The following is a 144,179-nucleotide window of genomic DNA, read 5'->3' as shown; positions in this document are numbered from 1 at the left end:
TACGCTGATACCTGATATGTGGGGGGGAACGACTGTTTCGGCGCATGGCAGAGCTCAGAATGGAAGGAGCGCCGTTTGACTTTTTCAATGCAAAATTGGCTGGAATTCAGATCGGACGCCATGTCACGTTTGGAGAGTCTCTGATGTACCTAAACAGTGGAAACCCCCTGCAAGTGACCCCATTTTGGAAACTAGACCCCCCAAGGAACTTATCTAGATATGTGGTGAGAACTTTGAACCCACAAGGGCTTTACAGAAGTTTATAACGTAGAGCGGTACAATTAAAAAATCATATTTTTTCCACAAAAATTATCTTTTCACCCCAATTTTTATTTTCCCAAGGGTAACAGGACCCTAAAAGTTATTGTGCAATTTGTCTTGAGTACGCTGATACCCCACATGTGGGGGAAACCACTATTTGGGCGCATGGCAGAGCTCGGAAGGGAAGCAGCGCCATTTGACGTTTTTGGCTGGAATTGAGATCGGACATCATGTCGCGATTGGAAAACCCCTGATGTACAAAAACAGTGGAAACCCCCCACAAATGACACCATTTTGGAAACTAGATCCCCTAAGGAACTTATCTAGATGTGTGGTGAGCACTTTGAACCCCCCCAGTGCTTCACAGAAGTTTATAACGCCGGGCGTGAAAATGAAAAATTTGTATTTTTTCCACAAACATGATCAATTAGTCCCCAATTTTTTTATTTTCCCAAGGGTAACAGGAGAAATTGAACCCCAAAAGTTGTTGTCCAATTTGTCCTGAGTACGCTGACACCCCATATGTGGGCAAAAACTACTGTATGGGCACACGTCGGGGCTCGGAAGGGAAGTAGTGACGTTTTGGAATGCAGACTTTGATGGAATGGTCTGCGGGTGTCATGTTGCCTTTGGAGAGCCCCTAATGTACCTAAACAGTGGAAACCCCCAGAAATGACCCCATTTTGGAAACTAGACCCCCTAAGGAACTTATCTAGATGTGTGGTGAGCACTTTGAACCCCCAAGGGCTTCACAGAAGTTTATAATGCCCGGGTATGAAAATAAAAAAATCGTATTTTTTCCACAAACATGATCAATTAGTCACCAATTTTTTTATTTTCCCAAGGGTAACAGGAGAAATTGAACCCCAAAAGTTGTTGTCCAATTTGTCCTGAGTACGCTGACGCCCCATATGTGGGAGAAAACTACTGTATGGACACACGTCGGGGCTCGAAAGGGAAGTAGTGACGTTTTGGAATGCAGACTTTGAGGGAATGTTCTGCGGGTGTCATGTTGCCTTTGGAGAGGCCCTAATGTACCTAAACAGTGGAAACCCCCCACAAATGACCCCATTTTGGAAACGAGACCCCCTAAGGAACTTATCTAGATGTGTGGTGAGCACTTTGAACCCCCAAGTGCTTCACAGAAGTTTATAACGCTCGGACGTGAAAATAAAAAAATCATTTTTTTCCACAAAAATGATATTTTTGCCCCCAATTTTTTTTTTTCCTAAGGGTAACAGGAGAAATTGGACCCCAAAAATTGTTTTGCAATTTGTGCTGAGTAGGCTGATACCCTACATGTGGGGGTAAAACACTGTTTGGGCGCATGGCAGAGATTGCAAGGGAAGGAGCACCATTTGATTTTTTCAACTCAGAATTGGCTGGAATTGAGATCAGACGCCATGTTGCATTTGGAGAGCCCCTGATGTGCCCAAACAGTGGAAACCCCCAATTCTAACTCCAACCCGAACCCCAACACACCCCTAACCCTAATCTCAGCCCTAACCCTAACCCTAGCGCTAACCCTAACCCTAGCCCTAACCCTAACCCTGGACCTAACCCTAGCCCTAACCCTAATGGAAAAATGGAAATAAATACTTTTTTAATTTTATTATTTTTCCCTAACTAAGGGGGTGATAATGGGGGGTTTGATTTACTATTTATGGCGGTTTTTATGTTTGGCAGCTGTCACACGCTAAAAGACGCTTTCTATTGTAAAAATAGTTTTTGCATCACCACATATTGAGAGCTATAATTTTTCCGTATTTTGACCCACCGAGTCACGTGAGGTCTTATTTTTTGCGGGACGAGTTGACGTTTTTATTGGTACCATTTTCGGGCGCGTGACTTTTTTTATCGCTTTTTATTCCGATTTTTGGGACGCAGAATGAACAAAAACCAGCGTTTCATGAATTTCTTTTGGGGGGGTGCGTTTACACCGTTCCGCGTGCGGTAAAATTGATAAAGCGGTTTTATTCTTCGGGTCAGTACGGTTACAGCGATACCTCATTTAGGTCGTTTTTTTATGTTTTGTCGGTTTTTTGCAATGAAAACTATTTTATATAAAAAATAATTATTTTTGCATCGCTTTATTCTGCGAGCTATAACTTTTTTATTTTTTCGCTGATGATGCTGTATGGCAGCTCGTTTTTTGCGGGACAAGATGACGTTTTCAGCGGTACCATGGATATTTATATGCGTCTTTTTGACCGCGCGTTATTGCACTTTATGTTCGGCAGTATGATAATAAATCATTATTTTTTGCTTCGTTTTTTATTTTTATTTCTTAAGGGGTTCGCTAAAGGGGTTAACTAATGGGACAGTTTTATAGGGCGGGTCGTTACGGACGCGGCAATACCTAATATGTGTACTTTTATTGTTTTTTTTTTATTTCCAAAAAAATGGATTTATTGGGGGAATATTTTTTCTTTTTCTAATTTATTTGGCGATTTTTTTTAAATTATTTTAACACTTTTTTTTATTTTTTTTTTAACTTTATTACATAGTCCCAGGTGGGACATCACTGTCCTGTGACAGATCGCTGATCTGTCACATCACAGATCACTGTGACAGATCAGCGATCTGTCACAGGCAGTGCAGAAGGCTTCCTCATGCCTGCGCTTTGCAGGCACTGAGGAAGCCAGCTTCCTGCAGGCCCCCGAAGGCCCCCGTCGCCATCTTGGATGCGGGGGCCTGTAGGGAAGGAGTCCCCCGCAGCAGCGCTGCACATTGCACTGCCGTGGGGGGCTCAGGGAAGCATGGAGGGAGCCCCCTCCCTGCCGATGCTTCCATTTAACCCCCGGTACACCGCGATCATGTTTGATCGCGGTGTGCAAGGGGTTAACGTGTCGGGGGCAGTCCGTGACTGCCCCTGACACATTGTGCCGCGTGTCAGCTGTGATAATCAGCTGACACCCGGCCGCGATCAGCGGCGCTCACCACGTGGGCGCCGCTGATCGCGGTAGGCATACTATCCCGTCCATGGGCATAGGGGCCCGGGTCCCATGGACGGGATAGTACGTCGGATGTCAGGAAGGGGTTAAACATAATATACCCCTAGGGGAAAAAATTACACAGCCCAAAATTTTCATAATCCAATTAATCAATATATTCAATATATCATAATTTCAGTGTCACAGGAGGTATAATAAAAAAAATGCTTCCTAATGTTAATTTCAAATATCATTATATAAAGTTAACAATTAAAATAATTAACTTCCTAATACACATCAATAAGGTCTATAAAATAGTCTCCATATATGCAGTAGTTTTATCCACAAGATATTATACCGTAATCCAAACAGGAGATTCCGAAAAGATATATATAGAAACTAGAAGCAGTTGTTACACAATATAGAATATAAGTATAAAGCATACGCCCCCGGAAGAATCAAGAGGGCGAAACGCTCGTCGAGGCGCGGGGATCTTTTGCACGGCTCCTATTTTTGGTCATATTGCAAAGAAGGTAATTAATTACTTATATTCTATATTGTGTAACAACTGCTTCTAGTTTATATATATATCTTTTCGGGATCTCCTGCTTGGATTACGGTATAATATCTTGTGGATAAAACTACTGCATATATGGAGACTATTTTATAGACCTTATTGATGTGTATTAGGAAGTTAATTATTTTAATTGTTAACTTTATATAATGATATTTGAAATTAACATTAGGAAGCGTTTTTTTTGATTATACCTCCTGTGACACTGAAATTATGATATATTGAATATACTGATTAATTGGATTATGAAAATTTTGGGCTGTGTAATTTTTTCCCCTAGGGGTATATTATGTTTAAAATGACATGTGGTCTTTTTATTCTTTTTTCATGAAATAAAATATTGGGATTTTATCACAGAATATTTATTGGTTCGCTTCATTTTTCTGGGATATTAGTTACATCTTTTTTCCCTGTGGATGTGTTTATAGTTTTAGAAGTGCCATTATAGCAGTGTTTAGGACACTATAGTGTGTTAGATTGTAATATAAGGCAGCACTCCCACCCTATAGGCAGACTGTAGTATAAGGCAGCCCACCACCCCCTATAGGCAAACTGTAGTATAAGGCAGCCCACCACCCCCTATAGGCAGACTGTAGTATAAGGCAGCCCCCATCCCCTATAGGCAGACTGTAGAGTATAAGGCAGCCTCTCCATCCCCTATAGGCCGACTGTAGTATAAGGCAGCCCCCCATCCCCTATGGGCAGACTGTAGTATAAAGCAGCACCCCCACCCTATAGACAGACTGTAGTATAAGGCAGCCCACCATCCCCTATAGGCAGACTGTAGTATAAGGCAGCCTCCACATCCTCTATAGGCAGTCTGTAGTATAAGGCAGCCTCCTCATCCACTATAGGCAGACTGTAGTATAAGGCAGCCTCCCCATCCCCTATAGGCAGACTGTAGTATAAGGCAGCCTCCTTATCCCCTATAGGCAGACTGTAGTATAAGGCAGCCTCCCCATCTTCTATAGGCAGACTGTAGTATAAGGCAGCCTCCTCATCCCCTATAGGCAGACTGTAGTATAAGGCAGCCTCCCCATCCTCTATAGGCAGACTGTAGTATAAGGCAGCCCCCCATCCCCTATAGGCAGACTGTAGTATAAGGCAGCCTCCCCATCCCCTATAGGCCGACTGTAGTATAAGGCAGCCCCCCATCCCCTATGTGCAGACTGTAGTATAAAGCAGCACCCCCACCCTATAGGCAGACTGTAGTATAAAGCGGCCCACCATCCCCTATAGGCATACTGTAGTATAAGGCAGCCTCCCCATCCTCTATAGGCAGACTGTAGTATAAGGCAGCCTCCTCAATCCCTATAGGCAGACTGTAGTATAAGGCAGCCCCCATACGCAGACTATAGTATAATGCACCCTCATAAAAAAAATAAATCCAGTACTCACCTCTCTTGCACTGCTCACTGCTCCCGCTCTTCTCCTGACAGCGGGCGCTGGGCAGTGACGTCATCGCTCCCGCTGTCAGCAAGAGGAGGATGATGGGAGGTCAGCTGTATCGGCAGCTGAACCTGCGATCGATGACAGCTGGGGGGCCCACTGCTGGCACCGGGCCCCCCCGCCTTCTCACAGGCCCATAGCGGCCAGGCGGCAGAGCAGGGAGATTGATTCTCCCTGCTCTGCCGCAGAATGTAACTGTATTGGCGTGCGCAGTTACAATAACGTAGCTCCTGGTGGGCCCCCTCAGAGTGTGGGGCCTGGAGCCACCGCCCCCTCTGCCTCCCCCCCGGTAGCTACGCTACTGTCCAGCACACTAAGTGCGGTGAGGGGTTCAGCTAATTTATATAATGGGCTGGCTTTTATGTGGACATCCATAGAGTGGATGGGAGGACGTCCACCTTATCTCCACTCCAGGATGTGGTCTGGAGCTTAAATAGCTGGACTGCAGAGGCAGTCTTTGTAGAGCAAGGCTGGAGAAAGGATTTCCAGTGGTTTTGTCCCTGAGGAATAAAGAGTGAACCTGTGTTACTCCAGAGGGGGCAGCTCCCGCAAATGTATGTAATGTGTACAGCATTTTTATTTCATTTGTTGTTTTACTGTTTTTACCTGCAGGGCTGTGTTTTACTTTCTCCTTCTTGTTGGTTTATGCCGCCATATAATAAACCAACCGAAGATTTAAAATGACAGTGTTCCTGTTTTCTACCTCCGTGTACCACTGAGTGAGTTGAACTGCCACAGTGCCCAAAAATAATTATGGGCGATCAGCTTGGAGTGAGGGACGGAAAGATAGTCCTTTGGATAAAATACTTACTTTAGAATAATGATAGGGTATAATCAGATAGGTTAAAGGTTTTAATCTTATTTACAGATTATTTTTTTTAGTGTATATTTTCGTGATCTTTTTTTCTCTTTTGCCTCCTTAGCAACCTTTGTGATTTATTTTATTTTTTGGGGTTTCGGTGTGACGTGGGAGTTGATTTTTCCCTTTTGTCATGTGTGGCAGTGATGTGAGGAGTGGGTATAAAAATAAGTGTGTTATTAATTGCTTTAGAATTATGTAGGCCTCCGTTGGCTTGTAGCAAAGGGACAGTGGCATTATTACTGGCATTAGTTTTTTATGAATTTTTTTAGAGTTTTTTTTTATGAGGGGTGTTTCTTTCAGCTGGAACCTTGTTGGTTTTAGTTCTAGCTTTTAATGCATTAATCTTTTGATTAATTCTAGATGTGTTGGGGTCAGAGGTGTGGGTAAGGGAAATTTATTACTAATATTGCTATTAGTTTTGTTCTTATTAGTGTTTATTACAGGTGTGACAGATGGTGGATTGGTATGTGCTGTTATGGTGGGTGATCCTGTTAGACAGTGACAACTTTTGGCATTTTAGCTGTTTACCAAAACATATTCAAGATTCAGTTATATCATCAATATAGCTTAAAGTTAAGACTCTCAGGCTGACTTTTCTAAAACTGAGCAAGGGCTGGATTGCCCCTGACTTTGTAAGCCCTACAGATGACAGCAACCGAATGTAAATGCAGCCCAAATGTTCTTTTCTGAAGTTGTGTTAACGTCCATGACTTTCCATCCAAACAAATTTTGTTCAGGAAATCACATCCTACTCCTCCTTCTTCTGCAACAAATACTTGCATACCCCAAGTGGGTAATGTTTTTACATTTTTGGAAACCTTTGTACATTGTGCAGTGGTGAAACTTGTACTCCCTATCTCTAGCAATGATAATAACTGCAAAATGTATTGTGAGGCCCCATCACGGTCTTTTTCAGCGTGGACAGTAGGATACAGACCCTGATGGTAATTTTTTCCTTATTTCCTTTTTTGTGTTGGACAATCTATCTTCTGCAGTCATTTTGGGAATGCCGTGGCTACGTCAACATAACCCTGTCATTGACTGGCACCTGGGTGATGTGGTGCGCTGGAGTTCGCAATGCCAGAATAATTGCATGTCTGTAGCAGTAAATCAAACCAAGCTAAAAAAACACCCCTTCATACCGTTTGCTCTCAGGGATTATGGAGATGTCTTTTCCGTTATAGAGTCTGAGAAACTACCGCCCCACAGAGAGTATGATTGTCCTATAAACCTAATTCCAGATGCCCGTCTTCCAAAAGGGAGAATATTTAATCTCTCTGGTCCAGAGCGTCAGGCCATGAATGAGTACATAGCGGATAGCTTAAGAAAGGGGTTCATTAGACCATCTATTTCACCAGCTGGAGCTGGGTTCTTCTTTGTAGAGAAGAAAGATGGTGGTCTCAGACCCTGCATTGACTACCGGGAATTAAACGCAATCACTATAAAGAACCAGTACCCGCTTCCACTCATCCCTGATCTTTTTAATCAGCTAATTGGAGCCCGTTGGTTTACTAAACTTGACCTCCGGGGGGCATACAATCTAATCCGCATAAGAGACGGCGATGAGTGGAAGACAGCGTTTAATACACCTCTTGGTCACTTTGAGTACCTAGTAATGCCTTTCGGACTCAGCAATGCTCCTGCAGTGTTTCAGCACTTTGTTAACGATATTTTCAGGGACATCTGTGGTGTGTATGTCGTTGTGTACTTGGATGATATTTTGATTTACTCCACTGACCATGTGACACATGCTCAACACGTCCGTTCAGTACTGCAGAGACTACGGGAGAACTCCTTGTTTGCTAAGTTGGAGAAATGTGTCTTTTTCGCTGAGGAGGTACAATTTTTGGGGTACATGGTCTCAGGCAGGGGGTTCCGCATGGATCCTGCCAAGATCCAACCTATTAAGGCGTGGGTGCAACCCAAATCGCTGAAAGCATTGCAGCGATTTTTGGGATTTGCCAATTACTACCGTAAGTTTATCAGGAGTTTTTCTGAGATTGCCAAGCCACTCACGGATCTAACCCGAAAGGGGGCGGACGTGACCAACTGGAATCCCGAGGCCATTCAAGCATTTTCTACGTTAAAAGAATGCTTTGTGGCCAACCCGGTTTTAGTACAACCTGACTTAGACCGCCCATTTATTGTGGAGGTGGATGCCTCCGAAGTCGGAGTGGGAGCAGTGCTATCGCAAGGCACTGCAGCCCTCACTCAGCTGCGCCCATGTGCTTTTTTTTCCCGAAAGTTCTCTGCCACAGAGAAGAACTATGATATTGGGAATCGGGAATTACTAGCAATCAAATGGGCCTTCGAGGAATGGCGTCACTTTCTCGAAGGCGCCAAACACAAGGTCACCGTCATTACAGACCACAAAAACCTGACCTACCTGGAGTCAGCTAAAAGACTGAATTCCAGGCAGGCCAGGTGGGCCTTGTTCTTTTCAAGGTTCGATTTTTTAATCACCTTTCGCCCTGGCACGAAAAATGTGAGGGCCGATGCCCTCTCTCGCAGTTTTTGCCCCACACAAGCCGAAGACTGTGAACCCGTTCCGATATTAGCCAATAGGATCGTCGTGTCGGCAGTTTCCTTGGACCTTCTGGAGGAGATCCGTAGGTCTCCAGAACGAGCTCCTGACACTACACCCCCCAAAAAATTGTTTGTTCCGAATTCCTTTCGCCTTCAAGTTCTTAAAGAGTCACATGACTCTGTTCTGGCAGGTCATCCTGGGCTCAACAATACCACCAGGTTGGTAACTAGGAACTTTTGGTGGCCGACGGTGGTCAAGGACTGTAAGAACTATGTTTCAGCATGTGAAGTCTGTGCCCGCGCCAAATCCACCCATAATCGCCCTGCTGGCTGGCTTCAGTCCTTGCCCACCCGAGAGTCCGTGGACCCAAATCTCCATGGACTTCATCACAGACCTGCCGACCTCAGATGGGAAAACATGTATCTGGGTGGTGGTAGACAGGTTCAGCAAACAGTGCCATTTTATTCCCCTGTCTGGCTTACCTAACTCCGAAACCTTGAGCAAATTGTTCCTTGTGCACATTGTACGTCTTCATGGTGTTCCGTCAAATATTGTGTCCGACAGAAGTACCCAGTTCGTCTCAAAATTCTGGAGGGCGTTCTGTAAACGCATCGGTGTTGAGTTATCCTTCTCCTCGGCCTACCACCCCGAAACCAATGGGCAAACCGAACGTGCTAATCAAGCTCTGGAGCAATACCTCCGTTGTTACGTGTCAGGACACCAGTCCGACTGGGTAGAACATCTGCCATTGGCTGAGTTTGCCTTAAATAATCGCTACCAGGACTCCATTAAAACTACCCCTTTTTTTTGTAACCTTGGATTGCATCCGCGCTTTGGGTCGTTCTCGGCTAGGATGTCGGAGCTCCCTGGGGTAGAGAAAAACATACATCGCTTGAAAACAATATGGTCTGAAGTAAATACAAATTTGAAAGGGGCTCAAGTTAGACAGGCTTCAGCTGCAAACAAACGACGGTCCAAGGGGCCACACTTGGGGGTTGGGGACAAGGTTTGGCTTTCGACTAAAAACATCAAACTGAAAGTACCGTCTGCCAAACTGGGTCCCAGATTTATCGGCCCATATGAAATTATAGAAGTGGTTAACCCGGTAGCCTTCCGTTTGAAACTTCCGCAGTCATTTAAATTACCTAACGTGTTCCACAAGTCTCTCCTCAAACTGTATCGCTCCCCAATTCACCCTGTCCAGTCCCTTCCTCCTCCTGTTTCGGTCGGAGGGTCCTTGGAGTATGAAGTCCAGGGTATCCTTGACTCCCGCCTTGTGAGAGACTCCATACAGTATCTTATACACTGGAAGGGCTACGGCCCGGAGGAGAGGTCCTGGGTCCCCGCAAGGAACATCCATGCCAAGGCATTAATTAGGAGATTTCATCTCCTGCACCCTGACAAACCGGGTTTTGAGGGTCCGGAGGCCCCTCCTGGAGAGGGGGGTACTGTCACGTCGCCGTCAGACTCGGGGCCCGCTGTTCCGCCCTCAGCCACTAGGAGGCGACGGACTGTCACGCCGCCCTCGGACTCGGGGCCTGCTGTCCAGGCCTCGGCCATCAGGAGACGCCGGACTGACATGTCGTCGTCGATCTCGGGGCCTGCTGTTCCGCCCTCAACCACTAGGAGGCGCCGTGGCTCACGCCCGAGTGAGGGCGGCAACAATGAAAGGGCTTCTGCGCAGGCGTCTACTGGACGCAGACTCCGCTCCTCTGTCAGTCATGAAGGGGCTGGTGCATCATCATCAGGTCTGGTCCTGGGGGCGGTCCTGATGACATCACCAGCCCGGGAGCCTGTGAGGGACGACCTGATCCCTCAAATACCTTGGGACTGGGCTTGCAAGCCGCCGGATATATTCTTGGTTCCCCTACGTGTTACTTGTGATTGCCTATCGTTAACTCCGACCTCAGCCTGAACTTCTGACTACTCTGTTGCCTGCCGTTTTTGTACCTTGCATTTCTCCTGATTACTGACGCTGACCTTGGCCTGGATTCCTGACCCCTCTACTACCTGACGATTTTGTACCTCCGCTACTCTCCCGGTTTTTGACCTCTTCCTGGACTCTCGACTCTGCCTCTGCCTGCCGTTTCTGTACCTCCGCTGCTCGCCTGGTTTCCGTCTCCATTTTTGGATCCCTTCCTGCTGTTCTATTGCGACCGTTCTGCTCTGGCACCCTGCTCCTGTTCAGACAGCGCTTCCTGGGCTCTGCAGTAAATCCAGATCCCTGTATAGGGGTAAAGGGTGTCGGTGCTACTCGGGGCGCTGTCTGTCTGCAGCCCAGACCGCAGACGGACGCGACACCAATATCTGAAGGCCTGTCACAATGCAGAGGGACCATCCTTATTCTCATTTGCACGAAGGTGATGGAACGCACGACGCAGTCTCAAGAATCCATCCCAGTGGATCCTCAGAAGCGTCCTCCGGCATCCTACCCACCGAGTTCAGCAGCCGCTGCGCCGCACACACTTTCTGATAAGAAATATGTGTAGAACAAAACACATGGAATTGCATCTGTCTGAGAGGGTTCAGTGGCTCCGAGTCCTTAGACACCGTGACCTTTGACCTCTCTTCCAACTGTAACATTCAAGAACAGGCAGTGTTCTACAGCCAGACAATCGCAGCACTTGCTCATCGATGTATGCAAATGAGCTGCTGGGAAAAATCCACTTTTCAACACATTTCTCCTAAATATTCAGCAGAGGCGGGGCATTTTGACAACAGGGATGTGTTCAATATGTCAGCAGGTCACTAAAAAACAAAATCAATCGCTATGAAAAGAAAATCTCCATAATTTAAAAGGTGTCGCCGTTACTGACGCATAAATAGCGGTGAGGTATGGCTATAGGTTTGTGTGCGGTGAGCGAGCTCTGGCTGTGGGCCCAGAAGGGTGGTGGGGGCACTAGGGATCACGAAAGTGACGGAACGCACAAGATGCAGTCTCAAGAATAAAGCCGATGCAGTCTCAAGAATGAAGCCGCTGCCCATCATCCCAGTGGAGCCTTAGAAGCTTCCACCGGCATCCTGCTCAGCTGCCCTGCACACACTTTTTGATAAGAAATATGTGTAGAACAAAACACATGGAACTGCAATCATTTTCTGGAACAGTGGCCATGCTTATATAAATACAGTACAGACCAAAAGTTTGGACACACCTCATTCAAAGAGTTTTCTTTATTTTCATGACTATGAAAATTGTAGATTCACTCTGAAGGCATCAAAACTATGAATTGACACGTGGAATTATAGAATTAACAAAAAAGTGTGAAACAACTGAAAATATGTCTTATATTCTAGGTTCTTCAAAGTAGCCACCTTTTGCTTTCATTACTGCTTTGCACACTCTTGGCATTCTCTTGATGAGCTTCAAGAGGTAGTCACCGGAAATGGTTTTCACTTCACAGGTGTGCCCTGTCAGGTTTAATAAGTGGGAGTTCTTGCCTTCTAAATGGGGTTGGGACCATCAGTTGTGTTGTGCAGAAGTCTGGTGGATACACAGCTGATAGTCCTACTGAACAGACTGTTAGAATTCGTATTATGGCTAGAAAAAAGCAGCTAAGCAAAGAAAAACGAGTGGCCATCATTACTTTATAAGAAATGAAGGTCAGTCAGTCTGAAAAATTGGGTAAACTTTGAAAGAGTCCCCAAGTACAGTGGCAAAAACCATCAAGCGCTACAAAGAAACTGGCTCACATGAGGACCGCCCCAGGAAAGGAAGACCAAGAGTCACCTCTGCTGCGGAGGATAAGTTCATCCGAGTCACAAGCCTCAGAAATCGCAGGTTAACAGCAGCTCAGATAAGAGACCAGGTCAATGCCACACAACAGAGTTCTAGCAGCAGACACATCTCTACAACAACTGTTAAGAGGAGACTTTGTGCAGCAGGCCTTTATGGTAAAACAGCTGCTAGGAAACCACTGCTAAGGACAGGCAACAAGCAGAAGAGACTCGTTTGGGCTAAAGAAGACAAGGAATGGACATTAGACCAGTGGAAATCTGTGCTTTGGTCTGATGAGTCCAAATTTGAGATCTTTGGTTCCAACGACAGTGTCTTTGTGAGACGCGGAAAAAGTGAACGGATGGACTCTACATGCCTGGTTCCCACCGTGAAGCATGGAGGAGGAGGTGTGATGGTGTGGGGGGTGCTTTGCTGGTGACACTGTTGGGGATTTATTCAAAATTGCAGGCATACTGAACCAGCATGGCTACCACAGCATCTTGCAGCGGCATGCTATTCCATCCGGTTTGCGTTTAGTTGGACCATCTTTTATTTTTCAGCAGGAAAATGACCCCAAACACACCTCCAGGCTGGGTAAGGGCTATTTGACCAAGAGGGACAGTGATGGGGTGCTACGCCAGATGACCTGGCCTCCACAGTCACCAGACCTGAACCCAATCAAGATGGTTTGGGGTGAGCTGGACCGCAGAGTAAAGGCAAAAGGGCCAACAAGTGCTAAGCATCTCTGGGAACTCCTTCAAGACTGTTGGAAGACCATTTCTGGTGACTACCTCTTGAAGCTCATCAAGAGAATGCCAAGAGTGTGCAAAGCAGTAATCAAAGCAAAAGGTGGCTACTTTGAAGAACCTAGAATATAAGACATATTTTCAGTTGTTTCACACTTTTTTGTTAATTATATAATTCCACATGTGTTACTTCATAGTTTTGATGCCTTCAGAGTGAATCTACAATTTTCATGGTCATGAAAATAAAGAAAACTGTTTGAATGAGAAGGTGTGTCCAAACTTTTGGTCTGTACTGTATATATGCTGCTAGTTTGAAAATGTTACCCACACATCCCTTTATAAAGGGAAATTCGACATAATACCTCTGTTAGCATACGCCATATACTGCTGACATACGTAGCACCCCAGTAGGTGGGCGAAATTCCTGGGTACAAAATCTGTGTGTGAGGGTGAAACCACTGTCCCTTCCCCTGTGCTATGTCCTTCCCAATCTGCTATACAGGATGGAGGTGCTGATGGCTCTTGCCCACAACCTGCGGTTACACAGACACAACAGTCAGCAACCATGACCGTTGTCCCAGCGCAGCGTCAGTTGTCCCTTATCAGCATATATGTCTCTTCACAAATTGTTACTTAGATAGGGCATACATATTCGTTAGCACTTTACATTGTCTGATTCTGGACAAAGACCATTGCTGGCTTTTCCAGGCTCCTAAATGGGATTTGTGTCTTTTTATTAAACTGTTGCTTCCCTTACATTTTCTAAATTTTGGTAAAAAGAAACAATTTGCCCAGTTTCTGTACATTTTACGCTTTTAAGCATGTCTAAGAGACTGGATTAATACCCCCCACAGACCTGTTCAGGCCGCAGCCTTAGGGTGCCGTTTCACATAGCGACGCACCAGTGATCCTGACAACGATACGACCTGGTAAGGATCGCTGGTGCGACGCTAAATGATCGCTAGTAAGCTGCCAAACAGGCAGATCTCTTCAGCGACGCAGCAACGATCCAGCGATCAAACACAGCGATGTGCGCTGGCCAGCGGGACGCCGACGACAAAAAAATGGCCCAGGACATTCCTGCACGATCAGCGATATCCAGCAGGGGGGGCTGGTCGCTGCTGCGTGTCACATGTGGCGAGATCGCTGTTGCGTCACAAAATCGGTGATGCATTAGCAATCTCTCTAGCGATCTCGCTATGTGAGACGGGGCCTTTACACATATTGGAACATGGTCATTGTCATGCTAGCGCCTTTACCTGAGCTCTATAACACTGCCTGTCACCTGAGTAATACACTCCAGAGACCTCAACACTCTCTGGGACATATCCTGTAATTACTCCATTGTTGCTCAAAACCATGCAAAAGATAAATTCTGCCTGGTTGGGTAGTTTCCAGAAGCGCATAGACTTGTGCAGATTGGTCAATGGCACTCCTGTCTCTTTCCCTTGAGGAGGCTGCTTCCAAGCAAAATGAGGCTTGTACATGTTCCTGACATGGGTCTCAGGCATGACAGACTGACCACAATACAGGAACTCGCTTGCATACACTGTATTCAGAATTTAATTCTAAATCTTTTAATGTCTGGTAGAATCCAATTTTGAATGAGGGAGGACCTCCCAAATGTAGGAATGAGAGCCGTCACAAATGTTAAATGAAAAAGTAAAGCCAAAGCGCTCTGTGTGAACATTTGCTAAAGGGGAGGTATCATTTTTTATTTATTTATTTTGTGTTACATACATTTGTGCTCAAACGTTTACATACCCCAGGAGAATTTTTGCTTTCTTGCACTTTTTTCAGAGAATATGAATGATAACACCAAAACCTTCTCTCCACTCATGGTTAGTGGTGGTGTGAAGCCATTTATTGTCAAACTACTGTGTTTTCTGTTTTTGAATCATAAAGACAACCCAAAATATCCAAATGACCCTGATCAAAAGCTCACACACCCCGTTTCTTAATACCGTGTATTGCCCCCTCTAACATCAATGATAGCTTGACGTCTTTTGTGGTCCATTTCAGCCTTTTTCTCAGGCCCCAGACCTGTTTGTTGTGCAAAATATAGCAAAGAAATAGAAAATCGAAACCTCTTTTTGCACGTGGGTGCTGTGGGGAATAATTGCCAGCTTTCACACTCTGGCCACCCAACTCTCTTCCTGCCTGTTGCGGTGCTGTGGATTCCTCCCCCTCTGCTCTGCTGTCCTCGCTCTGCATGGCACCTTCCCATATTGGGTCAGTGACTTCATCATCCACCACCTCATCTTCCACTTCCAAAGTCAACAAGTCCTCATGACTTTTTGACTTAATAACATCTCTTGTTGGCAACTGTGTTTCATCATCTTCTGACCATGGCTGCTCAAATATTTGGGCATCACTACACATGATCTACTTATATCCCTCTGGCGAGAGGCCAGAATCAATAAATAGAAATGTAAACAGCTCCTCGGAGAGTCCAATTGTGGAATCACTTGTCTCCTGGGACTCACCATGGTGGGAGGAAGGAGGATCAGAATGAGGATGCTGTGGTCCAGACTCCTGGTTTTTGAGAATGGACCGTGTGGAAGACGGGTAGTGCTGGGAAACATACTGGAAGCATTATCTGCCTTTTAACCAACTACCTGTTTGCACTGTTCTGGCTTTAAGAGTGGTGTCCTGCAACCCCCTGGAAAGTGGGACAGGAAGCTGCGTCTCATGGATGAACGTGTTTGTTGTGTTCCCGCAGCATGCACAGTTTTACCTGGCCCACGGCCTCGGCCCCTGCATGCTCCATCAGCAGCACGTAAACTTCCCTTTCCCTAACTCCACACTTTGTGCTTTTTAAAATTAGGTATATAATATATGCTTGAAAATTTTCCGGTATTAATAGTGAATAGAAAATATGTAGCCTTGAAAAGGACTTTTGTTTTTAGGTAACAGCAGCAGTATACCTATGGAAGGACTGTAAGGCAATAAACCCTGCCTATATGCCTCTAATCCCAAACTATCCCTCCTCCACCAGCAATCTCTACACTGAATGCAGGTAACAGCAGTTTTACTAGAGAAAGCACAGTATATAGCCCTTGTGGGGAATAGATAGCTCAGCTGGGATCTTTGCTTTGGCACAAGCGTGTGGCTATGAAGTCACTTCAGCAGACTAGCAAGTTCCACATGAATATGGACACGGCATATTTATTGTGCACACTTTTTATTCAATGTTACACATGCCAAACATGAAATAAAACATCTAAGGCCGTCTGGCCACTAACTAACAATAGCAGGCTAACTACAAAATAAACCTATATAACAGCAAACAAGTCCATGTTATCTTACTGTGTCAGCTCCCAGCTCAGCAGAGGATAGACTGAGAGATTCCAGCTCCTCCTGATTATATCAGCTGGACCAGTCAGGAAACCAAAACCTGGGTTGAATTAGTGGAGGGGGAACTACCAGTCCTTTCCATGCTGATCACTAAGGAAACCAGGACTGGATTACAGTGAAATAAACTGGCTTCATCATCAGTACAGGGAGACATATGAAATGAAACGGGGAGAAACATACCTGTTTTCTAGTACCTTTCCCCTTGGCACCTCACACACCCCCCTCCTCTGTTCGAGCCCGTGGGGTCGGACACGACGAGTCACCAAGCGAATGGTCCGTCACTAGCCTAAACTGGCGACCTAGTAAATAATAGCGCAAGGTGCACAGGGCCCATTTCACAGCCAGGGCTTCCCGCTCAACTACACTGTAGTTCTTTTCTGCTCTCGTAAGCTTTCTGCTTAGATAGGCCACTGGGTGTTCCTCGCCATTTACTTCTTGAGACAAAACCGCGCCGAGGCCCACCCCAGAGGCGTCTGTTTGGACAATAAACTCCCGTTTAAAGTCTGGTGCAACCAACACTGGTTGGTCACAGAGGACTGTTTTCAATCGCTGAAAGGCCTCCTCTGCTTCTGCGTTCCACTTTATTGTGACAGATTTCGACCCCTTAGTAAGATCTGTGAGAGGAGCTGCGATGGTCGCAAAATGTTTGATGAACCGCTTATAATAACCAACGATCCCTAAAAAAGCTCCAACCTGTTTTTTGGTTCCCGGTCGTGGCCAATTTTGAATAGCATCCACTTTATTGGCTTGAGGCTTCACGACGCCTCTCCCTATGCTATATCCCAGATAGCGAGCCTCTTCCAATCCCAACGTACATTTCTTGGGATTGGCAGTCAGCAGAGCTGTTTTTAGGGAGTCTAAGACGGCTTGTACTTTTGACAAATGTGTGTCCCAGTCATCGCTAAAGATAATGATGTCGTCCAAGTACGCGGATGCATACTGGCCATGGGGTTTTAGGACAATATCCATTAGACGTTGGAAGGTGGCTGCGGCACCATGCAACCCAAATGGCATATCTCGGTACTGGAATAATCCCTGGGGCGTAACAAAGGCAGTTTTCTCTTTGACTGATTCCGTGAGGGGAATCTGCCAATAACCTTTTGTTAAGTCAATAGTGGATATGTTACTAGCCGAACCCAGTCTCTCTATCAGTTCATCGACTCTTGGCATCGGGTAGGCATCGAATTTCGATACTTCGTTTACTTTCCGAAAATCGTTACAAAATCGGATAGTCCCATCGGGTTTGGGCACCAGTACGATAGGGCTAGCCCAATCACTCCGGGACTCCTCAATGACCCCGAGCTCTAACATCTTCTTCACTTCCAGGGCAATGGCTTGTCTCCGAGCCTCCGGAATTCAATATGGTTTAAGCCGTACCCGCGCCTGTGGATCAGTAATAATGTCATGTTTAATTAGGTGAGTCCGGCCAGGAAGTTCCGAGAAAATATCTGCGTTCCTCTGTATGAACTCCCTGGTCTCTCGTTTTTGGCTTTCGGATAGCGTGTCTGCAATACCCACCTTCTGGCGGAGCTACCTGGGGGTCCTTTACCTTAGAAGGTGGTGCCCCTCGAGGCCCATCCTCAAGGGCAGCTCCTGCCACCAGACTCTCCCTGTCCCGCCAGGCCTTAAGCAAGTTTATGTGGTATATTTGTTCGGGCTTTCTCTTGTCTGGTTGGTGTATCTTATAATTTACTTCACCTACTCGTTCCAGCACTTCGTATGGTCCCTGCCATTTCGCAAGAAATTTATTCTCTATGGTAGGCACCAATACCAACACCCTGTCTCCGGGTTGAAAGACTCGTGTTTTTGCCGCTCGGTTGTATACCGTGCTTTGGGCATGTTGTGCGCGCTCTAAACACTCTTTAACTATTGGCATAACTGCTGCAATTCGGTCCTGCATAAGTGTTATGTGTTCAATTACACTGCGATAAGGAGTCACCTCTTGTTCCCAAGTCTCCTTGGCAATATCTAACAGGCCTCTAGGACACCGCCCATAAACCAACTCAAAAGGTGAAAAGCCTGTGGAGGATTGGGGTACCTCACGTATAGCGAACAGGAGGTATGGTAGTAGGGCATCCCAATCTCTCCCGTCCTTATCCACCACCCTTTTCAACATTCCCTTTAGGGTTTTATTAAAGCGCTCCACCAAACCATCAGTCTGAGGGTGATATACTGAGGTACGCAAATGGGAGATTTTTAGCAGTTTACATAAATCCTTAAGTATACGAGATATAAAGGGGGTCCCTTGATCCGTAAGTATCTCTTTCGGAATGCCGGTGCGGGAAAACATATTAACCAGCTCCTTTGAAATTGATTTCGCATTGGCATTCCGCAAGGGCACTGCTTCGGGATAACGCGTGGCGTAATCCAATACTACCAAAATGTACTGATGACCCCTGGCAGATTTAACTAATGGACCGACTATATCCATTGCTATCCTCACGAAGGGCACCTCTATTATTGGTAAGGGCACTAAGGGGCTTCTAAAATGTGACATAGGTGCGGTCAATTGACACGTAGGACATGACCGACAGTACTGGGTCACGTCTCCCACTAGACCCGGCCAAAAGAAATGTAGCAGAATACGGTGTTTTGTCTTTTCTACCGCCAGGTGTCCTCCCAAGGGATGTTTATGTGCCAACTCCAAAACTACCTGGCGAAATGACTTAGGTACCACTAGTTGTTCTACCACCACCCCTCGCACCTTGTCTATGTGATGCAACATATCCTGCTGCACCGCCACGTGTGGGAACTCGTTTTGAGCCCCTGGGTACAATGGTCTTCCCTCGGAGACCTTTATGTTTTCCCACGCCCTTGCTAGAGTAGGATCCTGGTGCTGAGCGGTCCCGAACTTACCACGGGCCACCTCAAGGTCAGGCATTTCTAAAACATCCTCTAGCTGGTCTGCCTCGCCTGCATACACAGCCAGAGGAGAGTCCACAGATTCTAGTACTTCCTCTGAGATGAGTTCTCCGTCGTCTTGCTGCAATGGTTCAGGGGCTAGCTCCGGAGCACCGTCTTCAACTAGAGGGTTCATGCCACTTTTGAAGTTCCACAAGTCCCAAAATAAGGGAAAGTCTCTCCCCAGGATTACACTGTGTCCCATAGACTTTATGACTGCCGCCTGATGTCTTTTGGTCCCTACAGGCGTGGCAAGAGTAACCCAGGCAGTGGGGTAGTTCTTAGTATCCCCATGGATGCAACTAATGCCCACGGTTAAGTTCGTTAGGGCGCTAGAGTCCACCAAACTGGCATGTACCAAAGTTACTTGACTGCCGGAATCCAAGACGGCATTCACACTAGAACCGTCAACCTCGACGTGGCACACGTGTTGTTCATATCCCGTGAGTGTCTCCGCCACACAGACTGACTGCACATATAATGAAAGACGCCTCATAGCATTACAGTCCATTGGCTCTGTAGTCATTGGGCAGTTAGCTGCTACATGGCCAAGCACGCGACATCGCCAACATTGTGTAGGCCCTTGTCTCCTCGATGGAGATCCCAGACGAGGTCTGCTGGCTTGATGTGAGCCCGTACCACCTCCATAGTCCTTTGTAGGTCTGCTACCCTTCATTGTGACGTTCTCTTCTTTTGAAGATGGAGTAGGTTTCGCAGGACTCTCCAGCGATTTCTTGGGGGGCCAGTGGGGTGCTAACGTCCCTTGGAGTAGGCTTTCAGAAGCATTGTAGCGTTCGACCATATTCACCAACTGGTCAGCGGTAGTTGGGTCACCCTGTCCAACCCACCTCTGGATCTTAGCGGGTAAGGACCGCAGGTACTTGTCTAGAACAACACGCTCCACCATCTGTGCGGACGTCAAAGCCTCCAGTTGCAGCCATTTTTTTACTAGATGGATGAGATCATGCATTTGTGAGCGGGCTGGCTGATGCTCCACAAAATTCCATAAATGCACCCTCTGTGCACGTACATACGTGTTTACTCCCAGCTTTGCCAGGATTTCGCCTTTGAGTTTGATATAGTCCATAGCATCCGCTCCACTCAGATCGTAATAGGCCTTTTGTGGATCTCCGCTCAGAAATGGAGCCACTACCTCAGCCCATCTGTCCAGTGGTAAGTGCTCACGTTCTGCAATACGTTCAAACACGGTGAGGTATGCTTCCACATCATCGTCTGCAGTCATATTAAGCAAAGTCTTCTGTACGGCTTTCTGCGCACTAGCAGCGCTTTGTGCACGGTCTCCCTCATCTCGGGGTTGCCGAACCAAGGCCTGTTTTATTGCCTCCAACTGCTCTTGCTGCATCTGGTGTTGCTGCTCCAGAGCCTTCTGGAAGCAAGTATTAGTCTGCTGTTGTTGCACATTTGCTTGCAATAACTGCTTCACTAGTTCCTCCATATTACTGGACTCTTGGCTCTTCAAAAGCACAGAAGCTTTCAGCCAGGACATACACAGCGTTTTCTCTGCAGTCACAGTCCAGCAGCCACAAGTGCCCGCATTCGAAACACCATTTGTGGGGAATAGATAGCTCAGCTGGGATCTTTGCTTTGGCACAAGTGTGTGGCTATGAAGTCACTTCAGCAGACTAGCAATATGGACACGGCATATTTATTGTGTACACTTGTTATTCAATGAAGTAAAAGAACAGAATAATCCAGCTCACCGCACTGCCTTGCTGGTAGGATCCAAATCCTGTGCACGGATTTGACTAGGCAGTCAATCAATAGTAGAAAAAAGGGAAGAAAGTTCCAGCGCCAGGAATGGAAAATTAAAAATCCATTTTATTGTGCCAATGCATATTAAAATTCCAGCAGGTACAGCATATCAGTCGGATGACTGCAGAACAACGCGTTTCGACGCCTCAGGTCTTAATCATGTTCTGACATTAAATGCAACCAACTTCCTTATGTTGGATTCTCCCACCTCCAATAATCAGAAACAGATGTGTGGACTGCTCCAAAGGAGCTCCTGATATGGTAATGGTAGGAGAGCCAAACAGAATGGAAGGAAAAACAGTCAGTGTAGACAACATAACATAAATAACATGCATAATATATAATATTCTTTATCTTTTTTTCTCTTTCTTTCCTTTCCCCTCTTTCTCCCTTTTCCTTTTTCCTTTTAAAAGGAGATATGAAAACTCCTAATGTAAAATAAAAAAGATGAATATGAAAATCAATAATTGCAACAACATATTTTAAAGTACATATCACATATTCATGTCCCATAAATAATGTACTATGAATTATACTGCAAAAGGATATGTACCAAAAAAAAAAAAACAAAAAAAAAAAAACACAATCAAATATATGGGTAAATTCAGTATCCAACAAGACATCATCCCATCATTATTAGGAACAATTCCTGAAAGAGATTTTTTATCCAAATTAAATAAGTATGATGTCTACTGGATACACAATAATCACATCATCTGAACTGTATCAAAGAGCAGTCTTTTCTCTTCCCTATTTCTCTCCTCCTACCCCTTCTTCCTTTCCTCATTCCTTTCTTTATCCTATTTTTATTTATCAGATTAATATGAAGGGAAAAAAAAAAATTTAAAAAAAAAAAAAAAAATCTCCAAAAATTTTTTTTTTTTTTTTTTTTCCTCTCTTTTTCCTTCCTTTCTCCTTTCCCTTCTCCTTTCTCTTTCTTTCTTTTTATTTTATATAAAAATATTTAATAAATCTCTAAATGAGAAAACCCCAACCAATACACAACAAACGATCCATACAATATATTACAACCCCTGAATGAAAATCTGGGATAAACGTATTTAATAATGCAATATAAGATCTTGTCGGCTATTCATTCCATCTGGATATCTTGTGCCCAGGGTGAAGATCCAGAAGGACTCCCTGTTCAAGAGTTTCCTTCTGTGATCTCCACCCCGAATCGGTCTGTGCACCTGTTCTATTCCCATGAAGTAAAAGCCACTGACATCCCCCTTGTGAACTGTGGCAAAGTGCTTTGAAACTGCCGAAACCGCAGCAGCATTATGATTAGACACATCTGAGAGATGCCTCCTGATTCTGACCTTCAGGGGTCCCGTGGTGCAACCAGTGTATTGGATGTTACAAATTCTGCATGATATTAAATATACAATGTAGGAGGAATTACAATTTATTAAATTTTTAATGGTAAATGTTTTTTTATTTACCATAGAAAAAAATGTTTTTCCTTTTTGTGCAAAATTACAGGTTTTACATCTAGCTGCACCACATTTATAAAAACCCTTTAGTGTCATCCATGAGGATCCTTCTGTCTGGCCACTCTCACTAGTAAAAAGACTGGGGGAAAGAATAGTGCTAAGTGTAGGTGCCCGTTTGGCAACATACCTAATATTATTCTGGATCACCTGTTTTAGAATGGGATCCTCATTAAGGATTGGTAGGTATTTTCTCACAATGCTAGTAACCGTATTATACTGATTACTGTAATTGGTTGAAAAGACAATATTATTATTAGTTTTATTTTTCAGATAAGATGATTTATGTTTAAACAGTAAGTCTTCCCTGTTGATTTCACGTACAATTGATTTAGCTCTATTGAGAATCCAGGGACGATACCCCCTCTTGGAAAGCCTGCTGCAAACCTGACTTTCTTCCCTATTGTAATCACTGGATTGGGAACAGTTTCGTTTTATTCGAATCAGTTCCCCCACCGGAATATTATTCTTGGTCTGTACCGCATGGCAGGAATCTGCAGTTAAAATGGAATTAGTGGCAGTAGGTTTGCGGTAAGGGGTAATTATGACAACATCCGAATCACTAATAGATAAGGTGACGTCCAAAAAATTCATTGTGGTCAAATGATGATAAGAGGTAAATTTTAGATTAAATTCATTAGTATTCAAATATGAAACAAACCCCTGTATACTATCTTCTGGACCACACCAAATCATCAGCAGATCGTCCAAATATCTGCCATACCATAGCAGGCATTTGGAAAATGGATTCTCATCCGAATACAGGAAATCCTCCTCCCACCTCGCCATAACGATATTTGCAAGGGAGGGGGAGAAGCGAGCTCCCATACTAACTCCTCTGCACTGCAAATAGAAATTTTTATCAAAAGAAAAATAATTATGCTTTAGGAGAAAATCAATAGATGAGATTAAAAAATCTTTCAAACATGTGTCATAGTCACTAAGGCCGGTTTCACATTAGCGCTTTTTAAGCGCACGCACGGCCGGGGGTAGCTCCGCCCCCGAGCCGGCTCTCTGCCCGGCGTGCCCGCCCCTTGCTTGTAGCACCGCCTCCTATCGCACAGCGGCGCCTGCGATCGGCGCACCCTATCTTTAGCATAGGGTGCGCAGATCGTGCGCAGGCCGTGCGCTAGTTGCGCTTTGACCTGCGCTGCGCACTTTTGACGGTGCGCCGTGCGCGCCAAAATCAAACTTTTCGGATTTTGGCGCGCACGGCGCACCGTCAAAAGTGCGCAGCGCAGGTCAAAGCGCAACTAGCGCACGGCCTGCGCACGATCTGCGCACCCTATGCTAAAGATAGGGTGCGCCGATCGCAGGCGCCGCTGTGCGATAGGAGGCGGCGCTACAAGCAAGGGGCGGGCACGCCGGGCAGAGAGCCGGCTCGGGGGCGGAGCTACCCCCGGCCGTGCGTGCGCTTAAAAAGCGCTAATGTGAAACCGGCCTTAATCTGTCTAGATGTTGGGATAGGCAGCGTAATGCAACGTTATGAGGTATGGATGGATATAAAGATATCACGTCGCATGAGAGCCAGGAATAATGAGATTTCCAACAAAAATTGTCCAGAGCCTTAACCACCTCTTTTGTATCCCTGATATAACCTGGTATATCAAGAATCAAAGGTTGAAGAAAATGATCTATCCAGCCTCCCAAATTCTCCCCCAATGAGCCAATGCCTGAAACTATTGGTCTCAGGCTGGTTTCACATTTGCGTTTTTTTGCGCTGTAAAAAAACGCATACGTGCGCATGCGTTTTTTCCCCTATATTTAACATGGGTGCGCATACCTGCGCGCTGTCATGCGCATGTATGCGATTTTCATGCGCTGCGTTTTTTTGGGGTGTGCGATTGTATTTTCCAGACGCAGCATGTTGCATTTTTTGGTCCTGCAAAAAAGCGCATGCGCACGTATGCGCACGTTTTTCGCTAAAAATGGCCATTATAGCCTATGGGTGCGCATATGTGCGCATTGGCATGCTTATGTATGCGTTTTTTTGCACATGCGTTTTTTTTTTTACCATTAGTTTAGACAATGGAATTTAGGGGTTTGGGTAAAGTTAGGGTTAGTTAAGGGGGTTTAGGGTTAGGGTTAGGGTCAGGGTTAGGGTTAAGTATGGTTTGGTTAAGGGTTAGGGTCAGGGTCAGGGTTAGGGTTAGGGTTAGGGTCAGGGTTAGGGTCAGGGTTAAGTATGGTTTGGTTAAGGGTTAGGGTCAGGGTTAGGGTTAGGGTCAGGGTTAGGGTCAGGGTTAGGGTTAAGTATGGTTTGGTTAAGGGTTAGGGTCAGGGTTAGGGTTAGGGTCAGGGTTAGGGTTAAGTATGGTTTGGTTAAGGGTTAGGGTCAGGGTTAGGGTTAAGGTTAAGTATGGTTTGGTTAAGGGTTAGGGTCAGGGTTAGGGTTAGGGTTAGGGTCAGGGTTAGGGTTAGTAAAGTCATGGTTTGGGTTAGTGTGAGGGGCCACCTAATGTTGGAAAAAACGCAAACGCGGTAAAAACGCACTAAAAACGCATACAAACGCATAAAAACGCTGCGTTTTTTTCATGCATGCTCATAAAAATGCTTGAAAAAAATGCAGCAGTTGTATGCTTTTGTATGCGTTTTTTTTGCGGGAAAAACACGCTGCAAAAAAAAGCAAGTGTGAAACTAGCTTCAGTGGGGGAGGAAAAATGTTTTTATGAACTTTTGGGAGACAATGGTAAATCGGAACCACAGGGTTTTTATTAAATAAAAAATCCTTAGTTTTCTCACTAATAGCACCCACACAGACTCCCTCCTCTAGATTTTTCAATAATAAATTATTATAATGTCTAGTGGGGTCCTGATCTAACTCTATATAGGTGTCTATATCCTGTAGGTCCTGAAGAATCAATTTTTTATATAAACCTGAATTCAACAGTACAATAGCACCCCCCTTGTCACCCTCCCTGATTATAAGATCAGGGTTAAGTTTTAACTCTTTCAGAGCCAATCTTTCCCTGTGTGTTAGATTATCCTTAGGGGGAACCATTGTATCATTCAATTCTATAAGTTCAGTGACAATAAGCTCCTGGAACAAATCCAGTATTGGGGGTCGTGATTGTACCGGATAATATTCCCGATTAGAAAGTACAGGTTGAGCAAGCATGTTGGATTTAACCAAGGCAGTATCACAATTGGCAGAAAGGAGTCTAAGATCCATTACAGCTTTCTGTTCACAAAAGGAAAAAAAAGTGTTACTACAATTAGGAATAACCATATCAGTATTAATATTGACATCAACGTCCTGTGGGAGGATCCCATTGTTGTTGTCAAAAAAATGACGTTTTAATGTGATGTTACGTGCAAATTTATTCAAGTCCAATATAGTCTGGAAAATGTTGAAATTTGTATTAGGGGCAAATCCCAAACCCCTACTCAACAAAGAAATCTGCTCTTCAGATAGCACGTAACTAGACAAATTCCACACAGGAAGGGTTAATGTCTCTGATGTTGATGGTATACACGAGAGGCATTGTTTCTGGTGTTTCCTGCCCGCTCTTCTGGTACGTTTTTTGACTTATTTTTTTGGAACACTTGTGCTGGATTCTTGTTAATATATTGTTTAGATCTAGTAGTGATGCCAGATATGTCCAATGAGGAATTGGAAAAATCAGTTACTCCATCTGAGGTGGAGGGTAGAGATGTATCACCTGTAGAGTCAGAGTTGTCAAAATTGACTCGATTAAAACTGGAGTGACGTCTCCTTCTAATAATCGATCTTGGTTTATAGTTCCAGGTGTAAATCTCATTTTTGGCATAATCTGTGGAGTCTCTCATAAACTTCTTCTTTTTAATCTCCATAATATTTCTCTCCAATTTTGACATTTTTGTTTGTATTTTGTCATAGGAGATTTTATATGAGTCCAAGTTATTAAATTTCTTGAGAGAATCCTTTATATTAAGTATATTGGATTTTGTCTGCACCAATTCCAGTTCCTCCTGTTTAACAATTAAATGCATCAATTTAATGGAACAGTCACTTAGTATATTATTCCAGTTTGTAATGAACTCGGTGTTCTATTTAGTAGTGGGAAATTTTCTTAAACGTAAACCTCTAGGTATCATACCTTTATCGATGTACGTCTTTAAAGAGGTAGAATCCCACCAAATCTTGAGTTCTTTGACCATGTTCCGTTCAAGATCCAGCATGTGTTCTGAGAATGAATCCTGTTCAGATGATGGTAATGCGTTTTCCGTTGCATTAAAAATTGATGCCAATTTGGAAAGTCTAGTAGTATATTCATCTTGATCCATAGGAGGATCTACACCAGGATCCGACATTTAGATGGTAAAAGTATGCAATTCCAATATGACAAAATCCTCAGTCGGGAGCACGAGATTCAAAGCCAAGGTAAATGAAGTAAAAGAACAGAATAATCCAGCTCACCGCACTGCCTTGCTGGTAGGATCCAAATCCTGCGCACAGATTTGACTAGGCAGTCAATCAATAGTAGAAAAAAGGGAAGAAAGTTCCAGCGCCAGGAATGGAAAATTAAAAATCCATTTTATTGTGCCAATGCATATTAAAATTCCAGCAGGTACAGCATATCAGTCGGATGACTGCAGAACAACGCGTTTCGACGCCTCAGGTCTTAATCATGTTCTGACATTAAATGCAACCAACTTCCTTATGTTGGATTCTCCCACCTCCAATAATCAGAAACAGATGTGTGGACTGCTCCAAAGGAGCTCCTGATATGGTAATGGTAGGAGAGCCAAACAGAATGGAAGGAAAAACAGTCAGTGTAGACAACATAACATAAATAACATGCATAATATATAATATTCTTTATCTTTTTTTCTCTCTCTTTCCTTCCCCTCTTTCTCCCTTTTCCTTTTTCCTTTTAAAAGGAGATATGAAAACTCCTAATGTAAAATAAAAAAGATGAATATGAAAATCAATAATTGCAACAACATATTTTAAAGTACATATCACATATTCATGTCCCATAAATAATGTACCATAAATTATACTGCAAAAGGATATGTACCAAAAAAAAAAAAAAACCCACAATCAAATATATGGGTAAATTCAGTATCCACCAAGACATCATCCCATCATTATTAGGAACAATTCCTGAAAGAGATTTTTTATCCAAATTAAATAAGTATGATGTCTACTGGATACACAAAAATCACATCATCTGAACTGTATCAAAGAGCAGTCTTTTCTCTTCCCTATTTCTCTCCTCCTACCCCTTCTTCCTTTCCTCATTCCTTTCTTTATCCTATTTTTATTTATCAGATTAATATGAAGGGAAAAAAAAAAAAAAAAAAAAAATGGATGACACTAAAGGGTTTTTATAAATGTGGTGCAGCTAGATGTAAAACCTGTAATTTTGCACAAAAAGGAAAAACATTTTTTTCTATGGTAAATAAAAAAACATTTACCATTAAAAATTTAATAAATTGTAATTCCTCCTACATTGTATATTTAATATCATGCAGAATTTGTAACATCCAATACACTGGTTGCACCACGGGACCCCTGAAGGTCAGAATCAGGAGGCATCTCTCAGATGTGTCTAATCATAATGCTGTTGCGGTTTCGGCAGTTTCAAAGCACTTTGCCACAGTTCACAAGGGGGATGTCAGTGGCTTTTACTTCATGGGAATAGAACAGGTGCACAGACCGATTCGGGGTGGAGATCACAGAAGGAAACTCTTGAACAGGGAGTCCTTCTGGATCTTCACCCTGGGCACAAGATATCCAGATGGAATGAATAGCCGACAAGATCTTATATTGCATTATTAAATATGTTTATCCCAGATTCTCATTCAGGGGTTGTAATATATTGTATGGATCGTTTGTTGTGTATTGGTTGGGGTTTTCTCATTTAGAGATTTATTAAATATTTTTATATAAAATAAAAAGAAAGAAAGAGAAAGGAGAAGGGAAAGGAGAAAGGAAGGAAAAAGAGAGAAAAAAAAAAAAAAAAAATTTTTGGGAGATTTTTTTTTTTTTTTTTCCCTTCATATTAATCTGATAAATAAAAATAGGATAAAGAAAGGAATGAGGAAAGGAAGAAGGGGTAGGAAGAGAGAAATATGGAAGAGAAAAGACTGCTCTTTGATACAGTTCAGATGATGTGATTATTGTGTATCCAGTAGACATCATACTTATTTAATTTGGATAAAAAATCTCTTTCAGGAATTGTTCCTAATAATGATGGGATGATGTCTTGGTGGATACTGAATTTACCCATATATTTGATTGTGTTTTTTTTTGTTTTTTTTTTGTTACATATCCTTTTGCAGTATAATTTATGGTACATTATTTATGGGACATGAATATGTGATATGTACTTTAAAATATGTTGTTGCAATTATTGATTTTCATATTCATCTTTTTTATTTTACATTAGGAGTTTTCATATCTCCTTTTAAAAGGAAAAAGGAAAAGGGAGAAAGAGGGGAAAGGAAAGATAGAGAAAAAAGATAAAGAATATTATATATTATGCATGTTATTTATGTTATGTTGTCTACACTGACTGTTTTTCCTTCCATTCTGTTTGGCTCTCCTACCATTACCATATCAGGAGCTCCCTTGGAGTAGTCCACACATCTGTTTCTGATTATTGGAGGTGGGAGAATCCAACATAAGGAAGTTGGTTGCATTTAATGTCAGAACATGATTAAGACCTGAGGCGTCGAAACGCGTTGTTCTGCAGTCATCCGACTGATATGCTGTACCTGCTGGAATTTTAATATGCATTGGCACAATAAAATGGATTTTTAATTTTCCATTCCTGGCGCTGGAACTTTCTTCCCTTGTTATTCAATGTTACACATGCCAAACATGAAATAAAACGTCTAAGGCCGTCTGGCCACTAACTAACAATAGCAGGCTAACTACAAAATAAACCTATATAACAGCAAACAAGTCCATGTAATCTTACTGTGTCAGCTCCCAACTCAGCAGAGGATAGACTGAGAGATCCCAGCTCCTCCTGATTATATCAGCTGGACCAGTCAGGAAACCAAAACCTGGGTTGAATTAGTGGAGGGGGAACTACCAGTCCTTTCCATGCTGATCACTAAGGAAACCAGGACTGGATTACAGTGAAATAAACTGGCTTCATCATCAGTACAGGGAGACATATGAAATGAAACGGGGAGAAACATACCTGTTTTCTAGTACCTCTCCCCTTGGCACCTCACACCCTGAAAAGGACTTTTGTTTTCAGAGTACACCAATAGCAATAAAACACTGCCTATATGCCTGCTCTGATCTAAAGGGCATGTCACACTAAGAGATATCGCTAGCAATATCGCTATAACTTGTGACGTTATAGCGATATTGCTAGCGATATCGCTATGTCTGATACTTACCTACAACCGACTCCCCCGCTGCTTATCGCTGATCGCGCGAGAACGTTCAGGACCGTTTGACGCGTGGAGCCGGGCGGGAGGACACAAGATTGCCTGGTGTGACAGGTAAGTAGCGACCCCCGTCCCCAGCGATGTCGCTGATGAGATCTGCCTGTGTGGCAGCTCACTAGCGACCACTTAGCGATGTACCAGCAATCCTGACCGCGTCATATCGCTGGTCGGGATCGCTGGTACATCGCTAAGTGTGACAGTACCTTAAGCTCTCCCTCCTAGATCAACTCTCCCTAAAATGCTTCCAGAGGAGATTGTGCCGAGCATTGCATCATCGGGTCTTACATAAGACCCAGTGACGCGATGCGGCCGTCCAATCACAGTAATGCCAGTAGCCAACATGGATGCGGCATTACTGTGTATGGCAGGCAATTCCCACATGTTTATTAGGTAACAGCACACGCAATACTTGATCGAGTAACAAGAGTAACCCAGCACCGCGATACTTGATCGAGTATCAAGCAGTGGCGAGCACGCTTGTTCATCACTTCTAGATACACCTCTGGCTCATACTGTATATAGGGGGCTTTGTTTGGTCTCATTATACAGAGTGGGACATTTATATGGATACACCTGGGTGGGACATTTATATGGATACACCTGGGTGGGCCATTTATATGGATACACCTGGGTGGGAAATTTATATGGTTACACCTACGTTAAAACCAAGCACACCATTGTTTTTTTTGTGAAATACTCAATAAGTTTAATGTGTCACATGACCATCTTCCCACTGGAAAAAATAAAGTTGGATCCAATATGGCCGAATTCAAAATGGCAGCCATGGTCACCACCATCACCATCACCATCTTGAAAAGTTTTCCCACTCCCATATACTAATGTGCCACAAACAGAAAGTTGATATCACCAACCATTCCTATTTAATTTAGGTGTTTCCATATAATGGCCCACCCTGTATAATATTGAGCAGAATTAATTTCAGTCTATTGGTTCCACCCTCCACAACAGTCACGGTCTCTCATATATCCCCTTGTTAAAATTAATAACCCAACCCTGGAATATATTTTAGCATTGTCTATAGTGTCCTCTACTATTTACTGGCCATTTATCCTACAGTAGTATATCTACCTCCCCATCCATATAATCTAATCTTCTGTAATACTGGGATATATGGGTTATTATTGTCGATTTATAAATGTTTAAATCAGTAGAAACTACTCTGGAATTACATTGTATGGTAATAATGACATTGTGGCATTTTATAAAAGTTTTAAGAGGTCAAGGTGGATAATTAGAGATCATTTCATTTTATGGTAATGACTTGGTTGTATGGCCTGGTCCCTTTAGCTGCTGCTCCTGCTGATGATGTCACGGAATGTTGAGGTTTCTGGCTCCGCCCTCTTGCGCTATGACATCATACACATTGTGTAAGGAGCTGCAGAGCCAACATTCCATTTGACAGTTCCAGACGGTGGAGAGAGAGGTAAATCGGCTCTATGTCATCTCTTGTTGTGTCCTTCATTCTCTTCTATCATCTATTTCTCATTTATTTTTTATTCATTAAGGAGTCTTTATTCTATATAATACAAGCAGATCCAAAACAAATAGTGAACCCCTCAGATTAGGTGATGTCCAAGTTTTACAGCATTTCTTCCAATAGTAAAGGGAGATATAAGAAGTGACAGGATTTATCTCCAAGTACAGAATGACAATGACTTCCCGATTATCCATCACATTTTATTGGTTTCTGACTTTCTTGCTCATCAGATCTATAGAACAGTTATACTTGAGAGAATCCCCTAAACCATAACTGGAACATGACGACTTCTTGATTTTTAGGCCATGAATTGTTATAGAATCATCCAAATCTGGGAATTTACAGTTATATCCTGTAAAACGAACACATGTAACCTGGAGATAATTATGTTATTTTTGGATGTTATTGTGACATTATAGTAATACGCAGTATAGATCAAAAATATAAATCCAACCAATATTGGGAAATTCTTGTACAACACCAATGTATATTCATATTAGCTCCATATGTAGTGAAACTATTGAAATATTCCCCCACATTGGTAGGATTCATATTGTTTGATGTCTAGTATATTGGGCCATGCAGTTCAATGCAAGCCAGCAGTAACAGCCAACACTTGTAAGGTCACTTAGTGTGGTGGTTGTTGGCTCGGCCCACACTAGCTGTTGCTTTTGTTATGTCTTAGAGAGTGTTGGGAATGTTGCTTCCGCTCCCATTAGATGCGTCATATGATTTCACCAAATGTTATGGTTGTTGGCTCCATCCACATTAGCGCTTATTTGTCATTTCACCAAATGTTTTGGTTGTTGGTTTCATCCCCATTACCTTCTACTTTTGAAGTCACCGAATGGGGATGGTGACCCTTCAGAAGAGAATGGCTCTTGACTAACAGTTAGCAATTGAAGGGGGCACTTGTGCTGTTATGGGTGAGGAATGCTAATGGGTGAGGAATGCTATGGAGGAGGTATAGCTAATACTAGAGAAGAGATAGAGGATTCAAAAAGATATAAATAAACTGGAGCAGTGGGCAGCAGCTAACAGAATGGTTTTTAACAGGGAAAAATGCAAAGTACTACATCTGGGCAATAAAAATGAAAAAAGCATATACAGAATGGGAGGAAGAGGGCTAAGCAACAGCACATGTGATAAAGACTTGGGTAGACTAATAGATCACAGACTGAATATGAATCAACAGTGTGATGCAGCAGCAAAAAAGGCAAATGCAATTCTAGAATGTATTAACAGAAGCATACAGTCTAGATCACGTGAAGTCATTATTGCCCTCTACTCCTCTTTGGTCAGACCTCATCTGGAATACTGTGTCCATTTTTGGGCGCCACATTTTAAAAAAGACATCAACAAACTGGAGCAAGTTCAGAAAAGAGCGACCAGAATGGTGACCGGTCTGCAAACCCTGTCTTACGAGGAAAGGTTGCAGGATTTGGGAATGTTTAGCTTGCAGAAGAGAAGACCGAGAGGAGACTTAATAGCTGTCTACAAATATCTCAAGGGCTGTCACATTGCAGAAGGATCATCTTTATTCTCAGTTGCACAAGGAAAGACTAGAAGCAATGGGATGAAACTGAATGGGAGGAGACACAGATTAGATATTAGAAAAAAACTTTTTACAGTTACAGTGATCAATGAGTGGAACAGGCTGCCATGGGAGGTGGTGAGTTCTCCTTCAATAGAAGTCTTCAAACAGAGGCTGGACAGACATCTGTTTGGGATGATTTAGCGAATCCTGTTTTGAGCAGGGGGTTGGACCAGACGGCCCAGGAGGTCCCTTCCAACTCTACGATTCCATGATTCTATGATTCTATGCTGCTCCTGGATTGACGACGCACATGATTAAATAGAGAAACATGGATAATGTAAAGGAGCTGCAACAAAAAGCTAGAGATATATCCAAGGAGGGATGGAATCCCTTTTTATGGTTGGGTCTATCAGAGTTGGGATAAACAATATATTCTCAACTTTGCTAAAGCCCATAGTGGTAGTGACAGGATTGATTGTATTGACCTTGATTGCATGAAAATTATTAATGTGATTCTAATTGCATGAAATTAATTATACATTGGAGCCACTGGCAGACAAAGACAAAAGAGGGCCTCTAAGCAAGAATTGGAACATGGTCATTGTCATGCTAGCGCCTTTACCTGAGCTCTATAACACTGCCTGTCACCTGAGTAATACACTCCACAGACCTCAACACTCTCTGGGACATATCCTTTAATTACTCCATTGTTGCTCAAAACCATGCAAAAGATAAATTCTGCCTGGTTGGGTAGTTTCCAGAAGCGCATAGACTTGTGCAGATTGGTCAATGGCACTCCTGTCTCTTTCCCTTGAGGAGGCTGCTTCCAAGCAAAATGAGGCTTGTACATGTTCCTGACATGGGTCTCAGGCATGACAGACTGACCACAATACAGGAACTCGCTTGCATACACTGTATTCAGAATTTAATTCTAAATCTTTTAATGTCTGGTAGAATCCAATTTTGAATGAGGGAGGACCTCCCAAATGTAGGAATGAGAGCCGTCACAAATGTTAAATGAAAAAGTAAAGCCAAAGCGCTCTGTGTGAACATTTGCTAAAGGGGAGGTATCATTTTTTATTTATTTATTTTGTGTTACATACATTTGTGCTCAAACGTTTACATACCCCAGGAGAATTTTTGCTTTCTTGCACTTTTTTCAGAGAATATGAATGATAACACCAAAACCTTCTCTCCACTCATGGTTAGTGGTGGTGTGAAGCCATTTATTGTCAAACTACTGTGTTTTCTGTTTTTAAATCATAAAGACAACCCAAAACATCCAAATGACCCTGATCAAAAGCTCACACACCCCGTTTCTTAATACCGTGTATTGCCCCCTCTAACATCAATGATAGCTTGACGTCTTTTGTGGTCCATTTCAGCCTTTTTCTCAGGCCCCAGACCTGTTTGTTGTGCAAAATATAGCAAAGAAATAGAAAATCGAAACCTCTTTTTGCACGTGGGTGCTGTGGGGAATAATTGCCAGCTTTCACACTCTGGCCACCCAACTGCCTCTTCCTGCCTGTTGCGGTGCTGTGGATTCCTCCCCCTCTGCTGTCCTCGCTCTGCATGGCACCTTCCCATATTGGGTCAGTGACTTCATCATCCACCACCTCATCTTCCACTTCCAAAGTCAACAAGTCCTCATGACTTTTTGACTTAATAACATCTCTTGTTGGCAACTGTGTTTCATCATCTTCTGACCATAGCTGCTCAAATATTTGGGCATCACTACACATGATCTACTTATATCCCTCTGGCGAGAGGCCAGAATCAATAAATAGAAATGTAAACAGCTCCTCGGAGAGTCCAATTGTGGAATCACTTGTCTCCTGGGACTCACCATGGTGGGAGGAAGGAGGATCAGAATGAGGATGCTGTGGTCCAGACTCCTGGCTTTTGAGACTGGACCGTGTGGAAGACGGGTAGTGCTGGGAAACATACTGGAAGCATTATCTGCCTTTTAACCGACTACCTGTTTGCACTGTTCTGGCTTTAAGAGTGGTGTCCTGCAACCCCCTGGAAAGTGGGACAGGAAGCTGCGTCTCATGGATGAACGTGTTTGTTGTGTTCCCGCAGCATGCACAGTTTTACCTGGCCCACGGCCTCGGCCCCTGCATGCTCCATCAGCAGCACGTAAACTTCCCTTTCCCTAACTCCACACTTTGTGCTTTTTAAAATTAGGTATATAATATATGCTTGAAAATTTTCCGGTATTAATAGTGAATAGATAATATGTAGCCTTGAAAAGGACTTTTGTTTTTAGGTAACAGCAGCAGTATACCTATGGAAGGACTGTAAGGCAATAAACCCTGCCTATATGCCTCTAATCCCAAACTATCCCTCCTCCACCAGCAATCTCTACACTGAATGCAGGTAACAGCAGTTTTACTAGAGAAAGCACAGTATATAGCCCTGAAAAGGACTTTTGTTTTCAGAGTACACCAATAGCAATAAAACACTGCCTATATGCCTGCTCTGATCTAAGCTCTCCCTCCTAGATCAACTCTCCCTAAAATGCTTCCAGAGGAGATTGTGCCGAGCATTGCATCATCGGGTCTCATATAAGACCCAGTGACGCGATGCGGCCGTCCAATCACAGTAATGCCAGTAGCCAACATGGATGCGGCATTACTGTGTATGGCAGGCAATTCCCACATGTTCATTAGGTAACAGAACACGCGATACTTGATCGAGTATCAAGCAGTGGCGAGCACGCTTGTTCATCACTTCTAGATACACCTCTGGCTCATACGGTATATAGGGGGCTTTGTGTGGTCTCATTATACAGAGTGGGACATTTATATGGATACACCTGGGTGGGCCATTTATATGGATACACCTGGGTGGGAAATTTATATGGTTACACCTACGTTAAAACCAAGCACACCATTGTTTTTTTTGTGAAATACTCAATAAGTTTAATGTGTCACATGACCATCTTCCCACTGGAAAAAATAAAGTTGGATCCAATATGGCCGAATTCAAAATGGCAGCCATGGTCACCACCATCACCATCACGAAAAGTTTTCCCGCTCCCATATACTAATGTGCCACAAACAGAAAGTTGATATCACCAACCATTCCTATTTAATTTAGGTGTTTCCATATAATGGCCCACCCTGTATAATATTGAGCAGAATTAATTTCAGTCTATTGGTTCCACCCTCCACAACAGTCACGGTCTCTCATATATCCCCTTGTTAAAATTAATAACCCAACCCTGGAATATATTTTAGCATTGTCTATAGTGTCCTCTACTATTTACTGGCCATTTATCCTACAGTAGTATATCTACCTCCCCATCCATATAATCTAATCTTCTGTAATACTGGGATATATGGGTTATTATTGTCGATTTATCACTGTTCAAATCAGTAGAAACTACTCTGGAATTACATTGTATGGTAATCATGACATTGTGGCATTTTATAAAAGTTTTAAGACGTCAAGGTGGATAATTAGAGATCATTTCATTTTATGGTAATGACTTGGTTGTATGGCCTGGTCCCTTTAGCTGCTGCTCCCGCTGATGATGTCACGGAATGTTGAGGTTTCTGGCTCCGCCCTCTTGCGCTATGACATCATACACATTGTGTAAGGAGCTGCAGAGCCAACATTCCATTTGACAGTTCCAGACGGTGGAGAGAGCGGTAAATCGGCTCTATGTCATCTCTTGTTGTGTCCTTCATTCTCTTCTATTATCTATTTCTCATTTATTTTTTATTCATTGAGAAGTCTTTATTCTATATAATACAAGCAGATCCAAAACAAATAGTGAACCCCTCAGATTAGGTGATGTCCAAGTTTTACAGCATTTCTTCCAATAGTAAAGGGAGATATAAGAAGTGACAGGATTTATCTCCAAGTACAGAATGACAATGACTTCCCGATTATCCATCACATTTTATTGGTTTCTGACTTTCTTGCTCATCAGATCTATAGAACAGTTATACTTGAGAGAATCCCCTAAACCATAACTGGAACATGACGACTTCTTGATTTTTAGGCCATGAATTGTTATAGAATCATCCAAATCTGGGAATTTACAGTTATATCCTGTAAAACGAACACATGTAACCTGGAGATAATTATGTTATTTTTGGATGTTATTGTGACATTATAGTAATACGCAGTATAGATCAAAAATATAAATCCAACCAATATTGGGAAATTCTTGTACAACACCAATGTGTATTCATATTAGCTCCATATGTAGTGAAACTATTGAAATATTCCCCCACATTGGTAGGATTCATATTGTTTGATGTCTAGTATATTGGGCAATGCAGTTCAATGCAAGCCAGCAGTAACAGCCAACACTTGTAAGGTCACTTAGAGTGGTGGTTGTTGGCTCGGCCCACACTAGCTGTTGCTTTTGTTATGTCTTAGAGAGTGTTGGGAATGTTGATCCGGCTCCCATTAGATGCGTCATATGATTTCACCAAATGTTATGGTTGTTGGCTCCATCCACATTAGCGCTTATTTGTCATTTCACCAAATGTTTTGGTTGTTGGTTTCATCCCCATTACCTTCTACTTTTGATGTCACCGAATGGGAATGGTGACCCTTCAGAAGAGAATGGCTCTTGACTAACAGTTAGCAATTGAAGGGGGCACTTGTGCTGTTATGGGTGAGGAATGCTATGGAGGAGGTATAGCTAATACTAGAGAAGAGAGAGAGGATTCAAAAAGATATAAATAAACTGGAGCAGTGGGCAGCAGCTAACAGAATGGTTTTTAACAGGGAAAAATGCAAAGTACTACATCTGGGCAATAAAAATGAAAAAAGCATATACAGAATGGGAGGAATAGGGCTAAGCAACAGCACATGTGATAAAGACTTGGGTATACTAATAGATCACAGACTGAATATGAATCAACAGTGTGATGCAGCAGCAAAAAAGGCAAATGCAATTCTAGAATGTATTAACAGAAGCATACAGTCTAGATCACGTGAAGTCATTATTTCCCTCTACTCCTCTTTGGTCAGACCTCATCTGGAATACTGTGTCCAGTTTTGGGCGCCACATTTTAAAAAAGACATCAACAAACTAGAGCAAGTTCAGAAAAGAGCGACCAGAATGGTGACCAGGTCTGCAAACCCTGTCTTACGAGGAAAGGTTGCAGGATTTGGGAATGTTTAGTTTGCAGAAGAGAAGACCGAGAGGAGACTTAATAGCTGTCTACAAATATCTCAAGGGCTGTCACATTGCAGAAGGATCATCTTTATTCTCAGTTGCACAAGGAAAGACTAGAAGCAATGGGATGAAACTGAATGGGAGGAGACACAGATTAGATATTAGAAAAAACGTTTTGACAGTTACAGTGATCAATGAGTGGAACAGGCTGCCATGGGAGGTGGTGAGTTCTCCTTCAATAGAAGTCTTCAAACAGAGGCTGGACAGACATCTGTTTGGGATGATTTAGCGAATCCTGGATTGAGCAGGGAGTTGGACCAGACGGTCCCTTCCAACTCTACGATTCCATGATTCTATGATTCTATGCTGCTCCTGGATTGACGACGCACATGATTAAATAGAGAAACATGGATAACGTAAAGGAGCTGCAACAAAAAGCTAGAGATATATCCAAGGAGGGATGGAATCCCTTTTTATGGTTGGGTCTATCAGAGTTGGGATAAACAATATATTATCAACTTTGCTAAAGCCCATAGTGGTAGTGATAGGATTGATTGCATGAAAATTATTAATGTGATTCTAATTGCATGAAATTAATTATACATTGGAGCCACTGGCAGACAAAGACAAAAGAGGGCCTCTAAGCAAGAACAATATCTGAGCCCTTTGCAGCCCAATAACTCTTCATAACGCACAATATAATCTGCTTTGGAGGTGGAAATGGTTCCCCTTACCTATTGGCCAGTGTGCAGTTGCACCAATAGGGTTCCCTTACCCGTTGTCCTGTGTGCAGTTGCACCAAAAACATGTCCGCCCCTGTCCACCCCTGAATGTAACTATAGGAAGGATGACACCAAAGCTACAGAGGTGACCGTCTGATAGCCTAGCTCAACTGCCCACCTCTCCTGTAGACCCTTTCAGCTTTTTGAGACTTGGGTGGAGGACATCATCTCTGAAAATAGGGTCCCACAGCTGCACCCCAACAGTTTGAGCAGCACTCTTAGTTGAGTAAATACCCTAAGAGCAAAGGGAGGCGCATAGCCTCTTGCTTTGTCAGTGAGGCAGTGAGGATGATTTCATTCTCCGGGGATTACTCCGGAGTGCTTGTTGTGGTGGGATGCAGGTCTGGACAGCTGTTGTCATCCTATTAGATAGATGAGAAATAATATATGTGTGCTTATGCTTTAAAGGGAATCGGTCACCGCCGAGACGGATATGACCTATTAATATGTGCATACAGGTAATAGAAATGTTAAGCTATTCCTAAATGTGTGCCCCATGTTAATTGTTCTGTTGTGGAGAAATGTTATATTCTGTCTTTATGCTAATGATTAACCCAATAACTCATCATAAGGCACAATTTCATCTGCTTTGGAAGTGGAAATGGTTCCCCTTACCTATTGGCCAGTGTGCAGTTGCACCAATAGGGTTCCCTTACCCGTTGTCCTGTGTGCAGTTGCACAAAAAACATGTCCGCCCCTGTCCACCCCTGAATGTAACTATAGGGAGGATGACACCAAAGCTACAGAGGTGACCGTCTGATAGCCTAGCTCAACTGCCCACCTCTCCTGTAGACCCTTTCAGCTTTTTGAGACTTGGGTGGAGGACATCATCTCTGAAAATAGGGTCCCACAGCTGCACCCCAACAGTTTGAGCAGCACTCTTAGTTGAGTAAATACCCTGAGAGCAAAGGGAGGTGCATAGCCTCTTGCTTTGTCAGTGAGGCAGTGAGGATGATTTCATTCTCCGGGGATTACTCCGGAGTACTTGTTGTGGTGGGATGCAGGTCTGGACAGCTGTTGTCATCCTATTAGATAGATAAGAAATAATATATGTGTGCTTATGCTTTAAAGGGAATCGGTCACCGCCGAGACGGATATGAACTGTTAATATGTGCATACAGGTAATAGAAATGTTAAGCTATTCCTAACTGTGTGCCTCATGTTAATGGTTCTGTTGTGGAGAAATGTTATATTCTGTCTTTATGCTAATGATTAACCCAATAACTCATCATAAGGCACAATTTCATCTGCTTTGGAAGTGGAAATGGTTCCCCTTACCTATTGGCCAGTGTGCAGTTGCACCAATAGGGTTCCCTTACCCGTTGTCCTGTGTGCAGTTGCACCAAAAACATGTCCGCCCCTGTCCACCCCTGAATGTAACTATAGGAAGGATGACACCAAAGCTACAGAGGTGACCGTCTGATAGCCTAGCTCAACTGCCCACCTCTCCTGTAGACCCTTTCAGCTTTTTGAGACTTGGGTGGAGGACATCATCTCTGAAAATAGGGTCCCACAGCTGCACCCCAACAGTTTGAGCAGCACTCTTAGTTGAGTAAATACCCTAAGAGCAAAGGGAGGCGCATAGCCTCTTGCTTTGTCAGTGAGGCAGTGAGGATGATTTCATTCTCCGGGGATTACTCCGGAGTGCTTGTTGTGGTGGGATGCAGGTCTGGACAGCTGTTGTCATCCTATTAGATCGATGAGAAATAATATATGTGTGCTTATGCTTTAAAGGGAATCGGTCACCGCCGAGACGGATATGACCTATTAATATGTGCATACAGGTAATAGAAATGTTAAGCTATTGCTAACTGTGTGCCTCATGCTAATGGTCCTGTTGTGGGGAAATGTTATATTCTGGTTTTTATGCTAATGATCAGCCCAGTAACTCATCATAAGGCACAATTTCATCTGCTTTGGAAGTGGAAATGGGTCCCCGTACCTATTGGCCAGTGTGCAGTTTCACCAATAGGGTCCCCTTACCCATTGTCTGTGTGCAGTTGCACCAATAACATGTCCGCCCCTGTCCACCCCTGAATATAACTATAGGAAGGTTGACACTACAGCTACAGAGGTGACCGTCTGATAGCCTAGCTCAACTACCCACCTCTCCTGAAGACCCTTTCAGCTTTTTGAGACTTGGGTGGAGGACATCATCTCTGAAAATAGGGTCCCACAGCTGCACCCCAACAGTTTGAGCAGCACTCTTAGTTGAGTAAATACCCTAAGTGCAAAGGGAGGCGCATAGCCTCTTGCTTTGTCAGTGAGGCAGTGAGGATGATTTCATTCTCCGGGGATTACTCCGGAGTGCTTGTTGTGGTGGGATGCAGGTCTGGACAGCTGTCGTCATCCTATTAGATAGATGAGAAATAATATATGTGTGTTTATGCTTTAAAAGGAATCGGTCACCGCTGAGACGTATATGCCCTATTAATATGGGCATACAGGTAATAGAAATGTTAAGCTATTCCTTACTGTATGCCTCACGTTAATGGTCCTGTTGTGGAGAAATGTAATATTCTGTCTTTATGCTAATGATGAGCCCAATAACTCATCATAATGCACAATTTCTTCTACTTTGGAAGTGGAAATGGGTCCCCTTACGTATTGGCCAGTGTGCAGTTGTAATGGAAATGTTAAGCTCATCCTAACTGCATGCCTCATGTTAATGGTCCTGTTGTGGAGAAATGTTATGGAAGCCTGGAAGAAGTCATTAAAATACAGACAGTGCATAACATTTCTCCACGACAAGATCTTTAACGTGAAGCATACAAGTAGGACTATTACTTATTACCTGTGTGCCCATATTAATAGGTCATATATGTCCTTGGGGGTGACAATTTCCTTTTAATAATGATTGAGTGAATGCTTAGATGAAACGGCAACTATAGGTAGCCAAGAATGGATGTCTGATATCCCATGATCTATGCAGATTAGCTACATACTTCATGTAGTATAGGTTATCAACAATTCTCATTTCACGATAGGCAGGAACAGGGCTGCCATCAGGGCATTACTGTCCTTACTAGTGTATGGGGCCCGGTGAGCAGAAGCATAGAGAGGGATTGCACATGGTTCAGTACCTTAGATCACGTGCAATACTCTTTGTTTTTATGGTACGTTTCATTGTTCTCACAAAATGACCTGTTGTTTGGTTATATGTGTTGTCTTTTTTTTGTTTGTCTTCTCTTTTGTTATTGGCGCAGTAATTTTTCACGTTATGTAATTGACCAAAGGATTTAAACTAAATGACTCTTATGAAAAATAGATTTAATTAGCAAAATATTTAATAGGAATTTGTTATGAAGCTTTTATGTTTAGGGCATTGACCACTCTCTGGTTATTGTTATCCAATGTGTTTATGCGATGATTAAAAGGCACTTAGTGCAGAAATTCAGGATAGCCTATATTTCTATTTCCCGTATTTCATATTTAGTGCTGAAATTCAAGAAAGGCCATATTAGTAAGACCCCTATCATCTCAATCACATTCGTCAATAATAACCAGAAAATGGCCAATCCTTTTAATCATAGTTTAAACTTTTGCAAGAATTTACTTTAAAATTTGTCACCCCTTATATTATAAAACTAGCTATGAACCCGTTCTACGACCAGGTGGCGAGCATTTTTATTGGTACATGGTCTCCTATCCTGGTATGTGCTACCCCCTCCTATCCTGGTATGCATGGTCCACTCACCCCCCAATCCTGGTATGTATGGTCCCCTCACCCCCCAATCCTGGTATGTATAGTCCCCTCACCCCCCAATCCTGGTATGTATGGTCCCCTCACTCCCCTATCCTGGTATGCATGGACCCCCTCACTCCCCTATCCTGGTATGCATGGTCCCCCTCACCACCCTTATCCTGGTATGCATGTTCCCCCTCACCACCCCTATCCTGGTATGCATGTTCCCCCTCACCACCCCTATCCTGGTATGCATGGTCCCCCTCACCCCCCCCTATCCTGGCATGCATGGTCTCCTCGCCCCCCTTTCCTGGTATGCATGGTCCCCTCACCCCCCTTTCCTGGTATGCATGGTCCCCTCACCCCCCTTTCCTGGTATGCATGGTCCTCTCACCCCCCCATCCTGGTATGCATAGTCCCCTCACCCCCCATCCTGGTATGCATGATCCTCTCACCCCGCCATCCTGGTATGCATGGTTCTCGTACCCCCCTATCCTGGTATGCATGGTCCCCTCACCCCCCTTTCCTGGTCTGCATGGCCCTCTCGGCCCCCCCCCTTATCCTGGTATGCATGGTCCTCTCGACCCCCCATTCTGGTATGCATGATGCTGGATGCCTCATTCTGTCTGGAGCCAGACTGCGCAGGCGTGTTGCGCTTGCGCAGTCTATAAAGGCTTCAGACAGAGTGACGCTCCCACGGTTATATTATAGATAATAAATAAACAGAAACTGCTTTTCTAATAGACTGACATGTCCAGAAGATCCTTTATTAGCAGTCACCTCATTATCATAACAGGCAGGATTACAATGAGAGATAACAGAATATACCATTCACAGTATGTAGTGTCACAGCTCACCTCTTCCCCCTATACACCATTCACAGTATGTAGTGTCACAGCTCACCTCTTCTCCCTTCCTACACAATGCATGTCACTAAAACATGAGAACATGAATAAAAAACTCTCCCAAGGAAATAGAGTTCTCTATAGTGTCGTATCATATATATATATATATATATATATATATGTCCAATGTCCTTATCTCCAAACAGGCAAGAGAGCAGCTTCCATAAATGTACAGGAAACAGAATTTAATAATCTGCAATCAGAGATATAGATTATAAAAGAGATTATCACAATCTGATTTCAATTAGTTTAAAAAAATGTATGTGACACATTCCTGTAAAGAAAAATAAATACAAATATACTGTGAGAATCATGTGGGAATAGTGGATGGGGGCAGGTATATCTCGCCCAGATTCCTTTCCTATGTGGCCTAGTCTGGTCAGTATCGCACCTGCTTACTAATGGATAATGGGAGGTGGATATAAAAGGATGCCAGGTGGTTGTGTGAGTGTCTCAGCCTGGGAACACAGAGAGCCTGTCTGTGTGAGAGACACACACGTGAGTGAAAGCAGTGCCCACTGCAACTGTGGTTTGGCTGAACGGGAGAAGCCCGCCAGTTGGTAGTTAGGTTGTCCATTGTTTAGTTAGTGCCGGACAGGCAAGGATTTGTTTTATTTCTTTATGCATTGCTTTCACCATTAATAAACCTGACCCAGTGTCAGTTATACCCGAATCCCAGCTCTACGCCTGAGTTCCATGCTGAACGCACGTGACCTTTGACCCCAGCAAAGGCGACCCCGGAGTGTTTTATCACAATACCTAAAAAGAGTATTGGATAATTTAAAAAATGTTTAATAGGTTAGAGTAGAGTAGAGTAGGGCCCTGCCAAAAGAGTCTACCTTGTCGTGGTGGCAGGCTTAAAAAATCTGTTGGTCAATGCAAACGCTGATTTTTATGTATGTGATATGGTTCCGTGGGAACTGTTACTGTGTGATTGGTGAGAATGGGGGGGGCAGAAGAGTTTTTCCATGGGTGGGCTGAGTGACTGTGGAAAGTTTGAGGGGTGGAGGCGAAACTGGGGTGGAGTCTCAAGGGAACCAGAAAATTTTGCCCGTATTGGGCCCTGAAATTCCTTTTGGCAGCCCTGATCAGGAACATAGTTAGCTAGCTTACATAATATGTGATAATGAAACTATCAAAATGGTGAGATACTGTGAAAGAAATGATAATTCCATTGTCTTACCCTTGATCTTAATATCTCTTGGTACATGTATCAGAGATAAAATAACTGTTATTGCAGTGCGACAGTTCCTTCTCCCATTTTCCTTTATTTTCCATTGTTTCCCCATATTTTTCCTTTTCTTTTCCTGCATGTTGTTTAACTCCATTTTGTATAATAATTAAAACATTTCCAATAAAAAAAATTTGAACAAGAAATAGAATATCTGCTTAGTAGAAAAATGCTTTTGTGACTCCTTCGTGAACATCATGTGCTAAACAAGAGCCACGTCCAGCTGAACCCAGGTGAAGAATGATAATGGACTTTATCTGGTCACTTCACGAACATTCTTGATGGTGCCCATCAGGAGGAGGCCAGTTGGCATTGCTGCGATTTTTTTTTTCTCATGCCGAATAAGTATGAGGAAAAAAAACGACAGATCTGCTCTGCCCCATGGTATAACATCGGACCTAGTGCTATCTGATAAAACTTCGGATAGTTCTCGGCCATATTATATGGTCACGTGAACAAACTCATTGTAATAAACTAATTTTCTTTTAATTTGGAACAGCTGTAGTCATGTTGGTTTATTATCCATAATAGAACCCCCCCCTATTACTGACAGCTGTAGAAGGTCACTTACATGCCTGTAGTAAACACATTTCCCTTGTGTAATATGATTGTGGGAGAGCTCGAGTGCAGCACTCACCACAATCATCTGTGTCTCCAGAACCTATGGAATGAATGGTACTCAAATTTACACACATTCAGCCCTATATCCCTTATATAAGCTTTCAGGACAGCCACAAACTAACCATTAGTACAGTGTCTGTGGCGCCCCCAGGAGTATGGCCGCCACAGTGGCTTTTCCTTCCTCCAGGGGAGGGTAATGCCAGGCTTGGAGGCAATGATGGATCTCTCTCGCAGTCAGTCTATGCATGCAACACAGTTCCACTCCAGGCCAGCAGGGGGAACTCTGAACCGGGATTAAGGGGAGGAGTGCTCTCTGAGGGCCAAGAGGAAGGGGTGGAGAGTTAGTCTGCGGAGGGTGAAGTGTGCAGACGTGTAGAGAGAAGCTGGAGGTTGAGCTGAGGAAGGAGAGCTCCCTCACAGTGAGCGCAAGAACTGGAGCCTGTTCTCCACGGTTGTACTGATACTAACGGTCCTGCAACAGACACCAGAGGAGTAGGAGGCTGTAAATGCCCTACTCCCATCTAAGACTTTAGGGCACAACAGCAGCTTGGATAGTGAGCCAGGACTCAAGAGAGAGGAGTCCCCGAGATAGGCTACAGCTGTCTGCCGTGCAAGTAAGGTTCTTGAGAACATGTCAGGAGGAACTTCACTGTAACTCAGTACTAGGAGTACTTCATTCAAACAAGCGCTAGTAAGGAGACTGCACAACCCATCTGCTGAGAGAGAATCCCTGAATTGCTTCCAGGCTAGCCTGCTCCATTACCATCTGTAATCAGGACCCTGGACAGCAGTTATCAAGTAAAGGTACAGAAATTGCACCCCGCTGTGTCTTGTCTGCTTCCTACCCTTACACTTTTGGTGCCATAGGATAATGAAGCTAACCGCACCCCCACCATCACCCTGATGAACCCTCAGCACCCAAGGTAAGGAATGAGTTAGAGACTAAGGTTAAAGGATCCCTAAAATACCCCCTCTTTTTCACCAAAAACATCCTGACAAACGTAATAAAAAAAAAAAAAAAAGGCGATGAACTTTTGGTGTGAGTCTCAATAGCAAGTGCATTCAGACCCAAGGACAGTCATGGAAAATAATATGACTTAACTATAATGGGGGCTGTTTAAGTTCAATTAAACTTTCCATCATTTAGCAGATGCCCTAATGGAATCTAGACAGATCTCATGATAGATAAAGGGATACGGATATGTATGATTGTTTTTAAAGAAGTATTCCCATCAATTTTTTTTTTCCTTTAAGGCCACGTTCACACATTCAGTATTTGATCAGTATTTTACGTCAGTATTTATAAGCTAAAACCAGGAGTGGGTCAAAAATGCAGGAGTGGTGTGGTTTTCTATTATACTTTTGCTCTGATTATTCCACTTCTCATTTTGGTTTACAAATAGTGTGGTAAAATACTGACCAAATACTGAATGTGTGAACATGGCCTAAAGGGGAAATCTGGGACTTTCTAAGAAGACTAAAATGTGTCTAAGCACTAACAGGCAGGTTTACTTGCTTGTTATGCCTAGTGCCGTTCTTCCCCAACACAGAACAGTCGTAGACCACTCCTGCCGGAGATTCAGCTGCCTCTGCTCTCACATTGACTGAGCGGTGGATTCTTCCCCACACCGCACTGTTAACAAGGTGAGAAAGTTAAGCAGCGGGAATCCTGCTGTCAATCAGAATCATGTCGGAAGTCCCGCCCTGTTAGCAGAGCAGAGCAGAAAAGAATCCAGTGCTTTGTCAACGTGACGTCAGCAGAGGCAGCTGAATTGCCGGCAAGAGCGGTCTGCCATTATCAGCTGTAACCGCCACTCCATCCGCCCTAATGAACAATGGTACCAAGGCGTGGATCTGCTGCTTACACTGTTATAGAGGCAATGTCCCCCAATTCTGTACCAATGTCCCCCATTATGGCCCCCTTCTAAGTATATAAGTTTGCCATGCTGGTATATATGATCCCCCATCCTCTTGTATATGGCCCCCATATATAGGGGCATCACTTTATCACACAGTGCCCTGTAGGTTTGGATTTTCTTTTCCCGCAATAATAAGACATTCATTTAAAAAGTACTTTTTGTGTTTATTTGTTTTATTTTTGTCAAATATTTACATTTGTTTGGTGATCTGAAACATTTAAGTATGACAAACATGCAAAACAATAGGAAATCAGGAAGGGGCAAAGACTTTTTCCACACAACTTTATATAGACTCATCCAGGTACATATGGCCCCACATTCTCGTTTATAAGTCCCCATCCCGGTTAGTATCTATGGCCCTCCATCCTGATATATATGTCCAGTGTGATGAACAAAGCAGGATTTAGGGCTCCAATGTTGAATAGCAAGGCCTTTTAGTATAACGAGATAAGGCCTAAAACAGAACTTCAAAGCGTGAGCAGCAGCCACGCCAGCATGGGGCAGAAAGGGGCCTGGGGGCTTCAATTAGAATATACCTGTCAGCTAGACACAGAAATACACATCCATTGTCTCTCCCAGCCGCTCCGACTCCATCCCAGGATCATGGATTATGAGCACATCTTTCGAGTTATGGACTCATGAAAAATATCCGCGTGACCCTGAGGAAATTGCGCATCTGGCAGTGCGACTCCTGAGGCAGTGAGGGTTCTGGGATCTGAGATACATAGATTGGCCCTCCACAGCGACCCAATAGGGCCATGTTTGCTCTCCACACGACAGGTAAAACAAACCGCATTCACTGGTACCTCTCATGTCCTGATCCGACCATGCTGTTGAAAGTTACCCCCTTTCTTAGATATTGGGAATAAGTTCTGCAGGGAGCTAAAGGGTGGAGATTATTAGCCCACCCTCTGACACAGGGGGAGGGACCTAGCGTGCTTGAGAACTAGCAGCCCATGGCAGAAAGTGTCACTCTCACAGAAGAACCAGACGATGATGATCTAAGAAGGAACTGGGGACAGATCTGCCAAGGGGAGCAGCGGCCCATGCTTTGGGGTCTGTCCAGCAACTAAGATTCTTGTACCTGTGGACTGCAGAGTTCCAGGCACCCACATGCAACCTACAATCTGGTAAATTGACCTCCAGCTTAATATCTCTAAGTCTTGTACCCTTATTGTTATATTTTACTCTGACTGCAAATCCATTGCAATTCCATTGTATAGCTTACTGTATATTTCTGTAGTTATCTAGTGCGCCCTTAAGGCAATTAAACCATAAAATTAATCTTGGGCTGATGCTTTTACTCTGATTACGAATCTTAGAAAACCCAGCGGGTAACAGGACATCCTCCCCGGCGGCCATTTGCTCTAGGTGCAGTTCCCTTACTGACCTGAGAGACAAAGGGGGCGCCGGAGAGCTGTGCCTGTGTAGTTACGTCACATTGGTGACGTGGGAGGAACGGGTCTTGTTTCCTCCACATTGGTGGCAGCAGTGGGATCAGAGTAATAGTGCGCGTGGGACCCCTACTCCCAGACACTAGAGACTACCAGTGGTAACTTTCACTGCTGGGGTCTTAAGGTCAGCCCAGCACTAGACGGTCAGAGTGCAAATATAAAAAGTTGTGTGCGAGGTCAGGGTTGCAGCTGTGTCAGTAACCAGAGGTTCCCAAGATGGCGGAAGGCACCAGGAGTAAGGCAAAGGGGGAGGCCAATGCTATGGTCTATGAGGAGGTGGTGGAGGACAATACCAATGAAGGCGAGGGGGAGCTCAGCCAGGGCTCTCCAAGGAGCCAGACCCCCGTGCTCAATCCCGCAGTGGACTGCCCACCACCTGCCCACCCCAGCCTGTCCAGATCAGAGGCCTTTTTCCAAGTGGCTATGGCACAGCTTGAGGCTGGTAACGACGCCGCCCATGACAGACTCCTGGTGGTGGCAGAGAAAACCATGGAGCATGAGCAAGTGGCGGCAGAGAAAGCAGCAGAGAGTGAGCATACAGAACGTGTGCTGCATGCTGCAGAACCCCGTGAAGCTGCGGAGCACCGGCTCAGACTGGTGATGGCTCAGCACGGACTCCCACTGGACGCTCCAGCCCCACAGGGGACCAATGCTTCAAAGGTCCGGGCGGAAGACTTTCCCCTGCTTGAAAAGGATGGAGACCTGGATTCCTTTCTGCTGGCCTTTGAGAGAACCTGCCTCCAACACCATCTGGCCCTGGATCAGTGGGCAAGGTACCTTACCCCCTGTTCGAGGGGTAAGTCCCTGGAAGTTTTGGGGGACTTACCTGCCGGGGAGGAGCAGGAATACTACAGCATCAAGCGGGCCCAGATCCAGCACTACAACCTCACCCTGGAGTCGTACCACAGGAAGTTCCAGAGCCTGCAGCAGGGCTCAAAGGACACCTGGACCAACCACATGCGGGCACTGCTGAAAGCTGCGGAGCACTGGACCTCGGGTCTAGAGCTCACAACCCGCCAGGAGGTCCAGGAACTGTTTGTCACGGAGCAGTTCTTGTGGAAGTGCCCAGAGGACCTCCAGCAGTTCCTCCGTGACCGGAAACCAAAGGGGGCTTCTGCTACAGCCGCCCTGGCAGACGAGTATGCCAACAACAGGGCGTCCGAGCCAAAGAAGCCTGCCAGCAGCACCTGGAGAGGGGGTAAGCCTAATCATGCCCCTGTCCCCCCAGCCCCCAGAGTGCAAGGGGTGTACCCCCATGCTGCCCTCTCCAGGCCAGGAGCAGAACCCAGACCTTGTCATCATTGCAACCAGCCGGGACACTTTAAGGCTGCGTGTCCCCAGCTCCAGAAGGCCCCATCCCTGTCCCAGAAACCGTTCACTGTTTTGTGTGTGGGAGGAGGTGGTGGGAGGTCCCTGGACAATTACCAACCCGTCAACATCGGCTGCTCAGCGGTCATGGGACTGCGGGACACAGGCGCTGAACGAACCCTGGTACGTCCTGAGCTGGTGTCCCCTCAAGACTTGGTGCCTGGGAAAACCCTTTCCATCTCCGGAATTGGAGGTGTTGAACCGGCGCTGCCCGTCGCCAAGGTGTTTTTGGACTGGGGCGCCGGGAGGGGAATGCAGGAGGTGGGAGTAACGCCAAATATTCCTGCCAATGTGTTGCTTGGGACCGATTTGGGGCGGCTAGAGTCTCAGTATGTGGCCACTGAACCCCCAAGTCCGGCTACCCAAGAATGTCATGACTCTACTGTGAATGCTAATGTTAATGAGTTGAATGTGCCTCCAACAGTGGAGGAGGGAGTGAAACCTGATGGTAAGCCATGCACTGACACTACACACACAGGGCTCACAGTGAGGACAGGTGAGAAGACTGCAGGGGAGAGCTCAGAGGTGGAGGGAGGGGCTGCTATGGGCAGTGTATGGCTCCTAAGTGAATCCAGCCTGCTGAGTCTAGGGCCTCTGCAGAAAGAGGAACAGGCCATGGGGGAGAGAGCGTCCCGGGAGAGGAGCCACCAGGTAAGACCCCAGGGCAGGAGTTCCCCACATCCGGGATGTCAGGAGGCCAGGGAAGTCTGCCTGACCCGGCGACTTGGTCGGGGGCCGAGAGGAAGCAGGGGCTACCTGTGGTCTCAGCGGTCGTGGCTGCTGTTACCAGGAGTAGGAGCGCCGGAGCCCAAGGAGCCTCGCGGAGGTCCGACGGTTTCCCCATCTCCGACCAAGTGGCTGCCGAGTCAGACAGCGGCCAGGAGCCAGAACCCTGGGAGTTGACAGAGGAGGTGGCATTTTCATCAATTCTTGCCACATCGAGTCAGGGATTTCAGGCAGAGTTGGAAGCTGACGCTAGCCTGAAAGCTCTCAAGGAGCAGGCAGCACAGCCTCCCCTGGAGTCCGACCGCGAGCGAGTGGTCTGGGACCAGGGACGGCTGTACTGGGTAACAGACCAGCAGGGTTCACCGGAGGTGTGGCCCAGGGACCGACAGTTAGTGGTACCCTATCCATTCAGGGAAGAATTGCTACGGATCGCACACGAGATTCCCATTGCCGAACACCTAGGGATCACTAAAACCAGGGCCAGGCTAGCTCAGCATTTCTACTGGCAGGGAATGAGGACCGAGGTGATTGCCTACTGCCGTTCGTGTGATACCTGTCAGAGGGTGGGGAAGGCGGGGCAGTGCCCCAAAGCCCCACTGGTAACTCTGCCCATCATCGAAGAGCCTTTCTCGAGGGTGGCTGTGGATCTTATTGGACCTCTGTCCACTCCCAGCCGCTCCGGGAAATGCTTCATACTAACGGTAGTGGACTATGCCACCTGGTACTCGGAGGCGGTAGCTTTGTCGTCCATTTGAGCTGACAAAGTGGCCACTGCCTTACTGGAGATTTTCTAAAGAGTGGGGTTTCCCCAAGAAATGCTCACAGACCGAGGGACTCAGTTCATGTCGCAGCTGATGGAGTCTCTCTGTAAGCAGGTACAGGTGCAACATCTGGTAGCAAGCCCGTACCACCCACAGACCAATTGCCTGTGTGAGCGGTTAAAGCAGATGCTGAAGATGTTGGTCGACTCCCATGGGAGAGACTGGGAGCGCTATCTCCCACACCTGCTGTTTGCCTACCGAGAGGTCCCACAGGCCTCAACGGGGTTCTCCCCCTTTGAGCTCCTGTACGGGGGACGTGTACGGGTGTCCCTTGCTCTGGTGAAGGAGGCATGGGAAGGGGATTTGGCCACCCCTGGATTGTCAGTCATTGAGTATGTCGTGCGCTTCCGGGACAGAATGATGGCCTTGACACGGCTGGTGCATGACAATATGGCCCAAGCTCAGGCTGACCAGAAGCGGTGGTACTAACAGAATGCTTGTGGGCGGACCTACCAGGTGGGTCAAAAGGTGTGGGTACTGGTCCCCGTACCTCAAAACAAGCTTCAGGCGGCCTGGGAGGGTCCATACCTCGTGCACCAGCGGCTCAACGCTGTCACCTATCTGGTCACCCTGGACCACGCCCGTGGAAGGAGGAAGGCCTTCCACGTGAACATGATGAAGGCCCATCATGAGCGGGAGGCTTGTGCCCACCCAGTGTGCAACCTTCCCGAGGAAGGAGAGGTAGAAACCCTCCTGGACCTGCTCACCCAAGCCAAGGCGTGTGGATCCATCGAGGATGTGGGGGTTGGCCACCAGCTCTTGGAGGACCAACGTTCCCAGCTGGGGGTCACCCTACACCCCGTTCGGGAGCTGTTCAGCAGCCTGCCCGGAAGGACTGAGACAGCTGTCCATGACGTGGACACCGGCAATCACCCCCCTATCCGGCATTCAGCGTATCGGGTCTCTCTTGAGGTGCAGCAGAACATGCGCCAATAGATAGATGAGATGCTGAAGCTGGGGGTGATCCAAGTGTCCAACAGCGCGTGGGCTTCGCCTGTAGTCCTCATCCCTAAAAAGGACCGAACTACGCGGTTCTGTGTGGACTACCGGGGACTCAACGCTGTGACGGTCACCGATGCGTACCCAATGCCGCGCATCGATGACCTGCTCGATCAACTGGCCGGGGCCAAGTACCTGACCATCATGGATCTGAGCAGGGGGTATTGGCAGATTCCCCTGACCCCTGGGGCACGGGAATGCTCTGCCTTTATCACCCCATTCGGACTGTACAAGTCCACGGTAATGCCATTCGGCATGAAGAATGCCCCAGCCACTTTTCAGAGGATGGTCAACACGCTGCTCGAGAGACTGGAAGGGTATGCGACCGCATACCTAGATGTCATCGCCATCTTCAGTCCCACCTGGGAGGATCACCTAGAGCACCTAGCGCAGGTGCTCGGGCGGATCCAGCGAGCAGGCTTGACCATTAAGCCAGAAAAATGCCAGCTGGGTATGAGTGAGGTCCACTACCTGGGACACCGGGTAGGAGGGGGAGCTCTGAAGCCAGAGCCCGAGAAGGTGGATGCCATCGCATCCTGGCCCACCCCCCAGGACCAAGAAGCAGGTGATGTCCTTCTTGGGGACTGCCGGGTACCATAGGAGGTTTGTTTCACACTATAGTGCCCTGGCCAAGTCCCTGACGGACCTCACCAAGAAGAGGCTGCCCGTCGCAGTCGACTGGACAGTCGCCTGCGAGACAGCTTTCCAGGCGCTCAAGACCGCCATTTCTAGCTCTCCTGTACTACAGGCAGCCGACTTCACACGACTGTTCATACTGCAGACCGACGCCAGCGACTTCAGTCTCGGTGCTGTGCTCAGCCAGGTCGACACTACGGGCCATGAACACCCCATTCTGTACCTGAGCCGGAAGCTCCTGCTGAGGGAAGTGGCCTATTCCACGATGGAGAAGGAATGTCTGGCAATTGTGTGGGCCCTGCAGCGCCTGCAGCCATACTTGAACGGACGCCAATTCACCGTTGAAACAGACCACAACCCCCTCAGCTGGTTACACACGGTCTCTGGGACGAATGGGAGGTTGCTACGCTGGAGCCTCGCTCGCCAGCAGTATCACTTCACCATTCGCCACAAAAGAGGCAGGGACCATGGTAACGCTGAAGGGATGTCCTGGCAAGGAGAGGGCGCACCCTCTCCTTGCCGGGAAGGGCGCATGGGGGAACACAGGAATGTGATACACCCTAGCGCCCCCTAAAGCAGGGAGGTGTGATGAACAAAGCAGGATTTAGGGCTCCAATGTTGAATAACAAGGCCTTTTAGTATGATAATGAGATAAGGCCCAAAACAGAACTTCAAAGCGTGAGTAGGAGCCACGCCAGCATGGGGCAGGAAGGGGCCTGGGGGCTTCAGTTAGAATACACCTGTCAGCTAGACACAGAAATACACATCCATTTTCTCTCCCAGCTGCTCCGACTCCATCCTAGGATCATGGATTATGAGCACATCTTTCGAGTTATGGACTCATGAAAAATATCCGAGTGACCCTGAGGAAATCGCGCATCTGGCAGTGCAACTCCTGAGGCGGTGAGGGTTCTGGGACCTGAGATACATAGATTGGCCCTCCACAGCGACTTAATGGGGCCATGTTTGCTCTCCACACGACAGGCAAAACAAATCGCATTCACTGGAACCTCTCATGTCCTGATCCGACCATGCTGTTGAAAGTTACCCCCTTTCTTAAATATTGGGAATAAGTTCTGCAGGGAGCTAAAAGGTGGAGATTATTAGCCCACCCTCTGACACAGGGGGAGGGACCTACCTTGCTTAAGAACTAGCAGCCCATGGCAGAAAGTGTCACTCTCACAGAAGAACCAGACGATGATGATCTAAGAAGGAACTGGGGACAGATCTGCCAAGGGGAGCAGCGGCCCATGCTTTGGGGTCTGTCCAGCAACTAAGATTCTTGTACCTGTGGACTGCAGAGCTCCCGGCACCCACATGCAACCTACAATCTGGTAAATTGACCTCCAGCTTAATATCTCTAAGTCTTGTACCCTTATTGTTATATTTTACTCTGACTGCAAATCCATTGTAATTCCATTGTATAGCTTACTGTATATTTCTGTAATTATCTAGTGCGCCCTTAAGGCAATTAAACCATAAAATTAATCTTGGGCTGATGCTTTTACTCTGATTACGAATCTTAGAATACCCAGCGGGTAACAGGACATCCTCCCCGGCGGCCATTTGCTCTAGGTGCAGTTCCCTTACTGACCTAAGAGACAAAGGGGGCGCCGGAGAGCTGTGCCTGTGTAGTTACGTCATATTGGTGATGTGGGAGGAACAGGTCCTGTTCCTCCACATCCAGTATCGGACTGGAGTTGTTTGGGCCCACCAGAGAAAATCATTCTTGGGGCCAACATGCTTAAGGGGTACTAGCTGCAGAGTCTTCCCTTATCTTCCATCTAGTTAAACTGATAATGACGGAATTTTTTCCAACTATATACCTGTCCAATCACCTGACAAACCAGCAAAGCGCTCATTTGTTGGGTGAAATGATTTTTATGCTTGATTTAAAAACGTCCTTATCAGCAGCAGATAATTTTGTGTAAACAAGCAAGTGCCGCCGAGAACAATGATTGTTGTGAGTTCATTTTTCCCTTCACCATTGAGGTCTGATGAACTTCCTCCTCTGGTGAAGGAAGGTAGTGAGGCTGATTGCCAAACACCTGGGCAGCTAGATGATGACTGGGTGGCTGGAATTGAGGACTGGATATAAAGCTGCCGACGCCCTTCTTCCTGGCTGGTGATTTTCCTGCTGGATTCTTGGAGACCAGTCTGATTCCTGCATCTCAAAGCTAAGTTTTTCTGCTCTGCTTTGTACTCTTCAGTTTGGTTTTTGTTTTGCCTTGTTTTTTGGGAGTTCTGCCATCCCCGGCCGGGGGTGAGCTGAATTCCACTTTTGTCTCTGATCTGTTGATCTTTTGCTCTGTCTTCAGAATATACCTGAGTGGTGATATAGTCTTTTGAAGCCTAGCGACTTCAGGGCCTGTTTTTCCTATCAGTCGGTTGGCTCATTTTGATAGGGTTTTTGCGGATGGCAGACAGCAGCTTTCCTATCCTGTCCTATGTAGTTAGCTTGGGCCCCATCATTTGCTCAACCTATGTTTCTATCTGTGTTAGTGTTTTCATCTTGCTTCACTGTCATTATATGTTGGGGGCTGCCTATTGCTTTGGGGTCTGCTCTGGGGCAGTTTAGTTTTTCCCCTTTCTGTCTTTAGGCTATGTAGTTCTCCGGCTGTGATCGAGGGGTCTAGGGCACCGTAGGAACCCCCCACGGCTACTGCTAGTTGTTGTGGATAGGTCCAGGGGTCTGCAATCCGATAGCTGCCAACCTCTCTGGTTTTTCTGGACTTAGCTGGTATTTTGTTTTTTCCTCCTTCGGTGACTCATCGTAACAGAATCACCAGCCATACTGCAGATCCTAGGGTACTCAATAGCAGGAGAGAATTGTAAAAAAAAAAAAAAAGGGAAAAAAAAAAGTGTCAGAATTTTTTTTTTTGCGTGTGCATATTTTTTCCTCTATATCTCTGAGGCCGTAGGGAGAATTTTTCTCTCAATGGAGATGAAGCAATTGTCTGATCGTGTGGAGCAGCTCGCTGCTGAAGTGCGGGGAATTTCCGCCTATCTTGCTCATTCACATGCTGCTGAACCAAAGATTCCCACTCCTGATGTGTTTTTTGGGGATCGGTCTAAATTCTTGAATTTCAAGAATAATTGGAAATTATTTTTTGCCTTGAAGCCTAACTCGTCGGGGAACTCCGCGCAGCAGGTTAAAATTGTCATCTCTTTGCTGCGCGGCGATCCCCAGGATTGGGCGTTTTCTTTGAAACCTGATGATCCTATTCTGAATAATGTGAATGCATTTTTTCAAGCCTTGGGGTTGTTGTATGATGAACCTAATGCTATTGATCAGGCTGAAAAGACCCTGTTGGCATTAAGCCAGGGTCGGGATTCGGCAGAGTTGTACTGTCAAAAATTCCGAAAGTGGGAGGACCTTACTACCTGGAATGATGGTGCCTTGGCAGCCCTCTTTCGGAAGGGTTTGTCAGAAACTGTAAAAGATACTATGGTGGGATTTCCTGTTCCCTCTGGTCTTGACGATTCTATGTCATTAGCCATTCAGGTGGATCGGCGTTTACGTGAACGCAAAACTACACGAGAGATGTTGCCACCTGTTGAACAAATGTCTGAACCTATGCAATGTGATAGAGTTTTGTCTAGGGTGCAACGTCAGGAGTTCAGAAGGCGTAATAAGCTGTGTTTTTTTTTGTGGAGATGCCTCGCATATTATTTCTGTCTGCCCTAAACGAGAGAAACGTTGTGCACACACGTTTTCTCTGGGTGGTGTTCAACCTAAGTTTCTTCTGGCAATTACTCTGATCTGCTCCCTGTCCACATTGTCCGCCAAGGCTTTTGTGGATTCAGGAGCAGCTCTTAACCTGATGGACTTGGATTTTGCTAAACGTTGTGGATTTCCTATGACACCTCTGCGGACGCCTATCCCTTTGAGGGGTATTGATGCTACTCCTTAGGCGAAGAATAAACCTCAGTTTTGGACCCAGGTGGTAATGCGGGTCGCCCCAGACCATCAAGAAAATTGCAGATTTTTGGTGTTGCATAATTTGCATGATACCATTGTTCTGGGGTTTCCCTGGTTGCAAATCCATAATCCAGTTCTGGATTGGAAATCTTTGTCTGTGGTGAGTTGGGGTTGTCGGTGTGCCCTTAGTGATGCTCCTGTTTTCTCCACCTCTCCCCAATCGCATGATGTTCCTGACTATTTGGCTGACTTTTATGATGTATTTAGTGAGAATGAGTCCGCGCCTTTGCCTCCTCATAGGAGCTATGACTGTGCAATTGAGCTGAACCCGGGGTGTAAATTCCCCAAGGGTCGGCTTTTCAATTTATCTGTACCCGAGCACAAGGCTATGCGATCCTATATTAAGGAGGCATTGGAGAAGGGTCATATTAGACCATCCTCTTCACCCTTAGGTGCTGTTTTTTTTCGTGGCTAAAAAGGATGGTTCATTAAGGCCTTGTATTGACTATCGTGCCCTCAACAAAATTACTGTTAAATATCAGTATCCGTTACCCCTGATTTCTGATCTATTCTCCAGAGTTAAAGGTGCATGCTGGTTTACCAAGCTTGACTTCAGGGGGGCGTATAATCTTATTCGAATTAAGCATGGGGATGAATGGAAGACGGCGTTTAATACTCCGGAGGGACATTCTGAGTACCTGGTGATGCCTTTTGGGCTCACTAATGCCCCTTCTGTCTTCCAGTGCTTCATGAACGATATATTCCGAGACTTTGTGGATAAATTTTTGATCATCTATCTGGATGATATTTTGATCTTCTCCAAGAATTGGGACTCTCATGTGGAACATGTTCGGACTGTGTTCCGGATTTTGAGGGAGAACTCCCTGTATGTCAAGGGATCGAAATGCCTTATTGGGGTACAGAGGATTTCATTTTTGGGATTTATTTTGTCTCCGTCAACTATTGAAATGGACCCGGCCAAGGTACAGGCCATTTATGATTGGGTTCAGCCCACTTCTTTGAAGGCCCTCCAGAAGTTTTTGGGTTTTGCTAATTTTTATCGGAAATTTATAGCTAATTTTTCTGGTATTGCCAAGCCATTGACGGATTTGACTAGGAAGGGTGCTGATGTGCTGAATTGGTCTCCGGAGGCTGTTTCTTCCTTTCAGGAGCTGAAGCGAAGATTCACTTCTGCTCCGGTTTTGCGGCAACCTGATGTCTCACTCCCGTTTCAGGTGGAGGTGGACGCTTCTGAGATTGGTGCAGGAACTGTGTTGTCCCAAAAAGATCCTGTGACATCTAAAATGAATCCTTGTGCTTTCTTTTCCCGAAAGTTCTCCCCATCCGAACGTAACTATGATGTGGGGAATCGGAAACTGTTGGCCATGAAATGGGCATTTGAGGAGTGGAGACATTGGTTGGAGGGAGCTAAGCATCAAGTCGTGGTCCTCACTGACCACAAGAATTTGATTTACCTAGAGTCGGCTAAGCGCTTGAACCCTAGACAGGCTAGGTGGGCCTTGTTTTTTACACGTTTTGATTTTGTGGTTTCTTTTCTTCCTGGAACGAAGAATGTCAAGGCAGACGCCCTCTCTAGGAGCTTCTTTGCTGATTCTCCTGTGGTGACCAAGCCTGCTACCATCTTAGGCGAAGGGATAGTTCTTTCTGCCATCTCGCCCGATTTGAGACGTGCTCTGGAAGAGTTTCAGGAGGACAAACCTGAGCGTTGTCCCAGTGGAAAGTTGTATGTTCCTGACCAGTGGAGGACGAGAGTGATGTCTGAAGTTCATTGCTCTGCATTGGCTGGTCATCCAGGTATTTTTGGTACTAGAGATCTGGTGAGTCGGTCTTTTTGGTGGCCCGCCTTATCTCGTGATGTCAGGAATTTTGTGCAGTCCTGTGGGACTTGCTCCCGATCTAAACCTTGTTCTCGCTCTAGTGGCTTGTTGATGCCTTTGCCGGTGCCCAGGAGGCCATGGACCCATATTTCAATGGATTTCATCTCTGATATGCCTGTCTCTCAGAGATTGACTGTTATTTGGGTGATTTGTGATAGATTCTCTAAGATGGTCCATCTTGTACCACTCCCTAAGTTGCCATCTTCCTCTGAGTTGGTGCCCTTGTTTTTGCAACAGGTGGTTCGCTTGCACGGGATTCCTGAGAACATTGTATCTGACAGAGGAGTTCAGTTTGTGTTTAGATTTTGGAGGACTTTCTGTTCCAAGCTGGGAATTCAGTTGTCCTTCTCCTCTGCGTTTCACCCTCAGACCAATGGGCAGACGGAGAGAACAAACCAGACTTTGGAGTCGTATTTGAGATGTTTTATTTCTGCCGATCAGGATGATTGGGCTTCATTTTTGCCCTTGGCCGAATTTTCTTTAAATAATAGAGCTAGTTCTGCCACTTTGATGTCACCTTTTTTTTGTAACTTTGGTTTTCACCCTCGATTTTCTTCAGGGCAGGTGGAGCCTTCTGCCTGCCCAGGTGTTGACACTGTGGTGGAGAGAATGCACCAGATCTGGGACCAAGTAGTGGATAAGTTGTCTCTCTCCCAGGAAAAGGCCCAGCGGTTTTCCAACCGGCGTAGGACCGTTGGTCCCCAGTTTAAGGTGGGTGATATGGTTTGGTTGTCATCAAAAAATACCGCTATGAAGGTGGCTTCTCCTAAGTTTAAGCCTAGATTTATTGGACCTTACAAGATTTTGGAGATTATTAATCCGGTCTCTTTTCGGTTGGCTCTTCCTGTCACATTTAAAGTTCATAATGTGTTTCATAAGTCCTTGTTGAAGAGGTTTGTTGAACCAGTAGTTCCTGTGGTGGCACCTCCTGACCCTATATTGGTTGAAGGTAACATGGAATATGAGGTAGAGAAGATACTGGATTCCCGTCTGGCTAGACGGAGACTCCAGTATTTGGTTAAGTGGAAGGGTTATGGTCAGGAGGATAATTCCTGGGTCTCTGCCTCTGATATTCATGCCGAAAGATTGGTGCGTGCCTTTCATCGGGCTCACCCGGATCGCCCTGGTGGCATGTATGAGGGTTCGGTGACCCCTCCTCAAGGGGGAGGTACTGTTGTGAGTTCATTTTTCCCTTCACCATTGAGGTCTGATGAACTTCCTCCTCTGGTGAAGGAAGGTAGTGAGGCTGATTGCCAAACACCTGGGCAGCTAGATGATGACTGGGTGGCTGGAATTGAGGACTGGATATAAGGCTGCCGACGCCCTTCTTCCTGGCTGGTGATTTTCCTGCTGGATTCTTGGAGACCAGTCTGATTCTTGCATCTCAAAGCTAAGTTTTTCTGCTCTGATAGACCTCTCTGGCGCCTCAACCCGTTTTGGCTGCAGTTAATCGATAAGAATAACGGTTTCATCCCTGAGTTGCAGGAATATCTTAGTTTTAATAGAGGCTCGACTTCTAGTGGGATTGTCTGGGAGGCCTTAAAGGCGTACTTGAGGGGAATGTATATACGAGAGATTTCTAAAATAAAGACCGCCTCCAGGGCAAAATCACAACTTGTATTCAAGGAACTGGAAGATGCGGAAAGGGCCCTTGCAACACAGAGCACACCTGCCACTCGGAAACGGTTGGGGGAGGCGCAGTCAAAGGTGACCAAACAGACATTAGAGGCGGCGGCGCAAAAACGGCTGTTTCAATCTACTCAATATTTTGAGAGTGGGGAAAGTGTGGGGCATTTGCTTTCTGTCGTGACATCGGCACAGAGAGGGTCTGCGACTATAGCGGGTCTTCAGGATGTGAATGGGCGACTACTCACTGACGCACCGGGTATTTTAAAAATTCTGGAGACTTTTTATGCTGACTTATACTCCTCGCATGCTAGGGCCCCGACAGAGGATGTTGTTGCCTTTTTGGAGGCTGCCAATCTCCCAAGGTTGACTCCTGAGGACAGACATTTTCTAGATAGACCTCTAAGTCTGGACGAGTTGGAGGAGGCTCTGGGAACCATGTCCAATGGTAAGGCACCTGGGGTAGATGGGTTGCCAGCTGAGGTGTACAAACGGTATAGAACGGTGTTGCTCCCTGCTCTATTGACAGTGTTTAATGTTAGTTTGGAACGGGGTGTTCTCCCACCGTCTATGCGAGAAGCTGTCATTGCCGTGCTGTAGAAAAAGGATAAGGATCCAACTCTGCCCGCGTCGTATAGGCCCATCTCCCTGTTGACGCTAGACATTAAACTCTTAGCGAAGGTCCTGGCCACTCGACTCTCAAAGGTAGTAGCTGTGTTAATACACCCCGATCAGACGGGGTTTATGCCCAACAAATCGACGGCTATGAATATTAGGAGATTGTACCTGAACATGCAGGTGGGGGCTGACAAGAGGGTGGTTCTGTCCCTAGACGCCGCTAAGGCATTTGATAGTGTGGAGTGGGACTATTTATGGGCGACGCTTCAATGTATGGGCTTTGGCCCGGGTTTTATTGGCTGGGTCAAGCTCTTGTACTCGGAGCCGAGTGCTCGGCTGAGGGCTAATGGTCAGTTGTCTGACCCTTTTTCACTTCATAGAGGAACAAGGCAGGGATGCCCTTTATCCCCGCTGCTGTTTGCTCTTGCGGTGGAGCCATTGGCCTCGAGGGTAAGATCGGATGCTGGCATAGAGGGATTCCGGTATGGGGAGCATGAGGAGAAGGTAGCATTATATGCGGATGACCTGTTGTTATTTTTAGCGGACGCGGACAGATCATTACAAAACACGATGACACTTCTTGGGGCGTTTGCGGAGGTCTCGGGTCTGGTTATTAACTGGGAGAAGTCTGCGCTCCTCCCACTGGACTCAAGCTCCTGCAGTGTGGTAGGTGTGCCGGTTGCAACGTCCCTCCAATATTTGGGCATAAGAATATCCAATAAGCTGACAGACTATGAGAGCCTAAATCTTGTTCCGCTGTTGGACAGGATCAAACAGAAGGTTAAGGCCTGGGCAAAGTTACACCTCTCTATTGTGGGAAGAGTGAATCTGTTGAAGATGGTAGTTATGCCGCAACTATTATATGTTCTTCATAACTCCCCTGTCTGACTTCCCCAGAACAGGTTTCATAAAATTAATATGATTTTTAGAGAGCTCATCTGGCTGAAACAAGGCGCGAGAATTAAACTTGAACACTTGCAAAAACCTAAAGAAGAGGGGGGACTTGCGTTGCCTAACCCATGGCTTTATTTTCTGTCTTCCCAATGCCAGCATGTAGCGGGAGGAATGGAGGGCGAGTTGGAGGATCTGGTGGGAGGTCGGAAGATCCTTCAATTTCTAGTGGGGCGAGGATCACTGGTGTCGAGTCTGGAGTCGGGTAGATTTCGATCCCTTGCACTCAGGTTTCCTACGGTGCTTCTAATGGTTAGGGTATGGGATAAGCTGAGACAGCTTAGAGGAATACGCGGTCTTACAAAGTACTCCCCCATATGGGATAATCAGCATTTGCCATGTATGAAAACGCTCAGAGGCTTTGCTCACTGGAGGCGGATTGGCATATGGTGGGTGTCGCAGCTGGTGGAGGGAGGGGTCTTTAAGACTTTTGAGCAATTGGGACGGGAATTTCCCCTCCAACGTTCTATGTTTTATCAATATTTGCAGCTGCGTCACGCGTATATGGTGCAGAGTAAAAAAGTTGACTTAACCGTACACCACGACGTCATTGTCCATAGGCTTGGTATGCAGGGGTCCACCAGGGGACTGATTTCGATGGTGTATGGTGGCTTACTTGGACAGGTCCTGTCGAGGCATCCTATTGGTGCACTGGCAAAGTGGGAACAACAGCTGGGTTCGATATCAGCGGAACAGTGGGACTCGATTCTACAGATGATTCCCAGATTATCTCTTAATGAGCCTGGCCGCCTGTCTCAGCTATATGTCCTCTATAGGACATACAGGTCTCCCGAATGGTTGTTCAGTAGAGGGCTGCGGTTGGATTCGAGGTGTCCCAGGTGCACGATGGATAATGCGGACATTTTACATATGATGTGGACATGCTCTTGCCTGCAAATATTCTGGATCGTGGTCCTTAGCCTGATACACTTGGTCACGGGACAGGATATTCCCAGGGACCCCAAGGTTTGCGTTTTGGGTTATGTTGATGAGGTGGGAGGGGATCAATACCTTAAAATTGCTGTAGCCAGAATGCTATTTGTGGCCCGAAAGCTGATAGCTTATTATTGGATTTCTGTTAAAATTCCCTCAAGAAAAGAATACATTAATAGGTTGAGCCAAATATTATATATGGAAAAATTTGTGTACCTCAGGAGGGGTGTGCCACATATTTTTGGGAAAATTTGGGAGGGATGGTTGAAGGTTCCCGGCCTCGCTGCCTCAAATCTCCTGGATTAATAGGTGGGCCCTGAAGGTGGTCTCCTGTCGGTTGCTTATCGTCATTTCTCCTATGATATGGTTGTATGATGGAATTGGGTTTATTCGCTATGTACCAGTTCATATGCCATCGGACAAAGGGATGGGGGTGTTATGGGGGAAGGGAATGTTTGACAACATGTTGTAAGTTGTACATGCCTGTCATTTCTAAAACTTTTAATAAAAACTATCTGATTATAAGTTTTTCTGCTCTGCTTTGTACTCTTCAGTTTTGTTTTTGTTTTGCCTTGTTTTTTGGGAGTTCTGCCATCCCCGGCCGGGGGTGAGCTGAATTCCATTTTTGTCTCTGATCTGTTGATCTTTTGCTCTGTCTTCAGAATATACCTGAGTGCTGATATAGTCTTTTGAAGCCTAGCGACTTCAGGGCCTGTTTTTCCTATCAGTCGGTTGGCTCATTTTGATAGGGTTTTTGCGGATGGCAGACAGCAGCTTTCCTATCCTGTCCTATGTAGTTAGCTTGGGCCCCATCATTTGCTCAACCTATGTTTCTATCTGTGTTAGTGTTTTCATCTTGCTTCACCGTCATTATATGTTGGGGGCTGCCTATTGCTTTGGGGTCTGCTCTGGGGCAGTTTAGTTTTTCCCCTTTCTGTCTTTAGGCTATGTAGTTCTCCGGCTGTGATCGAGGGGTCTAGGGCACCGTAGGAACCCCCCACGGCTACTGCTAGTTGTTGTGGATAGGTCCAGGGGTCTGCAATCCGATAGCTGCCAACCTCTCTGGTTTTTCTGGACTTAACTGGTATTTTGTTTTTTCCTCCTTCGGTGACTCATCATAACAAATGATATTCTATAAGCCAGAAAGATTGCATTAGACATGTGCCACATACACACACTAGACATATGACATAAACACACACTAGACACATGATACATACACACCAGTCACACACTAGACACAGGATACATACACACCATTCACTTGAATGGGGGGCCCAAACAGCCAGTGTTTGCCATGCTGTTATGTGCATGACAGAGCGGCAAACACTACATCTGATTGGCGGTAAAATCATTACCAATCAAATGACAGCGTGAGACCACAGCTATGATCAGAGGTAAAAAGTCACTGGTGTTGGGTAATGGGGATACTGCTCCCATTAGCCTACGCCTGCTGCCACTAATAACAGCGAGATCAGGAACGGCTGATGAGTCATTCACCGGTCTGCGCTCTAAATAATTTAAAAAAAGGGTGTGGTTGATTGTATTACTACAAGATATGTGAATTGTTACATGTATATTGATATCCACTGTTTATTGTTTAAAATCTTTTGAAACCTAAATAAAAATAACTGGTTTAAAAAAAAAAAAGGTGTGGGTTCCCCTGTATTTTTGATAACCAGTCAGGCAAAACTCACAGCTGGGGGCTGCAACCTTCAGCTGTCAGTGTTAGCAAGGCTGGTTATCAAGAATAGAGCCCCCCCCACTTTGTTTTCTATAATTATTTAAAAAATTAAAAAAAGACAAGGGTTCTCCCCATATTTGGCAACCAGCTTTGCTAAACCAGGCAGCTGGGAGCTGGTATTCTCTGGCTGATAAGGGGACATGGATATTGACCCTCCCAGCCTAAAATCAGCAGCCCGCAGCCACCCAGAAAAGGCACATCTATTAGATGCATCAATTCTGGCGCTTTGCCCGGCTCTTCCCACCTGCCCTGTAGTGGTTGCAAGTGGGGTTCATATTTGTGTGGTTGATGCCACCTTTGAGTTGTCAGGTGATATCAAGCCCACGGCTTAGTAATGGAGAAGCGTCTATAAGACACCTATCTATTACTAATCCTAAAGTACCCCGAAACACAGTGTCTGCAAATTGAGATTCTGGCTTGGCTTTTATCCTAAGTCATGTAACAAGGCTCGTTAAAAGATCAACTGTTATGAATGAGTCACCGTAGGAGGCAAAAACAGAAATACAAGCTAAGTCCAGAAAACCAGAGAAGTTGGCAACTATCATATTGCAGACCCCTGAACCTATCAACACAACTAGCAGTAGCCGTGGGGGGTTCCTACGATGCCCTAGACCCCTCGATCACAGCCGGAGAAATAAATAGGCCTAAAGAAAGAAAGGGGAAATCTAAACTGCCCCAGAGCAGACCCCAAAGCAATAGGCAGCCCCCAACATATAATGACGGTGAAGCAAGATGAAAACACTAACACAGACAGAAAGATAGACTGAGCAAAGACGGGGCCCAAAACTACCTAGATAGGAAAGGACAGGAAGGCTGCTGTCTGCAATCTGCCAAAACCCTATCAAAGACATAAGCCAACAAGCTGATATGAAAAAGGCCCTGAAGCAGCTAGGCTTCAAAAACTAAATCAGCACTCAGGTATTTTCAGAAGACAGAGCTAAAGGAATTCAGCACACCCCAGCAGGGAATGGCAGAAATCCAGAAAAACAAAGCAAAACAAAGTCAAAGCACCAATGCAAAAGGCCGAGCAGCAAACTTAGCTTTAGAGGAGCAGGAATTCAGACTGGTCTCCAAGGATCCCACAGAGAAATCACCCGCAGGGCAGAAGGGCGTCGGCAGCCTTATATCCAGTCAGTAACTCCACTCAGCCAGTCATCATCATCAGCCTCAGGTGTTTGATAATCAGGCTCACTACCTTTCTTTACCAGAAGAGGGAGTTCCTCGGGTCTCAGTAATGAAGGGGAAAATGAACTCACAACAATCAACATTGACTTCTAGGATTGCTACTTCCAATAGTTGGCACTAGAGTTCTTAGTCCTCTTCCTCTCTGAAGAGACAATTTGCATAATTAGCATATTTCCCAGAGGAGCACTGCGGCTTCAAGTCTCCTCACCTCGATATGCTTAGCATGTCATTCTCCGCAAGGAGAAATGCTACTTCTTGGATATCGGTCAGACGCCTCTCTCACAGCCAAACCAGATCTCACACTTTGCACTGACAAGGTGCAAAGTTTCCTGAATACCTTGAGTGCTGTCTCTTGGCCTACCCGCATCGCCACTTCGGTGGCTTAAGCCGGTCGCTGCTTTTGGGAGATAGCCAGGAGGTTTCAGGGAGGAGATCCTTGGAGTTGTGGACGATGGGTGTTCTACTTCAATTCTCTGTGACCGGTGATAGCCGGGTCAAAAATGGATTCAGGATTGATATCGCTGAAGATAAGAAGATGCATTTTTCCCTGGGATATTTCGTCAACATGGAGTTTTATGACATCCTGAAGATTCGGAAGTCTGATATAATATGCCTGCAGGAGTTTAGGAGAGAAGGCAGGTTTGTACTAGTGCTATCTTTTATGGCGGCTTGCCAGAATTTGTTTACTGCCCTGAAAAATGGAGTTGCAAATCCTTTGCTGGAAGGTCTTACCTTTACTGTGCTGTACTCTAAGGGAGATATCCCACTTGTAGTTTTCATGCACAACCCTTTTGTTTCCCTGGAGGACAGTGCTTTATTTTTGAAAAGACATTGCATTTATGTTCAGTACTCCCACAGGGTCCTGAATGGAGAAGGGCCCTGGACCGGGAAGTACAACTTTTTTGTGAGATTTGGGATGGGTCCCCAATGCCCGGGAGGCATCCATTACCCCCCTCTTAATTTTTCAATTGGGAAAAATAGTGTTTTTTTGTTCTTTCCAGATGCCCCGATGTATTGCAGGAGGTGTAAAAATTTCGAGCATACCCAGGATAGTTGCAAGATGCCTACTTGCAGGAATTTCAATGCTTCTGGCCATATCGCAAAAGACTGCACAAATCCTGTTATGTGTAATGCTTGTGGTGAGGAGGGCCATAAGTATCGGGACTGTAACGCCAGGATCAGTCCTAGGTCTTACGCTGAGGTCTCAGGTGGGGCAGCTGCGCCCCCTGCTGCTGTTGTTGACATTCCACAGGTTTCAGACCCGGATCTTATTGAGGAACCTGAAATCATGGATGCACATGAGGAGGCCCTGCACCAAACGGAGTCTCCCAGCCCAGAGGTTGCTGTTTTGGAAGTTGCTGATGTTGAATGTGAGCTCCCTCATCAGTCTAATGTCTGTGGGGAGGGAGAGTTGGAGAGTACTCTTGGCAATACCCCAAGTGTATCTTGGTTTGCTACTGAGGAGGAGTTGGCCAGTTGTGGAGATCAAGGTGACTTCACTCTTGCGAGGTCCTCTGAGGATGAGGAGCCTGGAAATTCCTGTAAGAAGCCCAGAACGGATTGGGCAGACCCCGGTGAAGTTGGTTTAAGTCCGGTGAGTGAACGTAGTTACCCTCAGAATGTCTTCTCTCCTGACACCAATGCTTCTTTAGGCATTCCCGCAGACGTAAACAGATTCGAGGAGTTGCAGTTCCAGATGGAAGACGAAAACGGCTGAAGAGGAAGTGGCGTGTTTGTCGTCATGTAAATAACACAGTCATGTTATGGCTCCCCAAGCTGGTTGGGGCATTGCGTCCCTGAATGTCAGGCAAATTAGATCCAAATTCAGGAGGGCAATCGTTCTAGATTATATTAAACAGATGAATGCTCACATCTTTTGTCTGCAGGAATGTGGGATTGTGGACGCTCCAAGCGATAAGGACTGGCCTTACGGACAGCATGTATGGTCTGGCTCATGTGTTAATAGGAATGATGGTGTAGGGATATTAATGGGTAACAGGGAGATTAGTTTAGATAGCTACTCGGTGGTAGAGGTGGGTAGATGTACAATTGCACATGTCAGCTATAGAGGGCGGCGGGCTAGAATTATTAATGTGTACTGTCCATCAGGACACGACAGGAAAAAGGAGCGTCTGTCTCTAATGGAAAAATTAAGTTTGTTTCTTCCAGGCAAAATGCCTACTGTTTTAGTTGGTGACTTTAATTGCATCACAGAAGGGAATTGTGACATAACTGGTAAAAAGTTATCCAATCTTATTTCTGATTTTTCCCTTCTAGATGCTGCTGCTCTGAAATTTGGCACCCCACCACCGCCAATGTACCATGCTGATAGGTGTGGTATTGCATCCAGGATAGATAAAATGATGTTTTCCAAGAATATGTTGTGTATGAATTTTGAACAAAATGCTGTACCTTTTTCTGATCATGAGTGTTTGAGAGGTGTGTTTAGTGCGATTGATGACCGTGTTTATGGGGGTGGGGTTTGGAAGATGAATGTAAGATTGTTAGAAGATGAGGATGTGATGAATGAATTAAAAATAAAGTATAAAGAGTGGAGAGTATGTAAGAGGGATTGCGCGTGTGTGCTGGAATGGTGGAACTGGGTTAAGGTGTGTTGCAAAAAATCCTTCAAAAAATGGGGCTATAAAAAAGTTGCTATTTATTGGAGTAGATTTAATGATTTAAACAGGCGTTTAGACTGGTTAAGGAAGTGTGGAGAAAGTGGGATGGATGTGTCTGATCTGCTGGCTGAGACAAAGTGTGAAGTAAAGCATGTCATGGAAGAAAAAGGGAAAGAAATCATCTATCGCACCAAAATAGAACATCTTGAGAACGATGAAAAGTGCACAAGGTTCTTTTTTAAGAAAATGAATGGGAGAAAGGTTGATATGGATAAAATCCTGGATAGGAATGGTTTGTGTGTGTCAGGTGACAATGTGATAAAGGAGGTGAATAGGTTCTATAGCAAGTTATATGATAAAAAATGGATTGATTCTGGTCTTGTTTCAGAAGTGCTGAATGGGTTAGAGAACAAGTTGGATAGTGGAGAATGTGATATTTTGATTGACGACGTAATTATGGAAGAAGTAGAAAACGTGATGAAGAGTGCTAAAAAGAATAAGACACCAGGTAAAGACGGATTGCCGGTAGAATTCTATGTGAAGGCGTGGGATTTTCTGGGTGCTGATTTGACTGAGATATGTAAGTATATGTGGGAGAGTGGTAAGTTGTGTGAATCAATGAAAGAGGGGGTGGTTGTGCTTGTGCATAAGAAAGGTGAGAGAAAGTGTTTAGAGAATTGGAGACCTATAACATTGCTGAATGCAGATTACAAAATCTATAGAAAATTGTTGGCGAATCGCATGCATGAGGTGATTGGTAGTGTTGTGGATGAGGATCAAGTGTGTGCTGTGCCTGGAAGAAGTATGAGTGATAACTTATTGTTATTAAGGGATTTGATTGGAGACTGCATGGGAAGGAAGTGGAAGTGTATGGTTCTGTCAATTGATTTTGAGAAAGCGTTTGATAGGGTTTCGCATGTGTTTTTGTTTAAAGTTCTGGAAAGAATGGGATTTCCTCAAAAATTTGGGAATGGTATAATGTCTTTGTATGATTGTGTGTCAAGTGAGTTTCTTGTTAATGGGTGGTTGAGTGAGAAAGTGAATATTAAGTCTGGTGTAAGCCAGGGGTGTCCCATGTCCCCTGTCTTGTTTGTATGTGTGATTGAACCTCTGTTGTGCTTGGTGAGACGTGATAAAATGATGCGTGGTTTGTTGGTACCTGGGAGTGGTGGGAAGCATGTGAAAGTTCTTGGATATATGGATGATGTTGTGGCTGTGAGTGAAAGTGTTGCGTCTATGAGTAGGGTTAAGTTGCTTCTGGAGTTTTTCTGTGGTGCATCTGGCTTTAGAGTGAATTGGAATAAATTTAGTTTTAAATGTTTTGGGGATGACAGGGTTAAAATGGAGGGGGTAAGTGTGAGGAGGGTGCTATCAAAGAGCAGGGAGTATTATTTAATAAGGTCTTGGAAGGTAAGGAGAGCTGGGAGGAGTGTGGATTGCGCATAGAGCGTAAGTTAAATTTTTGGCAACTGAGAGACTTGACCTTGAGTGGTGAGATTTTGGTCATAAAAGCGGTGATTCTTCCGATTTTGCTTTTTATTGCAACAGTTTTTCCAACGTCTTGTAGGAAAATAAAAAGAGTGGAAAAGTTAGTTTTTACTTTTTTCTGGAGCAGTAACAGAGAAATTTAAGAGAGAAAGTCTTTTCAAGGCGTGTCACCATGGTGGCATGGCCTTTCCAAACATTGAGATTTTTCTGGGGCTTCAGTATATCAAAACTGCTGTTATTTTGCTGAATAAAGGAAATAAGGGAGCGAATATGGCAAGTTATTCTGCTGGTTGGATGTTATATGGCTTATGGTTGAGAAAGAGGGATGCTAGAGTGCCTGTTGCTTTCCAGTGTCCGGTCTGGTATGAGGTGATTGAGAAGTTTGTGAGGAAGCATGATTTGCTGAGTGTACCGATGAATGATTTTAGAATGGCTAAGAATGTGATGAAAATAATACGTAAGAACGATGTGGAATGTAATATTGTGGGGTTGAGAGGGAATGAAGTTTCGGTTGCATGGAAGAGTTTATGTTAGGAACGGCGGAACGCACTAAATAAAAATAAATAATAAAGTGCGTTCGCCTCTCGGGGTCTACCGTGCAGTAGATGTTACACCGCTGCTAGGTATTGACAGAGGAGCAATATGGCGATATGAGGCACACGGGTTCAACTTCACCCGGAGTGCGGAGAGCGGGCTCTGTTCACACACAGAGGTGCCACAACAAAAACATACAAAATGCTGAACCTGTTAGTGACACAGGCCTCAGGTAAATGCACCCACGGTATCAGGTCACAGGAGCAGGACCCAAGACGGAGGACCTGCGTCCCTCTAGACCTACTGTGTGTGCGGCGACGCTTCTGCAAGCACCCAGACACTGCCGCTCGACGACAAAGCCAGAAAGCAAGCACAATGTTGGACGCTAGTGTAGCATTGCGGTGTGCACAGTGGCCTAAGGTTTGCCACTGACTGGCGCTGACTGCTAAACTAATTCCCTATCCACATGCGTAATATCAGAGGGAAGGGGTTTTATAATGAGTCAGTCACCAGAAACATATATCCGTCACCATTCACACATAGCAGTATAGTCTACTTTATACTAGCGCATGGCGGAACGGCCATGCGCGCTTTTTATAGCCGTTTGGGACCTTCCAGATCTCCGAGATGGACCAATGAGATCTGGAACAGGACCTGGGCATATAACTCCCGATCTCCAATGGGATATCGTCTCGTGAGCATGCCCAGTAGGAGCACAGAGGGACTTAGTCTCTGGAGCGGTCTGCTGCAAAGTAATCTCCTCTGCAGTAGAAAGACAGCAGGAGACCGCAGAATGTGAGGCTCTGGATTCGTGCAGAGCAGACGCAGAAACCTGACTCCTAACAGTTTGGGAATGCACGGAATGTCTAATAGACAAAGGGATATTGTATGGATGTCCGTGCACAATATTTTGCCTGTGCGACAGGTTCAGAAGAGACAAGGTCTGACCAGAACTGAAGTGTGCCCAAGGGAAGGATGTGGTGGATGTGAGACTTTGTGGCATACTATGTGGGACTGTGATTACACGTGCAGTGTGTGAAAGTGTGTAGGTGAGTTGTGTAAGGAGTTAGCGGGTGTGAGTTTTATTGACTGGCGTGTTGCGAAGTTTGGAATTGGTGCATGTGGTCGTGTGAAAAATAGAATCCTATGGTTAATTATGACTTGTGTGATGCAGAGCTTGTGGGATGTGAGGAATTTAGGAATTTTCAAAGAGAAGTATGTATCTGTGAATAAGTGTGTCAGGCTGATCCTTTCTAGATTATACTTGATTTATAAATTAGACAGCAAAGGCGGTGGTGGTTCTGATGCAGAGGGTGTCTGGAAATTTAAAAAATGGCAGCACCTGATCAAATATCAGTGAATTTTAGTAATGTTTATTCATGTTTAGATTGTTTTTTGTGTATACCCTTGGTTTGCTATACTAAAATAAATATGAACCATGATGATGAGTTGAAACGACGTTTAACCCCTTAGCGACAGAGCCAGTTTGCAGCTTAATGACCAGGCCAATTTTTACAATTCTGACCACTGTCCCTTTATGAGGTTATAACTCTGGAACGCTTTAATGGATCCTGCTGATTCTGAGAATGTTTTTTCGTGACATATTTTACTTAATGTTAGTGGTAAAATTTATTCGATAAGTCTTGTGTTTATTTATGAAAAAAACGGAAATATGGCAAAAATTTTGAAAATTTTGCAATTTTAAAACTTTAAAGTTTTATGCCCTTAAATCAGAGAGATGTGTCACAAAAATTTCTTAATAAATAACATTTCCCACATGTCTACTTTACATCACCACAATTTTGGAAGCAAAATTTTTTTTTGCTGGGAAGTTATAAGGGTTAAAAGTTGACCAGCGATTTCTCATTTTTACAACAAAATTTACAAAACCATTGTTTTTAGGGACCACATCATATTTAAAGTCATTTTGAGGGGTGTACATGACAGAAAATACCCAAAAGTGGCACCATTCTAAAAACTAGACCCCCTCAAGGTGCTCAAAATCACATTCAAGAAGTTTATTAACCCTTTAAGTGCTTCACAGGAACTAAAGCAATGTGGAAGGAAAAAATTAACATTTAACTTTTTTTTGCAAAAAATTTACTTCAGTACCAATTTTTTTTATTTTCACAAGTGTTAAAAGAGAAAATCAACCACAAAATTTGTTGTACAATTTCTCCTGAATACGCCGATACCCCATATGTGGGGGTAAACCACTTTTTCAGCACACGGCAGAGCCCGCAAGGGATGGAGCACCCTTTGACTTTTTCAACGCAGAATTGGATGGAATTGAGATCGGATGCCATGTTGCGTTCGGAGAGCCCTTAATGTGCCTAAACAGTGGAAACCTCCAACAAGTGACCCTATTTTGGAAACTAGACCCCCCCAAGGAACTTATCTAGATGTGTGGTGAGCACTTTGAACCTTCAAGTGCTTCACAGAAGTTTATAACGTAGAGCCGTGAAAATAAGAAATCCATTTTTTTCCACAAAAATGATCTTTTCGCCCCCAAATTTTTATATTTACAAGGGTAACAGGAGAAATCATACCCCCACAGTTATTGTGCGATTTGTCCTGAGTACGCTGATACCCCTTATGTGGGGGGGAACCACTGTTTGGGAGCATGGGAGAGCTTGGAAGGGAAGGAGTGCCATTTTGGAATGCAGACTTTGATGGAATGGTCTGCGGGCGTCATGTTGCGTTTGCAGAGCCCCTGATGGGCCTAAACAGTGGAAACCCCCCACAAGTGACCCCATTTTGGAAATTAGACCCCCTAAGGAGCTTATCTAGATGTGTGGTGAGCACTTTGAACCCCCAAGCGCTTCACAGAAGTTTATAAACGCAGAGCCGTGAAAATAAAAAGTCTTTTTTATTTACACAAAAGTGATTTTTTAGACCCAATTTTTAGACCCCCAAAGTTGGTAAATAGTGGAAACCCCTCAATTCTTGCTCCAACCCTAACCCCAACACACCCATAACCCTAATCCCAACCCTAACCTTAATCCCAACCCTAATCCCTAATCCTAATTCTAACCCTAATCCTAGTTCGCCCTAACCCTAATTCTAACCCTAGCCCTAACCCGAGCCCTAACCCTAGCCCAACCCTAACACTAACCCTAACCCTAGCCCAACCCTAACCCTAGCCTAACCCTAGTCCAACCCTAGCCTAACCCTAGCCCAGCCCTAACCCAACCCTAGCCCTAACCCTAATGGAAAACTGAAAAAAAAATATTTTCTTTATTTCGTTTTGTTGGCTTATCTAAGGGGGTGATAAACGGGGGGGTTATGTACTATTTTGTTTATTTTGATCACGATGATAGTTTATCATCGTGATGAAAATTAATTTATGGAATCTGCCAGCCAGAGCCGGCAGATTCCCGGCGGGCGCACTGCGCATGCGCCCGCCATTTTCCCCGGATCCAAGATGGCGGCGCCCACCGGAGGACGTCGGTGGGACACAGGACCACCGGGAGGGGACAGAGGACCACGGAGAGGTACCGGGGGGGATCGGGGACCCTCTTTCTCTCTCCTCTGATGTGCGATCACATCAGAGGAAAGAGAAATTAAATGTAAAATTGCGGCTTTTTTTTGCGGTCGCCGTTATAGGGTTAATAATGGCGATTGCAAAAGCGGGGTCGGTAAAAACCGACTGATTCATGTTCTCTGGGGTCTTGGCTACCCCCGGCAGCCGAGACCCCGGAGAAAATCCGACACTGGGGGGCGCTATTCACTTTCTCCACAGCGTCGTGAATTAACGGCGCTGTGGTTTAAGTACCCTTAATTACCGCCGTTAAAAGGCGTATCGGCGGTCGTTAAGGGGTTAAGTTGATGAGCTTATATTGAGTTGTTTATAACTAACCTGAATGGTTTTAAAAAAAGAAAAAGAATCACAGTGTCTGCAAATTGAGATTCTGGCTTGGCTTTTATATCCTAAGTCATGTAACAAGGCTCGTTAAAGGGTCAACATTGACTTCTAGGATTGCTACTTCCAATAGGTGGCACTAGAGTTCTAGTCCTCTTCCTCTCGAAAGAGACAATTTACATAATTAGCATAATCCTAAAGTTAAATGATAAATAAAGACACAGCCAGACTAAAGTCCTTTAACCCCTTTCCTTCATTGGACGTAATATTCCGTCCATGTGCCCTGGGCCCTAATTACCATGGACGGAATATTACGTCATAGCGATAAGCAGCGCCCACGTGGTGAGCGCCGCTTATCGCGGCCGGGTGTCAGCTAATTATCATAGCTGACACCTGGCACAATGTGTCAGGGGCGGTCACGGACCGCCCCCGACACGTTAACCCCTTGCACACCGCGATCAAACACGATTGCGGTGTACCGGGGGTTAAAGGGAAGCATCGGCAGGGAGGGGGCTCCCTCCGTGCTTCCCTGAGCCCCCCACGGCAGCGCAATGTGTAGCGCTGCTGCGGGGGGCTCCTTTCCTGCAGGCCCCCGGATCCAAGATGGCGGCAGGGACCTCCGGGGGCCTGCAGGAAGCTGGATTCCTCAGTGCCTGCAAAGCGCAGGCATGAGGAAGTCTGCAGCAGTGCCTGTGACAGATCGCTGATCTGTCATGACAGATCAGCGATCTGTCACAGGACAGTTATGCCCCCCCTGGGACATTGTAATAAAGTTAAAAAAAAAAAAAAGTGTAAAAATAATTTTAAAAAATCGCTAAATAAATTAAAAAAAAAAAAATATTCCCCAATAAATTCATTTTTTGGAAATAAAAAAAAAATAAATAAAAGTACACATATTTGGTATCGCCGCATCCATAACGACCCGCCCTATAAAACTGTCCCATTAGTTAACCCCTTAAGCGAACCCCTTAAAAAATAAAAATAAAAAACGAAGCAAAAAATAATGATTTATTATCATACCGCCAAACAAAAAGTGCAATAACGCGCGATCAAAAAGACGTATATAAATATCCATGGTACCGCTGAAAACGTCATGTTGTCCCGCAAAAAATGAGCCACCACACAGCATCATCAGCTAAAAAATTAAAAAGTTATAGCTTGCAGAATAAAGTGAAGCAAAAATAATTATTTTTTATATAAAATTGTTTTCATTGCATAAAACCGCCAAAACATAAAAAAAACGACATAAATGAGGTATCGCTGTAAACGTACTGACCCGAAGAATAAAACCGCCTTATCAATTTTACCGCACCCGGAACGGCGTAAACGCACCACTCAAAAGAAATTCATGAAACGCTGGTTTTTGTAAATTCTGCGTTCCAAAAAACGAAATAAAAAGCGATCAAAAAATGTCAAGTGCCCGAACATGACACCAATAAAAGCATCAACTCGTCCCGCAAAAAATAAGACCTCACATGACTCGGTGGGTCAAAATATGGAAAAATTATAGCTCTCAATATGTGGTGATGCAAAAACTATTTTTACAATAAAAAGCGTCTTTTAGCGTGTGACAGCTGCCAAATATAAAAACCGCCATAAATAGTAAATCAAACCCCCCGTTATCACCCCCTTAGTTAGGGAAAAATAATAAAATTAAAAAAATGTATTTATTTCCATTTTCCCATTAGGGCTAGGGTTAGGGCTGAGATTAGGGTTAGGGGTGTGTTGGGGTTAGGGTTGGAGTTAGAATTGGGGGTTTCCACTATTTGCGCACATCAGGTGCTCTCCAAATGCAACATGGCGTCTGATCTCAATTCCAGCCAATTCTGCGCTGAAAAAGTCAAATGGTGCTCCTTCCCTTCCAAGCTCTGCCATGCGCCCAAACAGTGTTTTATCCCCACATATGGGATATCAGCGTACTCAGGACAATTTGCAAAACAACTTTTGGGGTCCTATTTCTCCTGTCATTTTTGTGGAAAAAAAATATTTTTTTATTTTCACGCCTGGGCGTTATAAACTTCTGTGAAGCACTTGGGGGTTCAAAGTTCTCACCACACATCTAGATAAGTTCCTTGGGGGATCTAGTTTCCAAAATGGTGTCATTTGTGGGGGGATTCCACTGTTTTGGTACATCAGGGGCTTTCCAAACGCGACATGGTGTCCGATCTCAATTCCAGCCTGTTGTGAGTTCATTTTCCCCTTCACCATTGAGGTCTGAGGAACTCCCTCTTCTGGTGAAGGAAGGTAGTGAGGCTGATTACCAAGCACCTGAGCAGATAGATGATGACTGGGTGACAGGAATTGCTGACTGGATATAAGGCAGCCGACGCCCTTCTGCCTTGCTGGTGATTTCTCTGAAGGATTCTAGGAGACCAGTCTGATTCCTGCTCCTCAAAAGCTAAGTTTTCTGCTCTGCTTTTTGCATTTGTGTTTTGGTTTTATTTTGCCTTGTTTTTCTGGATTTCGGCCATTCCCTGCTGGGGGTGAGCTGAATTCCTTTTGTCTTTTTGCTCTGTCTTCAGAAAATACCTGAGTACTGATATAGTCTTTTTGAAGCCTAGCGTCTTCAGGGCCTTTTTCCCTATCAGTCTGTTGGCTCTTGTTTTGATAGGGTTTTGGCGGATTGCAGACAGCAGCTTTTCTATCCTGTCCTATTTAGTTAGCTTGGGCCCCATCATTTGCTCAACCTATCTTTCTATCTGTGTTAGTGTTTTTTCATCTTGCTTCACCGTCATTATATGTTGGGGGCTGCCTATGGCTTTGGGGTCTGCTCTGGGGCAGTTTAGATTTCCCTTTCTGTCTTTAGGCTAATTTAGTTCTCCGGCTGTGATCGAGGGGTCTAGGGCACCGTAGGAACCCCCCACGGCTACTGCTAGTTGTTGTTGATAGGTTCAGGGGTCTGCAATCCGATAGCTGCCAACTTCTCTGGTTTTCTGGATTTGGCTAGTAGTTCTGTTTTTGCCTCCTACGGTGACTCATTCATAACACAGCCAAAAAAGTCAAATGGTGCTGCTTCCCTTCCGAGCTCTGCCATGCGCCCAAATAGCCATTTACACCCACACATGGGGTATCAGCGTACTCAGGACAAATTGCACAATAACTTTTAGGGTCCTGTTACCCTTGGGAAAATAAAAATTGGGGGTGCAAAGATCATTTTGTGGAAAAAATATGATTTTGTACCGCTGTACATTATAAACTTCTGTGAAGCCCTTGTGGGTTCAAAGTTCTCGCCACATATCTAGATAAGTTCCTTGGGGGGTCTAGTTTCCGAAATGGGGTAACTTGTGGGGGGTTTCCACTGTTTAGGCACATCAAGGGCTCTCCAAACGTGACATGGCGTCCGATCAGAATTCCAGCCAATTTTGCATTGTAAAAGTCAAACGGCGCTCCTTCTCTTCTGAGCTCTGCCATGCGCCGAAACAGTGGTTCCCCCCACATATCAGGTCCAATTTCTCCTGTTACCCTTGGTAAAATAAAAAAATTGAACCTGAAGTATTTTTTTTGTGAAAAAAAGTTAAATGTTCATTTTTTTTTAAATATTCAAAAAATTCCTGTGAAGCACCTGAAGGGTTAACCATGAGTTGTGCAGTTTTTAGAATGGTGTCACTTTTGGGTATTTTCTATCATATAGACCCTTCAAAGTGACTTCAAATGTGATGAGGTCCGTAAAAATAAAATGGTGTTGCAAAAATGAGAAATCGCTGGTCAACTTTTAACCCTTATAACTTCCTAAAAAAAAAAAAAATTTTGGTTCCAAAATTGTGCTGATGTAAAGTAAACATGTGGGAAATGTTACTTATTAAGTTTTTTGTGTGCCGTATCTCTGTGATTTAAGGGCATAAAAATTCAAAGTTGGAAAATTGCGAAATTTTCAAAATTGTCGCCAAATTTCCGTTTATTTCACAAATAAACGCAAGTTATATGAATGAAATTTTACCACTAACATGAAGTACAATATGTCACGAGAAAACAGTATCAGAATCACCGGGATCCATGGAAGCGTTCCAGAGTTATTACCTCATAAAGGGACAGTGGTCAGAATTGTAAAAATTGGCCTGGGAATTAAAGTGCAAACCACCCTTGGTAGTGAAGGGGTTAATTGAAAGAATGACACAGACTCCTTTAATGATTTTAAATTAAACCATACTCACGTGATTGCCCATTCCACTGAATTCCTCGTCTCCTGTAATAAAACAACAATATCCCTCACCCAGAGGCTCCAGGGGGGCCCTGCAGGGCGGCTAATGATGAGGGCAATCTGGCCGGTTTCTCCGGGCCGAAGGCTCCGGGGGGCCCCTGGCCAGATTGTCCTCATGTGTAGCAGCGGGCAGGTAGCGATCCCAACAGCTCCGCTGCCTGCAAGAGAAAACAGCAGGAGCGAAGCTGCAACGATCCTTCCTGCCCGGCGCCAGCGCTTCCTGTGTCTCTCTGACACAGACAGCAGCGCCGCTGAATGACGTCATCATTCAGCGGCGCGGCTGCTGCGCCAGAGACACAGGAAGCAGCCGGAGTGCGGAGGCGGTGATGCTGCGGAGCGGATATGTGAGGTACTGTGCTGCCTGTCACTGCTGCTGTGTGTGTGTACGTGTGACTGTGTATGTGTGTGTATGTATGTAGTATGATGATGGGAGTGATGGGGAGAAGGCAATGATATAGTATGTAGTATGTGTGGAGTGGATGTGTGTGTGTATGTGTGTGGATCGATGTGTATGTGTGTGGGTAGGTAGAGAAGGCCATGATGGGGTGATGGGGAGAAGCCCATGATGGGGTGATAGGGAGAAGGCCATGATGGGGTGATAGGGAGAAGGCCATGATGGGGAGAAGGCCATGATGGGGTGATGGGGAGAAGGCCATGATGGGGTGATGGGGAGAAGGCCATGATGGAGGTGATGGGGAGGCCATGATGGAGGTAATGGGGAGAAGGCCTTGATGAGGTGATGGGGGAAAAGGCCATGATGGAGGTGATGGGAAGAAGGCCATGATGGAGGTGATGGGGAAAAGGCCCTGATGAAGGTGATGGGGAAAATGACATGATGGAGGTGATGGGAAAAAGACCATGATGGAGGTGATGGGGAGAAGGCCATGATGGGGTGATGGGGAGAAGGCCATGATGGAGGTGATGGGGAAAAGGCCCTGATGAAGGTGATGGGGAAAATGACATGATGGAGGTGATGGGAAAAAGACCATGATGGAGGTGATGGGGAGAAGGCCATGATGGGGTGATGGGGAGAAGGCCATGATGGGGTGATGGGGAGAAGGCCATGATGGGGTGATGGGGAGGCCATGATGGAGGTGATGGAGAGAAGGCCATGATGGAGGTGATGGGGAGAAGGCCTTGATGAGGTGATGGGGGAAAAGGCCATGATGGAGGTGATGGGCAGAAGGCCATGATGGAGGTGATGGGGAGAAGGCCCTGATTGAGATGATGGGGAGAAGACCATGATGGAGATGATGGGGAGAAGGCCATGAAGGATGTGATGGGGAGAAGGCCGTGATGGGGAGAAGGCCATGATGGAGGTGATGGGGAAAAGGCCATGATGGAGGTGATGGGGAAAAGGCCCTGATGAAGTTGATGGGGAAAATGACATGATGGAGGTGATGGGGAAAAGACCATGATGGAGGTGATGGGGAGAAGGCCATGATGGAGGTGATGGGGAGAAGGCCATGGTGGAGGTGATGGGGAAAAGGCCATGATGGAGGTGATGGGGAGAAGGCCATGATGGATGTGATGGGGAGGCCACGATGGAGGTGATGGGGAAAAGGCCACGATGGAGGTGATGGGGAAAAGGCCATGATGGAGGTGATGGGGAGAAGGCCATGATGGAGGTGATGGGGAGAAGGCCATCATGGAGGTGATGGTGAGAAGGCCATGATGGGGGTGATGGGGAGAAGGCCATGATGGGGGTGATGGAGAGGGCAATGATGGGGATGGTGGGGGAAGAGGAAATGATGAAAGTGGTTGAAAGGGCAATGATGGGGTGGGGGAGAAGGCAATGATGGTGGTAGTGGAAAAGACAATGATGGGAGTGATGGGGAAGGAGGCAATGATGAAAGTGGTGGAAAGGGCAATGATGGGGTGGGGAGAAGGCAATGATGGTGGTAGTGGAAAAGACAATGATGGGAGTGATGGGGAAGGAGGCAATGATGGGGGTGGTGGAGGAGAAGGCAATGATGGAGGTGGTGGAAAGGGCAATGATGGGGTGGCAGGGGAGAAAGCAATGATAGTGGTGGGGGAGAAAGCAATGATGGAGGTGGGAAAGAGGGCAATGATGGGGTGGGGGAGAGGACAATAATGGGATGCGGGGAGAGGAGGACAATGAGGGGTGTAGGGGATTGGGATGGGAGGAAGGGGGACTTATAATGGACTTAGGAACAGGGGGAGGTGGAGGAAGACATTATTATCACTTATTATGTCTAACACAGTCCCTTAGTATATAGTGTACTCACTTATTATGTCTAACACAGTCCCTTAGCATATAGTATACGTACTTATTATGTATAACACAGTCCCTTAGCATATAGTGTACTCACTAATTCTGTATAACATCATCCTTAGTTACATAGTTTCCTATTTTATTATGTATAACACAGTCCCTTATTACGTACCATCCTCTCTAGTTATATATGGTGCCGTCCCTTATTATATAGCTTCCTCTGCTGTTATGTACAGTGCTGCCTCTTACATAGTGTATTCTTGTTAATTTTGTTATTAACAGTGCCCTCTTTTGTTACATAGTCCCCTCTCTTTTTAGATATAAAATGACTGCTGATGGAGGAGCCGTTGACCAGACGACCAGACCATCAGCTCCTCCATTAGAAAGGACGCTTTCCTAGCCATCATTGCATTATACAAGACAGGACGGTATGTAATAAAAAACAGGGCTCTATATAATCCAATATGTAGGGAACATTGCTGTACATAGCAAGAGAGGGCACTGCATAATGAGGGATGGCAAGATACATAATAAAGGAGACTATGTAATACATACATGTATGTGTGTGGCGCAATATATATATACAGGGGTTGGACAAAATAATGGAAACACCTGGAAACATCAACAAAAGTTAGTTTCATATGGTGTAGGTCCACCTTTTGCGGCGATTACAGCCTCAATTCTCCGAGGTATGGATTCATACAAGGTGTGAATTGTTTCCAAAGGAATTGTAACCCATTCTTCAGTTAAAACACCCTCTAGTTCTTTGAGCGACGATGGCGGAGGAAATCGACGTCTAACTTGAATCTCTAAAATCGACCATAAATGCTCAATAATGTTGAGGTCTGGGGATTGTGGGCGCCAGATGAGATGCTCAACTTCATTACAATGTTCCTCGTGCCATGCTTTAACGATTCTAGCTTTATGAATTGGTGCATTATCATCCTGAAAGATGGCGTTCCCCTCCGGGAACAGTCCTTGAACCATAGGATACACTTGGCCGCCCAAAATGCCTAAATAATCGCGTCTGTTAATTCTTCCATGAAGGGATATCATTGGCCCCGCGGATCTCCACGAAATAGCACCCCAGATCATCACAGAACCTCCGCCATGTTTTACGGTTGGGAGAAGGCAGTCTGGATTGAATGCTTCTTTCGGCTGTCTCCAAACGTACACTTGGCCGGAGGTCGGAAACAGGGTAAACGATGATTCGTCTGAGAATATCACATGTTTCCACAGCTCGAGGGACCAATTCTGGAAGTTTCTACACCACTCTAAACGCTTGGAAACATTTGTCATTGAGAGCAGCGGTTTTCTAATTGCAGCTCTTCCGTGGAATCCAGATTTGTGCAGCTCCCAACGAACAGTTTTCGTGGAAACTGGGTTCTGTAGATGTTCATTGAGCTCAGCAGTGATTTTCGGAGCCGTGGTCTTGCAATCCTCTCTAACAATTCGCTTTAGAGTCCGACGGTCTCTCTCAGTGAACTTCGACTTTCGGCCGGACCTGTGCTTTGCTGCGGACATTTTTCCTTCTCTTTCAAACGCAGTCATTACTTTGGAGACAGTACCTCTTGACACGCCAAGCATTCGGGCACTTTCTGTTACACTAGCGCCTGCCATACGAGCACCAACAATTTGGCCTCTTTGAAAATCCGAGAGGTTTGCCATAGGTATCAGGTTTTCATCAATGTTCTTCTGCAAAACAAACAGTTAATTTACATACACATATCACATAACACAAATAATCAACTACAAAACATTACCATATGCCACAGTTTGCATGTTTATAACATGCTCGAAGATTATGATGCCAAAATGTTAGGTGTTTCCATTATTTTGTCCAACCCCTGTATGTGTGTATCTATATATATATATATATATATATATATACACACATATATATATATAGCTTTGTTGCCATAAAAGGAAGGGGGCCCAGACACATTTCTTGCACAGGGGCCGCAAGCTATCAGTGTCCGCCCCTGCCCTCACCTGTCCGTCGTTGTGTCCCACGCCGTAATCCATGTCTGCGGTTTAATAGTTTTCAACCTGTCCAGGCTGCGAACCAGCGATGAATAAGTTTGAGTAGCTGTGATGTCATCAAGGTTACTTCCGGTCACTAAGGCTGCATTCCCAGGCGGGCTGAACTGTGGTGACCTCAGTAAGATGAAGAAAGTCTCACGGTGCAACGCTGAACTCAGAGAGTTCATAGCAGTTCACTTTGAGAAATGTCTCACAGGGAACTGCACCTAAAGGCTTTTTCTCACTCCCTCCTTCTCCACACAGCCCCTCATCACCCCACCACCTTTTCTACACAGCCCCCATCACCCCTCTTCTCCACACAACCCCTCATCATCATCATCATCATTTTCCCTATGTAGTCCCACTTAAGTTACATCAACCCTTTACAAAATACTTCCTCAGAGCAATCACTCTGAGTCCTGGGTCCTCATTTCCATTTGTACATGGGTCCATGGCGCGGCCCCTCATTTCCCTCCAGTCCAGTAGTGATGGGTCATTCATGAACGATCCGGTAGAAAGAGCCAGCTCCCTGCTATGAACGATGGGAGCCGGCACCCCAGTGAGAGCCACTGAATTCTTTTAATGGCTCTCACTGGACCTATAATTCCCAAGTTCTGCAGACGTAACCACGCCCACCTGAAACAAACCCCACTCATTCATCAGTTTAATTGGTTGGCGGGCACGTCAAAACGACGCACGGGGACGCATCCGCATACAACAGATGTCCCTGTGTACACAATGTTAAATATAGGTACGCAAGACGCATGTGGATCTATGTGGATCTTAAGGAAAGAAGTACGCAGGCCTACGCTGCACACAGAAGCATTAATGTGAAACCAGCCTTAGGCAATACTCAAGACACACATGAGTCAGAATATATGTGCCTGCATATTGATTAAGTAAGCTGTTTGCCCTGTTACCTTGTACCTTGAAATACTGTGTATCTCACTAGTTCTAGTGGGCAATCAACTCGGCAAACTTCTTTGGTTTCTACAATGTAAGAGTTGGAGGTTCATGCTATACAAATGTATGTGGGACTGACCTGATAATGCAATTGATAAATATACTATTATGATTATTTATTTATATAGCACCATTAATTCCATGGTGCTGTACATGAGAAGGGGGTTACATACAAAATAAAAATATCACTTACAGTTAACATATTAACAATGACTGATACAGAGGGAAGAGGATCCTGCCCTTGCGGGCTTACATTCTACAGGATTATGAGGAAGGACACAGTAGGTCGGGGGTTGCAGTTGGCCCAGATGGTGTTGACGTGGCCGCGTGGTCGTTACAGGTTGTAAGCTTTTTTGAAGAGTTGGGTTTTCAGGTTCCGTCTGAAGGATCCAAATCTGGTGGATAACCGGACGTGTTGGGGCAAAGAATTCCAGAGGGTTGGGGATATTTGAGAGAAATCTTGGAAACGATTGCCTGAGGAGCAAATAAGCATGGAGGAGAGAAGTAGGTCTTGGGAGGACTGGAGATTACGTGAGGGAAGATATTGAGAGATTAGTTCGGAAATATACAGAGGAGAATAATTATGGATGGCTTTGTAGGTCAGTGTTAGTAGTTTAAACTGGATACGCTGGGAAATTGGGAGCCAGTGAAGGGTTTTGCAAAGAGGGGAAGCAGGAGAGTAGCGAGGAAAGAGATTAATTAGTCGGGCAGCAGAGTTAAGGACAAACTGGAGAGGTGTGAGAGGGTTACAAGGTAGGCCACAGAGGAGGATTTTACAGTAATCGAGGCGGGAGATGATTTGGGCGTGCACAAGCATTTTGGTAGAGTGAGGGTTGAGGAAAGGACGGATTCTGGAAATGTTTTTGAGCTGGAGGCGACAGGAGATGGTGAGAGCTTGGATGTGCGGTTTGAGGACAGGCCAGATTCAAGGGTTACTCTGAGGCAGCGGATTTCCGTGACAGGGCAAAGTGTTGATTTCATTTATTGTGATAGATAGATCAGGTAGGGAAGATATGGGAGATGGAGGAAAGCTAATTAGTTCAGATTTGTCCTGTGAGAATCATGTGGGAATAGTGGATGAGGGCAGGTATATCTCGCCCAGATACCTTTCCTATGTGGCCTAGTCTGGTCAGTATCTCACCTGGTGACTAATGAATAATGGGAGGCGGATATAAAAGGATGCCAGGTGGTTGTGTGAGTGTCTCAGCCTGGGAACACAGAGAGCCGGTCTGTGTGAGAGACACACGTGAGTGAAAGCAGTGCCCACTGCAACTGTGGTTTGGCTGGACGGGAGAAGCCCGCCAGTTGGTAGTTAGGTTGTACTTTGTTTAGTTAGTGCCGGACAGGCAAGGATTTGCTTTATGTTTTTTTTCCTTTATGCATTGCTTTCACCTTTAATAAACCTGACCCAGTGTCAGTTATACCCGGACCCCGGCTCTGCGCCTGAGTTTCATGCTGAACGCACGTGACCTTTGACCCCAGCAAATGCGATCCCGGAGTGTTTTATCACAGTCCACATTGAGCTTGAGGAAGCGAGAAGAGAAGAAGGAGGATATGGCTGATAGACACTCTGGGATTCTGGACAGCAGAGAGGTGACATCTGGGCCAGAAAGGTAGATCTGAGTGTCTATACTAAGCTTGGTGATGTATTTATGTATGTGCTGATGGTGGTTCTGGAGCTGCATTCCTGTACTGATGGTGGTTCTGGTGCTGTATTCATGTACTTATGATGGTTCTGTTGCTGTATTCATGTGCTGATGGTGGTTATCATGCTTTTTTCACATGCTTGTGGTGGTTCTTGTGATATACTCATGCACTGATGTTGGTTTTGGTGCTAAATACAAGTACTGAAGGCGGTCCTGGTGAGGTTTCATACATATCGTGATATTTCAAACATAAAAACTTTGTACAAGGAAACAAAAGTTTTTGTATAATATACATCTTTTATGATTACACTTCACCTAGCATGTATTCTTTGTTCTTTGAGAAGACTACCGATAAAAAGAACAATTTTCAGTGTCTGTTTGGGTGTTTGTATCAAATAGATTTTTTATACCTTCTATTTTTTTCATTTGTCTTGAAACTTTCCTTTTTTTCAAGCACAGAAATATCAATCTGACAATAAGTAACCAAATGGCATTGTCTCAAGGGACACAGGTGCCAGACTGGAGCTCTTATGTGGTTCTGTTCAGCTCAGGCGTCATAACAGGCAAACAAAGAAGCAGTTCGTTCTCTGGGTAGGCAAGCTTACAAACATGAGCCAATTTAGCAGCCTTTTATGGGAGCTGTAAAAGCTGGATTGGCATATGGGAGCGGCCTTTCCCACTCAAGCTCCTTGGCCGCTCCTAAATCCCTAACCCCAAATCTGGTCCAACAAAAAAACAATTCTCTGTAACCTGATGTTACTGAAGCCTTCATTCTGGGATCTACATTACTGAGGCCAGCCACCTCAGTGACACATACCTCCCAACTAAGTCTTTACTATATACCGTATATATATAGTATTGTGTCCGTAAAAGGTCTATCCAAATAAATTAACTCACTTACTGAACGCCATGATGAAAAAGTAATAAAATAATCAGAGTTGTGTTTTTTTTCGGCCTTATAACTCTCTGCATGGGCAAACTTCAGTTCCAACTCTCTCAGGCATGTGGTGCTGTAGTGTTCTGAACACCGCATATTTCTGGCGGCTGTGGGACCTGGTGACTGCTAATTTGAGGGGGTGTCTGGTGTCGCACCATCACTGATCTGATATTGATTAGCTATCCTTAGTCATGGACAATCAGTAATACGGCCATTATTCGGACAGGTTACAACTGCATTAACCCTTCAGCCATGAGATGTATTAGGTCTGGTTTTTTTTTTTTTGTTCAGTTTCTTAAACAAGGATGTATCCATTCACTAACAGCAAGCAGAAATATTGAAAATAATAAGGAATTGATATGCTATTCTGATCTCCAATCCTTTCATCATTATTCCTGCCATAATCATAGTTTGATCACGATCTTTAGATCGCAAAAAAAATCTGCATAAAATTCCTAAGAATTTATGTCCTGATTAAAAATGAATTTCCTTTATATTTAGTCATTGTTCTAATTTGTTAAAACAGATTCTTAAAATGACCAGGACTTCATGCACAAGATATTCTTTTGCACTGTGATTAGTTTATTATTTTCCCACTAGGTGGCGCCCTTGTCCAATTCATTATAACATTTCTATAAGCTGTAAAATACTTTGACTGCCTTTTTCTTCTTAACCCCTTAAGGACCAAGCCACTTTGTAGGTTAATGACCAGGCCTTAATTTTGAAATTGGACCAGTGTCACTTTATGAGGTTATACCTCTGGAACGCTTCAACGGATCCCGCTGATTCTGACATTGTTTTCTCGTGAGATAGTGTACTTCATGTTAGTGGTAACATTTCTTTGATATAACTTGCTTTTATCTGTGAAAAAAAAACAGAAATTTGGCGAAAATTTTGAAAATTAGCAATTTCCAAACTTTAAATTTTTGTACCCTTAAATCAGAGAGATATGTCACAACAAATACTTAATAAATAACATTTCCCACATGTCAACTTTACATCAGCACGATTTTGGAACCAAAGTTGACCAGCAATTTCTCCTTTTTCCAACACAATTTACAAAACCATTTTTTGGGGGGACCACCTCACATTTGAAGTGAGTTTGGGGGGGATCAATATAACAGAACATACCCAAAAGTGACACCATTCTAAAAACTGCACCCCTCAAGGTGCCCAAAACCGCATTCAAGAAGTTTATTAACTCTTCAGGTGCTTCACGACAACTAAAGCAATGTGGAAGAAAAAAAATGAACATTTTACTTTTTTTTTCACACAAAAATTATTTTGGAACAAGTGTGATTTCTACCGCATGAAGTTTGTAAAAAAAAAAAAAATTTAATATTTTCACCATGACACCGCACTTGTCTTTTTTTTCTGTTATTCAGCATGTTGTACAGTCAAATGAATAGTGTCATTCAATAGTAATGCATATTCATGAGCCCTGTATAACCCTGCTCCCAACACTGATTGACAGCTTTCTGGCTATGCACAGTGTACACTGTCAGCAGCCTGCCCATCAGTGGTGTGGGAGGGGTTATAAAGAGCTCAGCATTCAAAGCACTGCTTGATCTGCAGCAGAGAAAACAGGGATTTTATCGAAATGACAGCAAGCGGCTCAGTAAATGATACATCGCTGAAATCAGGTTCTCTGCCCCTACATCATGATGCTCTCATACCAAAAACTTGGTGACAAATTCACTTTAAAGGTCGAGTCGAGACATCATTAGTTCACAGAATAGGTTACAACTTGTTAATTGGTGAAGGACCAACCATCAGCAGAAGGGGGCACTTATATTTCTGCTAGAATAGACAATACGTATGTACGACTGCTGCTCTATTTATTCTCTATGGGGCACGTGGTGTTATGAATGAGTCACCGTAGGAGGCAAAAACAGAAATACTAGCCAATTCCAGAAAACCAGAGAAGTTGGCAGCTATCGGATTGCAGACCCCTGAACCTATCAACAACAACTAGCAGTTCCTACGGTGCCCTAGACACCTCGATCACAGCCGGAGAACTACATAGCCTAAAGACAGAAAGGGAAATCTAAACTGCCCCAGAGCAGACCACAAAGCAATAGGCAGCCCCCAACATATAATGACAGTGAAGCAAGATGAAAAAACACTCACGCAGATAGAAAGATAGACTGAGCAAACGATAGGGCCCAAGCTAACTAGATAGGACAGGATAGAAAAGCTGCTGTCTGTAATCCGCCAAAACCCTATCAAAACAAGAGCCAACAGCTGATAGGGAAAAAGCCCTGAAGACGCTAGGCTTCAAAAAGACTATATCAGTACTCAGGTATTTTCTGAAGACAGAGCAAAAAGGAATTCAGCTCACCCCAGCAGGGAATGGCAGAAATCAAGGAAAACAATGCAAAACAAAACCAAAACACAAATGCAAAAAGTAGAGCAGAAAACTTAGCTTTTGAGGAGCAGGAATCAGACTGGTCTCCTAGAATCCCTCAGAGAGATCACCAGCAAGGCAGAAGGGCGTCGGCTGCCTTATATCCAGTCAGTAATTCCCGTCACCCAGTCATCATCATCCTGCCCAGGTGCTTGGTAATCAGCCTCACTACCTTCCTTCACCAGAAGAGGGAGTTCATCAGACCTCAATGGTGAAGGGGAAAATGAACTCACAACAGCGTGGCTTTCTTCAGCAGCCCCATAGAGAGTGATCGGAGCAGCGGTCAGGACGTCTGACGTACTGCACCATATTGTAACAGGGATAGTAGTTCTCAATCGGAGAGAAAAATGTTCTTATCTGACGATCGGTGGGGGTCCTTGCGGTTGGGCACCCAACAAAAGAACAAGTCATCTCCTATCCTGCAGGTAGGTAATAGCTTTTTTTCCCCCCGGACAACCACCTTAAAATATTATATTACAGAGCGCAGTGTCAGACTGAAGAACATTGGACCCACCAGAGGATTTGATTCTGAGGGCCCGCCTTTCTCCCCAACTCAAGGTTTGCACTATGAACTCTCATGAAGAAGAAGCCATGGCCCACCGGAGGATTCTCTGGTTCTCTGGTGGGCCAGTCCAACTCTTTACAGAGGGTATAGTAGTGGCCATATAACCATTGAGAAAACATGCAGATGTGTCTTTTTATATGGTATACGTAACCTTCTAAAAGTCTCAAACAATGGTTGTATATATAGAGCTGTCAGACCCCTATGATCTAATATTGATGGTATGGAGAGGGCTTCAGTAAGAAACCCCTGGAAAACCCTTTTAAAACCTACAAAAATACCTTTCTTCACTCTCTTTTATGCATCTCTAGTTCATCTCTATACAGTAGATACAGCTGTAAAACAAAAGCTCTATCAAAAACCTAATAGGTGTAGAACTGGAGCATAAGAGAAGCAGCTGGAGTTTAATCAATAATGGAGCTTGTCTGGAGCCAGAATTAGCAGACCTGGACCGCCGCCAATGTTACCACAAATCATAGAGTATATAAATCTGGGGCCGCACAAGGGCAAAACCGCAAAGAATAAAATAGAGTGCAGATTGATATATATCAGCTCATATCCATCTGTTTTAAATCAGAGAAATTATACCTGAGTGTGGGATAAAATATAAATACAAATCGTACAGAAAAATACTCAAATCCTCCCAGAAGAGTTTTGTAATGACTTTCACGTAACTGAATCTAGACATTTATTATCTCAACAGACAGTTTGAAAACTTGAGTTGAGCTATCAAGACGACTGATTGACAAATCTGCCTAATTACAGTCACGGATCCTTTGCTCCTAAGACTTATTGGGGGGGACATAATGGAAACTTTGAGGGTAGATCCTTGGTCACATTGCTTATTACCCAGCTTTTAAATGCAACTTAAAGCTTTATTCTTTTTTTTCGTAGATGGATAGAACAAACCTAACACTTTTGCAATTTACTCTTTGTTAAAATTTGCAGGCGTTCTTGAGATATTAACATTAAGCTGTCGTTTACAGCTCGTTGCCTAGGGGACCGACCACCGCTGTCGTCTAGCTTTTAAGCACTGCGTTAGAGCCAGGTACGGACTGGGACTGAAATTCAGCCCTGGCATTTGAAATCACACAGGCCCATGTTGTCCCCGTCCCCAAGAACCAGATGGGATATATTGCTAATATCACCCCAGATGGATGAAAGGAAGATTTACTACAAGACCAATATTTCTAATGATACCTGTGGCCTACTGGGGTAAGTGACAGAGTCAGCGACATTGTGCTCCGTCACAACTCTTAACAGTATGGATGTCTTGAGAACATAGATTCTGTTAACAATGTACAGTAGCAGACAAGGCAGCTCATGACCAGAGAGGCCCTTCTGGCATTTGCCAGAATAGCCAGATGGCCAGTCCAGCCCTAGTTAAAGCTGCCCAGGATTAGGAGGCAACGGCACTCTCCAGTGACACTGGCCAACTTCAAAGCAATGCTTAGAAGCTCCAAAGAAAAAGGCATTTAAGCAATATGCATATTCGCCCACCAATGCTATACAGCATTTTTTACCATAACCAGGTTCCCCGCATCATGTTCCCACATACTTTATGCATCCATTAGCCCTCTGCATCTGTACTGTTACACACTTAACATTATGGCTGGTCCATACAATCAGGGCAATTGTTACCACCCACCTTTCGTGTCTCCCCTTTTCCTCATAGAATGTAAGCTTGCGAGCAGGGCCCTCATTCCTCTTGGTATCTGTTATGATCTATGTGATTATTGTCATGCTGTAATGTCTATTGTCTGTACAAATCCCCTCTGAAATGTAAAGTGCTGCGGAATATGTCGGCATTATAGAAATAAAATTTATTATTTATTATTACAGCGGAGGTGGTCAGTCTCAAAGGCAAATTGTAAATACAGGTATTAATATTGAAAGAATGGCTGAAACTGTTAGCAAATAGTAAATTGCAAAAGTTTTCTATTTTTACAAGCACTTTCCTACAATATCCTTTAATGAATGTGGGAATAACACTTTAAACAGATTGGTTTAAAAAGATGTCTTTTTGGATAGTTAATACATTTTAGATCCATAGGGGTCAAACCTTTCAGACTCGACCGGCATTATGCATAATGCTGTGGCTGTGAATATCCCTTTAAAAGTTGGTATTAGTGACACATGTGTACCCCTTCATTGAGGATGCTGATATTATCCCTTTCCCAATATACATTGAACACTTTGGTTAAGGGAGCAGACAGACAGCTGTATCTCTCATGCGAGGATTGCATTGCAATCCTTGGACTGACCGTCCAATCTTCTGACCTGAGTGTGACAGCTACATAAAAATACACTGCTCAAAAAAATAAAGGGAACACTTAAACAATACAATGCAACTCCAAGTCACTCACATTTCTGTTAAATCAATCTGTCCAGTTATGAAGCAACGTCTATTGTGAGTCAATTTCTCCTGCAGTTGTGTAAACGGAACAGACAACAGGTAGAAATGATGGGCAATTAGCAAGACAACCCGTATAAAGGAGTAGTTCTGCAGAGTGTGACTACAGACCATTTCTCTGTTCTCATTCTTTTTGGCAGTTGTTTTGGTCACTTTTCCATTTTGTTCTTGTTCTCCCCCTAGCACAGTAGCACAAGCTGTTGTCTACAGTACAACCTACAGAAGTTGCTCAGGTAGTGCAGATCATCCAGAATGGCACATCAATGCGAGCTGTGACAAAAAGGGTAGCTGTGTCTGTCAGCACAGTGTCCAGAGCATAGAGCAGATACCAGAAGACAGGCCAATACACCAGGAGACGTGGAGGGGGCAACAACCCAGCAGTAGGGTCGCTACCTCCGCCTTTGTGCAAGGAGGAACAGGAGAAGCAGTGCCAGAGCCCTGCAAATTATCTCCAGCAGGCCACTAATATCCATGTGTCTGCACAAACTGTCAGAAGCAGACCCCAGGATAGCGGCATGAAGGTCCAACGTCTACAAGTGGGTGTTGTGCTTACAGCCCAACACTGTGCAGCGTGATTGTCATTTGCCAGAAAATACCAAGCTTGGCAGATTCGACATTGGCGTCCTGTGCTCTTCATGGATGAGAGCAGGCTCACATGTGACAGATGTGACAGAGTCTGAAGACGCTGTGGAGAACGTTCTGCTGCCTGAAACATCCTCTAGAATGACCGGTTTGGCAGTGAGTCCGTAATGACGTGGGGAAGCATTTCTTTGGAGGGCCGCACAGCCCTCCATGTGCTAGCCAGAGGTACCCTGACTGCCATTATATACCAGGATGAAATCCTCTGACAAATTGTGAGACAATATGCAGGTGCAGTGGGCCCTGGGTTCCTTCCGATGCATGACAATGCTAGGCCTCATCTGGCTGAAGTGTGTCAGCAGTTCCTGCATGATAAAGGTATTGATGCTATGGACTGGCCTGCCCGTTCCCCAGACTTGAATCCAATCGAGCACATTTGGAACATCGTGTACTGTTCCATCCACCTACGCTGCACTGCACCACAGACTGTCCAGGCGTTGATTGATGCTTTAATCCAGGTCTGGGAGGAGATCCCTTAGGAGAACATCTGCTGCCTGACCAGGAGCATGCCCAGGCATTGTAGGGAGGTCATACAGGCACGTGGAGGCCACACACACTACTGAGCATCATTTCCTTGTCTTAAGGCATTTCCTCTGAAGTTGGATCAGCCTGTAATTTGAATTTCCACTTTGAGTTTCAGTATCAATTCAAATCCAGACTTCATGGGATATAAATTTTGATTTACATTGATTATTTTTATGTTTTCTTGTCCTCATCATATTCCACCATATAATGAATAATGATTTGCAACTGAAATATTCAATTCAGTGATATCTAATATGTGGTATTTTAGCTTTCCCTTTATTTTTTTAAGCAGTGTACATCACGCTGTCACGCTCAGGTCAGGAGAGGAGCCGGGCCAGTCTGTGCACTGTGATGGGTTCCTTGCACAGCTGTCTGCCTGCTCCCTAAGGGTGTATATAGCAGACTCAGAAGCTGAGACCTCTCCATACAAGGCAGGTGCAGGCTGTGTTTTACAGGCAGCACCTGCCTCTAACTGCAGTGATCTGAGCTAGCCCCATTCACTTTATAGAAAATGTTAAATTACTCTATGTACTGCAATACAGAAACACTGCAGTATATAGTACAAGTGTTCAAATAATTGAATGTTCCAGTCCCATTTGAAAACTAAAAAATAAACTATAAAGTAAAAATTAAAAATTTACAAATATTAAAAAAAACAATCAAGTCACTACAGTTAAAAAAAAAAAAAAAGAAAAGATATTTGGTGTTGCTACATCTGCAAAATTCTGATTTTGCAGATATTTAATATTTATGTGTCTGTCTTTGTTTTTTTCTATTCAGTTGCCAAGTGTGAACGTGCGCTGACATGCTGCATGCACACCAATTTATATCCCAGTTCATACCTTTTGGGGATTTTTCTGTCTGTTGCATCATATGCATATAAAGATGTGGCCTGCCCTTCTCTTGATCTGGGCATTATTGCTATTGTGGCGCCACTGAGGCTCAGTCGCCACAGAGGTACTGCACCTCCTCCTGAGGTGTGGTGCCCCATCATCCAGGTAAGTTGGAGGCTCCTGACCACGCTCCAACACTCGCACCCCACACAACAGAGTAGTTCAGCAAAGCCACATTGCAGCTCCCTGCTTGGAGTGTAGCAGAGAACCTTTGGTGGCTCCCTGCTTGGAACATGAAACGTGCTGGGAGGCGGGTGGAGTTGAGAATACATAAAAGAGCGGGAATGTTTAGGATTACAGGTCAGTCTGAGAGAGGAAGCCACTCAGAGAGGAGTGAGGAAAGAAAATCCCGGAGAGAGGGATGGAGGAAGGAGGTGCTGCAGCAGACCTCAGTGACCTGGGTCTGCTGGCACAGGAAAGGAAAAGAGAAAGACATTGAACTGAAACCTGATCTTCCATAAGAGAGAGAGATTAGTACGGAACGAAGGAGTAAAAGGGAACAGAGGACGTGGGTTAGGAGAGAACCCTGCCTAGAAGTTCTAAGCGCAAGGCTGGGGCCCGGTCCCCGAGGTTGTATGGATGCTAATGGTCCTGCAGCAGACACCGGTGGAGTAGTGGGCTGTAAATGCACTACTCCCATCTAAGACTTGGGGGCACAACAGCAACTTGGATAGTGAGCCGGGACTCAGGAGTGAGGAGTCCCCAAAGCAGGCTACAGCTGTCTGCCGTACAAGTAGAGTTTTTGGGAACATCTGTCAGGAGGAACTCCAGTGTAACTCAGTACTAGGAGATCTTCACACTTAAAGGCGCTATAAGAGGAGACGTTCAGAAAGGTACATGTTGGCGGAGCGTTGGAAGGAAGCATTCCATCTGACCTGGAGGTTGATTGGGCCTCTGACCCGGAGGACACGGTACGGAGGCAGGCATCTGTGTGTACTTCATAAACCACAAGAAAAAAGTATAAATTGCCAAAAATTACAAATTTTATTAAATGCAATAGCATACCATACAATATTTAATGAAACAAGAAATGACATTAAATATTGTATGGTATGCTATTGGATTTAATAAAATTTTTAATTTTTGGCAATTTATACTTTTTTCTTGTGGTTTATGAATTGAATTTTGAGTTTTTGCCTTAGTAATATTTTCTGGGTTGTGTTGGTTATTACCTGTGTGTACTACAGACTGTGAGTAAAGCATTGGAACTACAAGCCCTCGTGTCCTCCATTGATTCTTGCGTCAACACACCCAGCACTGCTACATCTGGGTACCAACTTCCACACCACTTGTCAGGGGCTGGCTGGCACTTTTCAGCCTGGGGGGCAATCACAAGCCAGTGGCCCTCCAGTTGCGGTGCTTTTGCCCTGCTTGTCTCTTGCCGCTGCATTAAAGCAGCAGAGATAACAGGCTTTAATAACAGGCTGGTACATAGATATGGGAACAGAATGGAGCTAGCTGCATATATATTGGAGCAGAACCAAGTTTACTGCCTACATAGATACTGTAACAGAAGCAAGCTGACTACATAGACACGAGACCGGAACCAAGAATGCTACGTAGACAAGGAAACTGACTGGAGCTTACTACAGAGATATGGGAGCAGAACCGAGCTAACTACAGAGAAATGGGAAAAGAGCGGAGCTTACTACAGAGATATGGGAGCAGAACAGAGCTTACTACAGAGATATGGGAACAGAACAGAGCTTACTACAGAGCTATGGAAGCAGACCCAAGCTTACTACAGAAATAAAGGAGTAGAACCGAGCTTACTACAGAGATAAGGGAGTAGAACCGAGTTTACAACAGAGATAAGGGAGCAGAATCGAGCTTACTACAGAGATATGGGAGCAGAACCAAGCTTGCTGCCTACATAGATACTGTAACAGAAGGAAGCTGACTACAGAGGTATGGAAGCAGAACCGAGCTTACTACAGAGCTAAGGAAGCAGAACTGAGCTTACTACAGAAATAAAGGAGTAGAACCGAGATTACTACAGAGATAAGGGAGCAGAACCGAGTTTACAACAGAGATAAGGGAGCACAATCGAGCTTACTACAGAGATATGGGAGCAGAACCGAGCTTACTCCAGAGATATGGAAGCAAAACGGAGCTTACTCCAGAGATATGAGAGCAGAACCGAGCTTACTCCAGAGATATGGAAGCAGAACCGAGCTTACTACAGAGATATGAGAGCAGAACCGAGCTTACTCCAGAGATATGGGAGCAGAACCGAGCTTACTAGAGAGATATGGGAGCAGAACCGAGCTTACTCCAGAGATATGGAAGCAAAACGGAGCTTACTCCAGAGATATGAGAGCAGAACCGAGCTTACTCCAGAGATATGGAAGCAGAACCGAGCTTACTCCAGAGATATGGAAACAGAACCGAGCTTACTCCAGAGATATGGAAGCAGAACCGAGCTTACTCCAGAGATATGGAAGCAGAACCGAGCTTACTCCAGAGATATGGAAGCAGAACCGAGCTTACTACAGAGATATGGGAGCAGAACCGAGCTTACTCCAGAGATATGAGAGCAGAACCGAGCTTACTCCAGAGATATGGGAGCAGAACCGAGCTTACTAGAGAGATAAGAAAACAGAACAGAGCTTACTACAGAGATATGGAAGCAGAACAGAGCTTACTATGTCTACTACAAGATACAGAAACAGAACCAAGCTTATGGCATACATATTGTACCAGAATCTAGATTACTACATCAATACAGTATCAGAACCAAGGTTACTGCTTAGATATGGTACCATAACTGAGCTTACTTACAAACATACAACTCCAGAAACACGGAGATTTAAACACACAATATGGCAGGGGCATTGCCAGGGTCCTTAAAGCTCAAGGGCCCAAGCCCCAAAAAGCATGTCTCCCCATAAGACTAACCTTTATCCATTTAAAATAGCATGTATATATAATTACAGTGTACCACTGTTGCTACCCAAAAACACACAATGCAAAGACCAATATGATCAATATTACTACTATAAAAGGCCAAAACAATATGTCTGCACAATGCCCACCACCATCACCACCACACCGCGAATACATAATATAATATGACCATTACCTCTACATAACAAAGCACTCTAATCAGACCAATGATACCACCATACACCTTCTACTACATAATGACCACATTAAGCTGTTACTAAATAAATAAAAAAAACAAAAGCTACTAAAAAGAGCACTAGTCCCACCTTACAGGAACCCTATATTGGTAGATACCAGTCCTGCAGAACACACACATGATTACAGTCAGGGCTGCGACTAGGAATTTCGGGGCCCCATACTGGCAAAATTTTCGGGACCCCTTGAGACTCCACCCAGGCTCCACCCCAGTTCTGCTTCCACACCTCGAGCCTGCCACAGTCCCACCGCCCGCTCTTGGAAAAACTCATCTTCTACACCACGTCCTCACCAATCTATTAACAGTTCCCAGCAAACACCAGGTCACATACATAACCAGCAGCTTTTGTTTTGGCCAAAAGAATTTTTAAGCCACCACCACAACAAAGTAGACTCTTTTGGCCGGGCCATATTCTAGTCTTACTTATTAAACATTTCCTAAAATATCCAATACTCTTTTTAGGTTTATTTCTATTTATTTTTCTTTAAGGGAATGAGTGGCATATATTTTTTAGAATGACCATTAATACCACATACAAGGGACAAAAACTGTCACACCATGACCAGACCATATATTACCACCACATAGCGACCGAATAATACCATATATAAGGAACAAATACCTCCATACCATGACCAGACCACATATTACCATCACATAGTGCCAAATAATACCACATACAGGGATAAATACCGCCACACCATAACCAGATCACATACTACCACTATATACTGACCGATGACTACAATACAGATCATTAATAAAAAATTACACAACACTAATGCCATTATACACAGGAGCTTTGTATATAGAGTGTACAGGTAATACAGAGCTCACCAGTGACATTATACACAGGAGCTACGTATGTAGTGTCAGTGTACAGGTAATACAGAGCTCACCAGTGACATTATACACAGGAGCTCTGTATACAGTGTCAGTGTCCAGGTAATACAGTGATTACCTGTGACATTATACACAGAAGCTCTGTATATAGTGCACAGTGAACAGGTTATAGTGTATAGTGTCAGTGTACAGGTAGCACACTGACTCACCAGTGACGTCTCCAGCTGAAGTCCCTCATCTTTGCTTTTCTTTTTTATGTAGCGCAGACCGCCATCATTTCTTTCAGCCAGGACTCGTCTCTGCATAAAATAACACAAAGTTACCTAGAGCAGGGCTTCCAGAGCACATTCCCCATTTTTCCCCTTTCTTCTACACTACACATCTAAATACAGACGTGCACCCACCATTAATATATAATAATCCACCATTCCAAATATAAATTATAATTCAACACTGCGCCCCCACCAACAATAAATAGCAATTTCCCCACCTAATATATACATTAATTAGCCCCTGTACTCTTCCTCCAATTCATTACCAGTCACCGCATCCTCAATGTCCCCCAATATGTGCCTCCCGCTCCCCTAATTCATTATATTTATATGCCCCTTCCGCCCCAATTCATTGTCATGTCTTTCTCTCCCACCCTCTATTCATTATCAACTGCTCAACCCCACATTCAATACATCATTTACTCCCATCACCGTGAAAATTCATTATTTGCTCCCCCCAGGTCCTTATTTGTTCTCCCCATGCCCCACCTTCAATTCAATTGATGTCCCCGTCCCTCATTTCATCATTTGCAGTCCCCCTCACTTCATCATTCGCTGTCCCCCTTCCCCCTCTCTTCATCATTTGCAGTCCCCCTTACCCCCTCACTTCATCATTTGCAGTCCCCCATTCTCCCCCCATTTTCATGTGCAGTCCCCTTTCGTTCATGTGCAGTCCCCTATCCCCCTCACTCACATCATCATATGCAGCCCCCCTCCGTCATTTGCAGCCCCTTCCAACATTTGCAGGCCCCATTCCATAATTTGCAAATTGCAGCACCCCCCTCCATCATTTGCATCCACCCTTTCATCATTTTCAGCACCCCTCCATCATTTGTAGCCCCCCCTTCATCATTGGCAGCCCCGCTGTCATCATTGGCAGCACCCCCTCCATCATTTGCACTGCAGCACCCCTTTCCATCATTTGCACTGCAGCCCCCTACATCATTTGCAGCCCCACTATCATTTCCAGCTCCCCTTCATCATTTCCAGCACCGCCTCCATCATTTGCTGGCCTGCTCCATCATTTCCAGCACCCCCTCCATCATTTGCTGGCCTGCACCATCATTTCCAGCACCCCCTCCATCATTTGCAGCCCCCTCCATCATTTCCAGCACCCCCTCCATCATTTCCAGCACCCCTCCATCATTTTCAGCACCCCCTCCATCATTTCCAGCACCCCTCCATCATTTCCAGGCCCCCTCCATCATTTCCAGCACCCCTCCATCATTTCCAGCACCCACTCCATCATTTCCAGCCCCCCTCCATCATTTCCAGCACCCCCTCCATCATTTCCAGCACCCACTCCATCATTTCCAGCCCCCTCCATCATTTCCAGCACCCCCTCCATCATTTCCAGCACCCCTCCATCATTTCCAGCACCCACTCCATCATTTCCAGCACCCCTCCATCATTTCCAGCACCCCTCCATCATTTCCAGCACCCACTCCATCATTTCCAGCCCCCCTCCATAATTTCCAGCACCCCTCCATCATTTCCAGCACCCCCTCCATCATTTCCAGCACCCCCTCCATCATTGGCAGCACCCCCTCCATCATTGGCAGCCCCCTCCATTATTTGCACTGCAGCCCCCCTCCATCATTTGCAGGCCCCTCCATTTCCAGCACCCCCTCCATCATTTCCAGCCTCCCTCCATCATTTCCAGCACCCCCTCCATCATTTCCAGCCTCCCTCCATCATTTCCAGCACCCCCTCCATCATTTCCAGCACCGCCTCCATCATTTCCAGCACCCCTTCATCATTTCCAGCACCCACTCCATCATTTCCAGCCTCCCTCCATCATTTCCAGCACCCCCTCCATCATTTCCAGCACCGCCTCCATCATTTGCTGGCCTGCTCCATCATTTCCAGCACCCCCTCCATCATTTCCAGCACCCCCTCCATCATTTGCTGGCCTGCACCATCATTTCCAGCACCCCCTCCATCATTTGCAGCCCCCTCCATCATTTCCAGCACCCCCTCCATCATTTCCAGCACCCCTCCATCATTTTCAGCACCCCCTCCATCATTTCCAGCACCCCTCCATCATTTCCAGGCCCCCTCCATCATTTCCAGCACCCCTCCATCATTTCCAGCACCCACTCCATCATTTCCAGCCCCCCTCCATCATTTCCAGCACCCCCTCCATCATTTCCAGCACCCACTCCATCATTTCCAGCCCCCTCCATCATTTCCAGCACCCCCTCCATCATTTCCAGCACCCACTCCATCATTTCCAGCACCCACTCCATCATTTCCAGCACCCCTCCATCATTTCCAGCACCCCCTCCATCATTTCCAGCACCCACTCCATCATTTCCAGCCCCCCTCCATAATTTCCAGCACCCCTCCATCATTTCCAGCACCCCCTCCATCATTTCCAGCACCCCCTCCATCATTGGCAGCACCCCCTCCATCATTGGCAGCCCCCTCCATCATTTGCACTGCAGCCCCCCTCCATCATTTGCAGGCCCCTCCATTTCCAGCACCCCCTCCATCATTTCCAGCACCCCTCCATCATTTCCAGCACCCACTCCATCATTTCCAGCCCCCCTCCATCATTTCCAGCACCCCCTCCATCATTTCCAGCACCCCTCCATCATTTCCAGCACCCCTCCATCATTTCCAGCACCCCCTCCATCACTTTCAGCCCCCCTCCATCATTTCCAGCACCCCCTCCATCATTTCCAGCCCCCCTCCATCATTTCCAGCACCCCCTCCATCATTTTCAGCACCCCCTCCATCATTGGCAGCACCCCCTCCATCATTGGCAGCCCCCTCCATCATTTGCACTGCAGCCCCCCTCCATCATTTGCAGGCCCCTCCATTTCCAGCACCCCCTCCATCATTTCCAGCACCCATCCATCATTTCCAGCACCCACTCCATCATTTCCAGCCCCCCTCCATCATTTCCAGCACCCTCTCCATCATTTCCAGCACCCACTCCATCATTTCCAGCCCCCCTCCATCATTTCCAGCACCCCCTCCATCATTTCCAGCACACCCTCCATCATTTCCAGCACCCCCTCCATCATTGGCAGCCCCCTCCATCATTGGCACTGCAGCCCCCCTCCATCATTTGCAGGCCCCTCCATCATTTCCAGCCCCCCTCCATCATTTCCAGCACCCCCTCCATCATTTCCAGCACCCCCTCCATCATTTCCAGCACCCCTCCATCATTTCCAGCACCCCCTCCATCATTTCCAACCCCCCTCCATCATTTCCAGCACCCCCTCCATCATTTCCAGCACCCCCTCCATCATTTCCAGCACCCCCTCCATCATTGGCAGCACCCCCTCCATCATTTGCACTGCAGCCCCCCTCCATCATTTGCCGGCCCCTCCATTTCCAGCACCCCTCCATCATTTCCAGCACCCACTCCATCATTTCCAGCCCCCCTCCATCATTTCCAGTACCCTCTCCATCATTTCCAGCACCCACTCCATCATTTCCAGCCCCCCTCCATCATTTCCAGCACCCCCTCCATCATTTCCAGCACCCCCTCCATCATTTCCAGGCCCCCTCCATCATTTCCAGGCCCCCTCCATCATTTCCAGCACCCCTCCATCATTTCCAGCACCCCCTCCATCATTTGCTGGCCTGCTCCATCATTTCCAGCACCCCCTCCATCATTTGCAGCCCCCTCCAGCATTTCCAGCACCCCCTCCATCATTTCCAGCACCCCTCCATCATTTCCAGCACCCCCTCCATCATTTCCAGCACCCCCTCCATCATTGGCAGCACCCCTCCATCATTTGCACTGCAGCCCCCTCCATCATTTGCCGGCCCCTCCATTTCCAGCACCCCTCCATCATTTCCAGCACCCACTCCATCATTTCCAGCACCCACTCCATCATTTCCAGCCCCCCTCCATCATTTCCAGCACCCCCTCCATCATTTCCAGCACCCCCTCCATCATTTCCAGGCCCCCTCCATCATTTCCAGCCCCCCTCCTTCATTTGCTGGCCTGCTCCATCATTTCCAGCACCCCCTCCATCATTTGCAGCCCCCTCCATCATTTCCAGCACCCCCTCCATCATTTCCAGCACCCCTCCATCATTTCCAGCACCCCCTCCATCATTTCAAGCACCCCCTCCATCATTGGCAGCACCCCCTCCATCATTGGCAGCCCCCTCCATCATTTGCACTGCAGCCCCCCTCCATCATTTGCCGGCCCCTCCATTTCCAGCACCCCTCCATCATTTCCAGCACCCCCTCCATCATTTCCAGCACCCCCTCCATCATTTCCAGGCCCCCTCCATCATTTCCAGGCCCCCTCCATCATTTCCAGCACCCCCTCCATCATTTCCAGCACCCCCTCCATCATTTGCTGGCCTGCTCCATCATTTCCAGCACCCCCTCCATCATTTGCAGCCCCCTCCATCATTTCCAGCACCCCTCCATCATTTCCAGCACCCCCTCCATCATTTCCAGCACCCCCTCCATCATTGGCACTGCAGCCCCCTCCATCATTTGCAGGCCCCTCCATTTCCAGCACCCCCTCCATCATTTCCAGCACCCCTCCATCATTTCCAGCACCCACTCCATCATTTCCAGCCCCCTCCATCATTTCCAGCACCTCCTCCATCATTTCCAGCACCCCTCCATCATTTCCAGCACCCCCTCCATCATTTGCAGCCCCCCCTCCATCATTTCCAGCACCCCCTCCATCATTTGCAGCCCCCTCCATCATTTCCAGCACCCCCTCCATCATTTGCAGCCCCCTCCATCATTTCCAGCACCCCCTCCATCATTTGCAGCCCCCTCCATCATTTGCAGGCCCCTCCATCATTTGCAGCCCCCTCCATCATTTGCAGCCCCCCTTTCATCATTTGCAGGCCCCTCCATCATTTGCAGCCCCCTTTCATCATTTCCAGCACCCCCTTCATTATTTGCAGCCCCTCCATCATTTGCAGCCCCCCTTTCATCATTTCCAGCACCCCCTCCATCATTTCCAGCACCCCCTCCATCATTTCCAGGCCCCCTCCATCATTTCCAGGCCCCCTCCATCATTTCCAGCACCCACTCCATCATTTCCAGCCCCCTCCATCATTTCCAGCACCCCCTCCATCATTTCCAGCACCCCCTCCATCATTTTCAGCACCCCTCCATCATTTCCAGCACCCCCTCCATCATTTCCAGGCCCCCTCCATCATTTCCAGGCCCCCTCCATCATTTCCAGCACCCACTCCATCATTTCCAGCCCCCCTCCATCATTTCCAGCACCCCCTCCATCATTTCCAGCACCCACTCCATCATTTCCAGCCCTCACTCCATCATTTCCAGCCCCCCTCCATCATTTCCAGCCCCCTCCATCATTTCCAGCCCCCCTCCATCATTTCCAGCACCCCCTCCATCATTGGCAGCACCCCCTCCATCATTGGCAGCCCCCTCCATCATTTGCACTGCAGCCCCCCTCCATCATTTGCAGGCCCCTCCATTTCCAGCACCCCCTCCATCATTTCCAGCACCCCTCTATCATTTCCAGCACCCACTCCATCATTTCCAGTCCCCCTCCATCATTTCCAGCACCTCCTCCATCATTTCCAGCACCCCTCCATCATTTCCAGCACCCCCTCCATCATTTCCAGCACCCCCTCCATCATTTGCAGCCCCCTCCATCATTTGCAGGCCCCTCCATCATTTGCAGCCCCCCTTTCATCATTTACAGGCCCCTCCATCATTTGCAGCCCCCCTTTCATCATTTCCAGCACCCCCTTCATCATTTGCAGCCCCTCCATCATTTGCAGCCCCCCTTTCACCATTTCCAGCACCCCCTCCATCATTTCCAGCACCCCCTCCATCATTTCCAGGCCCCCTCCATCATTTCCAGGCCCCCTCCATCATTTCCAGCACCCACTCCATCATTTCCAGCCCCCCTCCATCATTTCCAGCACCCCCTCCATCATTTTCAGCACCCCTCCATCATTTCCAGCACCCCCTCCATCATTTCCAGGCCCCCTCCATCATTTCCAGGCCCCCTCCATCATTTCCAGCACCCACTCCATCATTTCCAGCCCCCCTCCATCATTTCCAGCACCCCCTCCATCATTTCCAGCACCCACTCCATCATTTCCAGCCCCCACTCCATCATTTCCAGCCCCCCTCCATCATTTCCAGCCCCCTCCATCATTTCCAGCCCCCCTCCATCATTTCCAGCACCCCCTCCATCATTGGCAGCACCCCCTCCATCATTGGCAGCCCCCTCCATCATTTGCACTGCAGCCCCCCTCCATCATTTGCAGGCCCCTCCATTTCCAGCACCCCCTCCATCATTTCCAGAACCTCCTCCATCATTTCCAGTCCCCCTCCATCATTTCCAGAACCTCCTCCATCATTTCCAGCACCCCCTCCATCATTTCCAGCACCCCCTCCATCATTTCCAGAACCTCCTCCATCATTTCCAGCACCCCCTCCATCATTTCCAGCACCCCCTCCATCATTTCCAGCACCCCCTCCATCATTTCCAGCACCCCCTCCATCATTTGCAGCACCCCCTCCATCATTTGCAGGCCCCTCCATCATTTGCAGCCCCCTCCATCATTTGCAGCCCCCCTTTCATCATTTGCAGGCCCCTCCATCATTTGCAGCCCCCCAGCACCCCCTCCATCATTTCCAGCACCCACTCCATCATTTCCAGCCCCCCTCCATCATTTCCAGCCCCCCTCCATCATTTCCAGCACCCCCTCCATCATTTCCAGCACCCACTCCATCATTTCCAGCCCCCCTCCATCATTTCCAGCACCCCCTCCATCATTTCCAGCCCCCCTCCATCATTTCCAGCCCCCCTCCATCATTTCCAGCACCCCTCCATCATTTCCAGCACCCACTCCATCATTTCCAGCCCCCCTCCATCACTTCCAGCCCCCCTCCATCATTTCCAGCCCCCCCTCCATCATTTTCAGCACCCCCTCCATCATTTCCAGCACCCCCTCCATCATTTCCAGCACCCCCTCCATCATTTCCAGCACCCCCTCCATCATTTCCAGGCCCCCTCCATCATTTCCAGCCCCCCTCCATCATTTCCAGCACCCCCTCCATCATTTCCAGCCCCCACTCCATCATTTCCAGCCCCCCTCCATCATTTCCAGCACCCCCTCCATCATTGGCAGCCCCCTCCATCATTTGCACTGCAGCCCCCCTCCATCATTTGCAGGCCCCTCCATTTCCAGCACCCCCTCCATCATTTCCAGCACCCCTCCATCATTTCCAGCACCCACTCCATCATTTCCAGCCCCCCCTCCATCATTTCCAGCACCCCCTCCATCATTTGCAGCCCCCTCCATCATTTGCAGGCCCCTCCATCATTTGCAGCCCCCTCCATCATTTGCAGCCCCCTCCATCATTTGCAGCCCCCCTTTCATCATTTGCAGGCTCCTCCATCATTTGCAGCCCCCCAGCACCCCCTCCATCATTTCCAGCACCCACTCCATCATTTCCAGCCCCCCTCCATCATTTCCAGCCCCCCTCCATCATTTTCAACACCCCCTCCATCATTTCCAGCACCCCCTCCATCATTTCCAGCACCCCCTCCATCATTTCCAGCACCCACTCCATCATTTCCAGCCCCCTCCATCATTTCCAGCCCCCCTCCATCATTTCCAGCACCCCCTCCATCATTTGCAGCCCCCTCCATCATTTCCAGCACCCCCTCCATCATTGGCAGCCCCCTCCATCATTTGCACTGCAGCCCCCCTCCATCATTTCCAGTACCCCCTCCATCATTTCCAGCCCCCCTCCATCATTTCCAGCCCCCCTCCATCATTTCCAGCACCCCCTCCATCATTTCCAGCACCCCCTCCATCATTTGCAGCCCCTCCATCATTTCCAGCACCCCCTCCATCATTTGCAGCCCCCTCCATCATTTCCAGCACCCCCTCCATCATTTCCAGCACCCCCTCCATCATTTCCAGCCCCCACTCCATCATTTCCAGCCCCCTCCATCATTTCCAGCCCCCCTCCATCATTTCCAGCACCCCCTCCATCATTGGCAGCCCCCTCCATCATTTGCACTGCAGCCCCCCTCCATCATTTGCAGGCCCCTCCATTTCCAGCACCCCCTCCATCATTTCCAGCACCCCTCCATCATTTCCAGCACCCACTCCATCATTTCCAGCCCCCCCTCCATCATTTCCAGCACCTCCTCCATCATTTCCAGCACCCCTCCATCATTTCCAGCACCCCTCCATCATTTCCAGCCCCCCTCCATCATTTCCAGCCCCCCTCCATCATTTCCAGCACCTCCTCCATCATTTCCAGCACCCCTCCATCATTTCCAGCACCCCCTCCATCATTTCCAGCACCCCCTCCATCATTTCCAGCACCCCCTCCATCATTTCCAGCACCCCCTCCATCATTTGCAGCCCCCTCCATCATTTGCAGGCCCCTCCATCATTTGCAGCCCCCTCCATCATTTGCAGCCCCCTCCATCATTTGCAGCCCCCCTTTCATCATTTGCAGGCTCCTCCATCATTTGCAGCCCCCCAGCACCCCCTCCATCATTTCCAGCACCCACTCCATCATTTCCAGCCCCCCTCCATCATTTCCAGCCCCCCTCCATCATTTTCAACACCCCCTCCATCATTTCCAGCACCCCCTCCATCATTTCCAGCACCCCCTCCATCATTTCCAGCACCCACTCCATCATTTCCAGCCCCCTCCATCATTTCCAGCCCCCCTCCATCATTTCCAGCACCCCCTCCATCATTTGCAGCCCCCTCCATCATTTCCAGCACCCCCTCCATCATTGGCAGCCCCCTCCATCATTTGCACTGCAGCCCCCCTCCATCATTTCCAGTACCCCCTCCATCATTTCCAGCCCCCCTCCATCATTTCCAGCCCCCCTCCATCATTTCCAGCACCCCCTCCATCATTTCCAGCACCCCCTCCATCATTTGCAGCCCCTCCATCATTTCCAGCACCCCCTCCATCATTTGCAGCCCCCTCCATCATTTCCAGCACCCCCTCCATCATTTCCAGCACCCCCTCCATCATTTGCAGCACCCACTCCATCATTTGCAGCGCCCCTTTCATCATTTGCAGCCCCCTCACCCATTTAATTCATTTGATAAAGAAAAAGAAAACGTTTCTCATACTTACCTCACCAGTGATCCCCAGCAGGCACAGCTGCAGCTCCTCTTGTCATGGCAGACGCTGTACCTGGAAGGAGCCCGCCATGTATTGTATCACTTTCAGCAGCTTGACTGTATGGGCTGTAGTCAGGACCTGCAAGGAGCCCCTACATTCTAGCTACAGCCATGTCACATGACCAGAAGTCCAGGGAGGGAGAGAGTCGGAGCTGCGCAGCTGTCAAGGTAACAGCTATGCACAGCTCAGAGAGAGCTGCCGGCCCACGTGTGCGCCTGGGGGAGCGGCGGGGGCATATTCCTCCCTGCCACCCGGCCCAGCCCGCCCCTGTCGCTTGTGCCTCTTCTCTACCCCTACATGTACACTGCCCTGGGGCTACAGCTTCACCTGTGGGGAGCTTCACCATCTTGGTTGTAACACCCCACCAGCCCCAGAGGATCTGTCTGCAGCGTCGGCTTAACATCTCACTTGCCGAACACCACAGGTGGCGTCACGAACTATTCCATTAACTATGTTCCACCATTCAAACTCCCCCTATTAATTGGGCGCCCAGGGCCACGGACCGGTTCACCGCTGCTGTGACACATCCCGCCGACACCGGCCCGGTACCGAGTACCCCACGACCCTGGGAGGGCGACCCAATATGGTCTCCCATGGCTGTGTGTCCACTAGTTGGGTTCAGTCCATCTCAGCCCTTATCTACATGCATGTGGGTCGCCCTCACACCCAGGGCGGCGGGGTAATCGGTACCGGGCCCGCGGATCTCCACTAGTGGGGTTGTTGTCATGGCAGCTATGACCCGGTCAGTGGCCCTGGGCACCCATTGTAAATAGCAGAAATGTTCATTGAATGATTCGTGACGCCACCTGTGGTGTTCGGCAAGAAAGGTGTTAAGCCGACGCTGCAAGCAGATCCTCTGGGACAGATGGTGTAGTGCAGCAATGATATTGTGGCCCTCCACAAGTAGGGCAGTAGTCCCAGGGCAGTGTAGGTGAAGAGGTCGGGGAGAGACGTAGATGGTGCAGTGTCAGGCACAAAGGTGTAGCAGTGCCGGGCAGGTTGGCGCAGGAATAAGTGGAGGACACCAGGGCATGTAGTTCCAAAGCTTTACTCACAGTCTGTTGTGCATACAGGTGCCCACATCCGTGCCGTGTCATCTGGGTCAGGAGCTCAGTCAACTTCCAGGCAAGATGAAGTACGCCGTTCCAACACTCCGCCAACATATGTGCCTTTTCTGAATGTCTCCCTTTTGCGCCTATAGTGAAGTACTCTCAGTACTGACTTACACTGGAGTTCCTCCTGTCAGATGTTCCTATGAACTCTATTTGTAGGGCAGACAGCTGTAGCCTGCTTCTGGGACTCCTTGCTACTAAGTCCTGGCTCACTCTCGTTGCTGTTGTGCCCACAAGTCTTGTGTGGGAATAAAGTGGTGACAACTTCTATTCCTCCGGTGTCTGCTGCAGGACCATTAGTATCCATACAACCTCGGGGACCGGACCCCGGCCTTGCGCTGTGAATTTGGGAAGGGTTCTGCTCTAACCCTAATCCTCAGTCCTCCTATTCTCCTTACATTCCGTTCAAATCTATCTTTCTTATGAAGAGTCAGGCTTTCCATCAATGACTCTTTCCTGTGCCAGCAGACCCAGGTCACTGAGGCCTGCTGCAGCACTTCCTTCAATCCATCCCTCTCCGGGGAGCTTCTCTCACAGACTGACCAAATCCTAAACTCTTCCCAATCTTTTGGTGCAGACTAAGCTCCACCCACCTCCCAGCACTCTTCGTGTTCCAAGCAGGGAGCCACCAAAGGTGCTTTGCTACACTACTATGTCGTGTGGGATGCAGGTGTTGGAGCGTGGTCGGGTGTCTCCACCTTACCTGAATGGTGGGGCACCACACCTCAGGAGGAGGTGCAGTACCTCTGTGGCAACTGAACCCTCAGGGGCGCCACATGTCACTTGACAAACAGTAAGGTTTTTAATATCAGAGTTAGGACTGTCCCAATTACGGTCACCGTGAAGTGGTGGAATGGCTTTCACATTTTTTTTTATAAAAGAACATGTTAACTAAGTTTCATGTATTATTTTCATGCACTATGCTGTTTATTTACGAAGCCAGGATTGCAATTTTTAAGTTGCCGCACCTCTCACAAATATGCAATAAAACGCAATCAAAAGATCATATGTACCCCATAATAAATACTGCAGCTCACCATGCAAAAAAACAAGCTCCCACATAGGTCCATCGAAGGAAAAAGAACAGTTACAGATCTCAGAAAATGGCGACACAAACCAAATTTATGTTACAAAGTTCTGTTTTGTTTGTTTTTTCACCACTAAAAGTATACTGCCAGGTCATTTTTAGCACATAGTAAATTCTGTAAAAACAAAACTAAAGAAAAAGCAATGGAAACAATGGCTGAATTACGTGGTTTTTTTCACAATTTCACCACACTGGAAATTCCTTGCCCATTTTTTAGTATGTTATAGGATAAAATGAATGGTGTCATTCAAAACTATATCTCGCCCAACCAAAAAAATAAGCCCTCAAACAGCTACATTGATGGAAAAAAAAAAGTTAGGGTATGTTCCCACGGTCAGTAAACGCCGTGGGTTGGATGCTTCTTACCTCAGCAGCGGCACATCCTCAGCGGCCAGATGTTACAGCATATTGGATGGGATTTCATGAAATCCCATATTCACTATGCATTCTGAGACGCCTCCGGCTTCCCTGAGGAGACGCACATGCGGCGCGTCTTTCTAGACCACAACATGTCAATTTATGTAGCTGAGACGCTCCGTCTCCGCTGAATAAATTACCCATTCACTATCATTAGATGCGGTAAAACTTCATTATCTTCTTAGTCGCATGCGTATTATGTGTGGTAACGCAGCTTACTACGCATATGTACTAATTTAAATAATGTCTTACCTTGTTTCAGCCGTAAGTTCGCGTACACTGCAGTTCTCGCGATGAGCTGAGCTGACCGCGAGAACTGCCATGCACATGAACGCCGGGGACGGGGGTTATCTTCAGTCACTAGCCAAGTTGTCACAGTCAGCTATCTCCGGTCATCAGCTTAAAGCTCCGCTGTGCTGTGTCTGGATGTCAGTCTGAGTGGTGGCATAATGCCACCACTCAGCCAAAAGCATCCAGATGTAGCAGAGCTGGACTCGTCGTGGGACAGTATGTATATCTTCTCAGCGGACAGGTATGGTATACTGTTGCTTTTTTATTTTATTTCTCTGCCAGGAGATTGAGGGCTTTGGTGGAATTAGGCGATGCAGTAAGTATGGTTTAATTAAGATCTATTAAAGGAGTTTGTGTCATTATTTCAATTAAAGGACTTTATTCTGGCTGTGTCTTTATTTACCATGTAACTATTGGATTAGTAATGGATTGGTGCTTATAGACGCTTTTCCATTACTAAGCTGTGGGCTTGATGTCACTGGACAATACAAAGGTGACATCAACCCACAAATATTACCCCACTTGCCACCGATACGGGACAAGTGGGAAGAGCCACGTAAAGTGCCAAAATTGGCGCATCTTTGGATGCGCCAATTGTGGGGCGGCTGCTATTTTTAGTCTGGTGAGGGCCCAAATCCATGGGCCTCGTCAGCCTCAGAATACCAGGCCGCAACTGTGCTTTATCCATGGCTGGTCAACAAAAATAGCGGGACCCCACGCTATTTTTTTGGAGGGGAACCCACTATTTTTGCTAACCATCCTAGGTAAGCAGACTGCTGTGGCCTGGTATTATCAGGCTGGTAAGGTTCATGGATATTGGATCCCTGCCAGCCTGAAATACCAGTCCCAGAAGTCTGCTTTACTCTGGCTGGTTAACAAATACAGGAGGACCCCACGCCATTTTTTTTAAGTTATTATTTATTAAAAATGAGGGGACCTCTCTCTGTGCTTTCCTACACTTTCTGTGTCATGTACTTCTGGCCGTGTCACAAGATTTACCATTATTTAAATTAGTATACATGCATAGTAAGCTGCGTGACTAGGAAGATAAAGCGCCGCATGTCCATCTCTGCGGGTGAGCCATGGGCATTGGTGCACGCATAGTGGGCATGGGATTTCTTGAAATCCCAACCACTATGCTGTAACAACTGAATGCTGCAGGTTGGACACTGCGGATGTACGCAGCATCGAACTCGCAGTATTTACTGACCGTGGGAACATACCCCAATATATCTGCAAACAGGAAATCACTTTTTTCTCCTTCCCAGAAGCCATCTTTTAATTAGCTTTATTTCAAGTGACAAAAAAACGCATGTAATGAAAAACCACATAAAAAACGCATGTAAAAAACGCATCAAAAACACAGGTGACCTCAGATGCAGACTTGGTGAAGATTTCACCTGCATCAAATCCTGAGCAAATACTGAGCCATTCCTGATTTTGTGCACATACGTAAGGGTAAGTTCCCACGGTCAGTAAACGCTGCAGGTTGGACGCTGCGTACATCAGCAGTGGCCAGATGTTACAGCATAGTGGATAGGATTTCATGGAATCCCATCTCTACTATGCGTGCAGGGACACCTCCGGCTTCCCTGAGTAAATGGACATGCGGCGCGTCTTTCCAGACCGCAGCATGTCTATCTTACGGAGCCACTCAGTCTCCGCAAGATAAATATCACTGTCCAATGTATAGGAAGCGGTGATTCTGCACAGTTCAATGAACCCATGCAGAATCACCAGCGTTCAAAAACCGGCAGTGCTTTGGACGGAGCGGAGATGTGCTGCGTCCAAAGCGCTGCCGATTTCTGCTTGTGGGAACATACCTTTATGGCTCTTGGAAAAAGGGGAGAAAAAAAACAAAAGTGCACAGGAAAGGGTTAAAGATGGCCATCCACTGTAAACATTATTTAAAACCACTCAGAATGCTATAAAATAATAAAACAAATAATACTTATTTGACTAATCCCCACCGCGCCCAATGCCAGTGATGCCCAGGATGCCCGCAACTGTCTGTGATTTCTGCTTAGTCCACATACACATGTGATCCCTCACAGAGTAGGATGTACAGAGACCAGCAGGTGACCTAGGTAGAGTTGAAATGGGGGCACCGTGGGGAATCAGTAAAATGAGTATCATTTGAGTATCATGATAATGTCTTTAAAGTGATGTGAAATTAATGGCGCTATATAAGTGAGTAAAATAGAGAAAAAAATATATATTTTTTTATTATTTTATGGCATTATGATTTTATTTTTACATCTGGATCAGCTTTTTTAAACTCTTCAAAGCTTTTGACCTCCAGGGATTATAGCATTACATCATCATTCCTGACCATGTGCTGTATAGAGAATGCATGACTTAATTCAAGTCATCACTGGTGATATTAGCAGACGGAATCCTAAAGATCAGACATTAATGGGATATCCTAAAAGCAGAATCACAGCTGGACTCCAATGACAATGGTTCATTTTTATACCTAGCCCTATATCTAATTAGTCTGGCTAAGGCACATTGGCTGGCTGGCATCCCTTTTAGTCTGGTTGTCTCTTCTCTAACAATATTACACACATTAAAGGGAACCTGTCACCCCCGGGGCCTTTTCAAGTAAAAGAGCCACCTTCAGCAGCACTAAGGCTGCATTCTGTGAAGGTGGCTCTTCCGTTTCTGACCCCCAGTAACGCCGAAATATTAACTTTTATAAATAGGTCCTCATACCTGTAATGTGTCCCATAGGTATGGTGTGTCCCCCTGTATCAGCCGCCTACCATCCGTCCATCATGCCTCTGTCTTGTGTCTGGGCGCCGCCTCCTCCTGTGTAGTATGCCTGTGCTGTGACAACTCTAGCTGCAGCTTCCCCCATCCCCCTCCTCCTCTTTCTTTTTCCTCTCTCAACACACAAGGAGGTCACTGGCAGGTCAGCTCATCAGACGCTGCGTGCTAAGGGCGGAAAAAGAAAGAGGAGGGGGATGGGGGAAACTGCAGCTAGAGTTGTCACAGCACAGGCATACTACACAGGAGGAGGCAGCGCCCAGACACAGGACAGAGGCATGATGGACGGATGGTAGGCGGCGGATACAGGTGGACACACCATACCTATGGGAAGCATTACAGGTATGAAGACCTATTTATAAAAGTCAATATTTCGGCGTTACTGGGGGTCAGAAACGGAAGAGCCACCTTCACAGAATGCAGCCTTAGTGCTGCTGACGGGCTCTTTTACTTAAAAATGCCCTGGGGAGGTGACAGGTTCCCTTTAAGTAGTCACTGTCAATTTAATTTTGCCTACTTGGGTAGTTAACGCAAAAACATGAGACTTTGTAATATAGCTTATCAGGGAAATATGTTTCTTTTTTTTAGTTATGAGCCAGTTTTTCTCCTGCCTGCTGATCTGACCATCCTCTGAGGTGTGGAATCACAGCTGCCTATTATAGTCTATGGCGACCAGAGAAAGAGGGAGGAGCAAAGAGAAGTAGAATGTGTTACGCTGGAGGAGGAATGTAACGCTGGTTGATGTGGACCCACTGCGCCACATGTCAGGATTACCCTGGAGAGGTATGACTAGGTGTCTACTGGGTCTTCAGTAGAGCCTCTGGTGCTGAGAATAGACTGGGTAGCCAGTAGACACCAGTTGTCACCGGAGGGTCAGAGGCACCAGTACGAGTTACAGGAGGGCAAACAGTAAGATGAGGTCAGATAGTCTGAGGTCAGGGAAGGAAGCACAGGTTCAGGATAGCTGAGGTCAGAAGCGGAGAGGTCAGACAAGATGGGTATACAAGTCGGGTCAACAACAAGAGAAAAACACACAAGCACAAACTAGACACTAGAAGAGTGAACTTGTGATGGTCAATGTGTGACTGGACACACCGCCTCCAGCAGGGCGAATTTCTCTCACACACGTGACCCTGGATATACCGCCTCCAGTAGGGCAAATTTAAATAATAAGGGGAAACACCAGGGAAACCGATACAATGGAGGGCCCTGCGATAGGGAACGGGGGCGTGGTGACCTCCTGCACTCCCCTGAGCCAGTCTCTACACTCCTAACAGTCCTTATACAGGCTCCGTACCTGTCGCTGAGCTGGAACCTAAGAACCCTAGCTCGCCCTGCACCTAGCCCTTTCTAAATGGACGGTGCAGAAACTAATCCCACCACTGCACTGAAACACACATAAGGGAAGTCACAAACAGGGAAACACCACTTAGCTTTGCTCTGTTGCTCTTGCTCCAAGCAACAGAGTCCACCACCAGAATGCAGCTTTCCTCCTGAATAGCTGCCACCAAGCTATGTCAGAGCTGCAAGGAAGGAAATCCCCTCTGTGACTCCTTCCACACCAGGACTCTGACTGAGCTGCCAGGAACTCTCTCTCTCTAGCTCCTTCCTCCACCAAGGATGGCTGGAAATTACCACTATCACCAACCGTGATTGCAACACCTGACACTCTTTTATACCAGAGCCAGAGCAATCACACCTGCTTTATAATCACATGCACTAAACTAAAGAAACCAAAGTGCAATGACCCTAACGGCCACCGGGGGGCAAAACTAGAACTGAAACCACCACAGTGCAATGACCCTAATGGCCACTGGGGGCAAAACTATCTTTAAGCACACAGCTTAAGGAAAAAAAAGGTTAGTAGTGCATTTATCTGTCATAATCGAACCTGGATCATGACAGAACTGTCTATGAACCATTGTTCGGGCAGAGAGTCGTGGGTGGAGCTGCCTTATATAGGACCTGCACAGGATAGGCTGGGGAACCTAATCTCTGCCAGACACAACAGGGTTAAATTCCTGCAGAGACTGGCCAAGCCCTCTATGGCCAAATGAAAGCAACATGCTGAGTGTGACACTAGTCACTTCTCATGGCCAAGCCGTGAATCATGATAGTCAATGAGTCCAGAAGCCAGGAGGGTACGTTATAAACATAAGGAAGTTACAAAAGCATAGTCAGGTAATGTTCTAAGGTCAGAATACCAGGAAAATAGTGGATTAGAGCAGAAGGGGTTAAACAGATGGATGGTCAGAACGAGGTCCAAGATCAGTCAACAAAAGAGCAACATAAAGAACGCAAGGCACAGAGAGAACAAACCACACTTAGCTGAAAGTATGTCTGGCAGAGGTCTGGGAGAAACAGCTCATTTAAGTAGCCTGGCAATCACCTGGGATAATGAACACTTGGAAACAGCCAGCGCCTCCCAGTCTCAGATTGGACAGCCGAGCTGTCAATCAACACACTGACAGCTCAGCACGCCCCTGCACCAGACTGGATGACTGAGCTGTCAATCAAACCAGCGACAGCTTCAGCATACCCCTGTACCAGATTGGATGGCTGAGCTGTCAGCAGCTGTATCCTTGACACACTGAGAGGTGGCACCTTGACACTGAGAAGCCGCACTGTGACCATGGTGAGTAGAGATGCGCTGAGAGGGCATGCAAATTACCGTTGTGACAGAGTGAAAGTCAGAGATACAAAGACTAGTGCAGCTGCTCTGTAGTAGCTGATATCTCACTGAACTGGGTTCACGGCTACAATGCTCAGTACTGCTATATAATGCTTTCCATGTTACTGCTACTTCTGATTATGTGCTACATAAACATTGGAGCATAGAATGTCCTTATGTCTTGGTGTAGTGTATGTGAGAGACATCACACAAGCTAATCTCCACTCACAAGCTCATAGAAAGCTGAAAATTAGAGGTAAAGTCTGCGGAGAGGTGACAAATGAAGGATCCAACTGATATAATGGTCAGATATAGTATAATTTCTCATGTTTATTCTGAACAGTCATCTGAAACAACAGATACCCTAGCTGAACTAGATTGCCTTATAAATTTTGGTATTTACATAGCTATGATATTTTATTGTAAAATAAATGTTTCTGCTTGTGTAATTTACTGAAAACATTTCTGGAATAATTGACATTTCACAAATCCCAAAATCGTGATGATATAAAACACTACAAGGCTATTAATAAAAAGCGGATTAAAGCGAGGAAACCTGTTAAAGCATGCCATTCCCGGATTACTGCTGCTGCCCTACTTTAAATGGCTGTATAGTTTAGGATTGGGGTAGATCTGCTTTATACTCTGCAACTCTTTTGTAAGCAGCATGGAAAATATAACTTATCCAATGTGATTCATGTGCATCAAAATCACAGGCAGCACATCACGCTTAGCTGAACATATGTCTGAACATACATTACATTGTGCAATAGAGATGTCAATATAGTCATGTACCCAGAGACACATAGGGTGAGCTGTGTTGCTGAATTTTATTTTGGATTTTTTTTTTTTTTACAGACGATCGCCAACCACGCAAATGTAGTAAGGTGGAAACTATGTCTTCCCCATTGCTGCCTGTAGGCTGCCCATTTATGCTTTGCTTTTGCCTGTAGAAGATACTAAGGGACCAGATGTTTATTGGTTATGCTATAAATGTTTTATTTCATTGTGTATTTTGGTATATTTTGCAGTCTGTCTCGATGATGGACAGCAGAGCTTTGTGTGTGTGGTGCTAAAATTGGAAAAGGAATAAAAGTTTTCTGGGTAATAGTCTGGTGCTGGTTGGGAGTGCCTGGTAATGGTGATACGGTGTGCCACCACACTGTCAGGAAGGGACAGGAAGAGTCCAAAAATGGAAGAGGTTCAGCACTAATATGAGAAGTGCAAGCGAACTGTGTCAGGTGCTAGACTGATAGCGCTTGTTTCTCGATGCATAATAACGACTAAGGTGTTGGTGTGAGATCATATGAAATAATAATGTTGGTGTGGTCTATTTTAGATGAATAAGGCCTCATAAGAAGATTTCACAAATTGTTTTGTGTTACTTTTTTGTAGTTGAAAGGGAGCCTGTCACCAGGTTTTCCCAAAATAAAGTACGGCCACGATCTTTAAGCCCACTTTTACTGTATTCTAGTATGCTGTCTGTATGTCCCAAATCTCCTATGGAAAGCACAAAAAAGAGCTTTTATTATACTCACAGTCGGCACAGTCTGGTCACATGGGCCTCATTGGTCTTGATCATTTACCTTAAAGATTGCCTTGTATTTAGCTCCATCCATCTTCTCATGAAATCTGACCAGCTTCCCTGTTCAAGAAAATCATCACTACAGCATGATGCTACCATCACCATGTTTGATGGTGGGGATGGTATTTTCAGGATGATGTGCAGTGTTAGAGTTCTGCCACACACAGTGTTTTGCATTTAGCCCCAAATGTCTCATAATAATAATAATAATAATAAATTTTATTTTTATAGCGCCGACATATTCCGCAGCGCTTTACATTTCAGAGGGGATTTGTACAGACAATAGACATTACAGCATAACAATAATCACATACAGTAGGTTATAACAAATACCAAGAGGAAAGAGGGCCCTGCTCGCAAGCTTACAGTCTATGAGGAAAGAGGGAGACACGAAAGGTGGGTGGTAACAGTTACCCTGATTGTATGGACCAGTCATAATGTTAAGTGTGTAACAGTACAGACACAGAGGGCTAATGGAGGCATAAAGCATGTGGGAACATGATGCGGGGAACCTGGTTATGGTAAAACTTTTGGCTCTGCCACACAGGGATAGATTAGGTTAATGTGTTGGGGTGGTAGGCCAGTCTGAATAAATGCGTTTTCAGGACACGCTTAAAATTGTGGGGATTGGGGACTAATCGTATTGACCTGGGAAGTGCATTCCAAAGAATTGGCGCGGCACGTGTAAAGTCTTGGAGACGGGAGTGGGAGGTTCTGATTATTGAGGATGCTAACCTCAGGTCATCAGCAGAACGGAGGGCGCGGGTAGGATGGTATACTGAAACAAGGGAGGAGATGTAGGGTGGTGCTGAGCCATGGAGGGCTTTGTGAGTGAGGGTAATAAGTTTATACTGAATTCTGGAGTGGATGGGTAGCCAGTGTAATGACTGGCACAAGGTAGAGGCATCGGTGTAACGATTGGTGAGGAATATGATCCTGGCTGCAGCATTCAAGACAGATTGGAGGGGGAAGAGTTTGGTAAGAGGGAGACCGATTAGAAGAGAGTTACAATAGTCGAGACGAGAATGAATAAGAGAAACAGTAAGAGTTTTTGCAGAGTCAAAGGTAAGAAAAGGTCGAATTCTAGAAATGTTTTTGAGGTGCAGATGACAAGAGCGAGCCAGTGATCGAATGTGGGGGGCAAAGGAAAGCTCGGAATCAAGTATGACCCCAAGACAGCGGGCCTGTTGCTGGGGAGTAATAGTGGAACCACACACAGAAATGGCAATGTCGGGTATAGGTACATTAGTAGAGGGAGGAAACACCAGGAGTTCAGTCTTTGACAGGTTCAGTTTCAGATATAGTGAGGACATGATGTTAGACACAGCGTTTAGACAATCGCCGGTGTTTTCTAGAAAGGCTGGCGTTATGTCAGGAGAAGAAGCATATAATTGGGTGTCATCAGCATAGAGATGGTACTGGAAATCAAATCTACTGATTGTTTGACCAATAGGGGCAGTGTACAAGGAGAAGAGGAGGGGACCTAGAACCGATCCTTGGGGGACCCCAACAGTAAGGGGAAGATGAGAGGAGGAGGAACTGGCAAAAGATACAGTAAAGGAGCGGTCGGAGAGATAGGAGGAGAACCAGGAGAGAACGGTATCCTTGAGGCCAAAGGTCTCATCTGACCAGAGCCCCTTCTTCCACATGCTAGTTGTGCTCTCTACTTGGCTTTTTGCAAACTGGAATTGTGACTTCCTATAGCTTGCTTTAAAAAATGGCTTTCTCTTGCCACTCTTCCATAAGGAGACTTTAACAAATGTCAAAACAGGTCCCAAATTATCATTCAAGTAAAAAAAAACCTTCCTACTATATTACAACAACTTTAACCCCTTTATAACTTTGGATGTACAGGTACATGCAAGGTCGCTTCCCCCTGTTTGCTGCGGGCTCCGGCAGTGAGCCTGCAACTTTTCCGACACGTCAGCTGATTCCATCACAATGTGGAAACGCCCATCGAACTGGACCATGCAATTGACATACAGTGAGGGACAAGTATAAAACAGTTTTTCTGAAGGATGCAGGGGCACGTCTGAGGACATAACGGGGTTGCAGGAAATCCATTTTTATGATCTTAAAGGTGATGTGCAGGGTATATAAGCCAAAAACCTGGTGAAAGGTTCCCTTTAAGTCCTCCAATATGCATATAGAGAACTGTCTCTTAATATGATTGACAGAGCTCACTCGGCAAGAGCATGGTCTGCGTAAACTCTATTCCATGTTCTTGGGCACTACTAACACTGGAGGAGCCCAGCAGCGCGCTAAGTTTGGTACGGATGCACTCTGATACTTAGCTCATGTCTGTCTGCAGCCGCTGCTTGCTATGCTGATGCATCCAAAAGGGTAACGAGTGAGCAGCTTCATAGAGGAGGGGAGGGTGTTGAAGAACGGTTATGTGGGTTTCCTGACTACAATAAATAGGTTACTATCACCACTGACACCAGTGATCATTATCAAAATTACATATGTGAATATGTATGCAATTTTGTTGAGCACTGTTTGCTAAGTTATACATAATGATGCGCCAGGCATCAGAACACACCCACACAGACTTGAGTTTAGGCACTATGCATGCCAAGGGTATATTGAAACACCCTCATTTGCATATAAAATAAAAGTCAATTTATCTGCGACTTGAACTCTAAAATGTAAATTGCTCGTATCATTTTTATAGAGGCTAAGTCCCTAGTATAAATGTTTAAGTAGTTTAATTTTTATTCTGGGGTGACAGACTCTTTAAAGCGCTATTCTCATCATTCTTCAGGAGCACACAGCTCCCCAGCTTCTTCAGCTTCAACATGGATGCGCTGCTGGCCCAGACTGTGCATTCTCAGATACTGCAAGCCATCACAGGTCTGCAGCATCGGAGGAGCGCTGGGGCACTGAAGCTGGTTTGATTGGCTCCAGCAATCCTGCCAACTGAAGCGGTAATTATAAGCTCTATTGAAAAGAGCTTGCAAGTGCTGCATTTCTTACCTAGGAGACTGAACACCACTGCAGCGATAGCTGGTAACCTATGCTACCAGCATAAGACAATAACATTCAAAATCCTTCCTTTCTTGACAAGAGAGAAGATTTTTAATAGCAAGTAGATTCCAAAGTTGCTTGTTTTACAAGCACTCTGCAATTTTAACACAGATGTTGAGAAAATCCCTTTAAAGAGAACCTTTCACCAGCTTCAGCATGTTAATCTGGCTTCTCCAATACTTGGCAATATTATAGAATCATAGAATGTTAGAGTTGGAAGGGACCTCAAGGCTCATCGTGTCCAACCCCCTGCTCAATGCAGGATTCACTAAACCATCTCTGTCCAGTCTCTGCTTGAAGACTTCCATTGAAGGAGAACTCACCACCTCTTGTGGCAGCCTGTTTCACTCATTGATCACCCTCACTGTGAAATAGTTTTTTCTAATATCTAATCTGTGTCTTCTCACTTTCAGTTTCATTCCATTGCTTCTTGTGTTTCCTTGTATAAATGAGAATAAGGAAAATCCTTCTAGACTGTGTTCAGATATTTGAATAAAAATGCCCTTGACAAATATCTGCATTTCAAATATTAGAATATCAGCATAATAAATCAATAGCAGACACCAATAAATGGACAATAAGGACAATCGCAATCTACCAAGAGAACACACTGAGCAAAGCTCCAAAAAAGCGACTATAAGTCCAAAGTAAAATCAATCATTTTTATTATTAAGACAAATCCAGATACAAGTGGGGGGAAGTGGACAATAACGTGCGGAATCCGCACATCGCATGGATAACAGAGGGCTACTGTACAATCAGAACCTATACAATATCAAAAAATACATGCATAAATTTGCTGAATTATCACAAAGTGCATATAGTGCATGGCAATGTATAGCAAATAAGAGTGCATCACCAAAAAAAATTTCTTATTCAAGCTCCATCCATTAAGTAAATAAATAAATACACAGGTCCTTGTCAGATAACAGGTAATGAATGATTCACCATAGTTCAACAGATATATAACGCCTAAAAGGCAAATTAGCAAGAGAAGCAAGAAATACCTGATGAAATGACGGGCAAAGGTTCCAGCAGTCAACTCACCCCAACGACCATTTCGGAGGGTTACTCCTTCATCAGGGGACGTAAAAATTATTGATTTTACTTTGGACTCATAGTCGCTTTTTTGGAGCTTTTCTCAGTGTGTTCTCTGTGTTCAGATATTTGTAGACAGCTATTAAGTCTCCTCTTATCATTCTTTTTTGCAAGCTAAACTTTCCCAGATCCTTTAACTGTTCCTTGTAGGACATACTTTTCAGTCTGATCACCATCCTGGTAGCTCTTCTCTGAACTTGCTCCTGTTTTTCCAGTCTTTTTTAAAATGTGGTGTCCAGAACTGGACGCAGTATTCCAGATGAGGCCTGACCAAGGAGGAGTAGAGGGGAATAATTTCATGTGATCTAGACTCTATGTTTCTCTTAATACATCCTAGAACTGTGTTTGCCTTTTTTGCTGCTGCATCACACTGTTGACTCATGTGCAGCTTGTGATCTATTAGTATACCCAAGACTTTTTCAGTCGTGTTGTTGCTTAGTTCTATTCCTCCCATTCTGTAGGTATAATTTTTCTTGCCCAGATGTAGAATCTTACATTTTCCCCTGCTAAATACCATTCTATTAGTCACTGCCCATTGCTGAAGCTTATCTAGATCCTTCTGAATTATTTCTCTGTCTCCTCTAGTGTTAGCTATTTCTCCTAGCTTTGCAGCATCTGCAAATTTGATCATTTTACTTATCACTGGGGCCAGGACAGATCCTTGTGGTACCTGTTATGATTGGGTCACCGAGGAAGAGAGCAGGCCCAGGCTAAGCCACAGAAAACCAGAGAGGTTGGTAACTAAGCGGATTGCAGACCCCTGATCCTATCCACACAACTAGCAGTAGCCGTGGAGCGTACCTACGATGATCCTAGATGCCTCGGCACAGCCGGAGAGCTAATTAAGCCTAAAGCAAGAAAGGCGAAATCTAAACTGCCCCAGAGCAGACCCCAAAGGAATAGATAGCCCCCAAACATATATTGTCGGTGAGACAAGATGAAAACACAAACGCAGGCAGGAAAATAGACTGAGCAAATGATGGGGCCCACACTGACTAGACAGGACCGGAAAGGAAAGACACTGTCTGCAATCACGCAAAAAACCCTGCAAAAAGTCCAACACGTCTGATGCACAAAAACACTGAAGTCACACGACTTCGCCCCCCACTATATCAGCACTCTGGTATATTCTGAAAAGCAGAGCAAAAAGAGGCCAAACTAACAGAGGACAAAATAAACTGGCACAAGCAGTAACATATGGGCGGTGATTTAGCACAGCCCCAGCCGAAGCTGGCTGACCTACACAAAACAGAGATAGACAAAACCAGATCAAATGCAAACAGAATAGCAAATTAACCACTTAGCTGAGCATGCAGGGACAGAGCTGGAGACATCAGATCTCAGGAGGCACAGGAAGAAAATCACCAGCAGGGATAGAGGGAGTCGGCTGTCTTAAATCCCAATCTGAAACCCCAGATCTCCAATTGTCATCCTCATTATCAGGTGGCAAGCCTCTGTCAATCAGATCAGCTCCATTACCTCCAGTAACCACCAGAGGGAGCCCAGAAAGAGAACTCGCAACCCCTCTGTCAATCTGACCAGCTCCACTATCTTCAGTAATAACCAGAGGGAGGCCAGAAAGCGAATTCACAACAGGTACCCCACTTGAAACATTCTTCCAATTGGATGTGCAACCATTTATTACCACACTTTGCGTACGATCACTGAGCCAGTTATGAATCCAACTAACCATAGAATTGTCAATCCCATACTTGGTCATTTTTTCAATAAGGATAGAATTACATATTTTATCAAATTGTTTGTTGAAGTCAAGATATACTATATCTACCACATTTCTCTTATCCACCCAGTCAGTGATTCCATCAAAGAAGGGAATCAGATAAGTCTGGCATGACTTGTTTTCTAGAAACCCATGCTGTCTCTGGTTAATTACTGTATTCTTATCCAAGTACTTACATACATGTTGTTTAATGATTTGTTCAAAGATCTTCCCTAGTATAGAAATAAGGCTCACTGGCCTGTAATTTCCTGGCTCCATCTTTTTTGACAATAGGGACAACATTTGCCCTTCTCCAATCTTCTAGTTAGTGGTTCTGCAGTTTCCTTTTCTTTCCCTTTCAGTACCCTAGGATGTAATTCATCTTGACCAGCATATTTAAATTACTTTAAATTAGCTAAGTGTTCCCTCACCATATTTCTGTTTATAAATGTAGGGAGGAGGACCCCACAGAGTGTCCGGGCCAGAACCAAAGGGACCGCCATCTGAGTTCCTAAGGAAACAGTACCCGGGGAACAGAGGAGGAGAGTGGACTTTTGAGAGTGACAGGACAGCAGGGGGAGGGGTGAGTATAAAAGGTGCAGGGAGCGTGCAGAGGAGTCAGTTGGTGATACGTCAGACACGGCGCAGGAGACGGAGGGGGCGTGAGAGAGCAGGAAGGATACTGACAGTTCAGAGAGGATACCAGCAGCAGAGGGTAGATACGCAGTGGCCCCCAGGAAAGAGGCGCCGAGCTTACCGACAGGGGACTGTCTCTTTACCCCAATCCCGGGTTGCGATCTGCCCCCGGTCATCCTCGGCTGTTACCGCTGAGCTCGAGCCCTCCGCGGCCTGTCCGCTCCCTCTCCCGGCTGCTGCCATTCTCCTTCAGCCGGCGATTGCGGCCTGCCCGCTGCCACCCGCGAACGCTGCCGGTTCACGTCAGCCCGTGGTTGCGGCCTGTCTATCACCGCACACAGCCGCCTTCACCCTGCTGCAGTCGGCAGTTGGGGCCTGTTCCTCGTCAACAGAGACACTCTGCACACAGCCCCAGGCTGTGCGCGCGGCCAGTAAACCGCCACTCTTGAGCACTGCGACATAACCCTGCTTGGGGACAGGAATCCCATTGAACTCGCTAAAAAGCGCAGCCCTGCTGTTACAACAGGGGGTTACTCCATCTCAGGGCTCCATCAGGGCCTGGGTGCTGGGGTGCCCGAAGACTACTCCAAATCTTCAGCAGCTGGGCCCAGTGGCTGCTACGCCAAGGCAGCCTCATCAAAGACGCCACAGCAGCCTCATCAAAGATGCCAGAACAGCCTTATCAAAGACACCAAAGCAGCTTCATCAACAGCGCAGCTTCCACAGAGGCGCCGAGGGATGTCAGGACGGATAAGTGACATTGTAGAGTATAAGGACCCGTAGACGGCCATACCGTGGCCCCATAGTAACCGGCCTCGGCCGGGTTAGTCGTGTTCTTTTCAAATAGTGTTTGGTTGTACTGAGTCCCTGCAAGGACAACTGTTGTTACCCCTTTTTTGGTTGCTTAGTATAGCCCTGGCGGCTTTAAATTCTAAAAAGTTTGCTTTTCAAAATCCAACCAGTCTCGTGTCTCGTCACTGCATCCTGCGAACCTGCTGTTACCTACATTTAGCATAGTCGGCAGGATGCAGTCTCCGAGCGCGGACAACGACGCCCCAGACCAGGGCAGGGCCGTGAACTCAATAGTTGACGAGGGCCCTCGTTCCAGCATTTTGTTGGGGGCTATGCTGAGCAACCTGCCTAGATTTTCCGGCTCAAATAACCTGCTAAGGAGCTGGACAGAACGAATGCGGGGGCTCTTTCGAATGCACCCGATGACTCCTGACCTAGAAGCAGAAGTTGTCTCTCATGGCATTAGATGGGGAGGCTCAGAATTCAGTGATGTTAAAACCTTCGGGACACTGCAACACCTTTGATAAGGTTTTGCAGATTTTTAGAACAGACCCATTTGGACCCAACCAACGTGGGAGAGTTAAGAACCCGGCTATTCAGTCGGATGCAGGGGGAGGGGGAGACCATCACCCAGTATATGAATGTCCTCCAAGAGTTACACACGGCCATCGAAATAAAAGACGGCGTAGGGGTAGGACCTGTTGACACTACACGACCTGTTGGTGACTGGACTGCGGGACCCATTAATAAAGCAGGCATTACAGGAGCAGATTAGAATGAATCCACGTATAGACTTTTCCGAGGTGGGAAGTCAAGCACGAGCTCAAGAACAGGAGTAGGGAATGGCGGTCCCCGTGGGGAAGGTCCGGAGTGTGGAGGCTTCCCTGAACGCAGTTGCGGAGCCTCAATGGGTAGAGGAAATGAAGCAGGAGTTGAAGAACATCCAGGGCGAGTTGGCTGAAGTGAAGAGAAGGACTGAGTCTGGGACTGGACGGCCTAGTTTCAACCCTGGTCCCTGGGGACCCCGCCCCACCCGGGACAGACAGACCTCACAGACCCGGTGCTATGAGTGTGTGGAGCTGGGCCACTTCGCCCGAGAGTGTCCGCGGCGTGGGAGATACCCACCCCGGCGGCCATTAAACTAGAGGGCTCCGGGCTGGGGGGCCGCCGCTCGGAGCCAGAAACCACGATTAGGGGGTGGTGGAAGTCCCGAAGATTTGGTCGCAAAGTGTCCGGTGGTATGGGCAGAAGTTGAAGGCCGTGCCGTCCGGTGCCTGGTGGATACGGGGTCACAAGTAACAACTATGCCTGCAACTTATTTCCAGCAGAATTTCCCTGAGGCAGCGAGACCCCAGTGGGGGCCCATGATCAGACTGGTAGCCGCCAATCAACTACCGGTCTCTGTTCCCAGGGTGGTGTGGGTACAGGTGACGCTGTGCGGTAAATTCCTCGGCCGCAGAGGAGTGGTCCTGACCCACGGATAAACTGATAAACAGCACCCAGTCATTCTGGGCATGAACACACTGCGGGAGTTCGGCAACCTACTCCTCAATGATCCCACGCATGAGAACTTGAAACAGTGGGGTTCCCGCATGGCCCAAGGACAGGTATTCCAGCAGTTGGTGTGGGAAGCACGAGTCCTCCAGGACTGCCAGAAGGGCGAGGCCCTGGGCAAAGTCATCGCGCCAGCGGCTCCCCTGCTTGTACTGCCCCCCTGGACAGACAGTGGTGGCCATGCCCATCCGAGCCCCGATACCATTAGAAGGCGTGGAGATGCAGGTGGAGCCATGCTACTCGGAGCGCTTACCCCCTGGCATACTGGTGGCTCGCTCCCTGACCACAGTGCAGAAGGGGACTATCCTGGTGCGCTGCGTCAACCTTGAAGACCAAGACATCACCCTGAAGCCCCGGACAGAATTGGCCAAGCTAGTAAAGCCTTTTGAAGAAGTACTACCGGCCCCTGCAGTTCAATTGAGAGTGCAACCCGAGGATCCTTGGGCAGTAACTATCCGTACTCTACAAGCTACCAAAATTGCAGCTCAGGAAAAGGGTCGAATCATCCTGGAACAAATGCGGGCCGAACTCTCCGGACTAACTGCAGCCCAGTTCTCTCACATAAAAACACTACTCGGACAGTACCACTAGGTATTTGCTAGTCATGAGGAAGATTTTGGATGTACCACCGCCATCACCCATGGAATTCCCACAGCAGGAGCAGCGCCCATCCGTGAACGATATCGACAGATTCCTCCACAACTCTACCAAGAGATGAAAACTTTGCTGGCCCAAATGCTATGAAAGGGAGTGATTCAAGAAAGCCAAAGCCCCTGGGCGGCTCCTATTGTTTTGGTCCGCAAAAAGGATGGCACCTTATGATTCTGCGTGGACTATCAAAAGCTGAATGCTTGTACTATCAAAGACTCATACCCACTACCCCGAATAGAAGAATCCTTGTCTGCCTTGGGGAAGGCGACGTACTTTTCTACTTTGGACCTGGTCAGTGGGTACTGGCAGGTACCCATGTCAGAAGAAGACAGGGCAAAGACGGCGTTCATACTTCCTATGGGGCTATTTGAGTTTAATCGAATGCTGTTCGGACTGGCCAACCCCCCCCCGGGGACCTGTCAGCGGTTGATGGAGCAGTGTCTGGGAGATCTCAGTTTTGAGGCCACGTTGATATACCTGGATGATATCATCATCTTTGCTGCCACTTTTGAGGACCATCTGAAGCGGTTGGGGCAGGTACTCGGACGTGTTATGATTGAGTCACCGTAGGAGGCAAAAACAGAAATGCTAGCTAAGTCCAGAAAACCAGAGAAGTTGGCAACTATCAGATTGCAGACCCCTGAACCTATCAACACAACTAGCAGTAGCCGTGGGGGGTTCCTACGATGACCTAGACCCCTCGATCACAGCCGGAGAGATACATAGGCCTAAAGAAGGAAAGGGGAAATCTAACTGCCCCAGAGCAGACCCCAAAGCAATAGGCAGCCCCCCACATATAATGACGGTGAAGCAAGATGAAAACACTTACACAGACAGAAAGACAGGCTGAGCAAAGATGGGGCCCAAAAACGACCTAGATAGGAACGGATAGGAAGGCTGCTGTCTGCAATCTGCCAAAACCCTATCAGAGACAAAAGCCAACAAGCTGATATTAAAAATGGCCCTGAAGCAACTAAGCTTCAAAAACTAAATCAGCACTCAGGTACTTTCAGAAGACAGAGCTCACGGAACACTGCACACTCCAGCAGGGAGTGGCAGAATCCAAAAAGCAAGAAAAACAAAAACAAATCTTAAATGCAAAAAGGCAAAACAGAAAACTTAGCTTTAGGAGAGCAGGAATCAGACTGGTGTCCAAGAGCCCACAGAGAAATCACCCGCAGGGCAGAAAGGGCGTAGGCTGCCTTAAATCCAGTCAGAGACTCCACTCAGCCAATCGTCTTCATTAGTCCCAGGTGCCTGATAATCAGGCTCACTACCTTCCTTCACTAGAATAGGGAGTTCACCAGGCCTCAGTGACGGAGGGGAAAATGAACTCACAACAGTACCCCCCCCTTGAGGAGGGGTCACCGAACCCTCAACAACGCTACCAGGGCGATCAGGGTGAGCCCGATGAAAGGCACGCACCAATCTTTTGGCATGAATATCAGAGGCAGAGACCCAGGAATTATCCTCCTGACCATAACCCTTCCACTTAACCAAATACTGGAGTCTCCGTCTAGCCAGACGGGAATCCAGAATTTTCTCTACCTCATATTCCAAGTTACCTTCAACCAATACAGGGTCCGGAGGTGCCACCTCAGGTACAACTGGCTCAACAAACCTCTTCAACAAGCCTTATGGAACACATTATGGATCTTAAATGTGACAGGAAGAGCCAAACGAAAAGAGACCGGATTAATAATCTCCAAAATCTTGTAAGGTCCAATAAATCTAGGCTTAAACTTAGGAGAAGCCACCTTCATAGCAATATTCTTTGATGATAACCACACCATATCACCAATCTTAAACTGGGGACCAATGGTCCTATGTCGATTGGAAAACCGCTGGGCCTTTTCCTGGGAGAGAGATAACTTATCCACCACTTAGTCCCAGATCTGGTGCATTCTCTCCACCACAGTGTCAACACCTGGGCTGGCAGAAGGCTCCACCTGCCCTGAAGAAAATCGAGGATGAAACCCAAAGTTACAAAAAAAAGGTGACATCAAAGTGGCAGAACTAGCTCTATTATTTAAAGCAAATTCGGCCAAGGGCAAAAATGAAACCCAATCATCCTGATCAGCGGAAATAAAACATCTCAAATACGACTCCAAGGTCTGGTTTGTTCTCTCTGTCTGCCCATTGGTCTGAGGGTGAAAAGCAGAGGAGAAGGACAACTGAATTCCCAACTTGGAACAGAACGTCCTCCAAAATTTAGACACAAATTGAACTCCTCTGTCAGATACAATGTTCTCAGGAATCCCGTGCAAGCGAACCACCTGTTGCAAAAACAGGGGCACCAACTCAGAGGAAGATGGCAACTTAGGGAATGGTACAAGATGAACCATCTTAGAGAACCTATCACAAATCACCCAAATAACAGTCATTCTTTGAGAGACCGGCATATCAGAGATGAAATCCATAGAAATATGGGTCCATGGCCTCCTGGGGACCGGCAAAGGCATCAACAACCCACTAGAACGAGAACAAGATTTTTTTTGTGTCAGTGAGGACCACAACTTGATGTTTGGCTCCCTCCAACCAATGTCTCCACTCCTCAAATTCCCATTTCATGGCCAACAGTTCCCGATTCCCCACATCATAGTTACGTTCAGATGAAGAGAACTTTCGGGAAAAGAAAGCACAGGGATTCATTTTAGATGTTACCGGATCCTTTTGGGACAACACTGCTCCTGCACCAATCTCAGAAGCATCCACCTCTACCTGAAACGGGAGTGAGACATCAGGTTGCCGCAGAACCGGGGCGGAGGTAAATCTACGCTTCAGCTCCTGAAAGGAAGCAACCGCCACCGGAGACCAATTCAACACATCCGCACCCTTCCTGGTTAGGTCAGTCAATGGTTTGGCAATACTAGAAAATTTTGCTATAAATTTCCGATAAAAATTAGCAAAACCCAAAAACTTCTGGAGGGCCTTCAAAGAAGTGGGCTGAACCCAATCATAAATGGCCTGTACCTTGGCCGGGTCCATTTCAATAGTTGACGAAGACAAAATAAATCCCAAAAAAGAAATCCTCTGTACTCCAAAAAGGCATTTTGATCCTTTGACATACAGAGAATTCTCTCTCAAGATCCGGAACACAGTCCGAATATGTTCCACATGAGCATCCCAATCCTTGGAGAAGATCAAAATATCGTCCAGATAGATAATCAAAAATTTATCGACAAAGTCTCGGAAAATATCGTTCATGAAGCACTGGAAGACGGAAGGGGCATTAGTGAGCCCAAAAGGCATCACCAGGTACTCAAAATGTCCCTCCGGAGTATTAAACGCCGTCTTCCATTCATCCCCCTGCTTAATGCGGATAAGATTATACGCCCCCCTGAGGTCAAGCTGGGTAAACCAGCAAGCACCTCTGACTCTAGAGAATAGATCCGAAATCAGGGGTAACGGATACTGATATTTAATAGTAATTTTATTGAGGGCACGATAATCAATACACGGCCTTAAAGAACCATCCTTCTTGGCCACAAAAAAAAACCCGGCACCTAAGGGTGAAGAGGATGGTCTAATATGACCCTTCTCCAACGCCTCCTTAATATAGGACCGCATAGCCTCGTGCTCGGGTACAGATAAATTGAAGAGCCGACCCTTAGGAAATTTACACCCCGGGCTTAGTTCAATAGCACAGTCATAACTCCTATGAGGAGGCAAGGACGCAGACTCATTCTCACTAAATACATCATAGTAGTCCACCAAATAGTCAGGAACCTCATGCGACTGAGGAGAGGTGGAAAAAAACGGAGCCTTACTAAAGGTAAACCGGCAACCCCAACTCACCACAGACACAGACTTCCAATCCAAAACTGGATTATGAATCTGTAACCAGGGAAACCCCAAAACAACGGCATCATGCAGACCATGCAACACCAAAAATCTGCAATTTTCTAGGTGGTCTGGGGCGACCCGCATGACCAACTGGGTCCAAAACTGAGGTTTATTTTTAGCCAGAGGGGTAGCATCAATCCCCCTCAAAGGGATAGGCGTCTGCAGAGGTGTCAACGGAAATCCACAACGTTTAGCAAAATCCAAGTCCATTAGGTTTAGCGCTGCTCCCGAATCCACAAAAGCCTTGGCGGAAAAGGTGGACAGGGAACAGATCAGAGTAATCGCCAAAAGAAACTTAGGCTGAACCCCACCAACAGAAAACGTGTGTGCAATGCGTTTCTCACGTTTAGGACAAACTGAAATAATATGTGAGGCATCTCCACAGAAAAAACACAGCTTATTGCGCCTTCTGAATTCCTGACGTTGCGCCTTAGACAAAACTCTATCACATTGCATAGGTTCAGACGTCTGTTCAACCGGTGGCAACACCTCTCGTGTAATCCTGCGTTCACGTAAACGCCGATCAACCTGAATGGCTAAAGACATAGAATCATCCAGACCAGAGGGAACAGGAAATCCCACCATAGTATCTTTTACGGCTTCTGACAAACCCTTCCGAAAGAGAGCAGCTAAGGCACTGTCATTCCAGGTAGTAAGGACCGCCCACTTTCGGAACTTTTGACAGTACAACTCTGCAGATTCTTGACCCTGGTTCAACGTTAACAGGGTCATTTCAGCCTGATCAATAGCATTAGGTTCGTCGTACAGCAACCCCAAGGCTTGAAAAAATGCGTTCACATTAGTCAGAATAGGGTCATCTGGTTTCAAAGAAAACGCCCAATCCTGGGGATCGCCGCGCAGCAAAGAGATGACAATTTTAACCTGCTGCGCGGGGCTCCCTGACGAGTTAGGCTTCAAAGCAAAAAATAATTTACAATTATTTTTGAAACTCAAAAATTTAGATCGATCCCCAAAAAATACATCAGGTGTGGGGATCTTTGGTTCAACAGCATGTGAACGAGCAAGATAGGCAGAAATTCCTCGCACTTCAGCAACGAGCTGCTCCACACAATCAGACACTTGCTTTATCTCCATTGAGAGAAAAAAAAAAAATTCCCCCTACGGCCTCAGAGATATAGAGGAAAGAATATACACACACCTTTTTTTTTTTTTTTTTTTTTTTAAACACAATTCTTTCCTGCTATTGAGTACCCCAGGATCTGCGGTTTGGCGGGTGATTCTGTTATGAGTGAGTCACCGTAGGAGGCAAAAACAGAAATGCTAGCTAAGTCCAGAAAACCAGAGAAGTTGGCAACTATCAGATTGCAGACCCCTGAACCTATCAACACAACTAGCAGTAGCCGTGGGGGGTTCCTACGATGACCTAGACCCCTCGATCACAGCCGGAGAGATACATAGGCCTAAAGAAGGAAAGGGGAAATCTAACTGCCCCAGAGCAGACCCCAAAGCAATAGGCAGCCCCCCACATATAATGACGGTGAAGCAAGATGAAAACAATTACACAGACAGAAAGACAGGCTGAGCAAAGACGGGGCCCAAAAACTACCTAGATAGGAACGGATAGGAAGGCTGCTGTCTGCAATCTGCCAAAACCCTATCAGAGACAAAAGCCAACAAGCTGATATAAAAATGGCCCTGAAGCAACTAAGCTTCAAAAACTAAATCAGCACTCAGGTACTTTCAGAAGACAGAGCTCACGGAACACTGCACACTCCAGCAGGGAGTGGCAGAATCCAAAAAGCAAGAAAAACAAAAACAAATCTTAAATGCAAAAAGGCAAAACAGAAAACTTAGCTTTAGGAGAGCAGGAATCAGACTGGTGTCCAAGAGTCCACAGAGAAATCACCCGCAGGGCAGAAAGGGCGTAGGCTGCCTTAAATCCAGTCAGAGACTCCACTCAGCCAATCGTCTTCATTAGTCCCAGGTGCCTGATAATCAGGCTCACTACCTTCCTTCACTAGAATAGGGAGTTCACCAGGCCTCAGTGACGGAGGGGAAAATGAACTCACAACAGTACCCCCCCCTTGAGGAGGGGTCACCGAACCCTCAACAACGCTACCAGGGCGATCAGGGTGAGCCCGATGAAAGGCACGCACCAATCTTTTGGCATGAATATCAGAGGCAGAGACCCAGGAATTATCCTCCTGACCATAACCCTTCCACTTAACCAAATACTGGAGTCTCCGTCTAGCCAGACGGGAATCCAGAATTTTCTCTACCTCATATTCCAAGTTACCTTCAACCAATACAGGGTCCGGAGGTGCCACCTCAGGTACAACTGGCTCAACAAACCTCTTCAACAAGCCTTATGGAACACATTATGGATCTTAAATGTGACAGGAAGAGCCAAACGAAAAGAGACCGGATTAATAATCTCCAAAATCTTGTAAGGTCCAATAAATCTAGGCTTAAACTTAGGAGAAGCCACCTTCATAGCAATATTCTTTGATGATAACCACACCATATCACCAATCTTAAACTGGGGACCAATGGTCCTATGTCGATTGGAAAACCGCTGGGCCTTTTCCTGGGAGAGAGATAACTTATCCACCACTTAGTCCCAGATCTGGTGCATTCTCTCCACCACAGTGTCAACACCTGGGCAGGCAGAAGGCTCCACCTGCCCTGAAGAAAATCGAGGATGAAACCCAAAGTTACAAAAAAAAGGTGACATCAAAGTGGCAGAACTAGCTCTATTATTTAAAGCAAATCCGGCCAAGGGCAAAAATGAAACCCAATCATCCTGATCAGCGGAAATAAAACATCTCAAATACGACTCCAAGGTCTGGTTTGTTCTCTCTGTCTGCCCATTGGTCTGAGGGTGAAAAGCAGAGGAGAAGGACAACTGAATTCCCAACTTGGAACAGAACGTCCTCCAAAATTTAGACACAAATTGAACTCCTCTGTCAGATACAATGTTCTCAGGAATCCCGTGCAAGCGAACCACCTGTTGCAAAAACAGGGGCACCAACTCAGAGGAAGATGGCAACTTAGGGAATGGTACAAGATGAACCATCTTAGAGAACCTATCACAAATCACCCAAATAACAGTCATTCTTTGAGAGACCGGCATATCAGAGATGAAATCCATAGAAATATGGGTCCATGGCCTCCTGGGGACCGGCAAAGGCATCAACAACCCACTAGAACGAGAACAAGATTTAGACCGGGAGCAAGTCCCACAGGACTGCACAAAATTCCTGACATCATGAGACAAGGTGGGCCACCAAAAAGTGCGACTCACCAGATCTCTAGTACCAAAAATACCCGGATGACCAGCCAATGCAGAGCAATGAACTTCAGACATCACTCTCTTCTTCCACTGGTCAGGAACATACAACTTTCCACTGGGGCAACGCTCAGGTTTGTCCTCCTGGAACTCTTGCAGAGCAAGTCTCAAATCGGGCGAGATGGCAGAAAGAACTACCCCTTCGCCTAAGATGGTAGCAGGCTTGGTCACCACAGGAGAATCAGCAAAGAAACTCCTAGAGAGGGCGTCTGCCTTGACATTCTTAGTTCCAGGAAGGAAAGAGACCACAAAATCAAAACGTGTAAAAAACAAGGCCCACCTAGCCTGTCTAGGGTTCAAGCGTTTAGCCGACTCTAGGTAAATCAAATTTTTGTGTCAGTGAGGACCACAACTTGATGTTTGGCTCCCTCCAACCAATGTCTCCACTCCTCAAATTCCCATTTCATGGCCAACAGTTCCCGATTCCCCACATCATAGTTACGTTCAGATGAAGAGAACTTTCGGGAAAAGAAAGCACAGGGATTCATTTTAGATGTTACCGGATCCTTTTGGGACAACACTGCTCCTGCACCAATCTCAGAAGCATCCACCTCTACCTGAAACGGGAGTGAGACATCAGGTTGCCGCAGAACCGGGGCGGAGGTAAATCTACGCTTCAGCTCCTGAAAGGAAGCAACCGCCTCCGGAGACCAATTCAACACATCCGCACCCTTCCTGGTCAGGTCAGTCAATGGTTTGGCAATACTAGAAAATTTTGCTATAAATTTCCGATAAAAATTAGCAAAACCCAAAAACTTCTGGAGGGCCTTCAAAGAAGTGGGCTGAACCCAATCATAAATGGCCTGTACCTTGGCCGGGTCCATTTCAATAGTTGACGAAGACAAAATAAATCCCAAAAAAGAAATCCTCTGTACTCCAAAAAGGCATTTTGATCCTTTGACATACAGAGAATTCTCTCTCAAGATCCGGAACACAGTCCGAATATGTTCCACATGAGCATCCCAATCCTTGGAGAAGATCAAAATATCGTCCAGATAGATAATCAAAAATGTATCGACAAAGTCTCGGAAAATATCGTTCATGAAGCACTGGAAGACGGAAGGGGCATTAGTGAGCCCAAAAGGCATCACCAGGTACTCAAAATGTCCCTCCGGAGTATTAAACGCCGTCTTCCATTCATCCCCCTGCTTAATGCGGATAAGATTATACGCCCCCCTGAGGTCAAGCTGGGTAAACCAGCAAGCACCTCTGACTCTAGAGAATAGATCCGAAATCAGGGGTAACGGATACTGATATTTAATAGTAATTTTATTGAGGGCACGATAATCAATACACGGCCTTAAAGAACCATCCTTCTTGGCCACAAAAAAAAACCCGGCACCTAAGGGTGAAGAGGATGGTCTAATATGACCCTTCTCCAACGCCTCCTTAATATAGGACCGCATAGCCTCGTGCTCGGGTACAGATAAATTGAAGAGCCGACCCTTAGGAAATTTACACCCCGGGCTTAGTTCAATAGCACAGTCATAACTCCTATGAGGAGGCAAGGACGCAGACTCATTCTCACTAAATACATCATAGTAGTCCACCAAATAGTCAGGAACCTCATGCGACTGAGGAGAGGTGGAAAAAAACGGAGCCTCACTAAAGGTAAACCGGCAACCCCAACTCACCACAGACACAGACTTCCAATCCAAAACTGGATTATGAATCTGTAACCAGGGAAACCCCAAAACAACGGCATCATGCAGACCATGCAACACCAAAAATCTGCAATTTTCTAGGTGGTCTGGGGCGACCCGCATGACCAACTGGGTCCAAAACTGAGGTTTATTTTTAGCCAGAGGGGTAGCATCAATCCCCCTCAAAGGGATAGGCGTCTGCAGAGGTGTCAACGGAAATCCACAACGTTTAGCAAAATCCAAGTCCATTAGGTTTAGCGCTGCTCCCGAATCCACAAAAGCCTTGGCGGAAAAGGTGGACAGGGAACAGATCAGAGTAATCGCCAAAAGAAACTTAGGCTGAACCCCACCAACAGAAAACGTGTGTGCAATGCGTTTCTCACGTTTAGGACAAACTGAAATAATATGTGAGGCATCTCCACAGAAAAAACACAGCTTATTGCGCCTTCTGAATTCCTGACGTTGCGCCTTAGACAAAACTCTATCACATTGCATAGGTTCAGACGTCTGTTCAACCGGTGGCAACACCTCTCGTGTAATCCTGCGTTCACGTAAACGCCGATCAACCTGAATGGCTAAAGACATAGAATCATCCAGACCAGAGGGAACAGGAAATCCCACCATAGTATCTTTTACGGCTTCTGACAAACCCTTCCGAAAGAGAGCAGCTAAGGCACTGTCATTCCAGGTAGTAAGGACCGCCCACTTTCGGAACTTTTGACAGTACAACTCTGCAGATTCTTGACCCTGGTTCAACGTTAACAGGGTCATTTCAGCCTGATCAATAGCATTAGGTTCGTCGTACAGCAACCCCAAGGCTTGAAAAAATGCGTTCACATTAGTCAGAATAGGGTCATCTGGTTTCAAAGAAAACGCCCAATCCTGGGGATCGCCGCGCAGCAAAGAGATGACAATTTTAACCTGCTGCGCGGGGCTCCCTGACGAGTTAGGCTTCAAAGCAAAAAATAATTTACAATTATTTTTGAAACTCAAAAATTTAGATCGATCCCCAAAAAATACATCAGGTGTGGGGATCTTTGGTTCAACAGCATGTGAACGAGCAAGATAGGCAGAAATTCCTCGCACTTCAGCAACGAGCTGCTCCACACAATCAGACACTTGCTTTATCTCCATTGAGAGAAAAAAAAAAAAATTCCCCCTACGGCCTCAGAGATATAGAGGAAAGAATATACACACACCTTTTTTTTTTTTTTTTGTTTTTTTTTAAACACAATTCTTTCCTGCTATTGAGTACCCCAGGATCTGCGGTTTGGCGGGTGATTCTGTTATGAGTGAGTCACCGTAGGAGGCAAAAACAGAAATGCTAGCTAAGTCCAGAAAACCAGAGAAGTTGGCAACTATCAGATTGCAGACCCCTGAACCTATCAACACAACTAGCAGTAGCCGTGGGGGGTTCCTACGATGACCTAGACCCCTCGATCACAGCCGGAGAGATACATAGGCCTAAAGAAGGAAAGGGGAAATCTAACTGCCCCAGAGCAGACCCCAAAGCAATAGGCAGCCCCCCACATATAATGACGGTGAAGCAAGATGAAAACAATTACACAGACAGAAAGACAGGCTGAGCAAAGACGGGGCCCAAAAACTACCTAGATAGGAACGGATAGGAAGGCTGCTGTCTGCAATCTGCCAAAACCCTATCAGAGACAAAAGCCAACAAGCTGATATAAAAATGGCCCTGAAGCAACTAAGCTTCAAAAACTAAATCAGCACTCAGGTACTTTCAGAAGACAGAGCTCACGGAACACTGCACACTCCAGCAGGGAGTGGCAGAATCCAAAAAGCAAGAAAAACAAAAACAAATCTTAAATGCAAAAAGGCAAAACAGAAAACTTAGCTTTAGGAGAGCAGGAATCAGACTGGTGTCCAAGAGTCCACAGAGAAATCACCCGCAGGGCAGAAAGGGCGTAGGCTGCCTTAAATCCAGTCAGAGACTCCACTCAGCCAATCGTCTTCATTAGTCCCAGGTGCCTGATAATCAGGCTCACTACCTTCCTTCACTAGAATAGGGAGTTCACCAGGCCTCAGTGACGGAGGGGAAAATGAACTCACAACACGGACGGCTGCAAAAGTACGGGTTGAAGGTAAAAACCCCAAAAATGCCATCTATTTCGCACCCAGATCGAATATCTGGGTCATGTCGTCTCAGGCTCAGCGAAGGGCGCAAGACCGTCCCGGGAAAAGGTTGCTGTCATTCAGGGATGGCCTACCCCCGAGACGATAAAAGACGTGCGGGCCTTTCTGGGGTTGGCCGGATACTACCGTCGTTTCGTGAAGAATTTTGCATGCCGGGCTCGAGCCCTGCACGACCTCCTGAAGGGGGCTCTCGCTGGGGCAAATGGACGAAAAATCCAGTAGCGACAACCTCAAGAAGAGGCCGTCCAAGACCTTAAGGCTGCGCTTTCGGATGCTCAGGTGTTGGCTTATGCGGATTTCTCGCAACCGTTCAGCCTGCACACTGACGGGAGTCTTCACGGGCTGGAGGCTGTGTTGTCACAAGTTCAAGACGGCCGGAAGAGAGTGATCGCGTATGGAAGCCGCTCACTCCATGATTCCGAGCGCAACCCTGACAATTACGGCTCCTTTAAGTTCGAGCTTCTCACAGTAGTGTGGGCCATGACGGAGCGGTTCGCAGAGTACCTGGCGGGCTCCGAAGTAGTGGTGCGGACCGAGAATAACCCGCTGGCCCATTTGGAAAATGCCAAACTGGGAGCTCTGGAACAAAGATCGGTGCCCCGGATGGTGAAATTCAACTAGAAAATTATCTATAAAAGAGGGGTCGAGAATGTACACGCTGATGCTCTCTCCAGGATTCGCCTTACAACGCCAGGGAAGGGTCGAGACTAGAAGGGGAAGAGATACCATTTGCCCTCACCGCTGCCGTCCTTACAGCTGCCACCCAGGAAGTACCTCCCACGGAGACCCTAAGGGGCATGCTGGAACAATCCCAGGATAAGTGGATCCAACAGCAGCAAGAAGACGAAGAAATTGGACTTCTCCAGAAATGGGTAACCGCTGGCAAATTGCCCACTGACTCCCAAAGAAAGACTTTGACTCAGGACATGTCGCTGATGTTACGACAATGGGAGAGACTGGTTATCCGAAAGGGACTATTGTATCGTAAAATGACATCACGAACAACATCTATGACGACTTGGCAGGTATTTACGCCAGGAGCCCAACTTAACGAACTGGCTCGAGAGGCCCACGAAAAAGGGGCTCATTTCGGAGCTCAAAAGACCTTGCAATGGTTACAACAAAAAATTTACCATCCACGCTTGCATGCTGTTGTGGACGAGACTTGCCGGACCTGTCGCCTATGCGAATTAGCTAAACCGGCCGCACAGCAAGCCCCAGTACAAACAGTTGTTACTTCAGTGCCCCTCGAGCTTCTGACGGTGGATTACCTGACCATTGGTCCCGCATTCCAGGGGTATGAACACTGCCGCATCATGGCAGACCATTTCACTAAGTTCGCTGTGGTCAGCCCCACTCGAGACCAGACCGCGGAGTCGGCCGCCTCCGCAATTTGTAGAAACTTTATACAAGTTTATGGCTGCCCTCAACGGATACATTCCGATCAAGGAGCATGTTTTTTGTGAAAAATAATGGAGAAAATACACCATCACTACGGTATTGACAAATCCCGGACCACGTCATACCACCCGCAGGGAAACGGGGCCTGTGAGCAATTTAATCGGACATTAATCCAAATGTTGCGTACTCTGGAGAGTGACAAGAAGGCCCGTTGGCCCAAATATGTCCCTGAACTAGTATGGGTCTGTAACAACCGGGTACACCGAGTTACCGGCTATACCCCTTATTGCCTGTTTTTCGGACGCGAGGGCAAGGGGATCACGGAGGTAGAGTTGGACCCAGAGGAACCTCAGCCCTGGAATGGGGTATCATCATGGGTCCGAAATCACCAGCACAGGCTGCGAACTCTTCATCGAATCGTACATACCAAACTTCAAGACTTAGAACACCCAGGAAAGAGTTCATCTCTGCCTCCCGACCTCCAAAGCGGAGACCGAGTACTCGTACTCGTACTAGACCAACGTCCCCAGAACAAATTAGAGCCATGCTGGGAAGAGGGTCCCTATCGGGTCCTACGCCGTATAAACCCTGAAGGACCTGTGTACAAAATACAAGCCGAGAAAGATGAAACGCTGCCTACCCGCGTAGTGCATCGGAATATGCTACGTCCCTGTATTTCCACCGATCCGAAACAACCTGAACCTGCTCCTCAGGTCTCTGAACCATTGCCCGTGTTCTGGGACTCGGACAACGAAGAAGACTTCCCCACAATAACCAGGGGCTCTCTACTCAATGACAAACCAACTGACACAATTAGCCCGCCCGAACCAGTTAGCCCACCACCGGCCACCACCCCAGAAAACTCCACCCTCGTTGTACTAAGACACTCCAAGCGGTCGACAGCCGGCAAACCCCCCGAATGATACGAACAGGACCAGTTCATATGGCAACGAAAACTGACACCTCCACAGATCAGCCCAAGTATACTGAGGCCCTCGCCCAAGGACTGGCGAGCTTACAGGATGGAGGAATGTAGGGAGGAGGACCCCCACAGAGTGTCTGGGCCAGAACCAAGGGGACCGCCATCTGAGTTCCTAAGGAAACAGTACCCGGGGAACAGAGGGGGAGAGTGGACTGTTGAGAGTGACAGGACAGCAGGGGGAGGGGCGAGTATAAAAGGTGCAGGGAGCGTGCAGAGGAGTCAGTTGGTGATATGTCAGACACGGAGCAGGAGACGGAGGGGGCGTGAGAGAGCGGGAAGGACACTGACAGTTCAGAGAGGAGACCAGCAGCAGAGGGTAGATACGCAGTGGCCCCCAGGAAAGAGGCGCCGAGCTTACCGACTGGGGACTGTCTCTTCACCCCAATTCCGGGTTACAATCTGCCCCCGGTCATCCTCGGCCGTTACCGCTGAGCTCGAGCCCTCCGCGGCCTGTCCGCTCCCTCTCCTGGCTGCTGCCATTCCCCTTCAGCCCGCAGTTGCGGCCTGCCCGCTGCCACCCGCGGACGCTGCCGGTTCACGTCAGCCCGTGGTTGCGGCCTGTCTATCACCGCACACAGCCGCCTTCACCCCGCTGCAGTCAGCAGTTGGGGCCTGTTCCTCGTCAACAGAGCTACTCTGCACACAGCCCCAGGCTGTGCGCGTGGCCGGTAAACCGCCACTCTTGAGCACTGCAACACAACCCTGCTTGGGGACAGGAGTCCCATTGAACTCGCTAAAAAGCGCAGCCCTGCTGTTACAACAGGGGGTTACTCCATCTCAGGACTCCATCAGGGCCTGTTGTGCCCCAACTCCTCCTGTGCGCTGGGGCACCCGAAGACTACTCCAAATCTTCAGCAGCTGCTGCTACGCCAAGGCAGCCTCATCAAAGACGCCACAACAGCCTCATCAAAGACGCCAGAACAGCCTTATCAAAGATGCCAAAGCGGCTTCATCAACAACGCAGCTTCCACAGAGGCACCGAGGGACGTCAGGACGGAAAAGTGACATTATAGAGTATAAGGACCCGTAGACGGCCATACCGTGGCCCCATAGTAATCAGCCTCGGCCGGGTTAGACGTGTTATTTTCAAATAGTGTTTGGTTGTACGGAGTCCCTGCGAGGACAACTGTTGTTATCCCTTTTTGGTTACTTAGTATAGCCCTAGCGGCTTTCAATTATAAAAAGTTTGCTTTTCAAAATCCAACCAGTCTCGCGTCTCGTCACTGCATCCTGTGAACCTGCTGTTGCCTACATAGATAGTGTGGATTATTTTATTTCTTGGATGTCACCGTGAAGATCAGTTGATCTTATATTTGTTTTCTTAGAGAACACAGATGCAAAATAGGAATTTAAAAGTTTGGCCTTCTCAATATCATTTTTGACCACTTAAACCTTTTCATCCTATAAAAATCCTATATTACCATCATGTACAGCACATGGATGACACACGGATGCCATCCGTGTGCTGTACATGTTTACGCCGATCCATAGACTTGGCCTTTGTCATCCATGCTTCTTGTAAAATGGAGATGTATCTGTGTGGTTTGCATGGACACACGTTAAGTGCAAACACACGGATATGTTTGCAGCACCATAGGTTATAATGGGTACATGTGGTATCTGTGAAGAAAACGGATGTCACATATACCAGAGACACGTACATATGAAGGGGGTCTAAAATGGACTTTTTATTTTTTTATTTCTCATCTCTGTTTCAGAGATATTAGCTTGTAAAGTTTACATGTTAACTTTTGCTCGGACCAAGGGAAGATTCTTCTCTGGGAACATTTAATCAAGGTCATACAAGGAACAACAGTGGGATGAGGTGTAGTGGGATCTTTGTACTCGATGGTGTCTATGTATGATTCTTTGAACATGAAAGCTACAGCTTGTCTGAAGGTTTTTATTAGAGCAGACAGGGAAAATCTAGCTTAAATGAGTGAATAATCAACTTTGATTATAGCGAAGTACATGTCTAAACAAAGACAGATGGAAAATAAATATCACTTTATAGTACTGGCGATACAGGATTTTATAGGACCAAATGTTAATTATCGGAGACACGCTTTGTTTTTGAAACAATATACGGCTTTGAACTCGGAAATTCTCATTTATTTTGAATTTCTTTCAGTGGACTAATATGACCTTCTCCATAAAATGTAATAAAAAAACAGGACTCTGCAGTACTGGTATGTATGTCAGTGTGTGGGTGTGTGGTGGCGCACAAGTCACCCACCAACAGTACAGGCTCATAGACATGAATAATAAGAGCAGATGGGAAATAAGGGGCTTCAGGAAAATCTACAATTAAACATATATTTTATAATGCATTTGTCACATATGTAGCAGGGCCGAGATTTAGCCCTTTAGGCAAGGTTCACACGTCACGTCTTTGTTGTGGATTTTGTGCTCGGATTTCTAAACTGAAACAACAGAAGCTGGACCACAACAGAGGTGAGGGGAAGGAATGTTCACATGCTGCATTTTTGCTTTGGAAAACAAGTTAGTGTTTTACAGTATCAGCAAAGTGAATGAGATTTCTGATTATCTGCTTATTATTCCAGAGAGGAAGAGGACTTGACCTATAGTGCCACCTATTGGAAATAAAAATCCTAAAAGTCAATGTCGACCCTTTAACGAGCCTTGTCACATGACTTAGGATGAAAGCCAAACCAGAATCTCAACTTCCAGACCCTTGTTTCGGGGGTGTTGCCCCTCATCACTGCAAAGCATGAGATCTGATTTGTCAGTATGAGAGTGACATGCCGTGTAACGAGACTTATAGGTCATGCATTGTTCCTTTGGGAAATTAAATATGCAAATGGCTTCTTCAGTGAGGAATAGGATTTTAACTTTATTGCCACCTATTTGAAGTAGAAATCTTAAAAGGCAATGTCGACCCTTTAACGAACCTTGCCACATGACAGGATAAAAGTCAAACTAGAATTTCAACTTCCAGACACTTGTTTCAAGGGTGTTGCCCCTCATCAGTGCAAAGCATAAGATCTGATTTGTCTGTATGAGAGTGACATGACATGTAAGATGACTTATAGGCCATGCATTGCTCCTGTGAGAAATTAAATATGCAAATTGCTTCTTCAGAGAGGAAGAGGATTTGAGCTTAAAGGGGTTGTCCGGGCTTTTCACATAATTTCAGTACATATCTGGGCTGCAGAATTATGACAATAAGTAATTTACTTTCTGTCACTAGTTTGCACGGTTTTCTAGATATTCTGAACAGAACGTCCAAGGGGGGGTGTTATGGCATTGAAATGAGAACTAGTCGTAACCTCCTACTCTACTCCAAACATGCCCTCTATAGCAACAACCCCACCCTCCATAGCTACAGGCCCTCCCCTCCACATGAAGAAGCCCTCATCACACAGTAACAAATCCTCCCCCTCTAGCAGCCTCACTGCAGAGAGCAGCTGCTCCTCCCCCAGACACACGCTGAACAGTGATATATGGAAAGTGAAACTAGTGAGGAGGGAAAATCGTCCTGTATTCTGGGCCACTCCATGATTACAATATATAACTCATTATCAGTAATTCCTTCCCTCACTGTCCCAGGCTGCTGGCAGCAGTGAGAACAGACTGTGTGATGGCCAGTGATGGGGGTCTGCAGCTTCTAATCTGCACAGGGGATGGCAGTCACTGATGTAATCTGTTGTGTGACAAAACCTCTGTTGTGTGAATGAGACAGCTCTGTGTCACTGATGTCTTCACACAGCAGCAGATTTGGTGCAGTGTATCTGTGAAGCTCCACCAAACCCCCAGCAAGCTCCAGTGACCAGCACCACCCACTGCCCACTCATTGGCTGGCAGTAAACTGCACCAGCACTCATCTTTATCATCATTCCAGCATTGGAAAGAACACAGCAGTGATCCTGTATTT

The sequence above is a fragment of the Dendrobates tinctorius genome, unplaced genomic scaffold (genome assembly GCF_039654945.1).
Source record: "Dendrobates tinctorius isolate UK_male_01 unplaced genomic scaffold, ASM3965494v1 ptg000129l, whole genome shotgun sequence".
Classification (NCBI taxonomy): Eukaryota; Metazoa; Chordata; class Amphibia; order Anura; family Dendrobatidae; genus Dendrobates; species Dendrobates tinctorius.
Note: the sequence above shows the minus strand (reverse complement) of the source record.